The 137,938-nt window shown below is 38.4% G+C and overlaps 1 protein-coding gene across 1 annotated transcript; it reads left to right on the top strand.

Annotated features, from left to right (window-relative positions):
• Positions 1 to 17,597: 17,597 nt before the first annotated feature.
• Positions 17,598 to 134,719, top strand: FBN2 (fibrillin 2; the record flags this gene model as incomplete). Its single annotated transcript, XM_082301927.1, has 65 exons — positions 17,598 to 17,833; positions 18,637 to 18,719; positions 22,040 to 22,138; positions 22,650 to 22,745; positions 25,123 to 25,218; positions 39,518 to 39,715; positions 44,503 to 44,628; positions 50,133 to 50,258; positions 52,011 to 52,163; positions 52,927 to 53,160; positions 53,988 to 54,125; positions 59,916 to 60,035; positions 60,590 to 60,715; positions 61,351 to 61,473; positions 62,516 to 62,638; positions 67,323 to 67,475; positions 68,216 to 68,269; positions 72,908 to 73,033; positions 75,336 to 75,461; positions 80,456 to 80,575; positions 84,273 to 84,410; positions 85,702 to 85,752; positions 85,924 to 86,049; positions 87,011 to 87,238; positions 90,197 to 90,322; positions 92,136 to 92,264; positions 93,419 to 93,544; positions 94,220 to 94,354; positions 95,316 to 95,438; positions 95,558 to 95,683; positions 96,277 to 96,402; positions 97,391 to 97,513; positions 98,638 to 98,760; positions 100,313 to 100,438; positions 102,553 to 102,675; positions 102,900 to 103,022; positions 103,290 to 103,451; positions 104,399 to 104,467; positions 105,105 to 105,230; positions 105,952 to 106,077; positions 106,598 to 106,750; positions 110,873 to 110,941; positions 111,486 to 111,611; positions 112,371 to 112,496; positions 112,886 to 113,011; positions 113,984 to 114,100; positions 115,556 to 115,684; positions 115,949 to 116,068; positions 119,092 to 119,217; positions 119,432 to 119,584; positions 119,891 to 119,956; positions 120,202 to 120,327; positions 120,422 to 120,541; positions 121,087 to 121,209; positions 121,612 to 121,743; positions 123,153 to 123,278; positions 125,562 to 125,768; positions 126,442 to 126,567; positions 127,162 to 127,284; positions 127,454 to 127,570; positions 128,237 to 128,365; positions 130,452 to 130,571; positions 132,003 to 132,234; positions 132,863 to 133,019; positions 134,345 to 134,719. 65 exons carry the CDS (start codon positions 17,598 to 17,600, stop codon positions 134,717 to 134,719), a joined length of 8,715 nt encoding a protein of 2,904 aa, XP_082158053.1.
• Between the last annotated feature and the right edge of the window lie 3,219 nt (positions 134,720 to 137,938).

Here is a 137,938-nt window from a genome sequence, read left to right as displayed (position 1 = left end):
GACACACAGGAACTGGTATGCTCATAAACAAAGCCATTTTTACAGCCCCTTCTTTGACTGTAACAATAATACAAGATCAACTGTATAAAAACACACTGGGAAGTTAATTTTTCACTGATGTGAAGTGAAATAACTAAAATAGTTCTCATATAAATACACACGTGTAAAATAAACAGACAGACTAGCGGACTCCACCAGCATATTCCTAATTTTTACACAAGAATGTATACACATATACATTAAGCACATTAAAATGCTGTAAGAAGTATCTTGGGGATGGGAAAACCCCCAGTCCTGCAGTCAGATGACTGTTTGTAGTCACTAAATGAATAACCCAATAATACTACTTTCCAAAAAAAAAAAAAAAAGGAGATTTTTCACACAGTGTATTTTTCTTGCTAATAAACTTTATTCCAAAAAGGAATTGCAGCACTGGGTTTATTGTTTTGGTTTGACTAATGATTAAACGGTCTAAGTTTTAACAAAAAAATCAGTACTATTTTCTTCTCCCACCATTACAAGGCTGTTGAGTCTAATTTGCCAGCAAAGTCTAGCCATGAAAGAGAAACACTTGGCTCAGTTAAGCTGTAATGAATGTAGAGATGGAGAAAGAATAAGTACAAATACACTGGTAGCTTAACACTTAGGTAATTCTGGAGGCAGATATACCTTGGAGTGAAGCTGAAAATCACTGAGAAGATTTTAAATTACTTTTGTCAGTGTTCTTATTATTGCTTTCTGGTAGTAATTCTCAGTCATGCCACCTGCTGTGTAAACACGCATCATCAGGTGTGGATGAGAGCTCTTGCAATCACTGAAATATAAATATCAATATACAGATTTGATTGCAACAGTCCTTTTTTCCATCATGCTTTCTTGAAAACATGTATTAGATGATGAAAGCAAAGAAAGAAACAAGTGCTAGATTTGATTATAGCAGAATAGCAGAAAAAGAGAAATTTTAAAATTGGTCCTTTTTAGCATTAAATGTTAAAAGATTTAACTACTACTTTTTTACTTTATATTTAAGATTACTCCCATAATCAGACAATATTGCATTACTCAGAAAAGCATTTTTTGTTTAAGGGGTTCCATTAGAAATTAGAAAATAAAAGCAGGTTTCTTTGAAGGATAACCCTGTGATGCCAACCAATGTAAACACAAATCCAGATGTTTTGGCAAGCTACAGTGAAGAAAAGGCTCTTTGGTCTTCATTTACATTTTATAGCAAATATTTTATTAGGAGAAAGTGAAGAATGTTGACATTCCACCACTTAGACCCCAGTCAAAGCAATGTTCTCAATGCCAAAATGTCAACATTTGTTGCAGTTTCCTTCACATTAACATGGTAGAATCACATCTGGCATATTTCTTTCTCTTTTTTTTCCCCCTTCCCCCCTGCCCCCAGTCTATTGCAGATAGGAAAATGGGAAGGCAAGATAATTCTCATTTTTCTCAGCCAGCCATCTGCATTCAGCTGTTTTGAAAAAAGAGAAAAAAACCCAAACAAAACAACTCAAAAAGCAGAAGGCAGCCATCTCAGGTGCACATATTGTGCACAGAGATCCATACTCATTATCTGTAATCTATAAGTCTTGCATCCCTTTTAGAATGTATATTTCCTTATTATAATTTCCATTCCTTATTATGGTTTGTAAGTCTTAGGGAACCTATCATCATTATAAATTACAGGCAAAATTAATTCTGTCTGTCTTTGTTTTCATCTGCATGGTAGTGCCATGGTCATCTCTGTCAGGTGAGTCCATTTCATGGCTGAACTGCATCCTCCAAAGCTCTCAGAGAAGCACTTTCATTTTGGCCCAGTTCCTCATCAAACTCACAGAAAACAACCATTCCCCTTTTCCAGACACATCCAGTAGCAGATGAAGACCCTCTTCTCTGCCCACATCTTTACTTTTTTGAAGAGCGTTTGGCTTTCCTGCCTTGCTGTGATTCTGCACCTGTGAATGGAAAGATTCTGTCACTGATTCTTCCTCCTAGTCAGAAGGGGAAGAAAGAAGAGAAACTTCCAGCTTCAGGAGCCATGAAATGCAGACGTGAGGCTTGGTGTCTTTGCCCAGCTTTTCATTATGAATTTATTGTCTTTGTCTGTATTTTCCCTTTTAATCTGACTGCCTGAAGAACCAGTTAATAATATCTGCATTCTTGATAATTCACTCTTCCATTTGCCAACAGAAGTAAAAAGAGTCCCAAAGAATCCACAATTGTGTAGATATGAATTATTCTGAATTATTCCCCAGTCTTTTTCCTGCTGTGTAAAATCTCCAGGAAGAAAAGGAGATCCAACTGTGACAGCCAGACTTATTTATAGCATTCTAGAAATAGAAAATCTATGGGAAATATCTACCTTTTTCTCCTTCAAAATTTCATAAACACTTGTTTTTCTTTGTGTGACTGTACTTTTGAAAAAATTACAATGTAAGCTGCTCTCTCATGTGCAGGAATTTCTGTGTGAACTAACAAAAAAGAAACCCCAAAAACCCAAAACACCAAACCACTCAAAAAAAAAAAAAAAAAAAAAAAAAAAAAAAAAAGGAAAAAAGAAGAAAAAAAAAAGAATAACGTTAAAACTAAACCACACCACTTCATACCAAAGACAGCATTTTGATTTATGTTTTATGTTTCTGACTTGGCCTGGAACACATTGTGTGAATGCTGACTGATAAAAAACCACAGATGATCTCCCATGAAAAGAAGTAAATGGTTACTTTTTCCTTTAAATAAAAGCTCTCTGGATGCTTAAGGAGAATGTATCCCATCTAATCCACAGCTCAGGGATGTAAAGTTGTAACGTCTAGTGGCATCTTCCACAACCACAAATTCACAGATTACTTAGGACACACTGTACTGTAATTATGCAGTGGCTAGGTGTTTTCAAGAGGAAATAAATTTAAGTAAAAGTATTTATGAATTTTTGTTAGTTAGGACTCAGCAAAACTACAACCACAGCACCTGAGAAGGTCAGAGACTCATTTCAAAAGGCTGAAATGTGTATTATCAGAAAGGAAGTCTTGAGAGCTGCTAAACTGAATCACAAGTTCTGGAGAAAGCCCAGAGTGCACAAAACACAGTAACAAATGTGTGCAGTGCAACCTGCAAGTCAAGTGACTGTCTCCAAGATGCTCATTCATTAAGATTGCACAAGCAGATTGGAATGCATCTGCAAAGTTTTTCTCTTTTTTTTTTTTTTCATTTTCTCCCCTTTGTCATATTCCCTTTGCTTGTCATAACTAGAACAAGGACAGGAAATTTTGAGAGCTATTTTAACTTGTATTTGATATAACTCTTGCTATTTTATCATTTCATTGCTAATGCTTGTGAGGTATTTTTTATTTGCAGGATTTTATTAAGGTCTCAGCAAACTGGACATTTAGAAGCGGAAGGACCTGCTTCTAACCTTGAGCTCTGCTTACTTTGTCTTCTAGAAGAAGGCAAAGTCAGGCTTCTCCTGCTTCGCTATAAATGTTTTTCAAAAATTCAAGTGTGACTGTTTTGCAAGCACAGAATGTGCCTTTAATTCTTATCTTGTAGATAAATAAAGCAGAATCACATCAGAAGTTCTAGAGGTGTAGAATAAAACCTCTCCCACTTCTGTAACAGTAGATAGCTGCATTTAAAATTTTGAAATTCATATGATTGTACGCTTGCATATTAGTTTCAGACCAAATGCAGTATCCTGTATCTTGCACCACTACAGAACAGGACTAATTTTGTGGTCACATTTTTATTTTAAATATTGAAACTGCAAACCTGTAAAGATACTGTTTCTGAACTCAAGTGTAGCCTTAAAAAAAGTCTAGTAGATTTTATCTCGGACTTTTTTTTTGTTGTGGGGCCTACATCAGATCAAGGAGAGCAAATACTTGATCTCTCTGTGAAGATTTTTGACAGTTTTGTAAAGAATGCACAGCTTGGAGATGGATGGCATTTTATTGACATTTGTCCTACAGAAGTCTCCTCACAATTTTCTATAATTCTTGGAGAGATATGTTAAATATATCTGTTTAGCAGAATGGCTGAAGTGGCCCTTTGTTTGCCTTTTTTCTTCTTTTTGCCTGTCTGGTTCCAGTTTTTGACCGCAGCAAGAAATAGACATGAAATCCAGTAAGAGCTATCCCTGCAAACCAGGCTGGCTTGGATAAGGATTTTTTGGAACATCCAATAGAACTTTTCAGACCAATGAGAAGTTTGCTATGTTTACCCAATAAAACACACACACTTTTCATGGCCCCCGCCCCAGACATGGAAATGAATACACCTCACAACTCCTTAAAGTGTCTTGCATTCTTTTAATCCATTATTCCATCCCGAAGACACCCTCCCACACACATTTTTTAAAAATTCACTTTCTTATTTTAAGCCTTTTTGATCAATAAAATGTTCTGTTATTTTTCCTATCCTCTCCAAACAAGAAAAAGAAAGTAGAAGAATAAAAATATATTTCTGGAATGTTTATCCCACTTGATCCTTTCTTTTTCCCTAGGAAGAACAAATGCAACAAATGGATGAAGATTTTCACAGTCTTTAACTGTAGGCTGGGGGTTTTGTACTTTTCACGGTTCTTTCATTGCCATCGCCTCTGAAAAAAAATTTACATTTTCCTCTAATACATGTCAAGTACTGCTTCATTCCAGAGCTGGTTTAAGGCCTCTGGGGCACAGAGTGCAGGCTCAAGTTTTGAAAAGTTCCTGTGCTGTGATTTGCACTCAAGACCACAAGGTTTAAACTTTGTTGTCTCCACATGAAGTCCTCCCTGGTCCAGGTTCTGCTACTTCATTTCTTCTATTTCTTCCATCCCTGATCTTTATTTTTTGAGCATTTTTACTTCTTAATCTTCTTCCCCCCCTTTTTTTTTCCCCAGGAACTTTGCTGATGGAAGCATTTCCCAACTTTCATTCTTCTGAGCAAATTAGTCTGCTTTGCATTGGGAATGGAGTGACACCATTATCTGATGCATATAAAACATTCAGGGAGAAGTTTGGATTGGTACATTTGTTCCAGATGCAAACAGAGATTTTGTCTCAGAATTCTTTTGTATTCCTGCTTTAGTCACAAGTTGAATAATGTAACTTCTCCTTACATGCTGTTTTTAAACACACCAAGAAGTTGTTTGCCCTGTTGCCAACTTAAACCTATTCAAGACTCCCAGTCCTGAAGAAATGCAGAAAGCAGTAGAGTTCTCCCTTTTAGCTATGAGCAAATCAGGGAAGGAACTTGATAAATCTGTGGCCTGCTCAAAATATGTGAGCATAATTTGTACATTTGTAGTTTTTTGTATGTGTTCTAACAGTTCAGATAAATATGCCACAGATGAATGTGGCATTTTCTCTTCTGCCACCACAAAAGTCACTTGAAAAAGGAGCTCTAAAAAAAACCAAACTCAAACCACACTTCTAGAATTTTGTTCTGAAACACAAAGAAATTTTTTTTCCTTTTGTGAAAGGAAAATTGAAAGATCACAGCATCCTGATGGCCAGCACAGCAAACCAGACTAATCCTGACACCAGTCCTGTTGGCAAATCCTTCAGTAATTTTGGCAGCCAAATGTGGGGCCAGCCTGGAGAATGAGGAAATCCAGCCAAGCAGACAGCTACAGTTCTGTACATGAGTCCTGGAAAAAGCATTCCAGAGCTTGGCATCTGTGCTCCAATGCTTGCCAAACACACCCCAGGAGTGACCACACATGTGCTAGCTTCTGCAGCAGAGAAGCAGAAGGAAAGCAGAAGAGCTGTGGGGAACATGCTGCCATAGCCCATTTCTTTCTTCTAGGAAAAAGAAGATTCTCCTGAAAAGCCAAAAGTGAGGCTGCACATATTTTGTCTAAGCTACAGAAGGAGTATTACTTCTTATTTACATCCAGAAATTCTATTTTCTGTTTCTGTTCAAACTGTTTTCACCCACTGTTATTTATAGGGCTTTCTCTCATGTAGCTTCTCAGTTACCCAAAATCATCCACATGGAAATTAGTTAGGATGAAAATCCATACCTGACAACCCACAGCATGCAGACAGCATTGCAAATCCCTTTTCCATGCCATTAAAAGGATTTTCACTTCCAGTAATTTTTTTTTTTTGTCTGTATATGGGCTAAAGGTTCTTCCATTACATGACAAGCTCTTAGAGAGACAGGAATGGTTGTACTTGTTCAGACTAAGGAGGGTTCTAGTTTTTGGGCTGAGACTGGATCTGAGCTTCCCCCTACCAAAGGGGCTGTGCCAGATCATCTTGGAAGATTAACACAAATTAGAATCCATGTTTTCTAGATTGGTCAGGATCAGAAGCTGCACAATTATATGGCACAGTAGAAATTCCAAGTGGCTCAGATACCCTTAGAGCAGGAGGCTGTTGCAGTCTTGATGATTCATCACCCATGACTAAACTGCTGGAAACCAGCTCAGCTACTGATCCACCCAGCAATGCAAAGACATAATGAAGACTTAGAGAAAAACTGCCCTCATCTTTTTTGAGTTACAGCTGCTGGCTGGGCCTGTGAGAAACACCAACAGCAGGTGATTTTACCAAAACCAGTGTCATCTCAGAGAAACAGAGATACCATACGCTTCTGAAAGTCAGCCCATGAAATCCAGCTGACGAATTTGGTGATTTCATGAAACCTGCCCATGAAATCTGCCCATTTCCTGGAGATGAATCTGGTGGTTTCATGAAGATTAATTATGGATATTTTATTGGTTCAATAACATTCAAGCATTCCCTTGTTTTCATGGTGCTCTCTAGGTAACCAGTAAAGTAGTAGAAAACCTGTACCTGCTAATTTTAGACCTGTTTTCTTATTTTCGTAGAGTCAGCTAACAACAGCATGCCACTGCCATGTATGAGACATGTCAGCTGCATGTCTTGGTCCACTGTAGGCAACACACCAGATTCTCAGGATTGTTATTAATAATATGTTATTAATAATATGTTATTATTATGGTATTTAGTTATTATCACGGCTGTTTCACTGAATTTATGGGCTATGAAATCTTACTCTGTGTATATCTCATTGCATGAGATCCCCAAACACTGAAGATATGATATGAAATTCCTATCACAAAAACTATTTCACCTCAAATTTCTATTGAACCCTTTATGCCACAAAAAATGAAGTTCAAGTCTTGAAAAGGAACTTTCAGAAATTAACAAAAAGCCCCCAGAAGATACATCTTCACACATTTCCAAGAAAAATTCTCAACCTGCTCAATTTCCAGTGGTTTATTTTCTTACAGTGGCATTTTAAGTGGCTCTGAATTTGTTTCCTGCAGATATAGGAATAGTGATTTTTTTTTTTTAATGTCCCTCCCTAGGCTGAATTTATAGTCTTATAACGTTGGTTTTGTCCTGGGATATAAAGTGGACTTCACACCTGAAAAAACAATGCATTTTTAATTCTGTAGAAGTAGCCTGAGATTTTGAAACCTTTGCCTTAGTCTGCAAAATATTGAAAAGTTTAATTTTTAGAATTCATTACTGGACAGTGCTAAGTAGAGGTTCTTATGAGCTGTTATGCTAAAGACAGTTTAGCTTTTCTGCTAGCAGACAGCTAACAGCTGTTGGCATTTTTATTTCAAGCAAATGCTTATAAACTTCAATCAGAAATAGGTGAGGATGAGAGCTATCATTTGAATCTAAGTGCCCCAAATTTTATACAAGCTTTATGCTTTAGTAGAAATGGCTGCATGTGCAGAATAATGCTAACAGTCCTAAATTTATGAACATTGATGGCAACATTGATGACAATTTTGTGGTTCCATGAGTGATAAATATTTGGTGGGAGGTGGTCACATGTGTCCTGAAAACTGCCCCCCACCTCAGCCTTGCACCACTAATACTGACAACCTGTGAAATTCAAATTTCTGTTGACTGATAAGAGATGCCTTCTAGGAAGCCTGTAGCAAGGTAACACTCACTGCCATGTGTGGTCACCCCCAAAATTATGTTGTCTATTTTAACTGAAATATTTTTAATATTTTGACTGCTATAACCAGTAACAAGTGTAAAATACTGTCTGTCTTCAAGAAATCATCAGTTTAGGATCTCCTGTCATATGAACTGTGAACCAACATGTCTGGCAGATGTCTGGCACCTTTTTCCTGAATTCCCAAAAGTCAGCCTAGGTAGGGAAAGCCTCTGCACACATTTGAGAGCTATAAATTAATTTTACATGTGTCTATAAATGCAAAACATGTTGTAAACAGAATATGTCAGCAAAGCCTGCACAAGAAACCAGTGAAAATTGAGTGTGAGTGACAACTGTGGGGTACAAAATCACATTCTGATGACTTTCACGGAGGTTTTTACGCTAACAGCTGGATTTTGCAGCCAGGTTGAAGTGTTGGCACTTCAAGTTTATAATGATAAAGTTTCTAAGTGTACCAATTGTGGTGAAGGTGATACCCATATTACCTGCCTTTCTACCCTTATAGTCACTAACAATATACAGGAGAATCCTCATATCTAAAGCTCCTTAGAGGATAAGTTAGTATTTCCATGCCTTAATTCAGCTTTACAGAATTTCCTGAAGTTTATTTCAGTGTCATTCAGATTTCTCTGCTTCAGTCTACTATAGCATTAGAGCACATAACTTACACATTCAACATGAAATTAGGTGCAGAGGGGATAAAATTATGTACCCAAACACCATCACTGCCCACTTCTTTTGTCATGCTCATTAATTTTCTTTATGATGGTCATAAACAAGGCATTGTTTCTTCCAATTTCTGTAGCAAGATCAGCTCCCATGAAGCAAGTGAGACTCAGCCTGTGGTTTATTGGAGAATTACAGCCTGGGCTTGACTCTTTTTGTTACTTTCGTGTTTCGAAAGATTATTCCAGCATTTTCTTGGTAGAAAGAAAGCAAATGACAATGAACGATTTTAAAATATTTTTTTAAAAACAAATGTAAGATTTTCAGTAGTATTAATTTATATAGATATAATATGTTTCAGTTCTTTACTTAGTTTATTAATTCCAGGTTTGTTTATTCAATCCTGTAATATTTTATCGAAAGGAATATGGATTTACAGAACTGTTAGTGATGGAATTTGTTGCCTGTGAAATAACAGAAGTAACAGATAGTGCTGTGTTATGTTTGCTATAGCATGTCTCAACTAGGCAATTTAATTTTAGATTAGTTTTTGGGGGGCTGATTTTATCACAGTGCTTTACATTTTTTAAAGATAGAGTACTGCATTGTAATTTTCAAGTTCTATTTTAACTTCACGAGAATACAGGAAACTAATTAAGTAAGCAAATAAATAATGAAATAAATTGTAGCCTTACAGTAGAATCTTTTCTGCTGCAAATTGATAGCTCTACCAGTCTTTATCACTGAGCTGTTTGAGCCAGAATCAACTTCCTCACAAAGACAGGCTAAATGCCACGAATTGTTTGTTTATTTGCTTCTGACAAAATTATTTTGCTGATTTCACATCTTATATTGTATCAAATATAGGTTATGTGACCCTACTTTGTAACAAACTTGCAGTTACCCCTCTTTGGGATCAGGAGACTGCCTTTTGCTGGCCTGTGGAACAAACCTCATAGACAAGTATGTGTAAAAACTTGATATATTTCTGCTATTTTCTTTTCTCCTCTTTTGGAAAGTATCTTTAAAACATCCTTTTTTTCTCCCCTCATTCAAACAGCTCTATAATTTTAAGCGGCTATGCATGATGTGCATAATGAATCCACCTGCCAAGATTAGCAGCATTTCTTCTGTGCAGTCTCCACTAAACAATTCTTGCCTCTTTTAAATTGATAATAATTTGTTATCAAGACAGTCACTGTTCATCCCATGCTTGCAGAACACAGTCCCAATGCATGAACAAAACCCCTAGATGTCACTGTAACAATATAAAAAAGAGTAGCAGCTGTAAATAGCAGAGTTTTTTTAAAGTTAAGATGGTCTTGAATGACACTGAAGGAACTTGATAAACAGATTTCAATCTTGTTTTCTTCACATTCAGATGTATTTTCCACTACGTTCTGTGCCAGTGGAAGTCAGTGGAGAACATGGTTTGGTTTTAGCTGCGGCTCTGAACAGCTCTATCATGGACGCCTTATTTTGTGCAAAGAACATTCTAGGCTATGGTAAGCATTGTCACATTTTATTTGTTCAGGTGTTTTAGTTCTACTGGGCCACGTTCTTCTGAGAAATATTCACATGATACATTTGTAAAACCATATTTGTACATTTGCATGCATATAAAAATACAAATATGCTCTTTTTCTAGGCAAACAAGGTCATCTAAGAGAATAAAACTGTTCCTATTTTTGTGTTTGCATGTTGGAAAAAAAAATTTGAATCCCAAAGGCTATTTTCCTAGACTGTTAAAAAAAATTAAATATATATAATAGATAAATAAATATATATGTATGAAATAAGTATGATGCTTGAATTAGCAAAGAGAGATCTGTGACTGTTTTTCTCTGCATGCAAAACACATATGCAATCTGTGAAATGTTCTACCGTAGGCTGAAGGGGAAAGGGGTGTAACCAGCATTTCCTTTTCAGTCTGAAAATTTACAGGAATGCAGCAGGACATCTGTAGGGAATTAGTATGGCTTCTCCCCCTCATACATTGAGATCCATGTGTCTGCAAACTGAGAGTCTGTAATCTTGAGTCCAGATTTGTTTTACCTAATAAAAACATCAGGACTGATTGTACCTTAGGGTGTAATATTTAAAAAGACTGAAATTAAGTTTTTAAGGAAGTAAAAATAAAAGCAGGCAGTTACATGTTGTTTTAAAGTCTTTGAATCTTTAGATACCTTTAGGTATTTTTAAGGGGTTGTCTGTAGTAGCCTCTACACTGAACCTTATACCTACATTTGCAGGCAATACAGCTGGATTTGGGAGCTTCAGTGTACTCAAACAATCCTTCTTTCTGGAAAGCCACATGACAAACATTTCTGCCAGTTTTCTTATGGAATTTGCACTGCTGCATGACCTATCCTTTTTCCTTCCTATAGTCTATAGGAAGGGCATGCTGTATATAAAATTTTATAATTGCAACATGCTGGTGTAGAGCTGCTGAAATACATTAATGAAAACTTTGAGTTGCTCTTAGTATATGTAGTGCCATCACAGGTGTTTTAAACATTCCATAATGGTATTGTAAAATATTATGTACTAGACTTTTATATAAAATATAGAATAGATTTTGTTTCTCTGCTTGAGTAGGGAGGTGGGACCAGATGCTGTAATCCTTTCCCACCTGAACCATTCTGGGATTCCATGAACTCAGCATTTTCATGAGTCTTACAGCATGTAACCAATCAAAGACTGTGCTGTACTTACACTCCATGAACCTATTTTAATTTGGTAAAAATTAAGTTTTGTTCTTGTATGCAAAACCAATCATGGTATCATAGAGTTGTGAAGGTTGGAAAAGACCTAAGATCAATGGGTTCATCAGACAGGAAGAACACAAAATGACCACCACAGAACACTTTTGCTAATTTTTTTGTTCAGGGTTATTTATATTTAGATGATTATATTGCTTAGTTCAGGGGTTATCAGAGAACATGTCATCTCAGTGAGATTTAGGATGGCTGAATCCTCTCTTTCTGAGTATGTTGTTCAAGAGAAGCTGTGTCAGAAAATAATGCTCAGAAGAACCTATAAAAGGACAACTACTTTAAATCATCCAGCTATAAAATTTTTGATGTGTTTAAGTAATTAAAACCATGTTGTCCAAGTTTAATGCCAGATGAAGCTTCTCCTGAGTAACTGAGCCCTTTTACCTGCTCCACCTGCAGACCCCCCAGGGAAGAGCTTCTAGAATAAGATAAAATAAATTAATCATTAATTATACACATCTTCTTAACCTGGGAATATCTGTAGCAGCTGTGTGATTTTTTTTTTCCAAAGACAAAACAGAATATCCAATAATATCTATTGTGGTTTTAATTTTGTTTAACTTGAATAAATTTAAAATAGATACTGAAGTGTTTGAGCTTTACATGGGGATAGCTTCAACCTCCTGTTTCATTTAATGCATATATACAAATTGTATTTCTTATTTCTATTGCTGTTTTGCACATATAAGTTGGTTAACTTTTTCTGTATCTAGAAAAAAAAAAAGAGAGAATGCTTTTCTTTTTTTTTTAAAGCTCCCTCAAGTCCTTCCTTTTGTTGACAGATTTCAGACCGTAAAGTAGGATTTAATTACTGGTAGTTGAGATGTCTAAATTAGGAACATTTGAGTTCTGTTTGCAATCACTTAGAAACAAAGAAAAATCGGTACGGAGTGGTCCATTCTACTTCTCCTATGCTAAAAAAATAATTCCCAATTAAGATGTGGTCTTACAGGCAGGACGCACAAGTCACTTGTGGAATGATGTGCTAAAATATCTTGCCTTGTTTACGTTTTTGTTTGTGTCACAAAGGTAAAGAATCAGACATTCCAAGCTGGGTAATCCTTTTGTACCTGAAGCTTTGCAGCATTGAGAGGTCTTTTTGTTTAATTGCATGGAACAGTTCTCTTGTGATGTCTTTCAACACTTTTTTTGTTTTTTTCAAATTGTTGTCTTACATCTTAATTATCTTCCTCTTTTATTTTATAAGCTCCACTTAGTGGTTTTGTTCCTTTTCAATATGCCTCAGTCAACATACATTTTTTCCTTCTGCAGTGAGTGCATTACTTTGAAACCACTACTGAAATATTTTTTCATTTTATCAATGATAAAACTGAAACTCTGTGGAATAATTTATCTATTTGTTGCATATGCAAGGGACTTTATATTGAATAATATATTCACATATATATATATATATATATATACGTGAATTAGTAAAAAATGTGAATCAAAATTGCTTCTTAAATGGCTGTGTTACCCTTTACGTGCATTGAAATTTTATAGATGAGCACAGGCAAGAGGAGATCATAACTCTTTAGTTATTTTTTTTAATTGAAAATAAAGTTAGAGTGGGAATAAACTGGTGTGCCAGTTTGGTTTTCTCTCTTTTTGTTTACTAGTTTTTGTTTTTTGTTTACCAAATTATGGGGATATACCAAATTAGTGCCTATATTTAAAGGGTGGGAGAAAAGGAAGTTAGGCCAACTAATCTAATTTCCAGGCCTGAAATAATGCTAAAAATTGAAATAATTCAAGTTTCCATGTGAAAACAAGAACATCAAATCTAACCAAAAGAGACTCATCAAAAGCAAGAAAGGCACAGGCAGAGAACAAAGCAGATAGACTTAATAAAAAATTAAAAAATAGGTGTTGACTACCTCATCTGAGCAGTGCTTTTGAAACAGTCTCAAATGATATCCTTCTAAGTAAGAAAAAAAAAAATCACAGTCTAGACTAAAATATTTTGGTTTATATTATTTATTCCATTTCCAGATTAATGATGATCTTGATATAGCACAATCACATTGAAGGACAAGATTAGAAATTGAAATGGTCAGATGTATTAGACAAATGGTAAAAAGAAAAGAAAAGAAACAAAGGTAAAATCAACCAAACAAGCAAAAAGAGGATGCAGCTCAACACTTCTTAGTGGTTAAACCACTGGCATCTGCAGCAGATCACCTGCAGCTGTGCAGAATTCCTGTGCTTGAGGTACAGGTTAAATGGTTAATCTTCTTTTTACTTTGCAGCAGAGAGGATTAATCAAATGTATTTCCAAGGTCTTTTCCAAAAGTACTTTAAAAACAGATCTGTGGTGAAGACACCAGAGAAATTCACCAAGTGAAGGTTGGGAGCTCACTGAAAATGCTCAGGTGTGGATTTGGTCCAGTGGGGAAGAGGGAACAACTGAAAAGAGATTTTTAATCCTGACATTGTCTTGTTATTTCTACTTTTAATACCTGTACTGATTTAGACATCCACCACTGGTTGTTTTTGGTGACTCAAATAATGAATAGTTGAGCATGTTTTTACCTGTCAAATGTGGCCCTTGAGAGACATAATTTTCAGCACTGTAAGAAATTATTTACACCCAACGAGTCTATTTTAATGGGATCCTACATTAGCAAAATGTTTGTTCACATATTTACTTTGTTTCAAAATGTCAAAATAATATGACTGGCTTTACTTAAAAGTACCTTCCACCCTTGTTTGGGAAGAAAATGTAATCACTTGGGAAAAGTGTGGATTAAAAAATAATCTGCATTATGAGTTTTCTCTGGAAACATTTTCTTTATGCAGATGTACACTTGCATGTTTCCTGAAAATCCACTGTATATAACGTTTTGAGCAATTTTTATTGGAATTGGTCAGACTTGAAGTGGCAGTTCAGCTAGAGCAAAAGAGACATCACTCATCCTTCCGTATCATCTACGTGATGTCAATATATCATGGCATCCTCTGTGAAAGAAGCTTTTCTATTTTATAAGAGGCAGGAAATAGGACAGGGCAGAATCTCTGCGGTCAACAGATAAAAAGGCTTTTCAAGAGCTGGAAGTCATAACCTACAGTATCTTTCCTGAAGAAATCTAGTTTCGTCCCACAAGTACTTAAAGTCTTAGGTTCTACTTTTTCTAATGCAGAGCTGTGTTCCTGTCTTACCAAAGAAACTCTTAGTTGTAGTATTAATTTCATTTATCATGTTGCCCTTTTTCTATTAATTTCCTTCCCTATTTTTAAGATCACTGCTGTTAGCTAAAGAACCCAAGCCCTTTGACAGGGATTTTCCCTCCTTTACCATAGCAGTGGCTTTTACGGGCAGCTATTCCAAATTGAACACATGCAGCTCTAACATGAATGATTAGAACATAATCATTATTTTAAATCATGTCTGGTCCTTTTTACCCATAAAAAGTATTTATGATCCCCATTCTAACAAAGACAGCTTTCCTGGTAAGCATTAATTTCTATTCATGTTTACAGCGACCAAATTTATCACAAGTAAGACATCTTGCCCAATCTCTCCCAGTGAATGTTTTATGGTTTTGTGTTCTAGTTCCTTTCAGAAATTTAGCAAGGTGGTCCCTAGTCCTCTTCGAGTTTGAGTGCAAGGAAGTCTCTTGAGTCTTACAAATCACTTTACAAATCACTGGTAGCTGCTGACTTTGCTTTCGTTACTGTGCTCAGTATTTCCAGTTTCAAATTATGTCTCTCTTGGCTTTAAACCATAACTTTCCCACTCCCTAATTTCTAGTCCACCCTTGCTGTGTAATTGCCAAACCTTTTGGGGGGGAGAGGGAGGTGCTGTTTTTTTGTTTCATTGTTTGTTTGTTTGTTTCCCCTTAAATATTTTCAAGTGTCTTTTTCCAGATGTGCTGTGTTTAACTTCTGGGAATTGCTTCTTTATCCCTGTGCTTGCTGATATCCAGGAGCCTGATCTTATCTCAAATCAGTTCTTTCCTTTTGATTCTTTGCATCCTATCTACTTATTTTTTGCATTTTCTGGAGATAGCTATTCACCCAAAGTGGCACGGAATCCTTCTCTTTCCCTGGCTCTCAGCTGCATTTCATTCATGACAGATTTAACCGCTTCTGTTTTGAAGAAATTCCAAACCTCACTTACAATCAGGAGGTTGCTGAGCTCTCCTACCCAGTTGTCTTCATAAATTAGTTCCTTCACAAAATGCTTTTCGTTCCTCATGGTCTTTAAAGACTGAGGTCCTCCCATGCAAAATTACTTTTGCTAACCTTACAAATTTAAACAAAATCACCTTTTGATCTGTCAGAACATAGGTCTGTAAATGGAGCCTCTGTTAAAGCCACTGGACCATCAAAGCAGGTCAGTAAGTTGAACAAGAGAGTGGCTTCATGACCTCTTGGCTAGTGGCTTTTATTTCAGAGATAACGAAACGTGGCTCCTGTTTCTCATCCCAGAGTTAGAAGTGACAGGTAATATGCGCATGGAGCTAAATGAAGCTGTTACATGTTCCAGTTTTGTTTTAAAAGACAAAAAAGAAGAAAGTTTCCTGGTTGCCACAGTATACCATGGGCTGCATTGGTGAGGTATTCACCCCTAGAGCTGTAGTTCAAAGGGATAAATCTTCTCAGATGACAAAACCAGATTGTGTCCTGTTATCGCAGTGACCAGCAGCCAGCACTCAGGGACTGTCAGCAGGGCCACATGTTTTTTTCCATTGCTTTTGTTTGCTTCTTACTGGTGGCTAAGTATTCGGCACATGTAGGTAAATGCATGCTCTTGGCCTTAAAAAGCAAGCAGCAAATTTCCTCAGCCGGGGTTTTGTTGAGATGGTTATGTAGGGAAAAACAGCAGGTGGACAACAAGTAAAACTTTCAGGTGTGAACATAAAAAAACTACTCCTGAAGGACAGTGCCACCTATACCACACGTCCCTGCTCTTGGTGCTTTTGATGGCAAAAGCACCAGCCCTCGAGGCTCAGCTGATACGAGCCGGGAAGGAGCTCTCGGGTCTCCCGACTCTGCCCGGCGTTCATGTGCCAGACTCCGCTGGCGGGGCAGGTGTGGGGGTCCGGCCCCCTCTCCTCGGGGCCACCTCCTCGGGACCAGCACCTTCGTTGGCAGCCCTGTGTGCTTTCTCAGGGAGGGCTTTTGCTGCCAAGCCTCTCCGCAGGGGCTTGTGTCCATCCCACGGCGCAGTTCCCAGAGACTGGGGACAAGCAGGGGAACCGAAGGAACGCGCAGAGCCCTGTAACGCTACGGAACAGCGAGGAGTCCCCAGGCAGGTGCAAAGGAGGAGCTTTATTTACAAAAAATCCGGCCTTTTTATGCCGTTAGTCGGTTGTTAGTTTACATAGTTTTAGGGCACAACAAACCAAATTTAACCAACCACCATACACCACGGCGCGGGCACAAGGCATTCACTCAGCATGTCTCAGTTCCTCTACTCTAGCTAAGTCTTTCATTCTCCCACAGTCCACTTCTACTTAGGCTAAGTAACAGGCCGGAGCCATGATTTTACCAGGCCTTTCCTGTACAAAAGCTTTACCTATCGGTCACAGAACCCCCTTTGGAACCAGCTCTACCTGAACCGGTCGCTCCCCGAGACCCCTCGCTCCCTGCAGCAGCCGCCCGTCCCCGCCCCCTCCCCCTCCCATCCCCATCCCTCCTCCCTCTCCCTCCTCTCCTATCCTGCCATCCCCTCTTCCCGGCCCCCGCCGCCTGTGAGCCCCCTTCCTCCCCCTCCCCATCCCCGCACCGGCCCGGAGGCACCGGCCCCTCCTCCGGCTCTCTCCGCTCCGCCAGCCCGCTGTAAATCCGCCCCTGGCGCTGGGCAGGGGCTTTTTGCTCCCTTTTCGCTCTGTGCCGGCACGTTTATTTAGGCGCGGTTAATTATCGTCTGGCTCTTATTTTTTGCAGGGGAAATTCAGCGTGGTTCTCTTGGATTTCCTGTTGCGGCGGCGGGGAGGAAAATCCCAAACTCCTCGTTTTTTTTTTTCCCTCCGTTCCCCCCCTCTCCGCTCAGGGGCGTGTGCTGCGGGTGTGAGCAACGTGGAGCCCGGTCCCCGCTGGCACCGCCGTGTGCGCGGCGGCGGCCGGGCAGGCTGGGAAGGACACACGGCGGAGTTTCCGCGGCTGAAGCCTCTCCGCGCCCAGGAGCCGAGCGGTGCCCGCTGACGGCGGTGCGGGACCGGCGCACCCCTTCGCGGCTGCCCGCCCGCTTCCCGCCGGGATAGCCGCAGGATGGGCAGGCGGCGGCGGCTCCGGGCGCAGCGCTGCTGCTTCTTGCTGTGGCTGGGCTGCCTGGCGCTGTGGGCGCAGGGAGCGGCCAGGCGACAGCAGCAGCAGCAGCATCCGCCGGCGCTCCGCGCTGCGGGAGGAGCTGGCGGCTCCTTCGCCGACGCCGCGCACCGGGAGGACGGGGCCGGGAGCGCCGCCGGCCGGGTCCGCCGGCGAGGACAGCAGGACGCGCTCCGAGGGTAGGGACAAGGCTGATACCCCTTCCCCGCCGCCTGTGCGCTCCCCCGGGCATCTCCCCAGCCGCAGCCCCTTGCCGGTGGTCTTCGTGTGTGCCCCCGGAGCCGCTCCCCTTCCCGCCCCTTTGTGCGGCTGAGGACTTACGGTTCGCTGAGCTGGGAGTTTGGTCCTTGCCTGTGGAATCTGGTCTCCTAATTAGTGCGATTTAATTAAAAGCAGGATTTGTGTGGGGCTATGTTACAGCTAACGAATTGACCCCATTGGGCTCCTTGATCCAACACGTTCCAATACTGAGATACTTTGACACTCACTTTTTTTTGGCTTCTGCAAAGAAATGGTGCAAAGTCTGTTTGGTTTTCTTCTTCTGATGTTTTGGGGACTTCTTGCTTTTTTGAGGTTATGTGTCTTTATGAGCAGCGATCTCTTCTGTCCTGTGTGAGATGACAGCATGGAGCCCGTTTTTATAGCAAGGCTTCTCAGACTTTGTATGAATGCAGAATCAAACTCATCCCTTCCATATCCTCAGTTGTTGCAACAAGGATGAATAGTGGCCCGGTCTTGCATCATTTATCTCTCCTCTTCATACTAATCAGTTGAACTAACCCTAAATAAAATGCCTTGGAGGAAGATTTTGTTCCTTTGGGGAGGATTTCTTTTTTTTTTGTAGACAACTTTGCTATGCTCTTTTCTGTTGTTTGTTTTATGCAGCTAGATTCTTCCTGTACCTTTGTATGTAAAACATTAAATTATCTTTAGAGTGGTTCATATTTTCCCATACACATTTACTGCTTTGTCTGTGTCGCAGGCCAAATGTGTGTGGCTCTAGATTTCGTTCCTACTGTTGCCCTGGATGGAAGACACTTCCTGGAGGAAATCAGTGCATTGTTCGTAAGTGTGACTCCAAGCTTCTACTGCTCAAGGGGTAACAATAAAAGTAAATATTTTTCTACGAGTCACTGATCCATTCAGTATGAGAAAAGCTAATTCAGTTCTGTGTTTCACCTTACTTTTAAAAATAAGAAAAGGAAAAAAAACCAAAATGGATTTACATGTCCACATTCCTTGTAACTGAAGGGCTGCCCAATGACCTTGGTGTGTTTATAAGAGACATGTCACCACCTAGTTTTTTGAGAAAACTGACAACAACGAAGGAAAAAGGAAAAGAACTTTGTCAAATCAAATACTCAACTCTAGTAACAGGGGAAAAAAAAGCCAAAGGTCTTGATATAAGCAAATCAGATCTTGTTCTCTGAAACTTGGAATTACAATCAAACAGAAAGCTTCTTTACATCTCTCTTCTCTGTCATTTTTAGTTGTGTATTAATAGCTGTCAGGCATGTAGACGTGGCTACTGTCTGGTCATGGTAGGTACTGTGCTGACAAATGTGACTTTTGGCATACATGGCATGGCAAAAAAAGAAAAAAAGCTGTGTGTGTGGGGAATATGCTCACTGGGGGTGATGTCTTAGGGGATGTCTACAATGAAATAGAAAATTAAGTTTAATTTTCTTTCTCATAGATTAAAGCTGATAGTAGACACATGCTTCCTTCAGACCTTAAATTTTTAGTTTGTTTCCACTCATTCTGCCCTGTCACTGTCTGTTTTGTTAATAAGTATGCTCAACTTCAGAATTCAGGTTCAAGAGCATACTGCTCTTTATGTAAGCAGTGGAGGTTTTTGTGATACTCCATTTGATAAACTGCCGACATGCAGGACGAAATTAGGGAAGGAAAGGGTGATAAGCCAAGGTCTTCCAAACTTTTGACCTTTGGTGGCTTTGTTTTTTAGGCTTCCACACCTCTCTCACCTGTTCACATCTATTGGTTTTACATGAGTAAACTTGTCTTGCTAATATTGGGGATAACTGTGCCATGTATCACTTACTTTCACCTGAAGTTGGCCCAGAATTTCCCAGCAAAGGATAACAGTGTCATTCAGAGGAAGATACTTTTATCAATGTCCCTGTGGAATAAAAGGATTTAATCAAAATGTTCTGTTCACATTCATAAACTCTTTCAGTAGTGTCTTACTTAATGTAAAGTAGAGTTTTTAAGAAGGATTTAGGCTGCCTATTGCACTGTTGATAGGCTTTTCAGATTCAGCCATGTGTCTGGCTCAAATGTTGTTGGGGGCTTTCAGCAATCCTTACAAGATATCATTAAATTGTGACTCTCAGTGCCTCTTAAACACCTTGGTCTCAGGTCTGTCCACAGCCAGAATAATCTTTGATGTATTTATTTATGTGCACAAAGGACACTTTTTAGCTCCTGCTTACTTATTGGAGTCTAATTGCAGCTTTCTAGGATGTTTAGAGGGTGAATAATTTTGGCAGACCATCTATAATATTGTCTGTGACACTTTTCTGTTGCTTTCTTTTTGGTGAATGTTTAAGTGTATACATTTCTGTGGTCACATTTAATGCCTGTTGAGATGATGTTCCCTTTAGCTAGAGTTCTTCATCTAGACAAAACCTCCTGCACAGGATGCTGGACAAGCTATCAGGTTTCTTATTGGAGATGTGCTGATTATAATTGATGCATATTGCAACTGGTGTTTTTAAATTATTAATTTATGAGGAGAAATCTATGAGCCAGTGGTAGATCAACAAGAAACCATTCTGACCTGACAGTGTTTCTAGTTGATGATGTGATGGTGGTTGTTGGTGGTCTGTGGCACATTTATGATTGAAAGTGAACTTTTATCTAAAAACCACAGGTCTGCTTAGGTTTACTCTTTTGCTGTATAGAACAAACTGTTCTGATGAAAGCATATTTAGAATATGCCTGAAAGTCTACGGCTTTCAATTGGTAAAAAAATTACTCCTGAACAGATAATAAAGTAACAAAATGAGCTAAATAGAAACCTTGCTTTATCAGGAGATTAACCTGTGGTGTATAAAGATGGATGGAACAGGAATATATGAAAACAGCCCTGTTTCCTGTGCTTGTCAAGTGCTCTAAATCCAAGTCCTATTTCTCACTTTTACTTCTGCTCATGGAAAAGTATTTCAAGTCAGTCCATGGTGTGTCTCTACTTCCAATAGCAAAATCCCACAAACTCTTTCACTTCTTCTGCCTTCACATTTGAGGCAAAGTTGTAGTGGAATTTAATGATAAATGTAGATGATGCTACATCTACATTTGAGTTGTGTTGGCAAGAGTTGTACTGAAGGTATTTGTTCCATTGTAGTCCTTCAGTGGAGAGGTAGTGCCAGATTATTTGGTTCTCACAAAACTCTAGGCTTATTTACAAAGAAATTGTGATTCTTGGGGAGGTTTTTTTTGTTTGTTTTGGGTTTTTTTTGCTGTACAAGTGGTTTGTTGCACAATATGTGTCTTTTTGAAGTTCTCCTGCATTGTGCTATAGTGGCTCTTACTCCTTCAGGCTGTCTTTTGATTAATTTGCTGGTTGAGCAGATTAATTTGATGTATTAATTTGGATCTGCTTTAGAATCTGTCTTTAGCCTTTTAGCTCTTTTTTTGTGGTTCTGTCACTCCTTTTTGCAATGGAGCTGTGCTGGATGGTGAGTGAGAAGGAAAGGAAGGACTTCGGGACATCAGGGGGATGGCACAACATCAGGCACATGACACACACATATGGGGTAGACAGGCTTTCCTGGGGTTTTTATGGTTAGTTTCTAAATAAAAGTGTGGGACTACCTGTGTACAGAAAACTATGATTAGGGAAACAACACAAAATCTGCGAGGTCCAGCATTTGGACATTGACTTCACACAAAACTTCATTGGGTAAAGAGTGGATAATGTTAGGGGGAAAAAAAAAAGACCCTAAAATGCCTTTAAAATGGTGATTTTAAGAGTGAAGCCCATAGCATAAATTGGCATTGTTTATATTCCTTCAAATCTTGGACTGTTGGTAATGTTTTCCACAAGCCTTGTGGTCTAAAAGACCTATTTTTAATAATTTTACATTGCTTGCATAATTTGCTGGTATTTCTAATTAGGGAATGAGTTGATTACCTGGTTCTAGTGGTCAGATCAGTGTTTGAGTATGTGCTTGATTTGATTCTGACTGTCTTCAGATTTGTCAAGAGATACTGATCATGCCAAAATTCAGTTTGCCTTATTTAACTTAAAATTACCTTTGCACATATAATAGCTGTCCCAATGAAGTGAGTTTTCAAGTGTTGCAGTTTAAGATTCAGGTTGCTGTTAATCCCTGTCACTGTCTTTCTGTGTTGCTCCTCAGCAATTTGCAGAAATAGCTGTGGTGATGGATTTTGTTCCCGTCCTAACATGTGCACTTGTGCCAGTGGGCAGATATCACCTACATGTGGATCAAAACCTGGTAAGGACTTACTATGTTTTCATTGGAGATTTCATTTAAAGTCATTCTCTTTAAGTTTCAGTGGAAAAAATGCCAACTTCTTTAAAAATAACTTGTCATTACTGCATACATAAATGTAAATTATGCTTAAGTAAAATATCTCAAGTTCTTGATCAAATTTGTTATATCACATGTGCCTGTTTATTCTGTGTGGCAAATTTAAATAAAATGTGCTTAAAGAGAAAAGAAGTTTACAAATGAATGTGTGTGGTATTTACATTTTCATTGAGTCCAATTTGGTAAGAAATTAAGATTGTACCATCTCCAATGTAATGAAAAGTTCTGAGTTGCTACATAGCAGTCATGGAAAGCTCGAGAAAACACCTCCATGAGTCTACAGTTAAAATATATAGCCTATATGGTACAAAGCTCATAATTCAGATCCCATTTCAAAGACCGTAAAAACTCATTCTTTTGTGCCTGTTTGCTGCCCATTGTGTTTTTTTGGCTGATTTTGGGTGTCTCTCTGCAGCACAGCAGTGCAGTATCAGCTGCAGGAATGGCGGGACGTGCGTGGACGAGCAGTGCCAGTGCCAGAAGGGCTTCTCTGGGGCCCACTGTGAGCAGCGTAAGTCACTGCTCTGTCCCTTTTCAAAGCAAAGCCACGGGAGTTCTGCCAGCTGGACCTCTTCCTTTAGTTAGAGGAGGAAGGTGAAGCAGCCAGTTTTCTGAAATGCAGTGAAACACCTGAAAGAAATGCTGAGTTTGGCGTATGGCGTTTAGCTGGCAGTCGGTTTGTGCACCAAGTGCATTTGTATTCTCTAAAACTCAAATTACAGATCGGATTCACCAAGCAGTTTTGGAAAACCCTTGGGGAGCAACATCACTATGCATCCCACATCTACCAGATGTTCACTAATTTTCATTCTCTTTAACAAAGTTTTCTCTACCTCAGAACAAGAGTCTCACTGCTGGGTTGAAGCACGTTTTTCTGTTTTCTAGTTGTCTAAGGAAAAAAGAATTAAATATGGTTCAAGCTATTGGATGCCTTCTTGGGTTGGCAGACAAGCTAGAAAGTCAATTATTTGCCTAGCTTTACCTGTAACAGCACAGTGTTTACAAGCTGTAGCAATTTAGCAAACAGTAAAAGTCCCTAAAGGCTGCAGGGATGAAGAAAGACTCAAAGCGTACTCTGAGGCCAGCTGACTACTAATTAGCAGAGAAATTAATTGCATAAAGTAGTCTGAAAGAACTAGAGACAAACAGAGGGCAGCTATGCAAAGACCAGACAGACTGAATATTGTGGAAGATAATTTTTTTTGCCTTAGTAATTTTTGTAAATGCTGAAAAACAGTCTTGTTCTTGCTTTAACTGGATAAAACTCTCTAAAATTTTAGCAAATAGTTGTAATCGTAAACTGTGACCCTAATCAATGAAATTTACTATTAAGAGTTGCTGGTCCCTTCTTGCTTTTGTTAAAGTATTGGGTCAACACCTGAATGCTCGGAGATGAGGCAAATTTCCAGTGAACAGGTGAAAAGATGATTGCATTTTCAAATGGTGACCCTGAAGCAATCCAGAAAAATCTGAACAAACTCTGGAGATTGGTTTCAGTGTACAGGAGAGTTACAATTTCAAGCAAGATTGAATATCTGTCTTCTAGAGAGTTGTAACAATGTAAATATGTTTTTATTTCTATTTAGAAAAATTTAATTGTATTTAATTAAATTAATTGTCTTGCTGAAGTGTTATTGTCCATTAATTCAGTGATGTAACACATGCAGCAAAATATCTTCATTTTACGTGTGCATTCTCAGTAAAAGGTAATTCTGTTTGCTGGTTCTTGGTAAGAAGTAAGGCTTTATCACATTTCCACAAAGCAATTTATTTTATGCTCCCCAGTATGATACAGGAGGCATGTGTACCTTTTTCCAGTTTGAAATGATTACCTTCTCTAGGTTTCTGAGGTTCTTTTGCTAATGTTCTTTTGGATATTTAAATGTGTTACAAATGCCACATTCAAACTGAGGAGACATGTAGGAAGGCAGCCTAAGGACTTCTAGACCAAAAAATTTAAAGTTTTAGAGGTTTTGTGACTGTGCTGTAAGCTGTAATGCTTTGATTTGGAACATGGACTAATTTTGGACAATTTTGAAGCAATGAGCTTGAAAATAGATAAAATTAGTTAGTTAAGGCACTCTTTTAATGGTGTTTTGCAGCCTCTCTGAAGAACTGTCTTCCTTTTGCAATGAGACAATTCAGTGGTTTGGCAGAAAGCTTTGTTCTTGATTCAGACCATTGGTAAAGAGTATGAGTGGGTGCTCTGAAGTCCCATGACAATGAAGTATCTTCTTCATATAAATATACTGTGGATTTACAGCCCTTTCATCCCCCAGCTTCCTCCCTCCCCACAAAAATTTTAATTTTTGTTGGAATCTTTAAAGAAACATCGTTTTTCCAAGTACTTGAAAGATGAGTTAAGTGGGTAATTATTTTCCCTTGCCTCTAAACATCACTCCTTCTTCCAGCAGTACCAACTCTGAGAGATGATTATCTGTCTCTTGGGCCCCTTTCTCTTCCTGAAAGGTTTGTTGCTCTTGTGACTGAATGACACAACTTAATATGCCCAAAACCCCTGTGAAAATAGTTGAGGTTTGATAGATAGCTAACTTCAGTGAGGGATATAAGTTCTTATGATTAGTGACTAAAGCTGCACAGCGGATTAAAATATACTGAGGTTAAACATCTGCTATTAATCTGTGCTGAATCTGTGCTAAGCAGCTGTTTGCAGTTAGCATCAGCAGGTACTAATGGAATTTGATTTGCACAGCCCTTCCCGATGGAGATGGTAGGAGAGAGATCAGCTTCATCTTCAGGCCTAGAAAGGCTTAGAGCAGTGGGAGAAAACCAAATATTTTTTAAATGCTGCATATATTAATCTTGGAAATATCATCACCATGACATTTTAAAACTTTTTGTCTGTTTGTTTGTTTTGTTGATTGAAGCTCTCTGTGAAAGTGGCTGTCAGAATGGAGGACGGTGTGTTGGACCCAATCGCTGTGCTTGTGTCTACGGGTTCACTGGCCCTCAGTGCCAAAGAGGTAAAAGAAATTTAAGTAGGGAAGCTGTGAGTAGTTGTATACAAAAAATGCTGTGTGTACATGTTTTATGCTGTGTAGACTTTTGGCTGAGCCAGTAAACTTTCAGTAAGCCAATTTTTTTTTTGTAATTTTAGAAAGTGTCTTCCTTTTTTTTTGTTTGGCAGATGCATTAAAAATTGACAAGTGCGAAGCCTAATTGGTAGGAATTTCAGCTAATTTAGGTTGCATATTTTGTTCATATGATAGTTAAAAGATTAGCTGTCTTTTGCTTTCAACTCCGTGAAATAACAATCCAGCAAAATTACTGGTGGTGTTAGGATTGTGTAAGTCTAGACAACTGAAGGATTTTTTTTCTGTATAACACCTCTTTCATGAGAGGATCTTGGGAAGTAATTTGCTCTGGTTAGTTAGGAGCAAGTCAGAGAAGGACTGAAAAAATAACCAATTACTATAGTACAGGAATCAGTTCCTAAGCCCATTCTTATTCCAGAATGCATCTTAGAGATGGCTTAACTTAGAAATCTGCTGAACAGATGGTTATAAACAGCAGTAAAGTCCCCTTGAAACCTTAAAAAAACTCCTTAAGGCTGGATGAACTCAGGTTCCTCCACAAAGAGCAAGTTTTCTCTGTCCCTGGCATATTTGGTGGCTCTCCCATGGACTTTGTCCAGTGTGTCCATCATTTTCATGTGTTGGGAGTCCAGGACTGGACACAATACTCTGATGCAGTACCTGAAGTGCCAAAGGGAGGTTCAGGACCACATCCCTGTGGTCAATGCTGCACTCACCCTGAGACAGCCCACACACCACCTTGTCATTCCTGTGCTTAGAAATGACTGCCAAAGGGAATCCTGTGGAACTCTCTTTTTTGAATTCAGCTGTAAAATGCTCAGAGCTTTGTATAAATTGGGGCAATATCTTGCACCTTTTTCTATGTTTTTTAATTTTTTTTTTTTTTACATTTGTTAACTGTGAAATGGAAATAATTTTCACAGAGGTAAAGGAAATAAAAACCCAAACACTGAAAAAGCAGGAGTTTCTATTTGCTATTCCAGGCTATTTTATATACCCACTAGGTATCACAAGCATGAGAGGAATATAAAGGATCAGTTTGTTTGTCTCTATCTGGTTGTTGTTTTCATTCTTAAAACCTGATTTACAGTTTTCTGTTTACCCCATTCTCTGTAGTTGCTCCTTATGAAGCAAGCACAAGGACTCAAATCCTATATAGTTTGGTTAGTGGAGAAATATGAAGAAAATATTTTAATACTTACAGCCATTTTATATCCATTCAGAGATAAGCCTATTCAGAATGTATACCTGTCTAAAATCAGAGACTACCAAGTCTCTCTGTTTAGAACAGATTTTCAAGGGATTGGACAATGTTAGGTTAATTTATAGTTTGAGACTCACTTCTGATGGATCTTATTCACAAATTCTGCAATCTGGGCTATGTGTCCAAGATGGATTATAGTTACAGCTGAACCATGGCATGATAGAATTGCAATAATCAAAATTATTTCTTTTTTTTTTTTTTTTTTTAATTTAGTTGATTGCATTCAGACTTGCTTTTTATTTCTTGTCAGACAACTTGGTAAGCTTGCTTTTTGTCCCAGATAAAATAAATCATTCCTAGTTAAGATTTGCTTCTGTTTTCTGACTAGATTCAGGGCTGTTGAATCTTGCTAATGCATATGACAGACTCCAGCTGTGATGATGGCTCAGAGTTTTTAGTAATGATTTTTATACCTTAGATAGTTTGACCTTCAAAGTTTAAAAGATTCTAGCACATGTGGGTGTTGCAGCTTAACTTTTATGATGATAAAAGGGTTTTGGTTTGCTTTCTTACCATTCATTGTGAAGTTTTTAGCTGCAGAACTAAAGCCCTGTACAGGAATTTAACCATCAGTGTTTTGACATCCATATTTCCCAGCTGCCCTTGAAAGTCTTAGATTTTCAGTTTTTTGTAGAGTGCTCTTGTTCTGCAAGACTTTATCTGTGTTAAGTGGGCATTTGAAAATTGAGTTATTTCAATTAAAGATTTACATTTTATTGCTTGAAATTGGATGTAGCAAGCCAAATTTGCTTCTGTCACTGTTAATAAAATACAGCCTATATCTAGCATACATAATTGTGTATATAATAACTATTTAATATATTTAATGCAATATATTATGCTTTTACAACTTTGACAAAAGTTGTCAAAGTACAATTTTGCCTGATCTTGGTGTTGCATAGACTTTCTCATCTTCAAATAAAGAAGTTACTAATTTATTTTACTGTTATTCAGTCAAAGAAAGATGACTCCTATAGTATATCTTCATAAGGACTATAAAAAGTATCTAAGAGCTAATTTTGTTTATGCTTTACATGAGGTGGAGTACATGAAAATACTGTAAGAGCTGCCTTAAATGTCTTATTTAGTTTGATAGTAATTTGTAGTTTATGCTCCTAATGTGATAGTTTATACTTTCCAATAAATAGCAGGGTTGCAGTGATGTCTTCATCTATTGGTTACCATAGTTGCCTGTAATATTTTACAGCAAGAAGTGTCTCAGTTGTTTAATTTTAAACTGAATTTAGCAGCAGTTCATAACTATTTAAGTAAAACTGTATAATTTAAGGATATGGGAACTTCCCTTGCAAATTACATCAAAGTTATAAGAGATGTTGTTTTGTTATTTTTTTTACGTCATTGTGTTTTAAATGCACACTTTTTATTGTTCTGTGATTTAAGTTCTTTAAAATTAGGTATTTTCTTCCTAATATAGAACATCTGTAGCTTTCCTTCAGCTTGGCCTCCCAGCCCAAGCTGTATGATAAAATGTGGCTGGTTTTTCAGCTATCTGGGCTCTGAGTAGACTAATTTCCGGGCTGGAGACAGGAGGCTGAGCAGTAAATAATGACTGGCATGATTAGAGTATTTAACTTGAGGCTTTCTGTTGGGCTAAAAAGAGAGCAACACCTGTTTGGGAGCTCCTGCTTTTTCTGATATGTACACTGACTTCCTACACTTCCTGTCAAACCTGGTCTTTGGTCAGCTGCTTGTCTTTGATTTGTAAGCACACAAGATCCAAGCTTTTTGTGTGGTGTTTTTAAGGGAGGGGAAAAAAAAAAGGTTGAAATTTCTGCAGTTAAGTTTTCCCAGTGAAAAGACTAGAAAAAAGAAAAAGCAACAGAATAAGAGGCCTCATTCTTAGTTGTACACATAAGAACAACTTTTTTTTCTAGCATGACCAATTCCTCTGGTTTCTCAACACTCTGAATGATACTTGTATTAGTGCTCATGGCCTGTGTATTTTTTAAAATTAATAATCTTTAGAGATATGAAGCTGTGGAAATGCAGGGATGTTTTCTTCCTTCTTTATCACGGGTTAAAGGGAGGAGGAAGTGGGAAAGGCAAATCCTGTCACTGATCTAAGTTTGCGTTCATCCCATATAAAGGGAGAAAGAAGAGTTCTTACCCTGTAGTTAAGTGGCTCATAATGGAAGCAAAAGGGTTTGGAATGAGTAGAAATTTGTAGCTTGGGAAGAGCATCCTTTTGAAGAGGGAAGAGGATTTCAGGTAAAGCTATCAAGCTTTGACAGGTAAGAAACAGGGAAAAATAAGGAAATACAGTATTTGAATAGCAGCTTTCCAATAGCTAAAGGGGGCCTACAACAGATCTGGAGAGGGATTACAAGGGCAGGTAGGGATAGGATAAGGGGTGATGGCTTTAAACTGACACAAGGCAGGATTAGATACGAGATACTGGGAAGAAATTCTTCCCTTTGAGGGAGATGAATTCCTGGCAGAGGTTGTCTAGAGAAGCTGTGGCTGCCCCTGGATCCCTGGCAGTGTCCAAGGACAGGTTGGACATTGGGGCTTGGAGCAACCTGGGAGAGTGGAAGTTGTCCCTGCCTATTACAGGGGATTGGAACGAGCTGACCTTTAGGGTCTCTTCCAACCCAAATCATTCTGTGAGACTAAGATTCTATGAATATTAAATGAGAAAAAGGGTTTTTTCTTCAGGCTGGGAAGTGGATGGAGAAGCTTATCAACAGCACAGAGAAACAAGTAGGAGGAAGCAAAAAGCATCCTCAGTTAAAATGCTGTTAGTGTATGGTAACTGAGGCTAAAGAGTAAAGAATACAGAACTGAAGTGGATGCATGCTGAAGCAGCTGATAGGCATGGAGGATAAAAAGATGTTTGGGGGATAATACATGCAGTTAAAAACCATTGTGGCATTTTGCTTGTAATCAGCTTTCCACGAAGTGTCAGAAAAGCTGACAGAAATGCTTTCTAACAAAAAATTTAAGAGATGGAAGTAGACAAGAATGGTGAAACTTAAAGTTGATGATTTGACACTTGTATTTACCTCAGTGACCATGAACATCCCCTGTGAACTGACCTGTGTACTTTTGAGCATGCTACAATAAACTAATTAGTTTTTTCTTCACTCAACAGGCCTTGCACACCTTCTTTATGAACCGGCAGAAATAAGTCAGCAGTAGTTTAAAACTGCAGATGGTGAATCTTCCTAAAATTTGCAATTTTCACCATTCTTGTCTACTTCCATCTCTTAAATTTTTTGTTAGAAAGCATTTCTGTCAGCTTTTCTGACACTTCGTGGAAAGCTGATTACAAGCAAAATGCCACAATGGTCATGCTGTTTTTAACAAAAGAAGGTTCAGTTTAGAATAAGAAAGCACACCTTTGATTTCTCTTGGAGATAATAAGGGATAACAATTCCAAATACCTGCAGCAGTAAGAGGCAAAGCTTTATCAGACAGGTAGGTACCTGATTCAGGACAGTAGGTGAGATTATCTGTGTTGGAAGAACCGGTTAGATATTTTGGGGGTTTTTTTTGAGGCTAGAGGTGTCACATTTAAGTGCAGTCCCTGCTCAGCAAGCTCCTTTTTCTGTTACAGGTTCTGACCTGTAGATACTGGCCCACATCAACCCTTTATGGATTACAGCAGGGCAGGTTCAGAAAGCTGCTTTCATGCTCTCAAATGTCAGTACCTGGTGGAGTTACAGGGTTCTGGCACTACATTCCCTGCTTTTGCCATCCACCATTGTCTCCAAAAACAAGGTTTTCAAAGGCAAATGTCTACCTAAAGCACTAAAAACCCATAAGGTGCCTACAGAGTATATGTTTCCCTGTTGTTAGCAGGGTTTTGGAAAATTTCTGTCTTCTAGGTCTGGAGAGATTTCACATTTTTAGCAGTTTCAAAGGTTACCTGGGTAATGCTAATCATGCTGATTGCAGTAGTGATGAAGAAAGTAGTGTGAAAAGTCAGTTACTCTCCTCTTTTATTTTTTACTTAAACCCCAGTATTTGAATGACACTCTGTTTCTTTGGCACCAGCAAAAGAAAAAGGTAAAAATCCTTCAATGCAGCAGCTTTGCTGCTTTTGAAGCACTTGAAATCCTCACAACTTCTCTGTTTGTTCCAGCACAGGACAGGCAAGTGCTAAAGTGTTATAGAAGTGGGGTTGTTGCACTTTGTATTAGAATTAAATGCAGAAATTTTATGCCTTTAAAATAGGTCTACAAAATTAAAATGAAAACACAGCTTTGTTCCCCTCCTGGAATGTCCCTCACCAGCCTGGTAGGGTGCTGCGATCATCACTCTGTCTCCTGCTGGCACAGAGATGTTTGTCCTCTGCCTCTGCAGTTCCCAGGGCAGCAGCTGAAACCAATGAAAGCTGATTTTTCGGGGGGGTTTACTCCTGCACTGCTAAGTCTGGCGGAAACCCCAGAGAAGCTACTGGGGAGTTCTGATTAGGAACAGAATTCAGGTTGAGAACCAGTGTTTGCAGTTAAATATAGATATCTTGGTTTTGGTACCTAAACGACATCTATGAGAGCTAAAAAAGGGAAACTGGAAGATCATGGATTTATAAAATCACAGAATGATTTGAGCTGTAAGAGTCTTCAAAGATCATCTTGCTCCAGCTCCCCCCGTAACGGGGGACATGTTCCAAGGTTGCTCCAAATCCAGCCTGGCCTTGGACACTTCCAGGGATGGGGCAGCCACAGCTTCTCTGGGCACCCTGTGCCAGGGCCTCAGCAGCCTCACAGGGAACAGTTCTGACAGTGAAGTATGGCATGACAGTTATTTACCAAAGAAAATGTTTGATTCTAAACCATTGTTCAACTTAAAATGAATCAAGTATTAAGGCGTAAAATTCTGTAAATTGGATCCGCTTTAAATTTTCAACTGTATCTGTCTTCATAAGCATTAATTGTGCAGTGTCTTAAAAGCTATAGTTGCTATAATAAAAATATATGGAAAAGAGTAATCCAGGTATTATCAGGGGTAGTTTACTGAAGCCAGTAAGGAGCACATTGCATCCAGGGTTGCAAAATCATGGAGTGTCAAAACTAAACTGGTTTATTCCACCTCAGACTAATAACTTGCTATATGAGAAACAGGATTGTTTCTGTAGTGAGAGGATATATAAATTCTCTTAATTATCTTCTTTCTTATATTAAAAGATACTTAGCTGTATAATGTCTCCCTGAAAATCTTGTATAAGCCCAAGAGGTAAATTTCTTAACGCCCTCTGGTTTTGCTGAACAAACCCAAAAGATCTGAAGAACAGAAACTGTGCTTCTGCCTCTACACAAACAGAACTCTAGTAAATAGTAGCTGGCTGGGTTTTTAGTTTATTATGAACTCAGCTTATCACAGTAGTCTAGACAGTCATCTGAGGCAATGTTTCTTGCAGTTTAAATATATAGAAATACTTAATATTTTTTTCTAAGGGTAATGTGTGAAGCAGTTGCTTTTCCTACTTAGGTTAATAATTGATGAGATTGCAGTCTGCTGCAATGCCTGTGGTTTTGGTAGGGTTTCTGGTCTACTGAGACTTTTTGCATGCCTTTCTAATTTATGCAGGAGTTGGTTATGAAATATTTTCCCTCCTCATTTTGTGAGTATGGGGCATTTGGTGTGAGGAATGCCACTGAACTCTAGAGTGGAAGGTGAGGGTGGAGTGTGGGACACTACACTGTGCCCTTTACACTGTTCATCAATACTCTTTAAAGGGTGTGCTGTCTGAAGACTTCAATCTTTGATTTAAAATCTTCCTCTTCACTGATTCTGGGATTCTGTTCCTTTGGGGTTGAACTGAATAGCACTGACTTCATGGAGCAGGGAACCAAAAGCCTGTGATGTAATTCAGGTTTACATATTATGGGCAAGAAAAGTAGCATCTTTTATTTGCAGGCATATAGTAAGGTGTTGGCTTCTTAATTCCTGGGATGTGAAAGAATTAAGACCTTAATGTGTATCTGTCCGGCTTTCCAATGTCCAAATTTTGATAAGGAAGGTATTTTTGAAGGAGAAACATGAGAAGAATGAGCATCAGGCAGCATGAAGGAGTTCCTTCACTTCTTTAGACATGTCACCAAAGCAAAGATGTACAAACATCGTATTAGTGTAGTTGGTATAAACTGCTGAATCTTGCAAAAAAAAAAAAAAAAAAAGTTTTGCTTTTTTGTTTCCCTGTACACTTTGCTCAGGGGTGATTCAGGCTGTAACTTCCTGCAATGACTGATGATTGGTATTTCATTGTGTGTCAGATTGTGTGCTCAGTGTTGGTTCATGGAGGGATTTCATTAGAGACCCAGCTCAGATGCCATCTTTATATAGTAGCAGGCCCTGTGGAAGCATAAGGAAATACATACATTTACAAGGAGCTCAATCCAAACCAAAATTGCACATCTTGCTGGAACCAAAATTCAGGAATACTTTGCTCCCAGCTTTTATTCTGTGCTTGAAATTTTCTATCAGTCAGTGTATTATACTTCAGTTACACATGGAAATGTTTTATTCCAAGAAGTCTTTAAGGAAATACTTGAATTCTGAAAGCCACTGAATTCCATAAATGACAAAAGTGAATTATTTCTGTTTCTGTATTTCTGTGCTTTGTGTGTGTTTACTTTTCAAAATGTTTTGTGTATTAAGGTATTAAAAGCATTTTCTTCAATGTTCAGGTCGATTACACAAACCTGCATTTTATTTCAGAAATATTGTTGTTTATCTGCTATTCTGCCATTTTTACCACATGTGCTTAGGTGTTTAAGAATGAATTGCTTTACAATTAAAAACAAAAGAGTTTTAAGATCTGCAGGTATTACTACACTAAGATTTTATCTGCTTAAAACTGCCATGATACCAATTATATAAAAATGTCTGTGTGAACTATGGAGTCGTTGCTTTTGGAAAAGAGCTGCTGCTGCTGTTCCAGCCAGAGGAAAATGAGAATGTGCTTAGAAAGGGCATGACAGAAATACTGGTGGAACCTGGAATTTTGCTAAAAGCTACTAAGCCCACACAGATTCCTGCATTGGTCCTGGGGCTTTTCCTTCTCTCATTTAGACCTGCCCTCCACTTCCTTTTCAGTTGTCAAGTGTGTATTGTAAAGTTACCCACTCAGTCACAGGACTTTGTCTGATGGGAAGTTTTGCATCACAGGAGCTAGTCAGAAAAGGTGATGTCAGACCAGTAGAACAGTAGTAAAATTTCAACCTGAAAATGGAATCTGTCAGCTGTATAAAAACATCCAAGCCTTCATGATGTATTTAACATCGACGTTCAAAACCGTTTTCCACTGAGCTGCTCTTCTTCTCTATTAGATATCAAAATAAACTTTATAAAAGTCATTGCTTCAGGTAATGACTAAAGAACCTACTAGGAATGTCTCAACTTTGAGTTACCAACAATTTTAAATGTTTAAAAGATTTTGGTGATCATTGTTTACATTAATGATAAACTTAATTGTATTAAATACATAATTAAGGACTTTACACACAGGTTTCTTAATAAGAAAAAGTCAAGGGAAGGAGGCTTTGATTTTACTCTTTAGGTTTATAAGAACTCCACAGTCTAAATAGCAGTTCTGCTCACAGATTACTTTTTCCAAGAGAAATTAATATCATTGCCAATTCTCTTTCATTTTCCAAGAGAATCGTTCTTCATTTCCAGCCAGCAGTCTTTTTTACCATAACTTTTTGGATGTCACTTTTGAAAAAAATTATTTTTATTTATAATAATTGCAATTCACTTACCTTCACGTTACCTTTGAAATTTCCCTTATTGCATATTCTCAGTGTTGGCAGCTAAGCATTACTGCTAAAAAGCCCCACAAATTTCTGTATAAAATTGATCAGAATATTGAAAGAAAATAAATTTTAGATAACATTTAATAAACATAAGCACTTTTTAAAAGTTTAAATAGCTTTTTGCATTACTGTGACTTACGATTTGCAGAAGTTGAGTAAGAGGAGTAATATTTATATATGCATGAATTTCAGATCTGTGCTCTGAACCCAAGGACAATTATGAGTATTGCCAGCTCTTTCATACTCAGATGAAGAGGTCGTGAAGGAAAGCCCTGATCTCCCTTTCTTTGGCAGCACCAGCTCTGGGCAGTGCTGTCATTTATGCAGAATCAGTGGGAGAATGGGGCGTGCCTCGCTCTCCATGATCCCATGGTAGGAGGCCATGGAATACCACGGCATTTCCCCTTGAGGGAAGATGGAGCTCAGCTGCACTTTTATTTATTGAAACGTTAAGATGTCGCATTGCAAAGGGGAAAATTCAGAGATTCATTGAAAAATCTCAACAGTAATCAGCAAGCAGGTTCTTCAACAAGTAGCCATAAAGAATTTCAGGTGTCTGGAGACCTCTGAGCGTTAGCAGAAATTATGGGGAAATTTGCCACCTGTCAGAGTGGTAATAAAGACAGTTGTTTCTCCATCTTGTTTCCTGTTGGAGTATCTTTTAGCAAAGTGAATTTAACCTAAGGCCTTTGCCAATATGGACTTAATGTCTCCACTGAAGGTTTCATGACATAGAGTCCAGTCTCTTGGACTTTCACCCACTGTACTAATTTTTTCTTTTAGAAGAGAGTGAGGTTCCTGGTAATGCTGACAGTATTTAATTCCTTGCAGCATTCAGGTCCTATGTATTAGGTTGTTCATTTAATAATGCTGATGTATGAAACTGATTTTTGAGGTATCATTCATAACAATAAACTGTTTGCTCTACTTGAGCCTGCAAGTGAGGTCATGGAAGTTGAAGTTACTTATTTTCTCATCTATTCCTTAATATTTCCTAAATCTTCCTTAAGGGAGTGAGGTTCTGTGAAAAGTCCTATGAAAGGCAAATTTGTTTTGTAAGGAGGTGAAACACATTAATAAAGTGTTAGGTCTTGTTCTTTAATTGGCAGGGGTTGTGAAGGCCTATCTCAGACACCCTCCTTTACTCCTGATGTGATTCATATTTATCAACATGCTTAATATTTTCAGTATTTTGTTTTTATTAATAGAAGTGTCAATCTTCTAAGTAGCTTCTAGTTAAAAATGCTTGTTTCCAGATGCATTGCTTCCTTATTTAGTTATGGTTCTGTAGGGTTCTGTTTAAATAAAAATGTTGGACTATACTTCACAGTTCCTTCCTGCTAAATCTTCCTAGTGCTCACAGACATGAAATACAGTATTCTGACAATGTGCTTTCCCCTTTTGCAGGCTGGGTGCAGGAGACTGGCATTGCACCCCTGTTGGACCTCACCTCATTTTGGTATTGGGAGTCTTCATCTAAAATTTCAGTCTGTGCTTTCCCACAAAAGGAGTCTCAAATTTTAATACTCTTCCTGATAACTTGCAATGGACATTCCAACATGTGTAGTTACCTTTTTACTTTTCTTCATGCCTCACTTTTTCTCTTTTATGTTACCTGGGAAGAGGTGAAATTTTTATGGGCAGGAGTTGAGACAAAATTCAGATAGAAATTGGCTCCTTACATGTATACCAAAATATTTTAGTGTTTTGTCCTGAGTGACAGCAGGTGGTATTTGGGATGTTAAGCATTATGTTTCAGGTTTTTAGCTAATGAGTGTTAGACTCAAAGGACATGTGGCAGACAGACTATTCCATATCTATTTACAGCAGGTTTTTTACACCTTATCTGAATCATTTGTTTGGCCAGAGGTACAGGAAAAAAAACTAAAATAGATGGATACTGGACCATACCCAAGACTGGAGTTCTTAAAGTTGCTACTCCTTGTCTCAGGCTCCTGTCAACTGGCTTTTTTTTTTTTTTTTTTTTTTTTTTTTTTAAATTACAGGTAGAATTAAATTTTAAAAAGGAATTAATGGAAAAAATCCCAACAACCATCATAGTTGAATAGTCGCATTTAAGAATACAAAATACATACTTTTATGACAGAATAGAAATGTTGCAGCATAGTTAAATGTTAAAGTCCATGGTTTGATTTTTTTCTTGATGCCAGGAAAAAAGTACCCCTCATTAAATTTAATTACATTAACAATTTGAATTTTTGGTAAAGATTTTCATTCTTCAGGTCACGGTGCATATTGAGCATAATTTTCTGAAGTTAAAAAAAACAACTGTATAACACATGTGCTGAAGATCACTTTCTTTCACCAAAGCAGTTTCTCTTTCTAGAGTAACAAATGATTTATAACTTATGTTCAACATATGTTCTTTCTGGCAAAATTATTCCATCAGCAGTGCTGGCAAAGGAACAAATGAAGAAACACCTAAGAATAAGACAAGCAAACCCATATGGAAAAGATGATTGATTCATAAATGGGAGTTTTTAAAGTCTGATCAACCACTGCAATAATGTAGTCTGACTGGCTGTGTGAAACAATTCCTGAAACAAATCCACAGCTTCGTTTGAAGCAAAAAAGTATCTTCAAAATAGCATCTACTTTTACTGTGTTTGCTTCCCACATGTAAAAATTTACTGTGTGACTACAGATCTTTGTGTAAACAGCTGAACTTTACCATTAACCTGAACATGCTTGCCTTCACTTTGTATTTTAAAATGCTATACTTTCCTCTTAGGATAGAAGAGCAGCCACTAGTCAGTCTCTTTGCATTTGGGCTTCATGTTGGACAAACTGAAAAAATAAAGATTTTTTTTAAATGGGTGCACTTTTTATGGATAATATTTTAAATTACAGTAGTATTTTAAAATAGGAATATTATTATAAAACATATTTCTGAATTGATACCTTGCTGCAGGCTTGTGCTGATGAATGTTGCTTGGTTACAGAATCTGAACATTAGATGAATACATTCTCTGTTAATTAAGGCATGGGTAGGCACTTATGCATAGGTTTCCAGAACATATATTTCTAATTAATAGGATATAGTAAGCAGTAGGTATATTGCTATCACTCCTTCTTGTACCTGACTCATTCATATTCTCTTGAACAAACACACTGTAGAGCTTGGTTATATTCTCTAATCTACCTTTCGAACACACTCTTTAAACAGAACTTTTCACTGCTAATTTTGGCAGAGTTTACACACAATCATTTTGAGTCTTATGGGATGGTAGTGGAACTCAGATACAATTCACGACTCTAGTTTGAGTCTGAAGTTTAATTTCCTCTGATTGAATTCCAAACTTCTTAATGTGGAGTATCTTTGGCCAGAATATTCCTGTGGGTCACCAGCCATTAAACAGAGAAATACATACTTTGAATTTCTACTCCTACTGTGATATCCAAAGATTGGTCTTACAGAAAATTGTATCTCAGAGAATTGCTGCTATAAAAACACAATACTGTCCAGCAGAACTACTTATTTCCTGAATGCGAATTGCAAAGTGAGCTGGGATGTCATGATTGTCAGACCTGCTGAAGGCAAGTGTTGGAAATTTGAAGATGTGTAGTAAGTCAATATTTGATTTCACTGTAGAGGGCATTCCCCCATGGAGAACTGAACTCCATCTGAGCGTATGGAGCAAGGACAGGATTTTTTTTTTATAATGTATTTATTTTACTCAAAGTCCTATATTTGCTGCTTGATGGGCACAGGGGAAGCTCAAAGTATAACTTTGAAGATTATTTTGTATTGATAATCAAAAAATATTAAAGTTTGCAGGCCTTACTGAGTATTTGAGATCTTCTAATCTCCTTTTATTGTCAGGCATTTCTGTTGTGGGTACTTGTGAACTTGGTTGACTTTATTTAAAGTGAACAGCACAGCTGAAATTGACTACCAATATGTATAAACAACTGTGCAGAAGTCTTTCCCAGACTGATACCTGGGTGACCCTTACCAAAGATAGAAAGCAGAACATTGATTTCTGTTCGAGCTTTCATTTAAGAGCCCAGGAAGCTTAGTATAACATCTCACTGGGAAAACCATTTTTTTTCCATTCTGAAGATGTCAAAGTTCTTATTTCTTCAGGGTGAAAGTATGAAGTTATGAAAGTAAGGGTTGTCCCATTTGTAGCTTGGTTGTGAGACCAGCCGCACCCTAATGAAAGTCCATGGAAGGCAATGTGTGACCCACACATTGCTATTGGAGCCTGCTTTTGATAGGAAAAAAAGAGGATGGAATAGTAGCTGGAGTAGCCATAACCCCACTGTTGTGCCTTCTTTCATGTGACTGAGTGAGAGATTTGCATTTTCTTCTTTTTTTCCCCTCACTCTTAAAGAGTTTCCACAAGGATGTGAAATCTGGCTTAGAGCAACCATCTGTTCCTTATTCGTTCCTAGAGAATTTCAGTTAATTGTTGAACCCAGTTTGTGTTGACTCATAATGTAAAAAAAAATTCTCTTTCTACAGGTTCAAACTTCATGAACTAACTATTCACAGGAATTCTACCAGAAGTGTATTTTCATATTGTTTCTCTGCTTTATTCAGTGTACTGCGTATGGCTTGGAGAGTTTTTATTATCTCATGGTTTTCCTCTGAAAATAAGTGGTGGTTTGCCCATTAGTCCTCTCTATATAGCACTATTTTGCAACAGCCATTCCAACAGGAATGATGATTCTGTGACACTCTCTGTCATGGATCTTGATCAATGTGGAGTGAAAAAATGTGTGGCAGCTGTGGTCTGTAGCTCCCTCTCATAAATCACCATGAAGTAGCTTAGGAACAAGAAAACCAGTTTCCAGTCCTTGTTTGCTTAATCTGATTTTCTCTTTTGTTTGTTTGTTTGTTTGTTTGTAAAATTCTTTTGCTTACTGTGGATTTTAGTGGATAGATTGTCAATGCTCAAGAGCAGTTTTGTGTCCAGCTGCTTTTTATTTACTTGTATCCTTCAGAAAGAAGTAACTTGAAAGGTAGGCTCACCTCGTGAAAATCATTACCTTCAATGGAAGGTGTCATGCAACTTCTGTAAGCAGTAATATGGCTAAAATTTCCATGGAATTTTCTTAATATATGTATCTACTGGATGAAAAAAACTATTCCTTCTATAGTTACTAGTACAGTGCCTTGTATAATACAGTGAACTTTCCCTTTTTTCGCCCCCAGATTACAGGACAGGCCCGTGTTTCACACAAGTGAACAAACAGATGTGCCAGGGCCAGCTGACTGGGATTATCTGCACCAAGTCCCTGTGCTGTGCCACCATGGGGCGTGCGTGGGGCCACCCCTGCGAGATGTGCCCTGCCCAGCCCCAGCCCTGCCGCCGCGGCTTCATCCCAAATATCCGCACTGGCGCCTGCCAAGGTGAGCCTCTGACTGAAACTCTGCCTGTGACAATCACCTTGGAAACCTTGCAGTCCCCTTGAAACAACATCACTGTTTTCCCTGTGTGTGGTCTGTGTCTTGTTATAAAATACGGGTGTGCTTTGCTGCCTCCAGATTTTTGCTGCTGTACATAGAGAACAAAACGTAAGTGGCCTGGAAAGAAGTGATTATTGATCAACACTAAGGAAAAATACTTGATGTTGCTTTTCCTTATATGTCAGAGATAGGCCTCTGCCTGCGTGCAACAGTTTCTGTTTTGCCATTCATCTTGAAGTGACTAGTATGTTTTAGACACTCTTTTCATAACAGTGTCATGAACAGAAACAGTTTTCTACAGGAGAGGCGCATGTTGCAATCTCCAAGTCAAGCTCCATTGTATGACTTGGCCACATACAAAGGGTCCTTGAAACTGCTCTGCCAGACTGACCCTGGCACAGCTTCTGGGGCTACATTTGAATTATGTGAGAGATCAGTGGTGCTCTTTAGCACCCATGCCCACAATAATTGCGTTTTCTTTTTCTGACAGTTTATTCCCTGTGGCAAATTGTTTTAAGTTACCCATGTAACCACATTGCTGAATTCCACTGGGGAGCATAGAAACAATGTGGTAGTCTACTTTGTGTGATGGATAAACAAAGGAAGTTCGAACAGCCATAAGTTTTGCTACATTTTTGACATATAACTGCTAAATAGGAAGCTCGGATTGTATTTGGGTCAGCTGGGCTTAGCATGCAGTGTTGCAAGGTGATGGCAAGGCACAGATGAAAGATGCTTGGCCTTTCTTCAGGGAAAAGGAGAGACAGAATTTCTTTATTTCACAGAATCATTGCCTTTACTTCCAGCAATTGAGACATTTTCTTTTAAGCTCTGAGTACTGGTCACTCCTCCTGACTTAAGCTCTGTGGTGTGAGCAGGTTGGTGGCACAATGTCTGCTCTGTTATGAATTATCAGGCCACCTTGATGCAGGATGTGACACTTTTTACCTTTCCAAACTCCACATTACAGTGCAGAGTCTGTTGAAACAAGATCACAGAATCTCAGAATCGTTGGAGTTGGAAGGGATCTCTGGACATTACCCAGTCCAACCCCCTGCCAAGGCAGAGTCACCCAGAGCAGATGACACAGGAGTGTGTCCATGTGGGGTTGAAATGCCTCCAGACCTCCCTGTGCAGCCTGTTCTGGTGCTCTGCCATCCTCAACAGAAAGGTCACAAGAAACCAAATGTTTTCTCTGATGGTTTTAGAAACAAATAGAGGTATCTGACGTGCTTTCTAATGCTTCTCTTTCTGTTGAGGACATTAGATTTACAGAGACTTTAATTAAAGGAACACAAACCCCTTTGATATTCAGTAAAACTACCTTTGTAATGTATCAGATCAGGCTCACTCAGTCCATAATTTAAATGCTTGGCATATTTGAAGTGAATGCTGACATCAGTAGATAGCCAGGTTTGGGAGTTGGTATGAACAACTCAAAATCAGTGGAACTTGCAAGCCTTGCTGTTGGAAAATGGGTCATAATTTCAGCATGTATTTGGTGTCAGTTTTACAAGATGTAGCTTAGTCTAAGTAGGAAGTTGCTCCTACTGTTCAAAGGATTTGCATGATTCAATCTTAAATGGGTCTTTAGCGCCTTTGGAGGGTTAATTATATTTTCTGGATAATGTTCTTGTATAGAGCATTTTAGTAGTACTTTTACTTCATTATTACCATGAACCGGTTTAAAAAAATCTAAGAGAAGCAAAGACAATCACAATTCAAATTGTTTGGTTGTGTTTCATTTTTTTCCCCCCAGAAATTTCTATTCAGTCGTGTCTTAAACAGGAATTGTCCAAGAATTCAGGCAGAAGGAACTGCAGTGTTCCACTTCAGTAAACTTTATTGCCACTGCTACATAGCCTTAGGAGCAGCATAATGGCAGAATCCTGAATTGGACGTTTTCTCAGCTCCTCCCTGCATCCCTCAGCAGTCCCATTTCCCACCTACACCCTTTCCCTGCAGACAGTTAATTTTTGCTCTAAGGAGAGAAAAGTGGTGATGGCTGAGTAGATTTGAAAATAGGACAGTTGTTCTTCCTGCTGCTGTTGCTGACATTTTTAAGTGCATATAGCCATTACAGGAGATAACATCCAAAAAAATCTGTTCTGTAGTAGGAATACACTGTCTAAATATTAAAAGCACTGATGTGGACTGGACAAGAGAGAGAAGACAGATGAAGGTTCAAGTTCACAATGAAGAGTGATGGGGTTTTTTTGTAATCTAGTGCTTGGTATTAATGTGTCTTAGTTACTGAAAATACTGACAGTGTCATCTAGGATCACATCCTGCTGTTGTGAAAATAATTATTAAAACAGGGAGAAATATTTTGGTATTATTTCTGTTGTGTGCAGTATTTCTGCTTTCTAAGAGGTAAAGGAAGTACCAAGAGTTTTCCATTATACTCATGACCAATTCACGTTTTAGTTCCCACATGCCAAATCAATTACAAAGAAAATCCCCATACATATTCCGGGCAGAATTAAAGAGAAAATTTTTTATTTGGATAATTGTTGTTACTACAACAGTTAGTTGTAAATAAAAAACTCTCCAAAATTTGTGTCTATCATCTGAGTGGATTTATTTTTCCTGAGATTTTTGGGTTTTCAGAGTTTTTTTGGGAAACAGCCCACACACCGGAAAGGGAAGGTGCATGTCTAAAGGTAGCTATGCAAACCCCACAGGCATTTTGCAGAGAAAACTCTGCAAAAGCACAAAGTCTTTTTTCACTTACCAAATGTTAGACTATGAGCACATGGAAATATTCCACTTAATCTGTAACATATTGAACTTTTGTATATTGCACTGTTTCTAAAGAGTTATTAATCAAATTTGCTGTTTATGGTAAAAAGCTTCTTGTGTTAAAAAGCTTCTTGAGGTTTAAAAGTATGAGTAAGTGGATAATTAATAGTGCTAAAACTCCGGTGTGGTTTAGCCTAACTGTCAAAGATACTAAAAAAAAAAAAAAAAAAAAAAAAAAAAAAAAAAAAAAGCTTCATTTCAATTTGCTTGTATTTTCAGGAAAAAAAATTCTTATATCCTAAAACAGCATTTAGGAAGCAATTGATAAAATAGGCCCTTTGAATAAAATACTTTTGTTCTTTTTGGCTTTTCTCAGTCCCAAAACGCCAATAATATATTAAAACAAACTTGGGTTTTCAGCAAGACATGATACATGACAAAAAGCATCAATCTTGTAGCTTGTGTATATTTTTAGGCTAACCTTAAAGTTGAATATGCTTGCTTTCTTTACACTGAAATATGATGAAGAATAGATAGCGCACAATATCAGAATAAACCAGGAGAATGCATGGGACTCAAAGACTTCACCTTTCATAGTGGTTCCATTTGTGTTTCCTTCACTGGACAAGCACTGCATTCCATCATTGGGATTGGCTTTTCAGGCTTCAGCAAAGCTAAACATCTATTTGCCTTCCTAAAAGAACTGAAAGAAATTAAAGGAACCAATAGAGCTTAAAACTTGGTTCACCTCGAGGCCCCAGTGATACTTTTTCTGTTTCTGTGAGCTGTTCCTTGTCTGCTGCTGCTGCTGCCATTAATTCACTATTCCTTGACATCTTCAACTTCTAAAATGGTTTGAGACACGTAGTGGTTTTTTAACAACTGATCTGCTGACACAGGAAACTTAATTTAAGTGGTGTTAATAAGTGACAAAAGGCACGGGCATACTGTGTGTGATAAATGCATTTTGAAGCCCCGGGGTCAGAAGACAAACACCACGTGTTTTACTTGGGAGGGAGCTGCTGGGTGGGCTGTGTATCAATAAAAGGTGGAACCATCTTCCCTCTAGATGTTGCTAAGTCATGTCAAGGTTCACAGAATCATAGAATAATTAGGGTTGGAAGGAATTTCTGGAGAGCAGCCAGTCCAGCCCCCCCACTCCTTAAAGTATTCAGAGTTGAAATGTTTGATTTCCAAGTAAATAAGCAGCAGGAAGCACTGGTTATTCAGGAAAAAAACAATGAAGAAAATCTATGCCTTTGATAAAGTCTTTAATCTATTTACAATCTAGCTGTTGCATTTTGGACATGGTAGTGTGCTGGCTAAATCACCACGTATTCAGGAACAAAATGCAAACTTCTCAGCAAATGTACTTAAACCCAAGTCCAATGGTTGTGGAAAAAACCCCCAAACCTGCAAAAAGTGCTTGCCTTCTTCCTTGACTGTGAGAAATTATACTTGTTTAAATGGAAAAGCAGGTGGATGGACAGGGCCAATAGCATAGGTTTATCTATAGCACAAGCACCAGGAGGAATAAAAACTGACAAAGTCCTATAATCCACAAACTCAGGTAGAATTTCAATGCCTTATAAGAGCTTTGACCATCCTCCTGAAAAAGAGTTCCATATTCTTGCCAAATGTTAACTGGGAGCATCACACAACTGGAACAAGCAGGTCCAGAAGATTCCTGAAACACTGGGATGGTAACTTCATGGTACAGGTACTAAGAAAGCCAACCAGGAAAGATGTCCTCCTAGATAGTCTTGTATAAAAAGCTGCAGAAACACAGGGTGGTTTATTTGTAACCAAATTAGAGCTGGGAACAAAAAAAAAAAAAAACAAAAAAACAAAAAAACCAAAAAAACCCCAAACCTCAACTCAATTTGAAGTGTAAGTAGAACTTAGTGAAGTGCAACAGGAAGTTACTGAAAGTAACTCATGTATCTCATGTCAGGTAATGAGATCTGTGTCTTTTTTTGTGTTTGCAGATGTTGATGAGTGCCAGGCTATCCCTGGAGTCTGCCAAGGAGGAAACTGCATTAATTCAGTAGGTTCATACGAGTGCAAGTGTCCTGTTGGCCACAAACAGAATGAGGCAACTCAAAAATGCGATGGTAAGTAGGAGAACATACCTGAAAAGTGGTTAAGCAGAGCATTGGAGCACTTTGGTAATGAGCATTATTAAATAGTTGAATAGTTGTAGTGTCTGATCTGGAGAGGCATAGCATCACTGAACTGTGCTTTTTGTTTCTACTTTGCAGCATCCCATGTTTCTACTTGGCTGTTAGTATTTTGCATTAGATGTTTTCTTCTGTCTGACTTGTGGGTAAAGACAGTGTTTATTCTCTTTGAAAACTTAGAACTACTGATAAAAACTCTGTGTGTGAGCAACGTATAACTGTTGTTGGGTTATTAGGATTTTCTTTGTTTTCTGAAAGATATTCTAGTTCAGCTAGGTATTTTTGGCCTAGTGACTACAGAGTGAAAGCAAATGTGGGAGTTTTGATGAGTTTGGGTAAGTGAAAAATACCAAGGAAATGCCCTTCTCTTTTAGCTGAAAAATTAAATAGATCATGCTTAATAAGTGTAGTTTAATAAATATAGACCGTGTTTACTGAGTAAACATGATGCAATTAAGGACAGCAATTCCTTATAGTTTAAAAGAATATGATGGGAAATTGATGGGGTTTTGTGGGTTTGCTGAAGACTTCACTGATTTCAGTGACTTTTTTACACTTTGGAAAGAAATCAGAACTGTCAGACTTCATCCCAACCACTGGGTGCTTTCACATTCAAGTTGTGGTGATAAGAGGACTTTGTTCTTAAAGACTTTGGCTTGTGATTAGCTGACAATCTAATTATGGTCCCAAATTACATTATGCTCACTATTCAGTTACAAATACATGGTTTGTAGCCAGTTTTGGAAGTCCCCTCAGAGTTTTGCTTTGATTTGCCTACAATACAACATTCACAGAAAAATTAAGTAATATATTCCATTTAAAAACCACGTCTTATAAGTGAAAATGTTGCTTCTGGTGTTGTTACAGGTAATCTCTAAGTGAAAATAAAAAAAAATTCCAGAGGCATTTTTCTCTGGTCCAGCCCTCCACATTCTTCTGGTTTTCAGTGGGTTGGTTTTTTTGTGTTGACTAATTTTAGTTTCTACTCAGTACCTGAAAGGGGAGGGAACAGGCAGGTGTGTAGATGCTTGTGGTTGAAAAGGAACTATGAGAGTCAGAAGGTCCACAAAAACGTAAAAAGTGACATTAGGAAATTACAGACTTGGCATGGAAATTGCAATATTTGTCCCTGACCTCCTGGTATCAGCATATGGGTGATGGATTTGAAATAAAGGGTAGGGTGAAAGAGAAGAGAGGGAGGGAGAAAGGGAGGGAGGGAGGGAGGAAGGGAGCAAAGAAAAAGAGAGAAAGAAGGAAAAGAGGAAAGAAAGAAAGAAAGAAAGAATGAGGGGACAGAGAGAGGGAAAGAAAGTTCCTTGCACTGGCTTTCTACACAAATTAGTTCTTCTGCGCCTTCCTGGAGATGGCTCAAATAGATCCCAACTATAAGGTGTCCTTTACTGGTGTAGTCCTTGATTTTTATCCACAGGCCCTTAACCTGTCTGCGGCTGTTTCTCAGAGGCAGCTCTTTCTCTCTCTCTGTGCCCATAAGCTATCCTAATCTATCCATAGTTATTTATCCTTGTTTGTTAGAAGTGCACTTGTTCTTTCGATTCTTTTAACTGTGGTTCTTTTGATGCCGAAAGAATTTATTTAGAGACATTTATTCAGTTTCCTTTCTTCTGATAACAGTACTTAAAGCATTCTTTGCATTCTGTTTTAACTATCTAAAGCTTTAATTGTTGAAAACATTATTCAGCAGTTCTCCTTGATAGTATCCACAGGAAAAGGTGAATGTATTTTTACAGAGATCTTAAAAAGCTGTGGTGCTTGTGGGACCATGCATAATAGAAGTGAAACATCATCTGCAGTCTGAAGAGTTTGCTGTTATTTCATAGTTCACTAATCAACAGGTCTTCATTTCCTGTTTTATTGGCAGCCTGCTGCAGAACAGGTCATATGCTCTGGCTTTTTTTCTTCTAAGCCCCCGCCACTTGTGTCTGTGGCAGGAGTTAAATACTAATTAGTCCCTGGTCACAGCTTCACTGGTCAGATAATTCCCCACAGGGAATCAGGCAAATAACAACCCCTCTCCTCACAGTTTGTACCATCTTTTTCTGGGGAAGAAAGACATTGTGAAACTTCACAGCCAAGGGGGTAGTGCCAAAATTATACCAGGAAAAAACTGTGCTTACTTTATTCCAGAAATAGAGCAGAGAATGAAAGATAAGCCATAGTTTTATTCAGGCTTTCTTATTTGCATGCTTAATTAGGTGTTCATAATCTCATGGTTAGATTTATAAGAAAAAACTATAGTCAGTCCTTCAAACAATTGCACTTTCAGTTAGTAGGACAGTTACTTGGCATGAGGTTACATCAGTATATATATCTGTATCTGTGTATATGGATTTGGCCATTGGGAAGGATTTAAGGGACTGGTGTCCTAGGAGTTAGAACCTGTGTACAGAGAAATTATTTAATAGAAACTGCATTATTTTAATGAAGTTTTTTTGTCTCAAACATTGTGTAGAAATGATGTGGTATGGAGTATTCTGCTCAGTCCTTTCCCTTCTTTAGGTGTGGAAAACCAGACCAAATGTTACTTTCTGGCTACAAAGGACGAAATCCAAGTTGGAGTCAATAATAGTCAAGGCTCCAATGTTCAGAGGCAGAAGCTGGAATCTTGCAATAATTACTCAGACCTTCTTTACTGGAACAGCAGTTCTCCTACTTAAGAAGGAGAGATTTGAGATCCCCTGCTATACCCTCTGCCCTTGAGCATCCAGATGTATTTTGTGGGTTAGGGTTTTTTCCCTGTTGTTCTTCCTGGAAACAATAGCTCTTGTTAGAATAAGTAGGAATAGTCAGATTGTGCTTTTTGTACCTTAACGGATTTTTTTTTTTTTTTTTAAACATCAGTCAAAAGGCATGTATTTGGCTTACTGGATTTGTTTTGAGCCTTAGACTACAGGCCCAGTCAGAAGTTATTGGTGATTGTCTATCAGTAAAGAGGGTTAAAAGGATTTCCAATGAGCATGAGCCCAATTTGCATGTGTAACTCTGTCTGTGTGCCCTCACACAGAAATGTAACTCAGTAGGTCAGACTGTTTGGGAACAAAATGAACTTTAAAATTAATGCAGGCTCAGGACTCCACATTGGTGATTTTATTTAAAAGTTTATCTGTATTCCTGATTTACAGACTTTCTGCAGTAGTCAGGACAACTCCTTCCATTACTGGGGAAGCCATGGAAGGATTCAAGGCACATGAGCTCCATGAGACCTAATGGGCACAGAATTGAAAAAATTTTGGGAAGTCCATTACAGGGATTATACCAAATTCCAGAAATCCAGTGGACCAATGTGGATTTGTCTTAGCTAAACAAAAGAAACCCTCAAACCCTTCACTTTTTTTTCACCTAAAAGCTGATCTACAATATATGGAGCTTTTAGGAATGAAATGCTGTTCATTTTCAGGATGTTATTATCTCCTAGAATTAAAGGATCTTACATTTTTTGGGCTATTCAGAGATGAATTAAATGTAGACAACCTGAGAAGAGAAAGAAACTTTCTGTTATGCTTGCTGCTTTACAAAAGGGGTGGAGTATTACTTACTGTATTCCAGTGACCAAATAAATGTGCTCTACTTACTCTTCTCAAATAGAAAATACATCATACTCATTGAATAAATGTAGTTAGCTATGACACCCTTTACAATTAAAGATATTCTAGGAGGTAGGATGCCTCTCATGCTTTTCCAAAAGGATACATTACTATGTACTGTTAACATCAGAAGGTCAGGACTATGTGAAACAGCCTAACTCCTCTAAAAACAAAAAGAGAAAAAGTGGCACCAAAATGGAAAGAATCCTTTAAAAGAAATAGTTCTGTTTCAGTTTTTCCTGCTTCAGTGTATAATTTCGTTAGATGGTGTGGTGTTTGGGCTTGGTCCTACCAGGTATTATTACTTTCTAATTTTATTTTCTAGACTAAAACTATTTTCAAGGAACCCTTTCCCAGAATTCGGCAGTTGAGAGCCCCATTTCTGGTACTTCTAACTCAGTTATTCATAAAACCCTGCTTTCCCTACCAGTAAAAGCCATGAATTGTGAATTGCAGGTAGCCAGGCTGGGTCTTTCTGGCGGAAACTCACTGGGTAATAAATCTGCAAAGTTTTTGTCACACATTTAAATTGTTTCTCACATTGAGACTGGCTGTCCCATCTTGTGTGCAGCACTGGAACAATTCATGCCACCAGTCTTCACCCTTAAAACAGCATGTCCTCTTACTTATCTTTGAAGCATTTTCTCTGACACCATTAATTTATGTATTTTGGAGGGGGGAAGGGAAGAAAATGAGTAACTTTTTCAATCAGCCACACTAAAAATAGCCCTTCCTGAGGTGAAGCCTCAGAATTTCCAGTCAGAAGTAATACAGATATTTTGAAGTAATTGCACATGTAAGAACCAGGGAGGGGGAAGGAGAGACAGGGATTTGGCTCAAAAAAACAGTGAAACAAAAAATCTAATTGCTTGGTACTGCTCCAGTAAGTTAAATAAATTATTCTTCCACAAGGGTTCTCCATTTTAATTGGTTTTTCTCTCCACATGCAGAAGATGTGGAGTCTTCCTTCCACTCTGATCACTGCCTAGATTTCAGGCAGGTCCTTTTTTCCCTTCCCAGCTTCCTGTCATTCTTGGACAAGAGCCCTAGACAGAGTTAAACTCCCGTGCATGTAGCCATTTGGGAAGGATGGTCTGCATCCTGCAGCTTTGCAGAAGTGGTGAAAAACTTCCTTCATCTGCCTTTCACTTGCCAGCTACAAACTCCACTACTCACTGCTCTAATGGGCTTTGCACTGTTGGACCACTGGTTTGGAATTTGGCAGCCCCCCATTACACACAGCAGTTCATTTATCAGCCTGGTGACATCTCCCTTTACACGTATTCACACACAAAAATTGCCTTGGTGTTCAGGTGAGACCACTGCTTTCAGTTAGCAGAAACATTTGAATGGATCAAGAAGTTTTTTTGAGTTTGAAGGGCTTGGCAAAAATTCTTTCTTACTGTTGGAATCTTAGGGGGCCAGAAAGTAGTCAGATCTCATGAGCAGTATTTGTGTGGTCACAGGAAGCCCAGAGCTGTCCTGGCTGGCTGCTGTGCCATCCTCCCCTCAGCCTGAAAGCAGGATGTGTATTTTGGCATTCCACTGTAGCTGTTCTGTGCTTCTCAGAGGTGTCACTCAATCTGTGTCATTCAGAGGAAATCTCACCCTGCTCTCATGTACTCTGTGGCTTGAAGTGTTGCACCCAGTGCATGTATGAGGAAAACCTCCAACAGGTGGCAAACAAAACTATTTTCAGTATGCAAACACCACCAATATTTTATTCAGTCAGAGTTGAATAACAACTTCATTTCAGAAAAGGTCACTTTCCCTCTTTTTAATGCAGTATGTACAAGTGTTTTGCTAATTATCCTATGTCCTTTCCTTTTTGGGTAGATATTGATGAATGCAGTATGATCCCAGGAATTTGTGAGGGTGGAGTTTGCTCCAACACTGTGGGAAGTTATTTCTGCATCTGCCCCCGGGGTTATGTCACATCTGTGGATGGATCCTGCACTCTTGGTAGGTGCCACAGCCATTTGTCACTTCCCCCCGACCCAGGGCCTCACTCTGTTGTCCAGGCAAGCACAGGAATTGTTAATTATATTTGTTTCTCAAATCTGCATCTGATGAGCCCAAAAGTTAAGCTCACTTTGGTTCTAAAGGAGCAAACATTTATCCCTACTTGGTGCTTCAAGTCCCATCTCATACAGGTAAATCTAACCTTTAGAGATCATCATAAGGCACAAAAATAACTCAAAAGGCATTAAGTAGCATTTGCTGATGTGCCACTAATTTGTCAGAAACACATAATGAAGCAAACCAAGTGTTGGATTTCAACAGATTGCATCTTTTACAGGACAGTTTATTTAATAGTTATCCCTACATTATAAAAACCCATTATGCTTATTTCCACATGTGGTGGTTTCTTATTTAGAGGTGCATGTGTCAAGTATGTGATATAAACCATTCTGATCAATTAACTATAAATGCTGCATACCACGTGTAAAAAACCTTAACAATTGCTAACAATAATGTATTTTCTAGATCTCATGTGGTTCTTCTAATTTCAGATATCTCAAAGCTCTTTGTTCTTGTGTTGGGGAAGGGATTCTGAAGGGATTTCTGAATTGCAGATAAATGATGTAAGCCGGTAGCAGCACAAGGCCTACAAGTGATTTCAAATTAATATTTTTTTTAAAAAATGTAGCCATCTTCTGTTATTCAGGTTCATCTGAGGAGTTCCAACTTCAAATATGTTGTGGCTAGGCTCAAGAATATTGAAAACCTCAGATTTCCAATATGATCAAAATTTATATGGATTTTGGCATGTTTTACAATTTGATTTTTAAAGTCAGCTCCCAAACCAGCTGCAGAAAAATCACATGCCCTAGTCCACAAAGGGCAAGTCCTTATGTTACAAAGAAAATGTGTCTGAAAGTTCTTGTGCTCTGTCATATTACAGTATAATTCATATACTCTAGAAGTGTAATTTCTCATTTACTTATTAGAAAAGTGAAGAATGTAAACCTTAATACAAAGTATTTAATTCTTCCTAGTTTAAGATGAATATTTGCTTTCTAACAAAATACCATGATCTGATCAGTTACTGTAATTAGCACCATATATTTTCAAATTAATTGAGCTTAACTTGAGCATTCAGGACTGTGATGATAAAAGATCATCTGTCCTTGAAGGAGAGTAGTTTTCATGTGACACTACTGAAAATTCTGTTGTACTTTCAGGCTACAGAGCAGAGCAGACTGAATAGCATTTATTCAGTTAGATGCATATAAATGAAGGAAAAATTCATTAAATGAATTTACTGACATGGCTGCTGCTACACATGAGATACACGAAGTATCTAGAGTTTTGCTGTAATAGGGTTTTTGTATGTAGGTATCTAGTTTTTATTTGTATTGCTTTGTATCTTTCATATCATCCCTATTTCCTTTAGATTGAGCAGACTTTAAGATTGCATGATGGGTTAATGCAAGACTAATGCCACTGCATCTGTGTGATCCTGCAGTAAATCCAATGTAGAATACGTGGGTCAGATAATTATTGGATGTTGTGAGGGTTTTTATTCAGTTGCTTGGTTTTGGTCTTGTTTTTTTTAATACAACTTGTAAAGCATTTTTGTCCTTACATCAGGTGAACAAGGGAAGGTAGCTTTGAGAGCTCATGTCACTATTTTTAGTTTTTGTTTTTTGTTTAGTTTTGTTTTTTAGTTGTTGTTTAGTTTTGTTAAATTTTGTTTAAATTAACTGCCAGATCAGAGAACAAGCACCTGTTTCTCCAGCACTGTGAGTGGCCGCTGTGCACAGGAGCTGCCCGGGACGTTCACCAGAAGGCAGTGCTGCTGTGAGTCTGGCCAGTGCTGGGCCAGTGGCTCTATCGTGGAGGTGTGTCCTGTCAGAGGATCTGGTGAGTGCCTTGTTGGTTGGCTGGTTTGATTTTCTTCTCCTTGTTGTCCGTTCTGCTTTGGATGGAGGTCACTGGAGTGTTTTGAACTGCTTTAAAATGTAAGCTAAACAGAAAAAAAGAAGGTAATGTATTGCATTATTATTCATTTCCGTGTTTTTAATACTGATATTACCATCTGTTAACCATTTTTCTTTTTGGTCCATGGTTGTTTGGCACTTGTTTCTTTAATGTCCTTTTGTTGACTTTGGAAATAGTTTTTGGGAAATGGGAAAGATTTTGTGGTCAGTCTCACAGAGGAAATGACCCGTAGGGTCCATACTTGATTTAAAATAACAGCTATTGCATTTTGGGTTACTTTGAACTAGAATGCATCAGTTTTTAAGTTATTTTTTCAGTTCTGCTAAGAGAACAATAGTCCACAGCCCTCGTGAAAGGCATTTTCTTTATCAACATTCCTGAGAGACCAGGAATTTACAGTGCTGCTGTCAACACATCAACGAGAAGGTTTCAGCAAATAGTTGAACAAATATTTGTAAATTACAATATTCCTCTTTATTATTTCTAGTGTCCTTCCGCAAGCAACACCTGTCACAACCAAGGGACCCGCCGGAGGTTCGGAGTGGCAGAGGGAACACATGACATCAGGGAGATGAGGAGTTGCCATCCTGGTTTTTGTAGCACACAGGAAGGCTGTATCTTCCTTTTGAGCTGCCTTGGAAAGGCTGACGTGGTCTGTGCTTCTCTGTGCCCTCCTCTCTGACAGATGAACACCGCAGGCTGTGTGTGGACGGTGCCCCTGCCAGAGGCGGCTCCCGGCGTGGCGGAGCGGGAGGGAATGGGTTCCTTGCTGGGGGCAATGGCAATGGCTTCGGACCAAGAGGAGCAGGCTTCATTCCCATCCCAGGAAGCAATGGATTCTCCCCAGGTGTGGGTGGAGCAGGGGTAGGAGCAGGTGGTCAGAGTCCCACTGGAAGTGGCCCAATCATTACAGGGCTGAGTAAGTGCTTGCATTCTGACTTGTTTCGCTCTTTTTTTTTTTAACTATTCCTTCTGTTTTTCCTGTATTATTTCTGCTTACTCTGGATATATGTTGTTCTTAACACTTAACGATTACTTTGCCATTCAAGCACATTGAGACACCTCAGCTGGTGCATTAGGAAGTTCAGGAGCCCTTTTTTCAACAAGAGTTCAGATGTAGGGGTTTTTGCTTGGCTTCAGTTACAGAGTCCCTGAGCCTGTGTTGTCCCTGCTGAGGTGTCTTTGTCAGCACTTACAAAACTCCAGATTTCTAAGTGTTTTCAAAAAAGCACCAGGGTTTAAAATAAACTGTCTTCTGTATTTTCTCTTCCAACTGTAAAACCTACTTATTCTGCTGAAGCACTGCTTTGGCTGAAAGCTCAAGGTGAATAATCTTCTGGCAGAAGTCTCATGGATGTAAACACTGCTTATGACATGTGTAAACACATCTCTGGGATCACAACCACAGAGATCATAAAATGCAAGGAGTATTATTAAGACAGGTACACCAAAAATTGCTTCGAATTTCACACAAACTCTGGTTTATCCATGAGTTCAGTGACGGGCACATCAGGCTATATGCAGAAATGGTAAATCATATTTAAGAATGTTTGTTTAACGCAGTTTTTATTTCCATAGAGCTGTTTGTTGTTGTTTACTGTCATGTCAACAGGTAGTGCTTTGAAAATGATTTTTTTATATATTTGTGCACCTGATAACACCCTTTCTGAAGCCAAGTATAATATTCCTACATACTTCTGTTTGAAAATCTGAATATTTGTCTCTCATTCTGAATTTTTCTTTTAGCAATACTCAATCAGACAATAGACAACTGCAAGCACCATCCCAACCTTTGTCTCAATGGACGTTGTATACCAACCCCCTCTAGTTACAGATGTGAATGCAACATGGGATATAAGCAGGATGCAAATGGGGATTGTATTGGTGAGTGCACATTTCAAAATCCATTATTTTAATTTCCTTCTGCTTAAAATCCATGTGCTTTTTAAAAAAGCAAACATACTAATTTTAATGATACTACGTTTTAGAAAGAGAGTGCAAAGACCATGCTATTATTCACACTAGAATAATTTAAATTCTCTATGCGGGCTATCTGTTTTCTTACCAAGAAAAAAAAAGTCTTTAATTGCAAATATTAGTATTGAGTGTTCCTATTCCTGTACTTAAAGGCTATTGCACATTTTTGTCACATTCAGTAAAATAAGTTCTGTTTCATGTCTTCATTTGTTATGCACTCATAGCTCCACTTTTGGGATGTAGTATTGTTACAATCAAGATGATGAAGGGTAGAATTTATGTTTTGCCTCCTCAAAAGGATTAATGACAATTTGAAAGATATAAAGTAATTTCAAAATTGCATTAATTAACTTCTGGTTAAATTTACATTTCATATGAAAATACAGAATGCTAGCCTTATATAACAAGAACTGAATTTGGGATTTTGCACTTTTATTCAATTACTGTGGACTTCATTCTTGCAGCGTCAAAACTCATCAGTTATTTCAGAAAAAATACAAGATTTGGGGATTCTTGTGGGATAGTCATGTGGAGAAGAAGCCTCTGTGCAGGATACAGCTTAATTTAATGCATAGGGTCCTAAATAAAAAGTTCTGGTTGTATTTTGGATTGAACCTTTGCTTACTAAATCTTTATAGAGAGATTTGAGAGCTGTGAATGAAAAATATCACTCGAGCTTGCTAGCAATAGGCTTGCCTCAGAGAAACTGTGGTTTTGAATCAATTTATAATGTGTCTGTGGATTGCAGGTCCGCTTTTAGCTCGGCCATTCTCTTGCATCATAGAGGTTGGTTGTACCTACACCATTCCTGACCACTGTTCATCCTCATTTTAAGAAAACTCAGTTGACAGAGGTTCCACCACTTTCTCAAGCAGATGCACTGCTCCCACGGTCAAATATCCAGAAAGTTTTCAGAATATTTAATCTAATTTAAACACCTTATTAGCAAGAAAAAAATCAGTTGATTGTTATTTGTCTTATCCTCACTACACAAGGAGAGCAGTTCAGTACCTTCTTCATTTAACTTTTTTGTACATGAAGATTGTTACAGTTCCTCCAAATTGTCCTTTGTGATATATCAAGCCTGAATTTTTCAGCTTTTTTATTTGGGTGAGAGTTTTCTGTACCTCTGGTCTCTGACTAGGAATTTCAAGAGGCTTAATCTCTTGCTGCATCCTTGGGCCTCAGGAGCTACAATCCCATTGTGAGTGGGGAGTAGGAGTTTTGTGATGTCGGTCTTGTATGGCTGTTCTTTCTTTATAGTGCATGGAGAACCCTGGCTCATTTGTTACAGCACTAGATTTTGCATCACTGAAATCAGTAATTTTTTTTAACTCTGGTGGACCTTGACAGTCAAGGACTATCTGGCATGTTGGACTATCTTACCTTGTTGAAATCTAGTTCACATCTTGTATTCCTATTTTTGTTACTCGGAGGTCAAGTTGAAAATAACATTTGAAGCACACAGATGTTTGTTGCAGTAAGTAGAGCTAGATTAACTTAAAAGATTTTTTTGTTTTTCATTTGTCATTGGAGTAGGGAAACAATCTGTGGTTTAAAAGGCTCATCAGCTTTAGGTGTCCAGGTGCTGAAATTGATTGAGAGAAAAATATAATGTGTTTTTGATAAGGTGGCTGGCATTCTGTCCCTATTTCTCCTGTGGGGTCACCAGGCAGGCCACTTGCCTGGCAGTTCCCCTTCTATGTCAGGCTTGTGATAATAGTGAAATTGTATCTAATATTCAGTTTCAGGTCCAAGTGCCTGAAAACTGTGAGGTTAGGTTGATAGCTGCATGGGGAAAAAAAAAATGTTGACCTGTTTAATTTTCAAGCATACAGGTATGTGCCCAGTAAAAAGGTGTATTCACTTAAGGAACTTAATCTTGACTTTGCAACGCTTACCTCAGCATCAAAGAGTAGACTGAAAACAGAGACAACTTTGGATGCACCGGAATCAAAACAAAAATTTCGATTGGTTCAACAAAAGCAGAAGGCGCTGTGTCAGCTACAGTATTGTCCCATGTTGAAAGCATGGGAAAAGGCGCCCAGAATGGTTTCAAAACAGTCCAGGTGTCATTTTGCCCATTTTTTCCAGCATGAAATGAATTAGTCATTACTAATTTCAGCTCTGAAGTGGTTTGCCTTTTGAGTAGCTGCTTGAATTCAGAAGATGTTTTATAAGGGAGTGAACTCTCTAAATTATAAATAATTCTGTGACCTCTATAAATAACATGGCTTTGTTTCATTGTTATTTTCAAATTGTATTATAAAGAAGTAACCTGAGTCTCTTAAGTGCCACAATGAATTTGGGATTTGTGAATAGTAGTTGCTGCAAATTACTGCTGCAAATTTGCTGGAAATATAGGCAGGAACTTAACTGTATGGATTTCATGTGTGTGCCGATACATATTAAATGAATTTAAAGGCTTGCTTGAATCTAATTTGAATATTTATCTTATTGCTGGAAGAATGGTCTTGGAGCATTGGAAATAGCTCACTGTATGGCCTAGGTTAGTGGCACATAAATGAACACTATTTCTGTACTTCTCTCTCTGCCTGCTCCCAAAGCAATGAATTAAGGATCCAGACATGGTTACATACTTTTCTATAGAGTTAAATAAAAGTCCTGTTTCAAGAGTAATCCTGCCAAACAAAAAAAAAAATGGTTTTACTTATTGTTCTCTGACCTAAATTTGCATTGTGCTGTTCTCACAGCAGGACATGCCTGATGGGCCAAGGACCATGAGTGTCCTAAGTGAACTGACTCTAAATGGTCAGACCTTTTCTCCAAAATGATAGCCAGCTTTAATTTTAGTACATTTCCTTATTCATTTCTGTTTATAAAAACTCTGGATCAAACTGTAGAGACTTTAAAAGTGGCAGCAAACCTGTAGCTGTGCTGTGTTGAATTTTAGTTGTCTTATCAATACAAATATCCCTATTTAAAATTTTGTAATTTATCTCCAGACCCACTGCAGTAAGTCTTTTAAGGGGGGTTTTGAAAGTTTCCTACTGTGCCTGAGAGTTCTGACAATTGTTAGAGATGAAAAACTGAAGAGTGGGGATACGTGTGAGGCAAGTACTGAAATAGATATTTGACATTGAAGGGGATATGCTGGGAGACAGAATAAATGGCTTAAATCTCTCTGTCTCAGATGTTTCCTGTTTATACTGCTGGAATATCCATGGTTTCAATGCAAACTCGAAGCCAACAACTCCTTTATATTAACATATATTTGCCATTTCCGTCAGTTATCAAGAGCTTATAAAAATAAGAGCATCTTAAGATGCATATTTCGTGTGGAAGTCATGTGATGCACATGGATTTTGGAAGGATTTTTGAAGCTTAAGTCAGCTGTTTCATAGAGAAACTCTGCACTCCTGCTGTAGAATTTATAAACTTACTGAGAGATCCTTTATAGCATGACCATGGGCTTTTTTTGAAGCAAATTGAAGCCTGTAGTAGAGAAGGTCTTAAATCTCAGTCCATGTAAGAAAACTAAACAAAATAGATGAGTGTTGTATCTAGTATTTATAAATTCCCTCTGCCCTCCCTTATAATAAAGAAAGATATATATACTGTGAAGTCATTTGATTTAGGGCACTTGACAAAAAATTCTTGTCAAGGTGTGATTCAGAATTTGGTGTTCTGTTGGTAGCTGAGGACTTTGTTCTGAAGGGATAGTGTGCAGTCCTCCTTGAGCCCTTCCCATATCAGCCGAGCGCTGAGGAAAAATCGCCTTCCATGAGAAATCCCCCCACCCATGACAAGGAGCATCCCAACAGCCAGGCAGGGCAGAGAAACATGGGAGCAGGGAACTACTGCAGTGACACAGTTAAGTGTAAAGATGCAGTTACCTCTGTATTTACCATCTCGAATTCCTCTTTTCTTTATCTTGTTTCAATTCTTGTGCTTTTACTGCAGTGCTGGTGCAATCAGCAGGTATGCAAATGTGAGTGAGCTAATTATGTGTGAGGGGAGGTATTTGAGTCTTCGGTTTGCTTTCCCTTTATACATTTAACTGTTTACACAGATTGTATCTGGGCACCAAGAGTGCTGTAAACCAGGCCATTACATCAGTGACTTGTGTAAACATACATCTCTTTGTTATGTACCTGATGCTCTTGGTTTAAACTTTGTGTTCATCAACATAGTAATTCCTGTTAAAGATGTGGTCTTATTTATGATTAAATTAGAACAAAACTAACCTTTTGCCATCTTTTACAGTGAAGTTATTCATGAAACAGCACTTCCTAAAAAGTACACATAAATATTCTCATGAGTTTAATTTCTTATTCCATCCTGGTATTCTCAAGATGTAATGAGCTAAGTTCTAGAACCAGATTTGATAAGGGGTGAGTGGAAACTATAATGAAAATTGCCCTGGGATTTCCCTGGTATTTCTGGAAGCATGAACTGTGAAATACGTGGGAAAATCCTCATTGTTAGGAACTGATCAGCAGTGGCTTCAGAGCTTCTTATGGCACCTTTCAGCCAGATGCCAGCAGCTCCTGGGTATCACCGCTGGCTTTGTGGTGTTAAAAGCCTGCCTAAGTGAAGAGATGAGTAATTACAAATTCATTGTAAGTGAAATGAAGGGCCTAGCTGGAGGAAAAGTCGAATTAACAAAAGTTACTGATAAAGGAATAGGGGATTTCCTCAAGGGATCCATTTGTAACCTGTACATTGAGCTCTAGCAGAGAGCAGCTGCTTAGGTCATCCTCTAGGAGCTTCGGGAGGGGGAACTGAGTCAGCAATCCTGCCCTGCCAGACCAGTGGGATACAACCACTCTGTTCTCTGGATTACAGTGGGCAAGGGTCCTGGAGGGTTTACAGAAATGTAATGAGGAGAACTGTTGATGCAATTTTAGATCTGGGAGGGGCTGTCGTGAGCCAAAGACATGTCTGACTCACTGGTAACTACTGGGCATCAAATTTGGGAAGGATTCTTGAAAGGAACTGTTAAAGTTTGCAGAGCCCCATGTCAAATAAGAGTTATTTCTAAGCGGTTACCTAACATTGGTTAAATTGGTTAAAATGTGTTTGGTTTGGTTGCACCCAAATACCAGAAACCTTTGGAAAGGAGAGTAAGGTACATTATAGAAAAGGGTTAGATTAAATCTGGCATCACTCAGTGCAAAAACTGGGGTTGAGAATGCAGTGGGACATAAATAATTGAGATGTGGTGCACAGACTGTGGTCTCATTAAGAATCCCTCCTGCTGGTGTGCGGCCCCCTCCTCACATTTTGACAATAAACCTGTAATGTAATAGGGGTAGTTTTTGGATGCCATGATTTGATCTAGCTTTAAAGTCCCAATTTTGATTAGTATTGGTTTTATTCCAAAGGAGCATAAACCGTCATTGAGTTAGATTAAACTATTTTGTATTAAGTGTTGTTCACTTTCTCTAGGGAACCATCAGGTCTCAAAATTCTCTAGCAGATTTTTTTCTGTTGTCCCTCAAGATGCTTACAAATTTTGCAGTGCCTCTTCACTTCTTAAAAATGCCTGCCTAGCTGAACTAAGAAGAGCCCAGAGTTCTTAGCAAAGCAGTGATTTTGCACTAAGAAGAGGCTTTAATATTTAGCATCTGGCTGTTAGTTACCATCTTTTTCACTTAGAAGCTTCCAGACTTAGGGGAAAAAAAATGTTGTAGACATTGTGAAGTCACTAATGCCTCTCTTTGCTGCCAGCAGATGTTGATGAGTGCACATCAAACCCCTGCTCCAACGGGGACTGTGTCAACACACCTGGTTCCTATTACTGCAAGTGCCACACAGGTTTCCAGAGAACTCCTACCAAGCAAGCCTGCATTGGTAAGAAAACTGCTCCATGTCTGCTGGCATTGCTGATGTTCTGACCCCTTGCATCAGACTCTGTTTGAATTTAAAAAATAGGAGTGCAATTTCAGTAAATGCAAATGTTAAATTAATTGGCATTGTACAGCTGGGCTGCCACCTCTTTTGTTCTGTTGTTGTCTTTTAATATTTAACCATTATTCTGGAATATCCACCCAGGGAGTTACCCAGACAGGAGTTCTAAAAAGAAAAGAAATGGAATGACAGGTGTTTTTTATGTATGCATGCAGATGAAAGTGTGAGTAGGTTCTTTAAGGTATTCATGAAGTAATTGCTAAGCATCACAAAATGTAGCATTTGTTGTACATGTCTGCAAAAATAATAAATATATTTCCCTGATGCAAGGAAATTAAATTCTTAACTTAATTTTGAATTTTTTTTCTAAGTAATATTTAAGTGACATGCCAGTATTTTTCAAAGCAATAAATGTCTCTAAATGCACTTTTATCTCACCATAGTTCTCAGTTTGTGTAGGATTTTGTTTGGCTTGGTTTGTTTTTTCTTCCCCTTAGATATCGATGAGTGTGTTCAGAACGGTGTTCTTTGTAAAAATGGCCGGTGTGTAAACACTGAGGGAAGCTTCCAGTGCATTTGCAATGCTGGGTTTGAACTGACTACAAATGGAAAAAATTGTGTGGGTAAGGACTCTTCTAAAGAATGGGGCAGGCATTAGCTTGGTGGTTCTAGAAACTATACTTCATACTACAGGTAAGGATCATTAAGGATTACCTTTCCTGAAATACTGTGAACTTAGAGACCCTTCATTCAAATAGTTGTTAAACAGACCTGTATGATTTAAAAAAAAAAATTGAGGTAATTTTTGGTTTTGAGGCTACGCCTATTCTCAAGAGTCCCAGGAATAATATTTTTCTAAAAAGCTTCACAGCAGATGCTCAATAAATCAGCATTGCTGAAGAAATGCCTTGTTTTAATTTTGGCTGCATGGTGTCAAGAAAAAGCCCTGCCAGATAAACAACAAGTTTAATTCTCTCAGGTGATGGAAGGTTTTTATCCTCTCATGTATGAAAGGAAGACACACCCTGTTCTTTCATACACAGCCTGCTGAAGTATGCAAAGCAGCTGATCAGAGCATGAAAAAAACTTTCTACTTTGTCTACAGAGTGAAAACTCTTTAGATACTTTATTAGGGTTATGATTAAAAACCAATCTTCAAGTGAAGGAACATGCCAACCAGTCCTGACTGTTTATTTTCACTGTGTTGTCTTCTGGAGGGTGAGAATCTAAAAGCAGTTTTCTTTGCAATGTTTTATAGACCATGATGAGTGTGCCACGACAAACATGTGTTTGAATGGGATGTGCATAAATGAGGATGGGAGTTTTAAATGCATCTGTAAACCAGGATTTGTTCTGGCTCCAGATGGACGTTACTGTACTGGTATGTAAAAATTGGGGGATAGGGATTGAAAACGGCTTTTCCTGTCTGTTCATCCCTGCAGGAATGGCAGTCTGCTCACATGGATTGATTCAATGCTGTGTAACACCTTGCTGCTCACTACAGTAGATTTCTTTAGCTGCCTGGATTAGAAACAGATCCTTAGCTCACTGAAAGAACTGTTTAATAGTATTGTGAAAGCCACAATAAATTAGCTTCTGAAAAATCTTGGGGCATTGTAAATGCATCAAAATATTCAGGCCCTATGTGAAATGGTAAAGTGAGCAGCAGTATGGTAAATTTAAGAGGTTTGAAAGATTTTACATTGATGAACACCCTGCATACACACACACACACATTTTCCAGGTCATTATTCTGGTAATTCAGAGTGCATAGCACTTGAGTCATTTTACTGGCCACACAGCATTATAAGCTTTTTAAAGTGCAATCACTAAAAAATTCTATTAAACATTTTAAGAGTACAGTCTGATTTAGCTTCAGTTTCAGCAAACTAAGTGAAGATACCTGTTGCTGCCCTTAGAGGTAGGTTTGGGCTTGAGGCATTTCTAGTAAATTTATATAAATTGTTAGCCATCTGATTTGAAGTTGAACCATTTCTATTAGTTGTGCTTTTCTTAATTACATGCAGTTGTGCTTAGAAATTGATGACCACTTAAAAGTTCTTTGAAATTAAAATTAACCATCAAAGGATATTTTGTGTCTAGTGCTCCTTAACCACACTTTAAAGCAAAATTAAAATACCATGGGATGGACAAAGGGGAAAATTTATAGTTTCTTTTGCTTGATGTAGAATATGAAGTAGCTCTAATCCTACATTTCAGTGTGTTTTGATTTGGTTTTTTGTTTGTTTGTTTGAGCAGCTGGAATTTTAGTTATTCCAAGATCAAATTTTTATTAGAAATAAAACAAGGATATTATGATGATTAATCAGCTTTCATAAAGTAATTTGATAATGGTCTGAAACTATTCACTGTCATCTTGCTTAAAACCAGATTGATTTCTGAATTGTCTTGCCTCCTCTTAGATATTGATGAATGCCAGACATCAGGAATTTGCATGAATGGTCATTGCATAAATACTGAAGGCTCATTTCGGTGTGATTGTCCACCTGGCTTGGTTGTTGGAGTTGATGGTCGTGTGTGTGTGGGTAAGTGAGATTTATTCTTTTTTCTTCATAGAAAAACAAGGGGAATTATCAGGTCAATTAATTTCCAAATTAAATGCACCAAATGATACCGTTCTAAATTACGTTGATGTCAAACCACAGACAAGATGCAACCTCGTAATGCTAGTGTTAATAGAAACAAGAAACTTAATTTCTTTTGTGGAATTGGAGAGGTGCTACCTCTTGTTTACCTGTTGCTCATATAAATTGAACTTAGAGTGCTTAGTCTTCCTGGCATCTCTTTGGTTTTGAGGCATACCCTTTCTAGTCTGATGAAAAATAATATTTTGCCATGTAATCAGTCTCTTATCCTCTCAAATTGTACTGATTGGCATTTAAGAGATTCTTCACTCAGCTTTGCATAACTTCAGGGAGCTCGTGGGACCAAAATGGATGATTTTCAAGCTGATGAAGAATTAAAAGAGGTGTGGAGCACAAGAAATATTTAATCCCTTGTTTTCTGCTGATTGCTGATGAGGAGGGAGAAGAGGAATACATATTTTACAAGGATTTCTGAGAGTTACAGTGCTGTGTGGACTGCAAAGTCCCTTAATTTAATCCACAGGAGAAACCATCTTTTCCCTCTGCATATCAGAACATCAATTCTATATCCCCTAAATTTCTCCTTCCCCAGCTCCTGCATGTGTCTGTCATCAGGCACGTTAGTGACAATAGACTCTACAATAATCCTATTTATTAATCAGTGCTATGACTGTTCTTGCTGATGGGCGCAGGGATGTTGTATCTGCCTTTGTCTTATCAGCATATTTCCAGATAAAGGAAAAACAATGCATCAGGATGCTTGGAGGTTCTCACACCAGAGGGATGGGACATACTAAAGCCTCGTGTTACTGTTATCAGCTCATTTTAAATAACACTTCAGATGGTGCAAAAGTTCGAAATTATTTAAAACAAAAACTAGGACAAGTGTTTCTACCAAGTGCCAGCACAAGCTAGCCCCTTCTGTTACCACTTCAGCCTAAAAAAACGCATGATAAAAACTGAGAATGGCTTCAAAACATAGGCTCAAAAAAAGACAGAACACATTCTCAGTCTCACAGTTGGAATGCAAATTTTGTTGTTTTGAAAAAGTTAAGTGTTCTAGTAAGCAAAACTGTACTAAAGATTGAACCAACAAAAGCAAGTTGTGTTCCCTCCTATGTGGTAGCCGAGATGTTTTCTTCTGGTTTATTAAAAGTTTGGAGAAAAGCAGTGAGAAGTTAAACAATGAGAAAAGGCTTGGTGTACTGTTTTAAATACTGGAATTTCATTGCTCAGTGTTGCACCAACAAAACCAGATTTGAGTACAGGCCGTTCAGTACCTTTTTTGTGTTCCAAGTTGGCCTCATCTTTACCTGTCAGTGATACAGCTGTAAAGAATCAATACAGTACTCAATTTTCCGTGCTTTCATTTACCTAATGTTGCCACAGTTCTAGCAGCAAAAGACTTCACAAGTTGGCCATCATCTGTGAACACCATTTATTTAGAAGTTACGTGTTACGCTGCTTTAAGGTTTACCATAAATGCTTTTATTTTTAACAGGAAATACCCTTAATAGGACAAAAAAATCATAAGGCAGAATCATGATCTAGTTGGAAAATTCATTTTAAGAAGATGATGTAATTATTCCAGCCATAAAGTAACATAGGAAATTTCAAATATTGCATAACAAAATATCCTCACACATGACTTCAAGAATAGAATTTCCAAGCCAATCCACTGTTCAGAATTGTGTATGTGTGTTTATATATAATCCACATGCTGTTTAACTACAGGAATTCTATGTCTGGCTGTTCTCTTCCATATATTGCATGAGCTAAAAAATACTTTTCAGACATTCTGGCTGCTAGAAGATTATTCGTAGTTTGAAAATTAATAACTTAAATTGGGCCCCTTGTAAGATCATTCCTGTAAGTCTGCTAGGTAACTAGCAAGAAATATAAAATCTAAGAGCCCAGAGTCCAGCTGCCTTCCTCTTTCTCTGAGCTCTATTTTACTTCTGAATAATAACCTTGATCCTGGTGGGAGTATACATAGAAAAAAAAAAAGCTGTTTTACTTAGTATTTATAAGTATGGCTGAGTCAATCACAAAATGTTACACAAGCTTGAAAAAAGTACAGCAAGGGGGAACAAATGCTTGGGAAAGGAACAGTTACAGAGTCATGGAACAGCTAGATAGATACTTGGACCCAAACTTCCAATATTTGAATATTTTCAGGCTTTTTAGGTTTGGCTGTACTTCCAGCTGCAGCTCCATGCTTGGACACCTCAGCTGGCCCTGTGAGTGTCTGTGTATCACCTCAGGACTTGGGCTGAGCTGCGGCTGCAGCTTCACACAGCTTTCTCTGCTGAGACACTTCTAATTACCTCTGCCCAGAGCCAGAGTCATCCAGGACACAGCAACTAAAGTTCATTTCACTCTGGTAATTTTGCAGAGCCAAATGGAAAAGTGTCTGTCCTCAGCCTGATTTGTCCTTCTAAGGCTCCTGGATGGGTGCAGTGACTTTCACTGAGCGTGGGTCAAGCACTGGGCACCTGATGTCGACCACAAATGTGGTGATAATCATTTTGTAGATACTGAAGTGCTACACTGCCAGTTTAAGAGTGTAGAAGTGATATGCCTTGGGAAAGAGTGAAGTGTCCCATAAAAAGGTACATGGCTACAGCAGCAGCCATGCTAATCTCTGATCCAGAGCATAAAATAAATTCTTAGTGCTCCGAGGGCAGTGATTGAAGCCCCCTTGCTCATGGCAGAACTTGTCAGAGTGGCAACTGGGCTTTTCTGAGGTGGAGGGAAAGGATATGATGCCACTAATTATTTTGCAAAGTAAATGAACACACATTTCTTGTGCAAAAGTCCTCAACTGTTTCCCAGAATTGTAATCTTTTCCTGATGTCAAGTGCAAGCAAACTGTACTGGCTTCACCTAGATTCTTGGCAAAGAAAAAATTCTAAAATCTAGGACATATTTAGCTGTTCTCCAGAACTATCTGTTCCATGGGATACCAAAAGCAAGAGAAAACATTTATGTGCAGGCAGTACTGTTATACAGGAGCCAGCTTACAACACTCAAAGAGCCGACAGAACACATAAGGAATTGCCAGTTCTTATTTGGATTGGCACTGGATATTCAACATTCACTGTAAAACTTTTCATGCAACTTCTCTTTGTTGTTTTGGGGTCAAACTTCAAGCAAGTGACTGTCTGGATTCCCTCAAGCCCATTTCAGTTTCTGAGTCCACTCAGGCTCATGTCCAGGCCACAAGGCATGGTAGTTTTACTGGGGGACTGACAAGGAGCATAAATTAAAACCGTATTCTGTCCTGGCCCATAAAGATACCTGAAACGAAGAGTATTTCTGGAGCTCCAACAGTGTCAGCAGAATTACAGGAGTCAAAAGTAAAGACTGTTTATATGTATCTTTCAGTTCTCAACTACACATTTTTAGAAGAACTGTCCAGTCACATGCTTGTTAAAAGATCTCTAATACTATCTTGTAAGCAAACATGAAAAAGGCATTGAACCCTAGAAAGACCAAAAGCTGAAGACAGCAACAAAAACCAAAAAACAAAATGCATAAAAAGCAGTTTTGGAGACATTCCCATAGTTCTTGGATAAGTATAGGAGATGATTATTCCTCTAAAAGTAGGTATGGAGTGTCTGCCTTGGAAGATGCTTCTTACTATATTTAACTGGTCAAGGCTGTCAAATTGATTTATGTGACTAAATCAGCTGTAAGATTGGCAGCATGGTGAGTCCTACAGGTGTATGGTTGACCTGTATAATTTTTCTGCTGTCTTTTTTTCGCATCATTTTTGAAGTTGAAGAACCTTTCAGGTGTTACGTGTTGTATGATAAGTGCTGGTTTATCTTTGTTATCATTTGCAGCCCTCTCCCCAAGGCTGGCACTGTAACTTCCAGAGTGGGTTTTTAGTCACAAACCCCTAGAAGTTTCTTACACTCTGGGCAGTACTGCTGCTCTCCTCACTTCCTAGTTGTGTGTAAGATTTGCTAAATTGCTGTTCCCAGCTAGATTTTGGGGCTTCTTTGGTGTGCTAATCCAGCAATGGTGCCTGTTTACATATAAACTTACTAAGATGGTCATGTCTTGTAAATGCTGGTCTGAACAATCTGCTAAAATTGCATTTCTGTTCATAATTTTGTAAATACAGCTGGAGATCATTGTTTCTTCTTTCAGAAGCAGGTATTCTCTCATATTACCAGCCCTGGGCTGCTGGTGAGTTACCCTACCTGAGGAACCATTTTGGAAGTAAGAGATGTCTCTGGTACTTCTCAAAGGGGAAAATCAGCCACCACATGCTGATCCAGGCCCTTCTGTGTTTCTTACTGGGATATGTGTTGATGGATTTACAGAGCTGCTTCAGGATGTGGGTCATCTTTGCTGGGTCCTGTGTAATGCTTTTGAATTAAGTCATGAAATGCTGGTTTTGGTGGTTTTAAAGTGCTCTGGCGAAAGCCCCAGGAGGTAACCACATTGAGATTTGGCCTTGGTGCCATCAGCATTATTAAGGCAGTGCAGATGTAGCCAGTGTGACCTTTTTGTTGACCAAGAAAGGGGTTTTAGCTTTTGCTGGGATAGTATGCATACATTGCACTCTTAGCCTAAGGAAATAATGATTTGTTCCCTTGTCCTTTTTTTTTAGACACTCATGTGCGTAGCACATGCTATGGAGGCATCAGAAAAGGGCTGTGTGTCCGTCCCTTCCCTGGTGCTGTGACAAAGTCTGAATGCTGCTGTGCCAACCCTGACTATGGCTTTGGAGAGCCATGTCATCCCTGCCCTGCTAAAAACTCAGGTAAAAATTTGTGTTTATTTAAGTAGTACAGTGAAAATACAGACTTAAAAAAAAAAATCTTGTTGAGATCACATTGTCGATTTTTTTATGCCCTAAAGAAAAGTGAATAGGGTACACATGGGTGAATTGTGGGTTCCTGAATTAAGTGTTTGCTATAGTAATAATTCTTGCAAGAGAATAAGCAGAATTCTCCAGTGAATCAGTAAATTTCCTGGTCCAGTCAGTCCAGTTTAAAAAAGCAGCCCTTATTATTTCCAGAAATCTGTATTTCATGTTATAAGAATCAATTCTTTAGGTAAACCAGATAGATTAAAAAAAGAAAAATCTCTTGACTACAGAACTGAGATGATGCATCTTGGACAGAATATCCATTCAGTGTTATTTTCTGAAGCAGCAGATGACTACTTAGAAAAAAAGAAGCAAAACTGACATTGTGATTTAAAGCAGAAAATGAAAAGGGCATCGTGTCAAGACTGTAAAGAAATCACCTGAGCGTTTAACTCTTTGTCATCTAATTTTGGTTTTGTGTATGTATGAAAGTTCAGGATGGAGTGCTGCCTGACAGATTTAACTAAATTATCTATAAATGGCTATTTCATGTGAACACCAGCATTTCATTAGTTACATTGTAGAAAAATTAGTTTGGAAAAAAATCACGTAGATTTAGTTTAGGATGAAAAGAGTTGAAATACTGGAAATAACATTTTCTTTCCCCCAACATCTCTGCTTGAACTGAGCAGCTGAGTTCCATGGCCTGTGTAGCAGTGGAATTGGTATTACTGTTGATGGAAGAGGTATGTTGCATATTTTCTTTAATAATATGATTCAAAGTTAAAAATCCCTATCCTCAGAATTATGTTTTTTGATAACATACTAGAGTGGACTTTTTAACCTCAAGATTAATATGTTGATTTTATTATTTTAATTCTCAAAGTACAGTATTTTTTACATTACAGAGTTTAAGAAAAGGCTGGAATTAATTCTCTACAACAGTGGATTTTGCCTGACCCTATCAAGAAAAAGAAGTAATCTGTCTCAGAGTTCTGACCTATAATATATATACTTTTTTTTTGAGATGAGAGTTTTTGAGATTAGGCATAAAACAGCTCTCCCTCATTTGGGCAGTGACAGGAGTCACTTGCATTTGAACTTGATTTTCATTCAGCTGAGATAGTAATAGAGCAGTTTTTCACTCCAGATCCAGTGTTCACTCATGCTTATTTGCATGGACAGATTTTTTCTGTGTAGAGTTAAAACTGGGAAGGGAGCTTACTGAAAAAAGTATATCCTTGTGAAAAACAGTCCTCAAAGTGACCCCTTGCATTTAGTACTGGGAACTGTAAAGCTCCAGATCCTTTTTCTAGTACCACAGAGACAAGGATTTTAAAAACTAATGGCTGAGCCAGGCCTGAAATAAGGGCAAATCATGCTGCAGTTGCCAGATAAGTAAAATGGGTTGAAGAAGGAATAGGGGAATACAGGAACACCAATTTATTGCTGTGTTATAATAATTATCCTTTTCAGCATTAAAACTCCTATTCCATTCAGCACTGTAGCGGGTTGAGTTCGAAACCGGGCAGAAACACCAATTAAATGTAGTGGTTTTGGTTCAAAATATTCATTACTTACTTGTTTTCCTTCTGTGAGATAAGAATTAGGAGAAAAGCAAAGCAGGCACAAACCTTAAACAGTTGCAGTACAATGAAAGAGTTTTATTACTAATAGAATTAAAAGTAAAGAGACAATAACAAAACAAAATTAAAGCAAATCCCCCTCCCCCCTCCAGCCAGCACTTCTCTCCTGTTACTCAGCTCACACAAGGGATAACAGAACATGGGATGTTAGTCAGTGTTCCAGTTCTTGAAAAGTCTCTCTCTTATGCTTAAGGGAAAAAAGGGTTTTTCCTTCAGTTGCACGTGGTTCCCAAACTGCCACCAACAGCAGATCCGCCCGGAAACAATCAATCTGCTGTGTGTAGAACATCTCTCCCATGAAAAATCTCACAGTTCCTTCACACTGCAAAACATGGGCCATCACATGGGGTTATTCATCTTTTTAAGGATAAGTTCTTTTGGCCTGCACACAAAGGCTCTTCTTCGCCACAAGTCTCTAACAGCCTCTTACTACTATAAAGCCTGGCATCGGCATTCTTCACAATCTTCACAGGCACACGAAGATACTCCATCCCCCCATGTTCTTCAAATGGATTAAAGAGACAAACAGTTTGTGGTATTACAGTTTCTTACCACGGCATGCAAGAAGGTTTCTTTTAAGCTGCCCGCCAGAGTTGCGGCACCGCCCTCTTTTCTCCCGTCGCCATTTCCAGCTCCGTCCCACGGGACTCACTTCTCTTTCTCTCTGACTCTGACGCCGCCATGCTGAAGGGTGTTCTTGTTCGGCCTTTACGGTGGGGAAAGCCTCGCTCCCTTTGTGCTGCTGGCTGCGTGGTGTCTTCTTCAGTTCAGCACGAAGTGTGCTGGCTGCAGACAGGAGGTTCTGCCGGCTCCCGTTGACTCCGCCGGCTCCGCATGGAGAGGAGAGGGACCCGCCGGTCCCCAGAAGCTGCGCTGGATGGGTTTAGCTGTGGCAGTCCATGGCTGGTTTGAGCTGTGAGCAGTCCATGGCTGGTTTGAGCTGCCTGTGGCTCTGAGGCAGTCCCCCCCAGCCACCCAGGGTCCGTGCCGCAGCGTTGGGAAAGGGGGAAAGGGGCAGTGGCCCCGGCCGGGCCCGGCGGGGCCGGGAGGCCCCGAGCTGCCCCCACCTCCCAGCAAGCGAGCTCCGACCAAAAGGGAAAGTCCCGCCTTTCTGTGCAGTTTAAATATGTAAATTGTGAGAAGCGTAATTGGTCTTAAAGACTGTCCATCAACTCAGGGTCAACCCAATACAAGCACGAACAGAATGAGAACTCCCATCATTATATTTAGTAATGGCCTAAATAACTTCTTAAAACAACACTGTAATAAAAGAAATTCTGTTTTTGTTCAGTGCTGTATGTACCTGCATATTTTTTTCTTAATAGCTTGACATGTTGCAAGCTTACAAGTAATCTGAAATCCATGGAATTTGTGAATTGTCTCAGTTTACTTTTCAGTGAATTATACATGGTCCATTGAAGAATCTCTAAGTCTCAGATAAATAATGTCAGCATTCAGTAGTGCTGTTGTACAAGCAGCATCCTGCCATGAGAACTTGCATGCAGCCTGGTAGGGAGGTCATGTGTCCTTTTGGATACATGGAAAATACAGTTTCTCATTAAAACATTAAAACAACTGTGCTGTCTACCAAATGCATGACAAAGATCATGGGTTCATGTCTCAGCTAAAGTCCTTCTTTGTTCAGGTTTCTAGAGCAAACACAGGATTCTCTGTACATCTTGTACAGCACCATTGCAGTCAATTTTCATGCTGCTGCTCCTGTCACTGACTGTACACTGCTTGCGTGGCTTGTCCCCAGGATTCAAACATGTTTAGTAAGCTACAGAATACATTTTGCTCTAAAGAAAATACAAATCTGAAGTAGTACACTAAATCGTATTTTCTTATTAATTTTTTCAGGTGTCTTATAGCATTGAGTTTTATCCAGGGATAGCATGGTTTTTCCAAATGCATATGTGATTAAATGTAAATCAGTATCTAAACTGCACTGTGATTAAAGAGGGAAATGTTCTTTACAAAAAGTTGAGCCCTACAAGTATAAAACAAGCCTTTCATGAAGTCACAGCTAGGCCAGCATCCCCTCTGTTCTTTCCTGGGCTTGGGAAAGGAACTATTTAAAGTAATGGGCTTACCATATGGGAAGAAGGAAAATATTGAAAAACCCTCTTTTCCTTAGAGGCAGAAAGTATTAAAATTAGTCCGTTCCTGGTCTTATAGTTCATATGAATATTTTGGAATTTTCCAACTACAGCAGAAATTTTATATGAGACTGTAAATCAGGAATATAACTCATCCATCATCCTGTTCTGTCTACCTGAGAAAAATTTTAAATTTTCAACAAGTTCTTACAGGACTGAATATGCTGTAGTTTTGACCTATGCATTACTTCTGTATTAGGAAAATTCTTGTGTCACCTTATAAATTATAACTTCTTATCTAGATCCCTAAACCACAGGCACTGAGTGCACAGTCTAGGTATTTTGCATCAAGTTTTTTCATACAGACACATAGTTCCCTGTCAATTTAGGTTGGAAAGGATATCTGGACGTCATCCAACATAACCTTCTGCTCAGAGCAGCAGTATCATCAAAGTTGAACCATTTCTCAAGGCCTTGCCTGGTGGAATTTGGAAAATATCCAAGGATGGAGTTCCCATAGCCTCTTTGGGCAGTTTGCTCCAGTGTTTAGCCACACTTGTGGTGAAGAATTGTTTTCCTGGTGTTTAATTTAAATTTCCACTGTTGTATCTTGCAAATGGTCTCTTGCCATGTCATTGTGCACCTCAAAGAGCAGTCTGGCTCCATCTTCTCTGTAATCATCTGATAAGATCAGGGAACTGCTGTTAGAGGTCACTCTGATATTTCCTCTTTTCAGCTGAACAAATCCATTCCCTTCAGTCTCCTCTTACATCTCAGGCACTGATGCTGCTGAGGGAATTCAGTCACAGTGACATGAGCTGTGTGTAGTCAGGAGACCTTTGGAGCATGCTGAAGGGACAATATCTTAATCCAGGTGATAGTTTAAACATAGCAGAGGCGTTACTGGGTCTGTTGATTACCAACACAGCTGAACTAATTAGTGATGTCAAGACTGATGGCAACCTGGACTGCATTGGTCATGCCCTGGTGGAACTTGTACTCTTGAGGGACCAGCTGAAGAGTAAAGACAGCACTCTGAATTTTATGAGCATGAACTTTCAGTTGTTAAAGGCATCAGTGGATGGGATTCCATGGGAAACTGCCCTCAGGTTTAAAGGAGCAGAACAGAGCTTTGAGGATGTTTTCCTGGTATCACAAGAGCTCTTTGCTCATGCATGTAAGAAATCAGGCAAGGAAGGCAAAGACCAGCATGGCTGAATGAGGATCTTCTGATGAAACTGAAGTGTAAGAAGGAAATGCACAGTCAGTGGAACCAGGGAAGACTCTGTGAGGAGTACAGGAAAGCTGCCCAGATGTGTAGGCATAGAGCTAGGGGCACGCTGGGGCTGAGTTGGCAAGGAGTGCCAAGACAGGCTTCTATAGGTGCCTTAGGAGGCTTGAGGAGTGGACCCATATAAAGTGGCCCAAACCTGGACACAGTATTGCAGGTTCAGCCTTCTAGTGTCAAACAAAGGAGAATAATCACTTGTTTCAGCCTTCTGTCTGCACCTGTGCTGTACCTTGGTTCTGAATGACAGCCTCCACGTCCAGTGAGTCAGGTGTTGCCCACACCTCCCACAGGAACAGGTCTGTCATACCTGTCAGTGTCTGATTATCTTCTGTTGTTGTGCTAATACAGATATTAATGAGTGTGCTTTGGATCCTGATATTTGCTCCAATGGGGTTTGTGAAAACCTGCGTGGCAGCTATCGCTGTAACTGCAACAGTGGCTACGAGCCTGACCCTGCTGGAACCAATTGTGTGGGTGAGTTGTTGTTTTTTATTGTGGCTGAATTACTTATCACTACATTGATGCTGATTTGACCTGACTGAATTTAGGTCGCAAGGCACCTGCTTCTTCAAGCTACAATGAAAATGCAGAAAATCTGGAATGGTGCTTTTCTCAGTTGCTGCATAGTTATTATTCTTACTGTATGTTTTCCTGTCGTTTAGTGGGTGAGTCTTGCTGTTTGGGAAGTGTAAGCAGGAGGTAACACTTCAGGTTTCATTCTCTGTCTAATTAATTTTATTATTCATGGTTATACATGAAATCCAGTGGTTTTATTTCTTTTGGGAGTTCTTACATCCAAAAAAAGTGTATTATACCACAAGTGCATTGTACAATAATGTTGCTTATAGCCTTGTAATTTTAAGCAGAAAGGTGACGTTTGGTTAAATTACAAGCTAATGGAAGTTTCTCTGAAACCATCAGGATACTTAAAGTATTGTCCTTAAGTACTGTGTTTATTTTGCACTTAAAGGTTTACTGACCTGTCACTGCTGTTTGTGCTCAACAAACCCCCACCATTTCTGGTGGGCAAAACCTGGTCCATATAGCTGTGGTACAGTTTTCATATCAAACATTCCTTCTTGGTGATGCAAAGCAAACAAAAAATGAAGAAAGTGTTTCCTTTCATCTGCTCAAATAAAGGAACTTTACAGCTAGTTACTTCCTAAAGCCCTAAGTATGACTTTTTGTCAGAAAAAGCACTGCTGCAGAAAATTATTGGTGTTTTTCTTTTTAAAATGCTTCATGTACTATTCATTCTCCAAGTGGATTTTATGGGAAGGGATTTTATTTATCTAGTTACTCTTGGGACTAGGTAAGTGCTAGTATAATCTATGTATTTACTTAAATAAAGATAAAGCTCACTGAATGTGAGGAAGTGTTTACTCTTAGAATTTTTCCATGAAAGAACTGAATAATGAGCACAGAGATAAAAGGGTGAAAGATTTTAATTAAAGACACAGATTATGAGATGCCAGGAAATAGAAATGGTCGTCAGTCAGAATGCAGACAGTATTTTTGTCAGGTCAGAGTGGGTTTAGAGTATGAGCTATGTTGTTCTGTGTTTTTACAGAGCATATCACAACAGATTGCAGTCCAAATCTGAAGTTATTCTATGAGATTCTAAGGAAATAATGCATTCATCACGCTGCAGTTTGGGTTAAAGGATTGTACGACAATAAGCTGAAATTGCTCTTGAAAATTTAAATTTACAAATCCATCTGCCTTTCCGTGGTTGAAATCAGATGAAGTTAAAATTAAGGACAGGTTAGTTTAGAAGAGCTATTTTTTAGTTCATGGCTGCCAGACTTAAATCTTGGATTCATCATCTGGGGAAATTTAGGCTTTATTGTCTGAATCCTAAATGTATTCACAAGCACAAGTTGGAAAATCTAAAGTAGTTGGGGAAACCAAAATTCTCCAGATTGTAGTTATAGTGCGTTCTCACTTCTCTATTTTTAAACTTAAAAGCTCTCTAAAAATCTACTTGATTTAAGACTTCAGTTGCAGTATTAAGTTTGGGAACTCAAGCAGACAATGAAGAGGAGACACCCTGAAACAGGATAAAATGTCAGATTTATCCGTACTTACTCTATCAATATTCTTCTATATGCTTAGGTTATTGTAACATGTGATGGGCATTAGAAGAAAAGGCTTGAAATGATAGATTTTTTTTTTTTCTTTCATAGAATTAATAATAGGGCAATGAGGAAGACTCATTACTTTTTATTAGAATTATTTTCAGTTAGTTTAAGGGAAGTTCAGGGAATTATGTTAAGATATGGGATTTTCCTAGTCAGTGTGCTTGATATCCTGGTCTTAATCATAGTTTTTTTTTAAATACAGTGCTCTTCTGGAGGGGAGATACATGTGTACTCTTGAGATGACTGCCATACATGAACTGTACAGGATAGATTTTAATGTACTTCATGGATAACAAAAACAATTTTAGCCTATAAAACAGAGTTAGAACAGTAATTAACACACCGCTGTTTGTGTGTTTAAAAAAAATAGTTAAAATACTGTTTTCAAAGCAAATAGACCTTCCTGAATTCATATGGTGTAGTCACACCAATGACAAGGTCATTGCAGGAAAGCATAATTATTCTTTTAAGACCGACCATTAACTAATTTTTGAGCTTGCTAGTAAAAAAGAAAAAAACAACCAAAACTTTAGAGGCAGAACAGAAATTTTTGCAGCAAAAAACCTGAAAATGAATTAGATCTTTGAAACTAAGAACTGTCATTTTTGGTCATGGTCTGACTCCTGTCTCTGCAGACGTTGACGAGTGCTCCGTGAACGGGCTGCTGTGTGACAATGGGCTCTGCCGGAACACCCCGGGCAGCTACAGCTGCTCCTGCCCCAAGGGGTACCTGTTCAGCTCGGAGACAGACACCTGTGAAGGTGAGGAACCTGCAAGTTGTGTCCATTTGGTTGTCTATTGTGTCACATTGAAGCGAAACGATCACAGGAGATACCAGAGGAGAAGAGAGAGCTGTGATGTTGCATAAATCTTCACATTCCTCCTGTAATTTCTATGCAGTACTTTTTATTGTGCTGGGTATTGCTGTTGAATTTCTTTTAAAGTAATAATTTTGGTTTTATATGAAAATGCTTTCCTTTCCTTAGCTACGACATTTTTAAACTACAATAGAGGGCAATATGTGCTTGTCTTTGACCATGTACCAGGAACACCGTGTCTGTCATTTAGGAAAATGCATCTGTTTTGATCACAGACTCTCCTTTTTCTTTTCTCCCTTCTTCTCTCCCTTCAGTCTGTGGTGATAGTTAATTCTAGCTCAAATCCTGTTATGTGTGATGCGTTCCAGGATCTGGATATTACTGCCTAGTAATACTAAAATTGTCCTTTATTTTTACAGTGTAATCAAAATTGCTTTCTTGTATTACTATATAACACAGATGTTAAAGCTGAAAAAATGTCATATAGCAGAAACTAATGAGAAATTTTAATTAAGTAAAAAAAAATATGGAAAGCTGTACCAAAAAAAAGAATAAAGTTTGATGTATTAGCTTATGTGCCAACTCTTAATTAGTATTTGGTGTAGTAGAATTTTAGTGGTCCTCTTTATTTTTTGTTTGGTTCCACAGTCTGTAAATCTCAGCATTTGTGATCGTTAGAAAGTTTTTATAGTAAATGGTTTTGCATTTCTGTGAGTGATGGGGAAGCTATAATTTCCTGTTGCAAAACTCTTGTTATGTGAACCAGTGTAATCACTCAGATTTTTCTGAAGTGGTGGAAGATGTTATTGTCCTCAGCTCCTTGTTATTATTGATCAGGTGGAAGTTACTGCCATACAGCTAAGCAAACATAGAAAGGAAAGTGGAAATGTTTTAGGTTCTGGTGGTATAAAGTCATTCACATGTTCTATACAAAACTTCCTCACTCCTTCTATGCAAAATAAATTATATTCCTTTATATTTTAATACATGTGGGTTTCACAGGTCACCTTTAAGAGTTAGTTCTTGCTCTTTCTGCATGTTGCACTTGGGTAGCACTTGTTCAGATTGGGGCTTTTCTTGTGCCAACCCCCATGGATTTACAGAGCTTTCTGTGCCAAGTTGTCTCAGTGCCTATCTACCCACAGTGCTAAGGAATTTATTCTTCAGGGTATGTCTCTGTGATTAGTGTCTCTGCACAGGAAGTTTCTGGCTGTGGAAACAGTGTACTGTGTGCCCTTAATGTGCATGTTTCTTAAGGAATCTTCTAGGTAGAAAAACTGATACAGTATGGTAAAGGGGAGGTGTTACGACCAAGAACATCAGACCAGAAAACAGTGACCTAAAGCTAGGTGGATGAGAAGCCAGAATGCAAACAACCCAGCCAATCTTGTCGAATTAAAATGTATCTACATTTTCAAGCAGTAAATTTAGATTTCTTTTTTTAGGGTAATAATATTATTAATATGTTATACATCTCTAATCTCACTGTTAGGTTGACATCTAAATTTAGCCAGTGAGGTAAAAAAAGCTGGTCAGGAGGGGCTTTGTGTAAAAGCGTCTGTAAAACCTATTAAATGTGTTGCATTTTTGCTCCTATTGAGTAGGCAGTAGTAATGCTGGTTTGGCAGCAGAGAAAGAAATTACTCTTTTTCTGCCCAAATCCTGTTTCATGTAATTCGTTTTGGAGTTAGAAGTTCACTGGTTGTAAAATCCTGTTGTAGTCAGGAGCTCTGTGCTGAGCTCTGAAAATGCTCTGATGCTTATTACTCACCACTATATTTTTAATATGACTCTCATCAGCAACTCTGAAGAAACAACAAAACCCTTCACTGGTTTTGTTTGTAGTTCAATTGAAATTTTTTATCAATTTGATGTGAGGAGTAGGAGACTGGTTTGAGGCTCCAGAGTCTGTGAAAGTTGAGATTTTTATGACAAGCTCTATGGTTTAGTTTGTGTTTCCAGTGACATAACTAGTTAAATGTAAACCAGATGTGCTTTGAAGTTCATTTCCAGGAATGTACAGCGGACTGTTTCAATTTTTGTTTCTGTGACGTTTACAATGTACACTCACTTCACTTAAGAGAAAAAACATTTTAAAGCATGCCTCAACAAAAATCTTCATACATACTGGTTTTTATTTTAAAATACAAAATAGTGTTAAAATCAGTTTGGTTTCTTGCTTGCTCTTTCAAAAATTACCATTTATTATTATTGTGAGAAGGTGGAGGGAAACAATTTTTGGAGTTTGTTTACAATGAGCATATGATTCTTTTTCACTCTATTCAACACTGCACTAATGCTGAAATGCATTTAATATCATCTTTTAATCTTTTTTTTTCCTGGATGCTGGTTTTGGGATGTAGTCAATACACTATTATCAGCCTATTACTACCCAAATTCATTGGGTTTGGGTTTTTGTTTCTTTTATTTTTTCTTCTTTCTTAGCATAGTGTTAAAGCATATCAAATGGAGAAAGGCCTAGAACATGGCCCATGAAGCCAAGTGAGCTGCCTCTACTTTTCAAAAAGTGTTGAACTTTGGCCCCTCCATGTCCACTTTTTCCTTTCTTTGGCTGTAGTTTTGGGAACATTGGCTTCCAGGTGAGGCCCTCAATTATTTTTTGTCAGGTTTGGGTTTAAAATCTGAAAATTTGAAAAAAAAAATGTCTTCCCCTTGAGGAGGCTTAATTGCAATCCTAACCTGCTAAATTCCAGGGAGAATTAAACATTGGCATGATAACCTCATATTACCTCTATAAATGTGAAGCACTTTCAGTTTCATGCATCTTCTTAATATTTTCTTAATGAGGTTGAAGTGATGTTTTGGATAGTGGCACCTGTCTGCTTTTTACTTTGTATTGCACATTGGTTGTGTCTGTGCAAAGCTGTGTGGTTGGTTGAACCGCCAGCTCTTAAAACAATGTGGCACTTTACATGAAGATCACCTGTTTCCAGCTTTAAATACCTTCACAGATGATGCCTGGTCCCTCATGGCAACTTCTCTGAAGCTGCAACTTTGTAAAAGAAGGGAAGAACACTCATGATTGATTGGACAGAGAACACATCCTTCAATTTTTTTTAGTTTGTCCTGTCTTCTCAATTTTTTCTCACTTTTTTTAAAGCTAGGCAAACTTCTGAAAGCAAGATGGCAGATGGAGAGGAAGCAAAAGTTTGTCTTTCTCCCAGAGCATGTCTGTTCAGAGGATTACTTGACATAAAGTGCATACTTGAGATCACTTATTTGTGTCACTGTGATTTATGATTTATTTGGTTTCCCTGCAAGAGCAGGAGAGACCATTCCCCACTACCAGGTGTTGCTGGTAGAGGGAGAGTGTGGGAAGCAACAGATGCAGGGAGCATTCCTTTGGTAATAAAAACTGAGACAATAGAGTATAAAATATATTCACAGGGAGGAGAAGGCCTTGGTGCAGAGCAGATAATTGCTGGTGAGGACTCTGGATTGCCAGCTTGGATACAGAGGGACTTGTAGCTTATTCTCAGAACTAACAATGAGGCACATTGTCCTGACCTGATAAAGCCTCTTAGCTTTTATATCTCTGCATCTGTGTATGATTAATCTGTAAAATGGGCGATCCACAGTTTGAGAGTAGGCTTCAGAAACATAAAGCTCTGTCGTTGTTCAGAAAGTTGCTGACAGTCAAAGACAAGTCCTGTTTGCTCTTTGTAGATAAGTCCATTAAGTAAAGGATCTGTGAAAGCTGGTTTTAAATTAAGTGCTTGCTTTTGGCATGAAGAGAGACACCACTGTTTCCAAAGTTTACTGATTTCTGGGTATTTTTATCCCTCCCTCTCTCTCTTTTTTTTTTTTCTTTTTTTTTTTTTTCCTAATAATATATGCATATTATTAAATGATATATTTTTAAGTACTTATTCCTTCCTGTGATGTACATCTCTAGTGAAATGAAGGCTTGATGCATCATATCAAAATAGCAAATAGTAACTCTTAGAAAAATTTTAAAAAATACAGAAGATATTTCAATTTGCCTTGAAAATGATCTCTTGATGTTATTAATATCTTCAGGGCTTAGCTAGATACTGCTAAGGTTATAATTAATTTAAATTAAGCTGGTTTAATTTATGGATATTACTGCTAGCACATATAAGCAAGCACTAAACATTTTTTTACTTCTAGCCTGCCAAAGGGAAATGTTTGGATTAGAATGTACAACTTAATTCAGGACCCATATAAAAAAAATAAATTGGTTGGGTTCAGGAAGAAATGGTGAATGTGCATCAGCAATTCTCTTTGGAGAGAATTTTTTAGTGTTGTTTTAATCTTTAAACTGATTCCACTTAAAAAAAAAAATCAGCAAATAATGCTGTCTGCAGGGGTCCTATTCTTGCATGTGAACAGGCTTAAAAAGCTCACAGGGATAATAAACAGGATTTAGGGGCTAAAGAGAAGTACCATTTACAGTGTTCCAGTTACTCCTATTTCTTCAGCATTTCCATAACTAGAGAATTGCAGCCAGCATTGTGACATTTTGCTTCTGACAGGGTTTTCTTAATTCTTCTCACGGAGCCATAAATGAGAGAAACAATGAGGACTTTGTTTGTGCTCTGTATGGTGTGGCTGGGAATGCATTTGCATTCTGTGAAAAAAGAGTTTTGTTTTCTCATGGGATGGTTGTAATTGATGCTGGAGAACTTTATGGTCCATGCTGTTGGAAATCAACTGTCCTTGTAGAAAAGGGCCATTTAATTAACACTGTCAAAATATGTGCACTTCAAAATACAGGCTACCTGTCTGTCCCTGTACCTTTTGAATGCCTTGCTGGGAGGAGTGGAGGGACAAATATTCCAGGCAGTCCTGGCCCCTCATAGCCTACAACAGCATTTAGAGAGTATAAATTACTGTGTAATACTTCCCAGAAGCACACTGTAGTTCTAATAATGTCCTTTGTTTCTGGATTACAGATATAAATGAATGTGAAAGCAGCCCGTGTGTCAATGGTGCCTGCAGGAACAACCTTGGATCGTTCCACTGTGAATGTTCCTCTGGCAGCAAGTTGGACCCTACAGGACTGATTTGTATTGGTGGGTATTTCCTCCTGTTATTTTCCCTTTTTATAAATAAATACATATATATATATATGTACACACATATTCTACATATATATATAAATTTTAGTGTCCTTTGATTATTCTATTGGGAAAAAATCAGAAAGCTGCAGAGATTTTATTGAAGTAAGCAGCAACAGTTGCTTGCAGGATGTCATTGGCATTATCACCTGAAGCCATTTATTAATTATGGTTTTTTCTTTGCCTTTCAAGAAAACTCACAGGGATTGCAGTCATCTACACATTGCAGGTCTTCATAAGCTGCCATTGTTTCATACTATTTCTGTAGCATAATTGAAATTATTGTAGGATATGTGTGGTGCTCCAGCTGGATGTGGTGTCATTAATAACTGGGTGTCATTAGTAAGTGAGTGATGCTAATTTTAAATGTTACTTTTGTTTTCAGATGGATTTGTTTGGCATTTTTCATTCAGATTTCCTGCCTTGTCAGGATTTTCTTAAGATGGAAAAATAAATGCAAAGACTCAAGTTTCTATTTAATGGTGGAATTCTTCCATGCCTTCATATTTTTTTAAAGTGAATGTTACTTTTGTGCCTAAGCCTTCTCTTATATTTCCTTGTAACATCACTGGCTGGTGAAGTTTATTATTGTTTTTTTTTCTGTTCATGTTGTGCTAATTTCTTGATATAACCACACTAACCTATGCTTTTTTGTACCTCTTATTTTTAATTTTCTTTTGTTCTCACATCCAAAGGGGCCACAAGTTCACCAAGAGCCTAATTACAACAGTGTTCTGGATTTACTTTGCAAATGGTTTTCATTGGATTGTTTACAGTGTGAGGTCCCATCTGGCCTAGATAGCAGTGATAAATAACATAAAATATAAACAAACCAAAAAAAGTAGCTGAGTAGTCAGATGAAAACTGAAGAACAGGATCCAGCTACATACCGTGAGCCTAATCATTAGTTTTTCATGCTGACAAAAATTGTCTTAGGAACAATGTTTTTGTACTGCAACTGTGAATATGTTAAGACAGAAGGGTCAGAAGTAGAGCTGATGCAAGACATTCAGATTGTTACTGCTAGAGCCCAGTTTTTCACCTTGGCCGAAATTTCATTGGCATTTGAAGCCTTGAGAGGAGGGCAGGCTGGGTTATTGAAAAGTGAGTGAGGGGCTGGAGGCTACAGGTGGTTGATTTGCTGTGTGGAAAAACTTTCAAATGTTCTTCTCATATGTATGCCATTTTAAATCTCAAGTTGATTTTCCCCTGTTACCACTGTGGAGAAAGACTTGTATATTGATCCTATTTTTTTTTTTTTTAATCAGACTGCCTCTGTAAAGCACTGCTATAACAACAGATACCTTATTCCAAAACATAACTGAAGAGCTAAAATAGTATGGCGGTTTAGGATTTTTTTGTATTCTACTTAGGACTGATCAAAGTAAGGTAGTGTCAGATTCTGACTAGCTTTTTCTTTACTTTCAAACTTGCTCTTGTGTCAGAACCAGAATCAGTACCACATTATTCAGCATAGATGTAAGCCATTTGTCTCCTTCTGTGAGCTTTCCTGGGCAGAGAGAAAAATGCCTTGCTCAAATTACAGTCAGAATGCAATTCACAGCATTTGTACCAAAACCTTTAGCAAATGAGCATTTTAAGTTCAGCAGTTACAGTAAAAACTTTCGGCAATAATATTGACATATTTTGCTTGCACATGTGCAGATTTTGCAATATTAGGACCATATTTGTGGAGGGGAAGAAAAGTGGAATTGTTTTTGAAGTATATTTGAAGTATACAAGTGTTTCGTTGCCATTTTGAAATTGCCCATACCTTAGGGTTACTGCCATTTGTGCTTTTTGAAATATCCACTGTTACATGCTTTTCATACAGATTTTAGTCAAGATTCGTGGAGCGCATACAGTGCACAGTAAGTAGGATGCCATCTGCCTGTAGTATGCATATACTCTTCTTCAAGTTAGAATCAAAGGGATAAGAGCAACAGAAGGAATGTTATAATGTTGGATAATAACCCTTTCACCAAAGATTTTGTCTGGACGAAAGAGAGGATGCAAAATAAAGGAATAGCCTGTAAAAGATAAGACAAGCAGACTTTGGCAGGATAATGTGGATGCAGCTGGTATGAGCAGAGGCACCTGCTAATTAGTAGAATTCAAATAATTTTTGAGATACTGGTTTTGATTTTTCCCTCCCATAAAGTTCACTAGTAAAAGGAAATAATATTGAGCTCTGTATTTCTGCACTTGTTCAACTGTGGAGCTCTGTCCCATGTGTTTGAGGCCAATGTTCACCTAAATAATACAACTGGTTTACACTTAAATATTAATGAAATACCCTGCCCAGTTTCTGGGGCTGATTTCAGTCACATTCTTGGGAGAGTTTTTTTCTGTTGCTTTAACCAAAGAAAGGTTGTGCTCCCTGTGGTCCATATCATTTTTTAGCATGATGATTTTGTAGAAAAGTTGAAGCTGTTTGGAAAAAAATAAGTTGGAATGATTCTTCTGTCTTAAGCACATTGTTCCTCAATGTGAGCTACTAGTAATGCATCTGGCCTTCTGCACATGTAATATATGTAAATCTTAAACCCAAACCCTATTCTCTCATTAGTCATCAAACTAAATTTGTCTGGGTCACTTGCTTAGCTTTAAACTCTGAGTATGCAACTGCATTAAAACCCTGCCCAGGCTGATCTCCCAATTTGGGTCTAACCTTATGGGCTGCTTTTGCTGTCTGATCACCAAGCTTGTTGCCTGCCTCAAGGAATGTTGTACCATTTGAGTGTAACTTTGTAAAGGTAGCAAGCAAAGGTGCAGAAGATACAGCTTGTAAAGTATGTACCTGATTTGAGATCTGACTGATGTTTCAAAAAATTACTCAGGCACTGAAATAATAAATTTTAAGATTTGGAGATTTGGGTATCTAAAAAGGACTTTCAGAGCATTTCAGGCAGCAGAGACAACAGTTTGACTAAAAGTCTTCTCTCTGCACAGGGGCTTTCTGGCCCATGGCAGAAGAGAGAAGCTGCTGCCTGATGGAGCTGGGAACTCCCTGGAATGGGCTTACCCTGACCTGGTCTGTGTTTCCAGCCTGGCTGTAACTCAGGGGATGGATGTGCTGGGGCTGAGTCCTCAGGAGCAGAGAGTGGAATACAGCTTAACAGGCGTGTTCAAAGTGTAGCTAATGCAGCAGCAGAACCAGGCCCCTAAAATAATATAGAACACTCCTACCCGCAATATATATATATTTTTTTTTAGATTTCCTTACAACCTTGAAGGCTCACCTTCAAGAGACACAAGAGCACCTGCACTTCAGAAAGGGTTCAGGCAGTCACCTGGGAAAGGCAGTCCCAGGTTGGGATCTCTGCTCTTGTTGTAACTTGTGTATTTTAGATGGATCAATCACTAGATGAATTAAATAAATAAATCCACTCAGGTGTCTGGAAAACCTCTGCCAGCTGTGGGACCTGGATTGTAAAATGCTTCAAGCAGTGTGCTTTGTTGCTCACTTTTAGTGATGGTGCTATCCCTTTACACCGGTTCTAAGCTAAAATGTGTACAAAATTATTCTTACTTCTTTTAAAGGACAGCTTGTGCTCCCTTGGTACTCTGCCTGCTGGTGTCATGGATGTAGCATGCCAGCTCTTTTGGCTGTGACAACTGTGTATTGTTTTTGTTTTCTGTTCTCTTGCAGACAGCCTGAAGGGGACTTGTTGGCTTAATATCCGAGACAGCCACTGTGAAGTCAACATCAATGGTGCCACACTGAAATCTGAATGCTGTGCTACCTTAGGAGCAGCTTGGGGCAGCCCATGTGAACGGTGTGAATTGGGTAGGCTCCCAATTTTTTAGGCTCTGCATTTTTTGGGAGAAGGGAAGAAGTACCACTAGTAGATTCTTGTCATCTCTGTATGTAAAAATAAAAAACTAAACAAAAAAAGCAACCAACCAAAACAAAACAAACAAAAATCACGGAAACCACCCCCCCTAAAAACCCCTGTGAAAACAACTTGTCTTATTTAGCATGACTTGCAATCTCCACCATCAGAGACCATTCTAATAACTTTGAAGCATACCAGGAAATAACAGGTGAATAAACCTCTTAATGGTTACAATATGTTTCATCTCCACAAGGACTGTGTATTGACTGGCATAGAGAGATAAAGGACTAAAACAGTAAAGTGAAATATCTGGTAAGATTCTGGTGGACCTTTTATGCTGTGGGCTGTTCACACTTTTTCCCCAGCTCTTTTCAAACACAGAGCTTATGTACCACTATTGATTGCGGAATAGTACCACTATGAGATTGCAGGGCTAGTTCTGGAAGCTGGAAGCAGGAATGCTAACTGTACTCTAGTTTATGGCAAAAATACTGATGCCTTTAAGGTTTGAATAATGCCAGGAGCTGAACTGGTATCAGGATGTTTTATCCTCTTATTCTTGATTGTTACTGTGGGCATGTGTATCCCCACTAACAAGCAGAGTGCAAGCAGCATCCAGCAGAGCTCTTAGCTGTGCAGTGCAGAGAAGATATTCCTTTGGACCTCAGGAAGCAGCATGGTCAGGTGAAACTGGTAAAACTGCTCAAAACCTAATCAATCTGGACAGATAATTAGCTCAGATTGGGTGCATTTGGGCCCTGAATTTCCCATTCTGTAACTAGTTAAATTTCAGCAAGCTCTCAAATCATTCTAAATCATTATGATTGCTACATTTTACATGCATATCATAAAGTAATCTCATTGCTCAGATCCATTACTCAGCTTTCGTGGGGGAAAAAAGCTGATAATTGATGTTACTACAGTTGTAAATCTTCAGGCTTCTGGAAGGAATTTTACCTTTTAGCTACATGTGACTGCAGAGACTGATCTGATGAGATGCTGATCATTTCACTAAGGAAAGCACATGAGAAAGTAATGGTGTAGGAGTTAATTTTGTCAACTATTCACTTAGTTTAAGTTGCATGTATGAATCAGTACTTTTCCTGATTGAGGCTAGAATACTCCCTGCCTTACACAGTCAAATTATTAGGGAATTCTGAAGATACGTTTATTTTTAAATCTTCTGCTGCTACCTTCCTGTCACTCTAAAGCACTAACAATTTCTTTCTGGCTTGATTCCAGACACAGCTTGCTCTAGAGGATTTGCCAGAGTGAAGGGTGTTACCTGTGAAGGTGAAGTTTTTGCTTCTTGCTCAAGACTTCCCCCCCTCCCCCCCCCCGCCTTTGAAAATGTGATAAAAGGAGATTTACTGTGTTGTTTCTTTCCTGTCACTTAAGTTCTCCATAAAGCTGCAGCTCTCCTGGTGGGGTCAGCAGGTAACTGAACTCTTTGTGTCCCCACAGACATAAATGAGTGCGAGGTTTTCCCGGGGGTTTGTCCCAATGGGCGGTGCATCAACAGCAGAGGCTCCTTTCACTGCGAGTGCCCCGAGGGGCTGACCCTGGACGGGACGGGGCGAGTGTGTTTAGGTGAGAGCATCCCCCACTTTCCCTCCTCTTCAGCTCTGTCCAACGTCTCTCCAAAATTGTTCTTCCAGGGGCTTGAAAGAAAGCGTGGTTTATTTCTGAATTATCCCAAATAATACGCCTGCTAAGATATCTGTGCCAGTTTAGAGAAGAGCTAATAATTCCTTCGAGGAATGCATTTGTTTTGAGGCTTGTTTTGCCCTCAGTGCAGTCACTAGGCTGTGCTAAAGTGCTGTCCCTGCTCTGACTCCTGTTAAGGAACAGCAGTGTCCTGCGTGATGGATGGTGAGCACAAATATGCTGGTGCAAACTGGTCATTTTTTCAGTGCACAGGCCTGTGTGTGATTCTTTTCCTGGCATTTGGGTACACAAGTACAACATTTTGCTCGCACACTTGGTTGATCTGTCTTTTGGTTGACCTCCTTTGCTGCAAATAGGATGGACCCTTGAGTATAATAAGCATAATAATTAACTTTTCTGGAAACCCTACTGTTTTCTCCTTCTGACTGGGTTTAAAGTAAGCGTAACAACAATCAGGTTTTTTTATTTTTAATCTATATTCACTGTACTATTAATTTAGTAACATAAATATAGGGAGGAATTTATTTTTTTTACCACAAGAGCCACAAAAGGGTCATTTTATAAGTGAGAGTATCTGGTACAGTAAAGACATACGTGTGTCTGTCCTGTCAAATATACATAGAAACCTAAAACACACAGAAACCTGCATGAGGGGGTAAGGGTATATCTTGATGTTGGGGGACAATGAAGGAAATTCTTCTACTTTTTTGTGGTACAAGAAAGATCCAGAAATTTAAGTATAGTGCAGTGTTAGCAACTTCACATGGCTGAACACTACAGAAGTGCAGAGTCTTGAGCAGAAGCTGAGCATTATGTGTGCTTGTGCCTGAGAAACAGCTGAGAAGAGGGATAAATGCCCTGTTTTTTGCTCTGAAACGTGCAGATATTCGCATGGAGCAGTGCTACCTGAGGTGGGATGAGGACGAGTGCGTGCAGCCCGTGCCCGGCAGGTTCCGGATGGATTCCTGCTGCTGCGCCGTGGGGGCTGCCTGGGGCTCCGACTGCGAGCGCTGCCCCATGCCCGGCACCAAGGAGCACCAGGCTCTGTGCCCCAGGGGCCCTGGCTTCTCCAAGAGGGGGGATGTTCTGACTGGCAGGCCATTCTACAAAGGTGAGCGTTTGTTCTTGTGTCTGAGAACTAATTACGTGTAGGAACCCAGAGTGCCGAAAATATTTCTCTGCCTGTTTTTAAGGGTTCTTACCCCCCTGAACAACACTGTTGTAGCTTCAAACCTTGGAAAAAATTACCAACAGTCAGACAAGAACTAAAAAATACAGTGGTGTGAATTAGGCGATAGACTACTATGTAAGGTTGTCACAGGGTGAAAAATTTAGAAGTTTTAGGCTTCTCTTTATAGTAAATAGATAAGAGTAAAAAATATCAAAATGGAGGATTGTTGTTGTTCTCTAAACCTTCTTCTCCTTCTTCTACTACTCCATATTCTGCAGTAAAAGTAGTTTGGTTTGATTGGATAGAAAATTCCTCAGTTCCTAGTTGTGTTTCTGAATAATTGGTAAGCAAGTGAAAATAATGTACGTTTTTAGTAACTATTGGTTAAAATATCTTTAAAAGGCTGTGTAAATCTTGATAATTGGCCTCACTCCTACTTTTCTTCCTTCTGTGCTGTACCTGGGTCACGCTAGTGGCTCAGTTCCTCTGATAAGACTTAATAAACAACTATCTGGAAGCATTGAAACTAAAAGAGACTTTATCTCTCAAACTCCTTGCAAGGACTTTCAGCAAATTCTCTCCCATCAGGAGATACTCACTTTGTGGCACAGTAAAGTGTCAATTACAGGTGCATCCAAGAGAGTATCCTGAGGAAATTCCAGGATTTGGGACTGTTTGTTGGGTACTTGAGAAATGTGGTAAAGGTATTTGCCTGGAAGAGCTGATGTTACAGGTGGGGGAATTCTCTGCTTTTCGTGGGAGCTTGAGAGGAAAAGGTGCAAAGTCTGAGTGGCGTAAGGAGAAAAAGGAAATTCCTGAAGGGAGAGGAGCTCTGAATTACAGCAATAACAGAAAATGTGCACCTTTTTTAAGGCAGTGCTTTGCAGAGAGGGTCAGATGAAGGTCTGTGAAGTCAAGGATTTTAGACATAAACATAAACTATTACTAAAATTTGACCAGGCCTCTCTGAGAGATTGAAGAAGGATGGGTTCTTTCTCTGGTTTGAAGAATCAGTAAGTGATGAAAAGGAGAGGGTGTCTGTTGCGTTATGATTATGAGGACAGTGACAACAGGGATCTGCAGTGATAAAGGAATAGATAAAAGCATTTTGTCCAGTTTTTGCTGGCTTCACCTCCTGTAAAGCAAAACCAAAACAGAATAGGCTGGAAAATGTTAAGACACCAGACCCAAGTTACTTTAGATGGCTAAAATCAGAGAAGAAAAACTAGATTTCTGTGTGCAGAAGCAGAGGTGATGCAGAAATGTGTTCTTTTTTTTTTTTTTTTTTAAGAATGCATTCTGAAACATTGGTCTTGAAATACCTTGAGTTGCTTGAGAAAACTATAACAGATTGGAGCTCTGCTTCACCATAAGTTCACCAATTTATTATCTAATTTTCAGGAGTTGTTAATCTCAGGCAAAGCTCTTGAATTTCATTGGTGCTTTACTAAACAAATAAGGAAAATAACAACAACAATAATAATTATAATTTTATCAACATTTGTTTAGTTAAAAAAGTTAATTAATAATTATTTTATAAATATTGTCTAGGCTGAGATTTTTTGAGGTTTGGCTTCCTGTTTCTGCCTTCATATTTGGACCACTGTTGTGTTCCATTTGCAGGAAAACATAGGAGATTGATGTTTATTTCATCGAAGATGTTTCTCAGTTAAGGACATTTCTTCAGCAAATTATATCACAGAGTGTAGGAAAAACTCATTCAGCTTTGTCCTGTGCAAGATCCTTGTCTTGGTTTGAAGACAGGTGTCTGTTAAGGAAGGCAGGAGTCTCCCTTGGAATGGAAAATGTTACCCTCTTCCCTCTGAATTGTTATAATTTTGAAATTAAGGGGCTTTGGGCAAATACATGGGAAATAGGAGTAAGAGTTCTTTACTAATATATGTATAACAAGGCAATAATACAGAAACACTGGCTTAGACAGAGTCAGGATATGACCTGACACCCTGCCGGGCAGGGTGCTGGTAGCAGTCCGATTAAATGGTGGCTGCAGTCCTCTTTGAATTGATAGAAATGGTTCTGTTGAAGTGGTGATCCTGTAGAAGGGTCAGGTCCTCCTCTGAAGGTCCAGTGGTGGTTATGTAACTCTTGTCCTCTGGGAATCCAGTAGGTAAGGCTGACTGTGGTGTTCAGAATCTCAGATTATATCCTGGCAGGAATGCTTGGTTCCTCCCCTGGGGCGGAGCATCTCACAATGGGATGATGTCATTTAATGAGTCATGCAGTGAGGCTTGGTGGCCCATTAACATAAAAATACCTCCAGAGGGAGTTATCAGGGGTGTGTCACGGAAGAGATAAAGAACACTGACCCACCTGGTTTTAACAGATGGGGATAGAAGACATCCTTTTGATTACATCTTACTTCGTAACCTAAGACAATCCCTTAACAGTTTATGTCAGCCAGCATTGAGGAGAGGTGAAACATTTCACTTGATATTCTACAGAAGGAAAAAATACGATTTTGAAAACTGAGCTCCAGCTACAACTCTGGCAGTCTTAATTTAAAAACCAAACCAAATCAACCAGGTAATAGTTGCATGTTTTACAAGCTGGCTCAGGAATACCAGGAAAATTGATTTTATCACAAAGCGAGCGATACAAGTACCAGAATTTCAGCTCAGAGAATATCACTGAATTTCTTTGACTGCCGATAAACATAAACTTTCAGTGACTGGTTTGGGTATTGTGAAGCAAAGAAAACACAAATAGTCCAAAAGGCAGGGAAACATCTCCCTTCCAATCAAATCCCCAGGGATGTCCCTTCTAACCCAAACATTGCCTTTTATGCTCAGTAAAATTGGTAAAAACAAACAGGAAATTCCCATTAATTCCATATATCCTTGTGCTTAAGAATGTTCTTTTCTTTGTTTTTGTTAATAGATATCAATGAATGCAAAGTGTTCCCTGGCATGTGCATGAATGGTAAATGTAGAAACACAATTGGAAGTTTCAAATGCAGATGTAACAGTGGGTTCACTTTAGATATGGAGGAAAGAAACTGTACAGGTGAGTAAGTCTTGCATTTTCCACAGCCTTCCTGAGAATCATGGAATAGTCCTGGTTGAAAGGAACCTGAAAAGACCAGCTCTTGCAACCAGTTGTGAGGAAAGGGAGCCCAGATGAGATTATCTAGCACCTCTTGGAAACATCCGGTGATGGGGACTCCACCACATCCCTGGGGCTTTTTAAAGGGACCTGCTCTTGTGGCGTAGCTTGATGATCTGGAAACTTAATGCCATTCATTTCCTTCATTAATCTTTGGACAGAATGGCCAATTGTCTCAAGTTTCTCTTTCAGAAACTGCTTATTTAATACATGCAACACTTTTCTCTTTTTATAATTGGTGTCTAAGATGCTCAGGTCATGCTATATCAGTACGACCTGAAAAATCAGTAAGGATCATGAGCGAAGCCAAGTTTAATGTTCTAACACAGAGATTATCTTAATTTACATTCCTTACTCTCTTGGTCATTGTATTACTAAATGACTTAGAGACTGCAAGTTAATTTTCTTTAAGATTTGATGGCTGAGGACACACAAAGGCATCTCTGCAATTCTGAGACCAGTGCAACATTAACTCAAGAAGATACAGACACGTGCTTTTAATTTAGAAGTTTAGGATTTTGTTCTTTACTGTCTGGAAAATCTGAAGATAAGCTTGGCAGTTCTTTGGCTGTGAGAATTTGGATGCCTGCATTGTGGGTGGCTCTGTGCTGAAAATGAAGGAGGTTTTGTTACAACATACAGGCGTCCATGAGTGTGTCTGCATAACAACTATGAAGTGTGGGTGGTAAGTCATGTTCACTGAGGTTGGTCTGGATGCTAATGTTGCCCTAGCTGGTGATTTCCATGTTTTTATAGTGATTGCATTGATGGAAAATGCATTTAACAAATTTTATTTCTAAGCTAACAAGAATAGGTCAGAAAACTCCCTGGAAAAGCTTTTTTTTTTCTTTTGTTCCGTGGTGATGAAATTATTCCACTGAACAGCCGTAGAGAAACAGGTTTTTTTAAATAGATGACTTTTTTGCTTGTTTTAAATTAGTGAAAAAGTGTTTATAAAGCTTGTAGGAACCCAGATGCTCAGTAATGCCCCAGATCTGCCATGTGGGTCTGGCACCTCCACACATCTGTGAGGACTGAACTGTCATCATCCAGCAGAAACCTGTCCATGGCCAGTGACACAAAGTCCTCTCCTGCAGCACTGACCTGTTTCACTGGATCATATCCACATTAAAATTCCTCTTTAGATTTCTGACTCACTACCAGTGTGATTTAAAAAGAGCTTCTCTGTCTTTTTTTGCTAGAGTTTTCCACAGTAAGTTTCATTCAAACTTAACTAACAAGAAAACCAGTGAACTGTAAATTTAGTTTTTATAGGAACTAATTCCTAATGGAAAGGGTGTATGTAAGCTTATAATGCTATGACTGGATAAATATCTTCATAATAGTCAAATGATAATCAATGGCACTGTAGTCGTGGAGTCAGTTGATAACCTCTGTGACAATGACATCTTGTAATTTCTCACACTTAATTATTTCCTTAAGAATCTAACCTTAAATTACACTTAATAGAGGCAGACTTGTTGCACAGTTTATTGGGATCTGAGAGCTCTGGAGACACAACCTTATGAATCTTTCATGGACTGTTTCACATAATCAGATTTTTCTATAAGTAATTTGTTTTTGTCTGTTGATTTGCATACTGTATATGATTTCTGTAGACTTAATTTATAGTGGCCAAGTGTTCATTTCTGTGAAAAGCAGGATAACCTTAAACCCAGTTTGATTTTTCTACCTCTCCACTGCTATGAAACAGACATTGATGAGTGCAGGATCTCCCCAGACTTGTGTGGAAGTGGTGCTTGTGTCAACACTCCTGGCAGCTTTGAGTGTGAGTGCTTTGCTGGCTACGAAAGTGGATTTATGATGATGAAGAACTGCATGGGTAAGTGTTGCCAGGGTGCCCTGGAGACTCCATTTGCTGTGCAAAGCCTGGCTGTTCTCTGAACTGTACAAACTCTGCCACACTGACGCTTCAGATGTGTCATTATTGTGACTTCGTGAGCACATGAGTCAGATACGCAGTTTATAGGGCAGATTACTGAATTAAGTCTATAGCCTTGCTTGTTCTTTATGCTAATTACTTATACCCTTAAGAGACGCTTATTCTGTACAGATGTTTTAGAATAGCAGCAACTCTTCACACAATTAATTTAAAAACTGCTTATGGGGTACCCAAATATATGGTAAAGGTAGGAATAGAAATCTGAAATTTCAAAAGCAGTGTCATTCCCTTTTCATTAATTCTTCTAGGACCCAAGAAATTCTCACAGCATTTTCTGGAAAAACATTACATCTCTAACCTATTTAAAGTTGTAAGAATAGATCTGGAGACACCAAAAGTTACTGGTCACCTTAAAAAATATTGACTTAGACTCCTGTCACCTTTGCTTGTTTTCCTGCAAATTGTGATACTTTTAGACTTTCCTGGGAGTCCAAAAGTGTGAGTGCATCCTCCACCTTGAACATCTTTTGGGCACATTTCTCTCCATCCTCAGCAGCAGTGTTAGCTGGTTTTATCAGGTTTATGAGTCAAATGTTCAGTTTGCCTTTATAAGCTGTGACAAGAGTGTTTTACACCCACACCATGGCATACACAGGGGTTGCCAAACTGAGGAGCCATTCAGGTAAAACTTGACATACAAACATCCCCGTAACTGCATCCATAGAGAACAATTTCAGTGCATACATAAACAGGTGTCTGGGTGCATTAAGAATCATTAAAAAAACCAGAAAACAATCATACATTTTCATAAAGGGCAACATCCAAACAGTTGCTGCCTTTGCTTGTGTCTTCTGTCTCACTGACTACCTAATTATAAATAATGAATTTCTGGTTTTCTTGAGAGGAAAAATATCCATCTTTAGAGTTAATAATAATTTACAGCTTTTTGTTTTCCCTGTTGTACAGCATGAGGAAAGGAGCAACACCATGAAACAATCCTTTTGTTTCGTCACTTGTAGACGCTGGGAATTGCTTTTTTTCTTCGTTGCCTCTTGGTAATGATTTTATATTTGCACGTCATGGTTTCTTTGCAGATATAGACGAGTGTGAACGCAACCCTCTGCTGTGCAGAGGTGGCACCTGTGTGAACACTGAGGGGAGTTTTCGGTGTGACTGTCCCCTGGGGCATGAGCTGTCACCATCACAGGAGGAATGCTTAGGTGAGTTTCAATAATCTTCAGCTTGGAGAATGGTTATTTCTGCTTTGAACACGTCCAGTCCCTGGCAAGGGTGGGTCCCAGGAATCTCTTAAACAAATAAATGTTCCTCCTTTACATGGGTGTTTTCAAATCAAAATCTGAAATCCTGTAAAATCCTCAGTAATGCTGTTGATTCCAAAGAAGAATGTTTTAGTAGGCCTCTTAGGGGTTATTTAGCAACTTAAAGGACTGTACCACTCATGGGAGCAGCTTTAATCAGTCACAAAAAAGTGTTGTCCCTCGATGAAATGCATCTCTCCTTTTAGCACATAATTCACCAAAATTATGGGAAAAAAAAAAAAAAGAAAGAAAAAAAAAGGCCAAAAAAAGAAGCATATTATCTCTTTGGCTTATTTTCTTGATGGAAAATGGCAGACTTGGTAATTAATGCCCACAGCAGAGTCTGTAACTAATGCTCAGAGATGTGAATCAGGGAAGATCAGTCTTTGGACAGTGGTTTAAATGTGCTGTGCAGAACTCCATTCCTTGAACTGGAACATGCCAAGAACAAGAAAGAAATTGAACGAACCTGAAAGCCACCAACTTGCAGCATTACCTCTCACTCTCCTTGGAATTTGAGCTGTCAGAACTGTTAAATATTCTGACTTACAACTGATATGAATGATTCTTCCCCAGATGTAAATGAGTGCTCGTTGAGTGACAGTCTCTGCAGAAATGGCAAGTGTGTGAACATGGTTGGGACATACCAGTGCTTCTGTGACTCTGGGTACCAGCCCACTCCTGACAGGCAAGGATGCACAGGCAAGTGTTGTGCACCTGCACGTGTGACTTTGTGCTTCAGCTCCATTGTTCTGTCTGTCCTTGTTTTTATTTAATTTCATACCTTCCTTTTGAAAATAGTCAGGGCTGTCTTCTCATCTGCTATGAGAGTTATCATGAACTATTGTGGACTCAGAAATACAGAGAAGGTGTAAAAAGATGGTTGCTATACTGAACTCTGCAGAACACTTTGTGAGGAATTATTCTTTCTGTACTACTCCATTAAAATCAGAGGCTTGAGCTAACAACCAGAAAATACTGCTAGATTTCTTGATCAAGCAAGAAAAGCCCCATGCACTGATGGTTTCTCTTTCACTTTTTCTCCTTATCATATGCATCTCTTAAATCCTTCACTATAATAATACTCAATAATGTAGTTGCCAGCATATCAACCCGTTGCAAAGGAGAACAGCAGTACTGAGAGGGTTTTTTATTTGCTTGTTATGGTTCTTTATAAAAAAAATATTAATTTGTTCTACATTTCAAACTTGAAGTTTCTCAAGGTTCCTTTCCCTTTCCCTTTCCCTTTCCCTTTCCCTTTCCCTTTCCCTTTCCCTTTCCCTTTCCCTTTCCCTTTCCCTTTCCCTTTCCCTTTCCCTTTCCCTTTCCCTTTCCCTTCCCCTTCCCCTTCCCCTTCCCCTTCCCCTTCCCCTTCCCCTTCCCCTTCCCCTTCCCCTTCCCCTTCCCCTTTCCCTTCCTGTTTTTTTGTGCTTTTTTTCACACCCCTAGCAACACATAGGAAGAAAATCAACATTTAACATAGCCACTTGCTCCCACAGAGGAACAAGCAGTTGAAAGAGGGAAAAATGAATAAAATGTGAATCAGAGACAGTAGAATGAGAATAAAAATTCAAAATGGAACCACTCATAAACTGTTTCATGTAAAATGTAAAGAGAATATGGTTTATTTCTTATAAAAGTAGACTTACTGCTACCAGTGTTGCTTCCCCAGATATTGATGAGTGTATGATAATGAATGGAGGCTGTGACACCCACTGCACTAACTCAGAAGGCAGCTATGAGTGCAGCTGCAGTGATGGCTATGCTCTGATGCCAGATGTCAGGACATGTGCAGGTAGGTTTTTATACCTTAAAAGCTCCTGCATCCTATCTTTCAGCCAGAATCAATGTGGTGTGCTAGCTCATCTGTGCCAGAGTGACAGAATTATCTGTTTGGGTTTTTTTTTCCCTCAGATATTGATGAATGTGAAAACAATCCAGATATCTGTGATGGTGGGCAGTGTACCAATATCCCAGGGGAATATCGCTGTCTCTGTTATGATGGATTTATGGTTTCTATAGACATGAAGACTTGTGTTGGTGAGTAGCCATGTGCAACAAACTTGGTGCAAGTCTAAAAATCGGGCAGCTTGTGTTTCAAGATGTTCTTTCTGCTGAGTCCTTGAAAGTGGGTATTGAAATTATGTACATTATAAAACGAAATAACATGTATGCCTTGTTGGTAAGTCCTTAAAAATGAACCAGATCACACAGTTAAAAAAATATTTGGGGTGATTTTACTATAATGGAACACATGTATTGAGAAAGGATTAGTTGAGGGAACCAGAAAGGGGCACTTCAAAAATTGTTCTTTGGAGGAAAATTGCTATGATCAAAAATATGTTTTAAGGAAATTATTTTAAGTGATTCTTGCAAGAAAAAATTTACTTCATAGTCCCTTAAATAGCATTCAAAAAAAAGTGAAAACAACTAATATTTGTTTTACCACAAAATAGTGGTATTTGGACTGCATTTATCCTTACTTGTTTTGGGGAATTTGCAGAGTGGAACAGCTGAAATATATTATGATTAAGAAAAATAAATGCCTCATGTAGTAGATATTTTCACCTGAAATAAAGTTTTTCAAAATGACAATAATGTCCAACTAATAATTAATTCATATTCACCTATAGATGTGAATGAATGTGATTTGAATTCCAACATCTGCATGTTTGGGGAGTGCGAAAACACCAAGGGCTCCTTCATTTGTCACTGTCAAGTTGGGTATTCAGTCAAGAAAGGAACCACAGGGTGCACAGGTAAAGCAGATTTCCAGTGAGTGTGTCACATATATTGGTTGGCTTCCAGGTAAAAAAAATACACAAGTGTTCACACACAAGAGAGAGATTGGTATCTGTATATATTTATATATATATATGAGTGTTTCACACATGCTAGCACATGCCAGACTTTTAAATGGACTGTTCCGTCACCAGTATCAATTCTGGAGGCCCCTTACATAACTAATTTTAAAGGTTTTATCAGTACAGGTTGTGTGAACACCCGTGTTACAGAACGTGGCTTGGGGAGGCAGGGCTGCAGTTGTGTTGGAAGTATTTTATCAGTGCTCATTTGTCATATGTACCTGGAGGATGAGCTCACCTCTCGACTCAAGCTGCAGGAAATGACCATGAGGTCTAAGGAAAGAACAAGAGGGAAAAAAAGTAAACAAAAAAAGTGAACAACCTGTGCCAACATTTTTTAAAGATCTGTAGTCACTCATAGTCACTCTACAAGTTCCTGTGATAGTTAAGCAGTACTTTGTCTTCTGCAAGGTGGGTTCACTGCTCTCTAGAATCCAGCCTCATCCAGAATTAGTCTCGTGGGAACGTTGACAGAATTTCTCCTGCAATTTGGTGTTTAGGAATTTGTTCTATAACTACTATAACCCTGCACATACAATTTTTTTCATAACTAGAAGGTGCCTGTGCACCCAAAGACCTCATCCCAGTTTTAGACATAAAAAGATCAGCATATTCCGTATTTCTGGAAAAATATAGTTAATTGCAAGCTGAAAACCACTTGCAGGAAAGCAGACTGTCATGTTTACAAACAAAGAGCAAAAATAAAATGCAGTTTTCACTCCTTTTTAGTAATACAGAATACAAAATAACTTGCTTGAATTATTCTGTGCTTTTAAACATTAGTTTTTTAAAGGACTGCAAACCTTCACAGTGGAAATGTGTGAAAGAAACAGAATTTTTAATATTCAGATGTAAATACTGATAGTCTGTTTTGTGCTTGCAGATGTGAATGAGTGTGAAACTGGAGCTCACAACTGTGACATGCATGCCTCCTGTGTCAATGTGCCAGGAAGTTTTAAATGCAGTTGCAGAGAAGGTTGGGCTGGAAATGGCATTAAGTGTGTTGGTAAGTATATGGAAAATAAAGCTTTTTTCTCTCTCCCCTCCCACGTTTTTCTTTTCTGAAGGCATGTAATGTGACTGTGTGATTAGTCCATTAGAAACAAAGAATTATTCTTTTGTCTGCTGTACTCTGTGGTTAGATGGGTATGAAAGATTCTTATGTTCCACAGGTTTGTATTTTGAAGAAAAAAAATCTCTTTTCTATCTCAGAAGCTTGACTGTATAACATTTAATGAATTAACTACATATTTTACAAAGTTGAAATACAACTGCTACTAGAATGTGCAAAAAAAAAAAAAAAATTGAATTTGTTTTATGATTTACTGTCAGTAAGATATTTCCATAACTTCAGACATTTTTTAGTAGATGTCCTGTAGTATATCTAGTTTATAGACCCCTGATATAAAGCAGGTTGGATTGGAGGAGTGGGAAACATGTAACTGCTTTTGCTGGGCTGCTAGAGTTGCATATGTCCCCTTGCCCTCATGCTTTACTTTGGTGAGTGAAAGATTGTAATACTTGCTTTTTTGTTTTCAGAATATTTTGGGATTTATGGAAGAGGAGCATCATTTAACGATTAGGCTTTATTGATGTAATGTGCTAAAGAAAATCACTGTAGTATGAGATTTCTTGTTTCTTCTTAATTTTTTTTATTTTTCTTCCTTTTTTATTTTTCTATTTTTTTTTATTTTTTGCCCACATTGACATTCAAGTGAATAGCTGGCATCAACTCTCATGCAGTTGCATTGTTTTCACTTTCTTCTATTTGAGGAGACTTTGTAAATAAGTGACAGGTTTTTACCTCACTGGTTTCTTTGGTTCTAATTTTATTGTAGCTATTTTTGAATTCAAGCTCTTTAACAGGATATTAACATCCAAGTAACAAGTCAGCTGAATTCCATCTGTTGCTCAGAAATATTTTGCCCAGTCCCACGCGTTTCAATTCAAAGGAAGAAGTATTAAAATGGAGTCACTGTAGATTAACCCTGTATCATCTAACAACAAATTTGTGTCTTTATGGAGACATAAACAATGTTTGCAGTTGTGCTGGTTAGCTTGGCAGTTAATTGCCAGCCAGGTGTACTAATTGCTGTGCTGCTGCCTGCACTTTGTGACCCCGATGTGCAGATCTTGATGAGTGCTCTAATGGGACCCAGCGGTGCAGCGCCAACGCTCAGTGTGTGAACAGCCCGGGCTCCTACCACTGTGCCTGTGCAGAGGGATTCACTGGAGATGGCTTTACCTGCTCTGGTAAGGAGTTTTGTGAAACCTGACTTGTCCCAGGTTTTTCTTCTCCTGTATGGAACCTTTGTGAATTAGACCTAAGCCCAAAGTGCGAGACAATAAAAATGTGAAAGTGTCATTAAAGATCAAGATTCTTCCTGTCTGCATAAGAAATGCTGACAAAGGAACCTGATTGTTCTTTTGACTTGTGTGCCAGTTGGACCCACTGGGTCCATTTGTTGGGTGAAGCTCCTGTCTGCTGCTTCTTCCTCCTCCTCATCTTCATGGCATTTATTTTGAACACGAATGTCCTGCTTTAAGCAGCCCCTCTAATCAAGAATACTGAATACCAGCTCTGTTATACTTCCTCTCTCTGTCATCATCTATTTTCCCCTCAGTCTATTAGTAGAACAGGATGTGATCATTAACACAGGACTTCTTAAAAAGAAAAACAAACTTGCAGTTAAAAACCACTGCTGTGATATCTGTGTTTAAATTTGTAGGTGAGTGGTCACTCTTAAGAATGGACACTGTTACTCACACAGTGAGTGACTCAACATAAACTGGCACTTATTATATAAAGTGTAAAGATTTAATATTAAATATTAATTATAATACTATGTCTTGGGCTGCTCTGGTCTTTATCTCCACAGAGTGGAGATGCAACATTTTCTCTGTTGTTGACTTTTCACATCTTGTGTTTAGTCAGCATATTTAAAGGTTTGAAGGAATGCATCCTAATGATAGTAAAATACTTAGAAAACTACTGTGAATGCATTCATAATTGGCTAGCTGGCTAATTATAAATAAAAATTAATTTACATCTTAGAGAGAAGGTTTTCTGATTAGCAGTGTAAAGTTTTTTATTTGGCAATAAGGACCTTCAAATATGACTTATTTTTGTATTTCAAGTTTTTGGTTCATGAGCACAAGGTTTTATCCCTATATTGTATTAAGTATGGACTAATAAAAAGAAGAAGGCACATAAAAATTTCTTTGGACAGTCATAAGCATACCTGACAAAATTATGACTTCTTATGATGACTGCAATGGTGAATGCCCTCTGTCATTCTCTTTCTTTATAGCTCTTTTGGAGAGTACTACAAGAATTCCTACTGTGCAAGCAGTACTTGTAATGTTCATCCTCCTCAAAGAGTATTTTCTAAAATGAATATGATAATAATTTTCTGTGTATGATTCACTTAGGAAAATTTGCCTTTTGAATGTTTTTTATGTCAAAATAGCATAGCAATATATACCAGGAGGCAAAGTTTTGTCTTTTTAAGCAAGGTATTTAACTTATTTGTCAAGGTTAGTAGTATTGAATCTTAAATCTTGCATAATTATAAAAATATATCATCTGTTAATGAAAAACAAGGAGTAAGGAATCGTGGCAAGGTGAAAAGAATAATTTTGGAAATTGTGTTTGGTTTTCTGCATTCTTTCAATTTACTTCAGTGTATGTTTTGTTTTATAACTTCAGTGCTCAACAGCACTATTTCTTTGAACATCAGGATATCTTTATGTGCTTTTGCTAGTGAAACCTGCAGTTTCAGAGAGGTTTTCCTGTCTTCCACAGATGTTGATGAATGTGCAGAGAATGTCAACCTGTGTGAAAATGGGCAGTGCCTGAATGCCCCCGGTGCCTTTCGCTGTGAGTGTGAGATGGGGTTCACTCCTGCCTCTGACAGCAAGTCCTGCCAAGGTGAGCTGCTGCTCCCTCAGTTTTGTTCTCTGAGTTAGGGTTGGCTGCTCTGAAGCAAAGAACAAGGAACAGAACCTCAAGCTGGAAGCAGAGAAATCACCACATGTTTCACATATAAGAAATTTCTTCAATGTGAATTATGTTGAAGATTGCTTTCATCTTTTTATGAAGTTTTCCTGGCCTTCATCCATAAATCGCAGCGTAGAGGTTTTCCTCAGCAATTTTGTTTTTTTTTTTTAAATTCCTTTTTTTCACTGTTGGATAGTGTGTAGAAAATCCTGTGTTATCTTTCTGGTCCAGTTCAGCTTCTATTCCCCATTGTGTTCTTACACTTTTTGTTTTTGTTGTTTGATATGACTGTACAGTAGATAAAAACATTTTAGCTGGATCCCCAAAACTTTTAAACTTACTTCAAATTTGATGGTGGAAACCACGTAACATCTTACGAAATTAAAATTCTTGGTGAGATATGAAAAACGAGTTTCAAAATGTAATCTGTAATATTCAGTCCAGAGCATGTTCTAACATTCAGGTGTACATGTATGAATCAGACTTCAGAATAATTCAGGTGTTTCTGAGGAATTACCTGTGCCACTGTGTAGTCAGATTTGTTAATCATTACCAGCTACTGTCAGTCATCTTTACTGAATTTCTTGGTGCAGCTCAGTTGTGTTACAGTGATGCCAATGGTCTCGAAAAAAATCCTCTAATAGGTCCAATCTATTCCAGCCAACCAATGTTCTGAAAAACAATGTAATTCTAATTTTTAGGTCAGTGTGTTACCAATAGTTGAAAGATTTTGGAGAAATGCTTGATATATTACTGTGATTCCAGCAGAGATCTGAAAGAATTCCGTTGATTAAACTGTGCTGTTGGAGAACTAGAATATCTGGGTGCTGAATACTTAAAAGAAGTTATCCTTTCTTTCTTTCATTTTGAAGTTGATATATTAATTTGTCCTATGACAGGGGGAGTCCTTGTCTGATTTCTACAATCAAGGGGCAAAATCCAAAGTCTTGATTTAATTGTGCATTAAAGTGCATTAATTGTAATACAAATCATTAATCCCCTTTCCTCAAAAGTCCATTGAGATGTCAGAACATTAGCTTCTCAATGACCCAATTTGGAGGTCATTCCATGGCTGTACTCCAGGGTATTTATAAATTTTAATTTCCAGATTAAATTGACTCAGGACTTTTGGATGTTAAGCATTCGTTTTCCGTAAAAAAAAAGTGTCTCTCAAATTGCCCTCAGAAGTTAACCTTTCTCATATGTTCTCAACCTCTGGTTGAGGCAATCTGGCCAGGTTGAAAGTAGATATTTTATTGCTGTAATAATTTTAATACCCCTTTTGCACATCTTGTGCAAAATTAGTTCATCAGTAGAGCACTGTACTCAGAATTTCAAATTAAAATTTGGCTGTGCTTTGTAAAATGATATTAATGCTTTCCTCTTCCCTGTCTCTGCTAAAAATAATTCACTGGTACATGCCAGAATTGCATTTGCCTTTTCCACAGCTGCTTTATTCTGGCAACATAAAAAGTCTTGCTGTCTGACAGTACATGGAGGGATTTTTTTCCACTCTTATCCTACTTAACTTCAGCTCAGAAGTCTTTTACAGTTTGTGCCTAAAACCATAGCTTTGCAGTCTGTGCTGTCAGTGTTCAACTCTTTTCTACACCATAGCTGACAAAATCATCCAATTTTCTGTCAGTGTCTTTCAACTTGATTTCATCTTCAATTTAGATGAGCATGTAGGCATTTTAGCTCATCTGTCTGTAGTTACTACATAATTATTTTAATATGGGCTTGAGAAAATCACAGATAATTCTTACTTCCTGTATTCCTATTTTTCCTGTATTCTTCCTCCAAGGAGATGTGACTGTTGATGCCTACACCCTCTCTTTCTTCGTATTACACTTTCTTTACAAATACAAATTCACAAATAAAAATTCCGTGTAGTATTCTACACGACCTCAGAAATGTTAGTTTTTAAAATATATTGCATGTGTCTCCTTTTGCTTTTAGTAGTATGACATGTAATGATAACAACAGCAATAATAACATAATATAGTAATGCTTTTTAACTTTCTCTTCTTAATATATTTCTTCAGACACCGATGAATGCTCCTTCCAGAATATTTGTGTGTTTGGCACCTGCAATAATCTCCCAGGAATGTTTCGCTGTATCTGTGATGATGGCTATGAACTAGACAGAACTGGGGGAAACTGCACAGGTAAATCACTGCTTTTCAGAAAAATGTCAGATAAAAGGGTGGCTTCTTACATATGCAGATGGACAAAGTTTATTCTTAGCTCTTTGGTGAATTATTTGTAAAACTTTTCTTCAGTTTCAACTAAAATTCACTTGCATTTGAAATTTTCTTGCTCTGTTGTCTTAGAAAGTAAAATTGTTGTTTTTCCAGTGAGCAGATTTATGCATGTAGCTTCCCTATTTTAGATATCGATGAATGTGCCGATCCCATTAATTGTGTTAATGGTCTTTGTGTAAACACTCCTGGAAGATACGAGTGCAATTGTCCTCCAGACTTCCAGCTTAATCCTACTGGAGTGGGTTGTGTGGGTAAGTAAAAGCTTCCTGAAGTATCACTTTAGAAGTCACTGCTTTTATGCAAATAAGGATAGAAATAATAGTTCCACAATGCTGCATCTCCTTTTATATAGTTTTTAGTGTTGTCTCTCTTGACATCAGTAGCTATCAATGTTCTTGAAGTGCCAATGACTTTGAGAGCACAATTTTACTGAATTCCTCCTCCTAGGTAAGGAATTACCTGCTGTTCTTTCCCTGGATCATTGTGTGCAGCTGTAATCACATGTGCTTTTTACATAGATAACCGTGTGGGCAGTTGCTACCTGAAGTATGGACCGAGAGGGGATGGGGGCCTGTCCTGCAACACTGAGATTGGGGTTGGAGTCAGTCGTTCCTCGTGCTGCTGCTCATTGGGAAAAGCCTGGGGGAACCCCTGTGAGACCTGTCCCCCTGTAAACAGCAGTAAGGAAATGTTCTCGTGTTCTCGTGGTGCTGTCTTACTTTGGAAGGGATGGAAAAAGTATTTATAGTCTTTTGCTGTATTGTTGTACATTTGTCGTGCAGGACAATTTCCCTGCCACTGTCGGAGAGACAGAGGTGCAGAGGTGTGGAGCTGAGCATCACAGGCCTGACCTTTAGTCTTCTGTGACAGACTTGGTTCTCACAGTAATAAATCAGTGCTAACTTAGAAGGCACTTGCCACTGCACCAGGTGATACTTTAGGTAGTTTTGGGTGCTTCATTTTGCTCTTACTGTTCTCCCATTAAAAAAAAAAAAAAATTAAGAAATTTTCAGATGAGAATGGAATAGAGTGCATACATCTGCTGGGCATTTTTGCTCAGCAGCTCCAGGCTGGTAGGGAAATAAATTAATTATGCTTAGAACTCAAATCATGGCTTTGATTTGGAGAGCTTCATTATTCTCCAAAGAAGAGCACTGATAACTGTTGTGTATTTGTGTCCAAGTCACTCCTGCCTACTTTCAGAACTGTTACCTAATGACAACTATCAGCTTTGTAGAGCTTTGAAGTTCTTTAATGAATAATGCAACACAAATGTCAAGTGTGTTGTTCTTTACAGCCTCATAATAGTGGGAATTCCAAGTTTAACATCTTTATCAGTGGCATACTGACATATCAAAGAACTAATCAAAACAGAAAATCAGTATTGTACCTGCCTTCAGAGTATCTGAGATGATGGTAATAAAAGAAAGCAGAACTCCTGATCTTACATTGTTTTTCTGTTAATCTAATGCACTTGATTTATTTAGTGTGAATAGTCAAAAAAGTAGAGGCCAAATGACTGTAGGGAAGAACATTTATTTAAAACACCAGTGACATTTTATGATTCTGTTGTCATAATTTTATTTTTATGAGACTGATAGGGTGTCTCTTGTTAACTTTACTTTAGCTGAATACAACACTCTCTGTCCAGGAGGAGAAGGATTCAGACCAAATCCCATCACTATTATTTTAGAAGGTGAGTTTCTCATAAATGACTGTGATGGCTGGTGATAATAATAATAAAAAAAAGGTCATCTTTGAAGGGGAACTGCATTTCTCGGAAATCATTATAGTTAGTGCAAAGCAAAAACCACTATTAATGTGAATTGGAAAACAACATGAAAAGGCACACAGCAAAAGAATATTGAAGAAGTCCAGCACCCTTTCAGTAGGAAAACAATCTCGTATATACCTTTTGTGTGCTTCCTTATTTTTACTGGATTTCAAAATTATAAGCCATTTATGAAAATTATAGCTCAGCAGCAGAAGATGCAAGTGTCAGGAATTATTAATCAGATAAAGCAGCTCTGGTTCCAATAAATGGGCAGAGATGAGGAATTAGATGCCAAATTCCTGTAAACAGGAATGGAGCATGGGCTTAACAAGCTGAAACTGCTCCTTAGGGGGTGTTTGAATGGAAGAGAATGAGCATCTTATCCACGCATTCCTGGAGAGCAATTTAGAAGCAAAAAAACCCCAAAAAAGCACACATGACAGTTCAAAGCTACTAGCTGGCAAAATTTCAGGGTAGTACTTAAATTCTCTTCTTTGTTTTCATTCTGGAATGAAAATATGGTGACTTGTTTTTTTCGTTTCCTTTCCTCTGTTTTCAGACATTGATGAATGTCAGGAGCTGCCAGGTCTCTGCCAAGGTGGAAATTGCATCAACACTTTTGGCAGCTTCCAGTGTGAATGCCCAAAAGGCTACTACCTCAGTGAAGAGACAAGAATCTGTGAAGGTTGAGTCCCTTGAAGCCTCCTTCCCTGCTACAGTGCAGTTATTATGAAAACCATTAATTCTTAGCCTTAAATCCATAAGTGGGCACCCCACCCTTACCTAGAGTTTTCCCTGAAATCATTATCTCTGGCACCAGTGATATGATTAGCACAAAGCTTGAAAGGCAACACTGGGATATAATAATGTTTTTCTACATGTTAGACCTCAGCCGTGTGTATTCAGTTAACTAAGGGATTATTAATAATTTCTGTCTTCAACACCTTGTATCCCCTGCAAGTTTTACTATGCTCCCTGCACATTGAGTGTGAGAGTAGCAGCTGAATTTAGTCAGTGTTTGAAGTAAAGTTCATATTGGTTTTCCTTTTGTGTTTGAGATTTTTCACAACTGTTAGAATCAAAATTGTAAATTGACCCAAAAACTAAAAAGTGACTAACCCTGCTGTGAGAAGAAGGTGTGAATATCTTCTGTGAAGTTGAATTGCTCCTATTTCAGTGGCAAGTTCAAGAACTTCGAGATTTTTTGGTGTGTATTGTCTTGCAGTTAAAAGAACTAAGGCTAGACTTAGAAGTTAAAATCAGAGCTGTATTTTCCAAGCTAGTCTTTAAATGAAGTATTTTGGTACCTTAGCGTGGTTTATTATGGTTGTATTTCTCTGAAACATTTGCTTGGACATGGACCTCTTCTCCCTCATTAATTGTAATGTTTTTTTCTTGGTCTCTAGATATTGATGAGTGTGTTGCACACCCTGGTGTCTGTGGTCCTGGCACCTGCTACAACACCTTGGGGAACTACACCTGCATTTGCCCACCTGAATATATGCAGGTGAACGGAGGACACAACTGCATGGGTATGCAAAATTTCATCTTTGCTACAATTGCATGAATATCAGACTGTCTGAGGGCCAGACCCTGTGCTTTGTATTTATTTTGACTATTTTTAGCTCCCAGTTGTGTCATGTTGCCAGGAAAGAGAGCCCAATGATTGGCATGCAGCATTCAAGGGCTCTTACTCCCTAACAGGGCTCACTGTTCACTGGTTTATTTTCACTGGCCCTTTCCAAACGGTGGGGCTTACCATACAAATGGCTCTCATGAGTATCTACACTGTGTTTATGATTTTTCAGGAGTTTGCCTTTTTCCCCCATGCGTCTTTAAAGGAAAACAGAAAATATGTCACATAAGTCTGAAACAAAGACTGTAATCAATCCTTAAATTATTTTTAAATGCCTGTGTTTATGTTGTATTCAGAAAACAGAGTTAATGAATCATTGTCTGGGTTGGTAGGGGGTTGGTATTTACATAATATCATAATTATCATAATGTTGGTAGTGTTGGTTACTTCATAAGTGGTTCTTTTCTCACATCCAGACATGAGGAAAAGCTTTTGCTACAGAAGCTATAATGGAACCTCCTGTGAGAATGAACTGCCCTTCAATGTGACCAAAAGGATGTGCTGCTGCACATACAATATTGGGAAAGCCTGGAACAAACCTTGTGAGCCGTGTCCAACTCCAGGAATGGGTAAAGCCTTCTGTGGTCCCATTTTGTTACCTCCTTTCCTAATCTGCTGCTTTGACTAGTAACTAAAGTTAACATTTCATCCCGAAAGAAGTTTGAGCAATAGTACTGGTGTTGAAGATGCTGGCTGACCAGAGATACCCTCCTGTCTAGTCTGTCTTTCAGGATAATTAATTTAGGAGAGTGTAATTTAGTTCTTGGTAGTTGGAGACACATTTATCCTGATAGTCCTAGTCTGTCAGAACATCAAGACTGGGTTTCATTACTGACTGTAGGAAGCCTTTCTAGATTTTTCAGCTCTGTCTCACATCTGAGCATGGTCTGCATGTGAAAGCGTGGTTGCTTTCACATTACCTCTATTGAAGGTGACTGAACTTGCAAAAGCCCAGTAAGGAGGGCATTGCAATGGGAAGTAAAAAATTCTCTTCTGTAAATGGAGGTGAAAATAATAAAGGACAGTTCATTTTCAGTCAGTCTTTATGGAATTAATTTCCTGGAATAAAATACCCTTGAAAGCTCAAACCAGAAAAATCATTGGTGAAAGAATCACCAACTTGGAAGGAAACCTGATACTCATTGAAAGATTCTTTACATTTGAAAAAAAGAGCAAAGATGCCTAGATAAAACTAAAAAACTCAGGTGTTTTGTACAAACACAATTTATTATTTAATTCACTTGCCCCAAGTTTACTGGTTTAGTGTCACTAAAACTATGCCTCTGGTGCTGTGATTTTAAAATCATTTGTGATTGCATTACTTCCATTCCAAGTAGTTTATCCTGGTGACATGAGGTATACAACAGGAAATATAAGAAATATTTTTACCTCACAGTAAAGAGGAGGAAAATGGGACTGAAAGGAATAGAAACCAGCCTGCTCCTTCTCATTCTCCCTCTCAAATGGGAGGATGAAGGAATGCTCCTAGCAGTTGGAAATGGGAGATAGAACAATGTTGAGAGAGGAAATACATGTTTGCTACCACAGAGAGCTCATGAAATTCTTTCTCAAAGTAATTTACCTAAATGTCATAAAATTGTCATCATGGTGACAACATGATTAGAAAAATACAGCAAACTGCTCGCAGGGATTCATGTAATTAATGTTCTTGTCTAGAAGAAAGAATTAATTTTTTAAATTGGCGTCACTGACATTCTCAAAAACTTCTGCAACTTTTAGAGATTTATTAAAACCAAAACTGCTTGGTATTGTCCAAGCAGTTATGGGGTTTAAATATATCCTGAAATATCTCATTCTTGCTTTGTTAGCTCTTCTAAATGACTTCACTGTGTTTGCAGGCATGGTTAGACCTTTTTCACCATGAAAAGGTATTGTGTGAGGGATCAAACACAACTTCCAAGTGTAAATGGTTGAACAGCTGCACTTATGTTCTATTATCAGTTGTTTTGCAATCTGGGTGGGGACTACACATCACAGACAGGGCTTGGGAGACACTGACCTTAACCACACCACCAGACTGAGCCCAGAAGTTCATTAAGAGCATTGTTCTGCTCTGATGAGGATTGTAAGTGAACTTCACAGGCCAATACATTTGCATTTTTTTCCTTGGTGACCAGAGCTCTTTCTTCCTTCTTCTATATTTATGCTTAGCAATCAGTCTCTGTTTGATGACTTTAAGTAGTAAAGACTGTTTTGTTTGGATTTACAAGTTGTACAGGTCATAACCGTTAGCATACAGACTTTAAACAGAAATAATAGTTTTTCTTTGTTTGTTTTTTTACCCAAAGAAATGTAGAAAGCTGCTTCACTGCTAAGAGGTAACCAAGAATTTACAGAACTCTTTCATGGTTTGATAATTCCAGGAGTGGCTGATTTCCATTTTTTTTCCCTGTTATGTGACAGATCTTTTTGTCCTAAAAAATAGTAGTGATAAAAAATAGTGATAAGTAATTGGGGTTTTGAAATATTTTTAAAGTCACTCAGGCAAAGTCAAGCTTCCAGAAGGCAAATCTCTGGAATGTTTTTGTGTGGATATTTTGGCACTGTGTATAAATGCATTATCATACAATCCTTACTTAATTAATATGCTCTTCTTCTGCACAGTAAAAACTGGGGAAAAAAAAGAAGAGTGAAAAACTGAATTCAGTGAAATGCGTGAAACATGGAGGTAGCATAACATAGAATGAAAGAAGGCCTTCAATCCTTGGAGGCTCTTCTTCATCCTCCCAGACCTGATGTGTTTTATCATGGGAGTAGGTGATCACTGTCCACTAGGACTGGGTAGTGAGCACCAGGCTCTGTTTTTGTTAGATATATTTACTGGCAGGTTTACTGACAGCAGTAAATGGCATAAATGTCCTTGCAGAAAAGAACTAGTTGCTAACTCTCAAATTTTACTTAGTAATATATAAAATATATTAGCGTAATAAATTATTCTACTAACATGTATTAAAGCTAGATCTATGAAAGAGCAGAAGATTGCTGGATGGTAAAGCACTGTGGTAGGCACCTCTGTGTGCAAGAATAATCTGGGTGAGCATTAAGCAGCCTTAAAACAGTAGGACAGAAGAAAGGAGATAATGCTGATGTTCAGACATCCTCCTTGGCTTAGAGAAATTACTAAGAATGTCTAAATATGGGAAAAATATTTTGCCAAATACCATTCTGAGCAATGATCAGCTAATTTTGCTAAAAATAAGGATATTTGGTGTGAAGGAAGCATTCAATTTGTAATGGTCATTACACTTTACAGAATCATAAGCTGCTGAGGAGCTGCCATTAAAATGTAGATGATCAAGAAACTCAAACCACAGCCATTAAAGACATAAACTACCATTGCTCTACATTAAAGATCATTAGTTGCAGGAATACAGAAGGGTCTCCTTGTTTTTCTCTTCTTGGTGCTAGAATGATTTGTCAGGATTTCGGGTTTAGAGACTCACCAAAGACAGGCTCCATACTCTGCCTCCTGTTGGATAAAGAGGTGTCCTGTAGGTCCTCAGCAGCACCAACACTGGGCCAAGCACTCATGGGCATCTCTGGATATTCAGCTTCCAGAAACCCTCTGAATTTTATGTCAACCTAATGTTTTTGTAAATTTCACTCACTTTTTTGAAGCGTATTTTACCGTGGCCTAATGCCCTGAATGTACCAATACCTGCCGCACACCTCGAAATGCTTCCTAGGCAGTAGTTTGGAAACTGAATATTGAAAAATACCTTTTTCTGGATAATTTGAGTGTTGTTATGATCTCAGAAGGTGGTGAATAGCAGCTGCATGGTTATTGTTTGCAAACTGTTCATTCAAACTGGTTCTTCACACTGGAATTACTTCTTTCCCCTCAATCAGGTACAAATTCCTCCGGTAGTATAGTACAATTTTGACAGTTTATAATTGTAGTCCCTTCATTTTTTTATATTTTTACCTAGAAAAAAATTCATTACTGTAAATGTGTAACAACTGCTTGTCTGGAGAGCACTGTTCTGCCACTAACACTTCATCTGCAAAAATTGATAGAATCCACGTAAGAAATTTTTCTCTGCATGTTGCAAACCCACTCAATTTCAAGCACCTTGCCTAGAAAACCATGACCTAATTTATTTTATGCCTCACACCAAGCATTTCCCATTATCTAGGTGAAAAAAGAGGATATAGAAGGAACAAATTAAAAAATGTGGCGTTTTTAGAGCATCTCTTTTTTAAAGCAGTGTCCATTCTGCTCAGTAGTTCAGTGGAGCTAATCTGCAGTAATCTCCACAGAAAATAACATAGATAGTAATGTCAGAGAAGCTTAGGTACTGGTAAATTATATTTATTTCTCATATTTGAAAATGCTGCTGTAGATTCTCCCTAGAGATGCCTAGAAAACAGGAATAAAACTTAAGGGGTTATATTAAAAAAACCAAACCAAAACCTAACTGAATGGCTGCTGTCTCGAGTCAGACATTTACTCACATGGCGAAGTCTGCAAAGATTTGAGGAAAGTATGAGTTACTATTTGAATTTGCATTAGTTTACTGGCAGTCTGAATTTTCAATACAAATTGTAGAAAAGGCAGTTGGTATCCTGAATGGATTTGGCTTAAAACAACTCTTGAGTAGGTGAGAAGACTGCAAGTAATTCTTGGGAGATTTATACATTCCCTGAAAATACATTGTTCTCTGCTCTAGTTGAGTTCAAGAACCTATGTGGGAATATTCCTGGCTTCACTTTTGACATCCATACTGGAAAAGCTGTTGGTAAGTTTCACCAGTCTTATTTTAACCAAAAATTGTTTTGCTTGTCTTTGTGCCTGCATAATGTTAACCAGGATAAACATTTTGTATACTAAAGATGTTAAATTTCATTTTGGAGTTACAGTGGTAACATAAATTGAGACCAATTTTTATGTAAAATATTTCTGTTGTTTGTTGGTTTTTGGTTTTTTTAAATTTCTACGGTTTTTTATGGCATTTTGGTCGTCTGCCATCCTAGTTCATGATTTTGAGTTTTAATCAGTAAGATAAAAGGTTTTGCTTTCAAAAATATTGTGGGACTTCTCTGCACATTTGTAACAGTTTTGCATCTTGTCCGATATATAGTACAGCTCTGTTTTGATCACTTCCTGAACCTCATGTGCCATTTTCTGTCATAATGGGCATATGTTTGAATTTATAACCTATGTGTAATTTCTGTAGATCAAACACGTCTCAAATCAGTTTTAAACCCAGCAAAAATGAGAATCCTTGCAGTGTACAAATACATGATGAACTGTACTTAAAGTAGCTCTTCTCTCCATTTCAGACATTGATGAATGTAAGGAAATCCCAGGAATCTGTGCCAATGGAGTTTGCATCAATCAGATTGGCAGCTTCCGCTGTGAATGCCCTACTGGATTCAGCTACAATGACCTGCTCTTGGTCTGTGAAGGTGATTTGAAATTGTTATTTTCTCCTTAGCCCCCTTAAGCTTATCCTAAAGGGAAGTGGAACATTTAATTCATGTGATTTTCAAAATCTAAGAAACAGACTGTGAGCTTTTGTAGGGCTTGAGGTTATAAATCAGTTTTAAGTCCTTGTCTTTAATACAGATGCACATGCACTTAATAAATAATTGTCTTCTGTTGAGCTTCTAAATAGGTATCAGTGAAATGCTATTGTTTTATTTTATTTTAGGGAGAAAATTTAAATCTTGTTCGTATAACTTCTCAAAGAAAAGTTTCCTGAATTTGTTTTCCAGCTTGTGTCCTTCCTGCTACAGTTTTAGAGGCAGAGATACTCATAGAAGCTAATAAAGTTTTGTGTGTCATGAAGTCAGTAGGAGTTCTGTCATTTGTTTGAGGCTTTTGTGCTAACATGTGCAACCTAAAAAGTTGCAAACTATGCCACTTATATTTTCAGTTCAAAGCCAAAGAGAACGTTTTTTTTAATACAAAAATTTATTTAGGCAGTTGTCTAAAATTGTTAAGTGACTTCGATATGTGGTAAGTTGGATTCATGGGATGCTCCTTCATCCATCAGCATGGCTGAAATTGTGTTGATTTTGCTTTTTGTGTGCATTCTAGCACATGAGGCTGAGGTCAGGCTGTCCGTGGTTTGTGCAGGACTGAAATTTCCTCTTGCACATACAGAAAACACAGTGTAAATCTGAGGCGAGTGGTTTCTGATGACTGAACTCTTGGTGTTTCAGATATTGACGAGTGCAGCAATGGGGACAATCTCTGCCAGAGAAATGCTGACTGTATCAACAGCCCTGGTAGCTATCGCTGTGAATGTGCTGCTGGCTTTAAACTGTCACCCAATGGTGCCTGCGTTGGTAAGAAATGAGGTGGCTTTTCTCTCCTGTTTGTACCTCGCCAGTGGTATGCGTGTGTTTCTCTCAGCATCCTTTATTTTCTGTTACCTTGTGCATTCTGCTGTTCTGCTTTATAGCCACATTTCTCAGTGAAAGGAAAGAAAAGACCGGGTGATGTTTTTAAAGAACATTCTTTAGGTATCAGCCAAATCCTGACGGTAGTTTTAACTTCAAGGTGTGTAGGAAAGCACTTCCTGTAAAATGAAGTTTTGTTATGATTCAGATTTACTTATAGATAATATTGAATCTGGTTTTAATAATAATAACAGAGTCTAAAAACATCATTGTGTAAAACGAGGAAATAATGGAGGTCAATAACGTGCACCATCTGTTTTGTGTTTTTGTTATAGATCGCAATGAATGTCTGGAAATTCCTAATGTTTGCAGTCATGGTTTGTGTGTGGACATGCAGGGGAGCTACCAGTGCGTATGTCACAATGGCTTCAAGGCATCTCAAGATCAGACTATGTGCATGGGTAGGGAGAGAAAATACTTCTGTGTGGGGTTTGTTTGGCTGTGGGGTCTTTGTAGGGGGGAGAAAATGAGTCTAATTTTTTCAATAGGTTATACTGACATTAAAAAAATGATTCATATGCTTCTGGGTTTTTTTGTGAATAAAGTCTGTGAAGTTGTCCTCGGAGGGAATAAAAACCAAATTAGTTTGAGAAAAAAAACTCAGAACAAAGCTGTGTGTTCAGAGATAGCTCCGTTTTACTGAAGAAACATTTCCCCAAAAATTCATCCTTGTGGTTTATTTGACAGAGAGTTTTATAGGATGTATCACAGAGTGATAGAGCTTGGAGCTAAAAAGACACATTTTTCAATTGTTTAAATCCCTTGAGTTCATTGTCATTTAAAAAACAGAATCCCCCTTTTAATGTAAATTTGTGCTAATTTCATGTGAAAATGATGACATGACAGAGACGATACGAGGAACAAGATTGAACAATAAGAGTGTTTTCCTTGTTCTTTTAGTTCATAATCACTTCTACAGGGTTTTAAAATGAAAAGGTCATTTCAACTTTAAACAGATACTTAAAACCTATTCATATTGTAGTATATATTCATATATTCCTAGAGTCTTGTATTTAAACTAAATCACATTAGTCAGATGATCTGAGGAGGATATTTGGGAAAGTGACCTGTTTTGACAAGGCAAAATTTTGAAGAACTATCAGGATAAAATGTCAATAGCTTGCAGATCCCCATGAAATTCCAGAAATTACTGTAATACACAGCAGGAGGCATTGAACTTCAATGCCTTTTAAAAATGGATGTTTGCAAAAGTTTGTAAGCACTCTTTGTAATTCTGGATATAAATATTGACATAATATACTTACATATAGAAATCGAACTGTGAATTGCCTTTTCAACAAAAACAATTGTAATTGTGTCCAGGCAATACCTGGACAAAGCAGTTCTCACATGCAGTTTGTGTCTGCTTGCAGATGTTGATGAATGTGAACAGTACCCGTGTGGAAATGGAACCTGCAAGAACACAGTCGGATCATACAACTGCCTGTGTTATCCAGGATTTGAATTAACTCGTAATAATGATTGTGTGGGTAAGAGATGTACTCCAAACTTTTATTTTGATTGCTGGTGGCTTGGCATGCCAAGGAGGATGGTGTGTAGTTAAACAAGAAGAGTGATGTCAGAGTGTGAAGAAAGTTGAGTGCAGTAGCTTCTACTGTTACCAGCCCTAGAGGTTAATCCTTGCTGTAATGTTTTAAACTAATCAAAAGTGGGTTTTAATTACAGGCATTTGAGAAAATATAATGTTATCCTATATCTCTGGACCACTTGGGCAACTTTTCAGTTCACTGACGTTTTAACGCATCTATCACCTCCTTTAGACTTCCTTGGTATTTACAGCACATCTTTGACTACAGGCACAGTCCACAGGCAGCACTTGCAATGTGTTTTATCCCACCACCAGTGCTGCCTCATGAACTTAAAATAATTCTTTTATTTCTCCATTTTGCTTGACTCTTGCACAGGGTGTGAAAGAGGAAGCAGACCAGCAGTAAGAAAGTCAGGACAGATGATCTGTAACCTGCCAGATCTGCTCTCCAAAAATGAGCAGAGTTACACAGAGCTGACACAGGCGTGCTATTTCACATTCCCTAAAGCACAGGGCAGCAGAATATATGATGAGTTTGTACTACTTTAATGCCAAAACCTCCCTGGGCTGAGGAGCAGGCTCATAAACCTCAAGATCCTCTTCCTTGTGCAGAGCACATAAGCAAAAAAAAGAGGGAGGCTTTACACTCCTTTCTGCTATAGAAGGAAGACACAGCGAAGTCTAGTTGTTCCCTTCAGCTTCAGGAGTAATACATATTAAAAAAGCATTTTAAATCCTCTCCTTATCCAGTAAACAAAATATTAAAGTAAGAAGAGTCTGCTGCAAAGTACAAGATTGTCTTACACCATGATGCTTATCCAGTCTCCTTTTCATTTATTCTTCCTCACCCATATTTTTCCTTCTGCAGTACTCCTTTAAGTCTGCATTATCAAAGTAACCCTACAAAATAATAAGCATTTTAAAACATCATTTTCAGAACTGTTATGAAGGAGAAAATCATCCTGTGGAAAAGCAAATTACACAGTCCAAAACCTGAGATTGGCAGGGCATGTTTTTAGGGGGAAATTTGAGTGCATATAGATGCAGAACACTCTGTGTAACATTTTCTCCTCTGTTGGTGGACTTGGTGTCATGCAGTCACTTGGCAGTAATTGAATCTCTCCAGATGCTGTAACTGAGGTAATGCTATACGCCTGGAAAGTAAAATACCCTATAAAAAAAGTGTGGTTTAACTGGAGCATACACCTTAATGCTTGAGTGAGAGTTACTTTCCACCAGCTGTCAGCGTTCTCTTGTTGCTGCAAAATTTACCTTTTACACAGAAATGTGTATTGAAACTTGAGTGTGTTTATAACATACTGTATATACTACACTGGGACTCAACTCTCACTTCTGGGGTTTAATTTTGATATTTTTAAAATTTTTTTTTAAACAGATATTGATGAGTGCAGTTCCTTCTTTGGTCAGGTGTGCAGAAATGGACGGTGTTTCAATGAAATTGGTTCTTTCAAATGTTTGTGTAATGAAGGATATGAGCTTACTCTGGATGGCAAGAATTGTGTTGGTATGTATGGAACAAATAAACTAATAGCTCCCATGTAGAGGGCAGCAACACAGTCTGAATATCTAAATATCACAAGAGAATGATAGTGACTTAAATGAAAATACAGTAAAAGTAACAGGCTTTTTTGGAATACCTGTTGGTCTTCAAGCAATTAATTCCATTAGAGAAAGAAAATTAGTACAGAGCCCTTCAGTATTTTCATGATTTGTTACCATAAGAATTACAAGATTCTAAACCTTTCTTGATTTCGTCCACTCCCCAAAGATACCAATGAGTGTGTGGCACTGCCTGGTTCGTGCTCTCCTGGTACCTGCCAAAATTTGGAAGGATCGTTCAGGTGCATCTGTCCACCAGGATATGAAGTAAAAAGTGAAAGTTGCATTGGTAAGGCAAGTTGTAACTGCTGTTTCTGAACAATTTAGAAATTTGTATCTGGTTCTAATTTGGTGGAAAGCAGCCGTACACAACCCTAGTGGTTGTGAATGTTTCCTGATTTAAAATCAAAGTGACAAGGAATAGATATGAAAAGTCTTCAGGAAGAGGTTCTAAAAAACGAAGGCAAAATATTTTGTACTGTATTGTACTGTATTTTGGACACTGATTTCTTCATAAATGCAAACAAAAATACTTTAAAAAAAGAGAGGTATTTTATCTTTTAGTCACTTCTTAAAAAAATGTAATTCATAAAACAAATGTGCTCATTTAATTTATATAATCTTCACAGGAGGTAATTATTGGCAATTAATGGATGAACTAAAAGCATTTGGTTTCAGAGGACTATTAAGTTTAAAAAATCTTGATAAAATTATGGCACTTGCGGGAACAATCAGTTAAATCAGTTTCTTCTAACAACTGTTTCCTTATTTTACCTTTTGTATAATGCCTCTCACGTGCTGAGATTCACAGGAGGAGGAGGATACAGCAGACCTGTCATCAATTTTTATGTTCTAGTTTATTCATAGAGGTCTCTCTGAAAGCCTTGAATGCCATTCAGGAGCTGAATGTCACGCACTGAACTACCATTTGCTGTGGCAGAGAACAAGAAATAAATCCAAGTTACGACTCCCTTTTCCAACAGAGCAAAACATGGAGCTGCTGTGAATTTACTGGGCATTTAAGATTTGACTTATTACCACCTAATCTGTGTGGCTGCAGGGACAGGAACCATTTTGAAATTTTTCTCGTGAACAATAGGATTTATTTTCCTAAGCCCCGGAGTTCTCTCATCCACTTGTGTTACGCCTCCAATATTCAGTTTGCCTGCCAACTTCGTGATTTCTTTTGGTAGCTGCTGACTCCATCTTAGTGATTATGTTTGAGGTGAATTCAAATCAACTACAGTTCTAAAGTTACGAATATAAAAGAAAAAAGCTTTTGGTTTTCAAGGAATGTTACTGTTTATGGCCACTTTTGTACCTTCTAAGAATCTCTTTATGTTTCTAAGAACATCAATGACTGCCAGACAAATTTGTGCCCAAAGTGAGTGAAAGGGGCTTGCTTGCATTCTTTTGTCATTCTGCCATGTGTCCAGAAAATTTGAAGCTGGAGCTCCTAGGAAATGCCCAGATGATCACATGTGATTGCACTAAAACTTAGATTAATATTTTGACAGCTCTTGCAGCATATGTTTCCCATTACTCTCTATTGGTGTTGTATGCAAACAGCTTTATGGGAATCTGTTAACTTCTGTCTGTAATGTGAAGGCTGGCAGTGGCTGATTGTTTTGTGAGCTCAGGGTGATAACATGCAGGAAACAAACCAGAACGAGCAGGGCCACAGAAAAATGTGTAGTTTTCGCCTACCCATGTGATATATTCCCTTCCATTTTGTAGGAATGAAGGGGAAAGGACCTTTTAGCTTCCTCAGTCTAGCTAGTCACATCTCCATTATGGCTACAGAAAGAGTTTTAGCACCAAACCATTCATTGCAGTAAGAATGAACACTTCAAAAGAGCAGTTTTCCTGTCCTATGCAGCTGAATTGCTGAGCTTTGTATATTAACAGCTACCACAGAAACTGAGAAATTATTTACCCTTCTCTCTGAAATAAGCTGACTAGGAATGTCTCACACAGAAAGAGCCTGTCCATGGGAAGCTACTGCAGAGTTAGTCAAATGCCAGATTGTGCTGCAGTGCTTTGTCCATGTGCTGTACCTAATAGCAATTTCTGAAAATGGGACTCAAGGTAGTATTTCTCAGAAGTTACATCACAGAATCTGTTCCACCCGATTTCTTCCATCACTCCACTTATGTTTTCCTAATAATAAAGATGGTATTTCCATTGTTTTCTTACCTGCTGAAAACAGGGTGGTTTTCTAAAACTCAGTATAGCATAGAATTCAGTAAATATGGACAAAAATTTGCACTACAAATTTGAGATTTATCATCTGTGAAATTTCCATGGAGAGAACCTGTTCCTGCCTATACTTCGGTTGGGCTCAGTGTGGCTTTTATTGTAGAATGCTTATATAGCCACAGGCCTCTGTGATGGTCCTTCCAATATTCCTTACTGAAAGACTCAAAAAGTGTTGTACTTTGAAGATTATTAAAATACGTCTCATAATTTATGGGATTATAATTACCTTTAAAAATTACCCTAGCAAGAAGGCTTATATATTATTTTAGTCTTTGCAGAATAGGATAAGCTAAAATACAGTTTTGAATAATAGATTTGAAAAGGTAAGGGTCTCTTAATGTATTATTTTCCTGCTTTGTCTGTTGTTTGTATAGATGGGGAATGTACACCGGATACTGAGCTGAACCATTTTACAGCATTTACTATTTATATTAAATACTAATATTTTTGCTTACACTTTTCATAATTATTAAGTATAATATTTAATTATATACCTCTATTAAAAAAATCTTACTTTCTTCAAGTCGTAATAGTAATATATTATAGATTATGCAATTGAACAGGAATACATTTTAAATAACACGAGAGTGGCAGTAAAAGACTGCTAAATATAAATCTGGGCATGTAAATACAATTAAAGGTGTCTACTAATAACCAGCTGTAGTTTCAGTTCCAGGATCCAACAGGGAGCATGAAAAAAGTACAACTTTAAGTAAAAAGAAGCCCCAACATAGGGATTTTAAGAAACAATCTTAGGATGTTTTATGCTTACAGAAAAGTATTATTCCTATGGGAAATATATTCTGAAAGAGTTTATTTAAAGTTTATATTTAGAATATAATGAAGAACAGAGAATTGTATTTAGAAAAGAAGGTGCATGCCAGTGAGAAGCTCTAATTTGAAAGAGTCAGTGAAACCTATAGGCTGATTTATCTCTTGGGCGCTTTATTGGAAACTGCTGAAGTTAAATCAATAGATAAATTAATAATCTTTCTTAACGAAGGAATTCACAGCAAATGAGGTTATGGTGAAGGTTTCTCCATTGCTTTACAGATATTAATGAGTGTAACGAGGATCCCAACATCTGCCTCTTTGGGTCTTGTACGAACACCCCAGGAGGTTTCCAGTGCATCTGTCCCACAGGTTTTGTGCTGTCTGATAATGGGCGGAGGTGCTTTGGTAAGTTCATGATTAAGGAATGTAATAACTCAGTTTAAAACATAAGAGTTACTCTGTAGAAATCCCTTCTAATTTTCATCTTTATGAGGATTGCTAAGTGCTTTTAAAAAAGTATGAAAAATAAAGTTCTTACATTATTTCTCTCAGGGCAGACAGTCATCATCTAACTTGGGAGAAGGTTCTGGCTCTGTATAACTGTATTTTCTTCTTTTAGATACTCGTCAGAGCTTCTGTTTCACCAACTTTGAAAATGGGAAGTGCTCACTGCCAAAGTCTTTCAACACCACAAAGGCCAAGTGTTGCTGCAGTAAAATGCCAGGAGAAGGATGGGGTGATCCTTGTGAGCTCTGTCCAAAGGAAGAAGAAGGTACACATTTAAAATTTAAAATTTGGTGGTGGGGGAAAAGGAGGAGCACATTGGTGTTGCACCTTTTTGTCCTTAGAAAGAGAGGTCTTTTCAGCATTTGCTCTCAGTGGCTTTTTCTAGATCGATTTTTCAAGTCAGCAAAAGGAATAAAATTAAATGTAAGAAACCACAGACAAAGAGACATACTGATTTGTTGGTTTTGCTCTGTAGAGACCTGAACTAGTATCCTTTTTGGATGGCTTTAACCATCTGTCATGGTTCTTTCTCTCATTTGCTCTATTTTTTAAAGAAAATGTATCTCTACAGTTGCTTTTCAGGACCTGTGCCCATATGGTCATGGAACTATTCCTGGAATTGATGACACACGTGAAGGTAGGTAATCTTCTGATAATAAAAAGTAAATATTAATACTTAAAACTATACTTGGATATTATAGTATGTGACAGCTTACTCCTCACAGCTACTAGTGACAAGAGGCTGGCCTGTAAAACGTGTTAAAAGAACATTTTTTGAAGTGCATGGCTCAAGACAAACATAATAGGGTGCTTAGGGTTTTTTTAAGTGCTTTTTTAAAATGCATCAACTGAAATGGCTGTTAATATCTTCCTGCTTTTTAGATGTCAATGAATGCCTTGAAAGCCCAGGAATTTGTTCCAATGGTCACTGCATCAATACTGACGGATCGTTCCGCTGCGAGTGCCCCATGGGATACAACTTGGATGTCACAGGAGTGCATTGCATAGGTGTGTGCAGTTACAGGAATTGGAACTTGAATTTAAAACACAATTCGATGTGTGTCCCAGTTCTCTTCACTCTGCATTTATTCATTATGTACAGATACTGATGAATGTTCCATTGGCAACCCCTGTGGAAACGGAACGTGCTCTAATGTGGTTGGCAGCTTTGAGTGCAGCTGTGACGAAGGATTTGAGCCAGGCCCAATGATGAATTGTGAAGGTAACCTGTCCTCTTTAATTTTTTTTTTTCCTTTGGCTTTTGTCCAGGCCCCAGCATTTGTATTACTTTATTAACCATGTCTTTCATGCTGTAATAACTCAGAGGAAAAAAAAAGTTTCAGTGCTTTGAAATACGTCATTGGAAGAGAAATGTGAATTGATTTAAGCAGAACTTCTGGCTTATCACAGGACTTCCCACACTACATTTTGGGACATTCTCACAAATTTTATATTTTATGGATCATAATTATTTTGGTTTCTGAAGCTGGCATTTCTCATCACCACAAGAGTACATTAAAAATGAGCATATACTAAAAATCTAAAATAGGCCTGTCCTAACTTGTCGTACTAGTTATATATATATATTCTATGCCATTATTCTTAAGCAGAGCATTGTCCAGTTTTCTTTAGTTACTCAAAAGCTAATGGTTTGAATTACTACCTTTCTGATAATTGTAGCCGACAAGAGAAGCATGGGTGCAATAAAACATTCTTGGTCATTGTGAAACTTATTAGAGAATGACTGTTTTGTTTCTCTCTGTTCAGATATCAATGAGTGTGCTCAGAACCCCTTGCTGTGTGCCTTTCGTTGTATCAACACTTACGGTTTCTATGAGTGCACCTGCCCAGTGGGATATGAACTAAGGGAGGACAAAAAGATGTGCAAAGGTAATGACTGATGTATAAACTTCTCCCCAGCTTCCATCACCAACACATAATCCGGATATTTCTGTGCATCTTGCATTCATCCTCTCAGTGGAATGTAAAAAACAGCCCAGCAGGTGATGATTTTCTCTTTCACAACTCAAAAAAAAAGCAGTATTTAGTGTTTTTGTCATTGTGTGTCACCCTTGATGGGGACTGCAAAGCCAAGAATGTCACAGTGGTGAAATTCATCTTTAATGTGACAAGATGATACAGCTCACAAAGATAGAGATAGCTGCAAATAATCATCAATTTTGGTCTTTTCCTTCAGTGCTTTTTAGTTAGGGAAGCCTCTTGAGAAAGTATTTGTCTTCAGGAACTGAATCTGCTGGAAGGAAGTTCAAACACAAAATGCTTTTTTCCCAGATCTAGATGAGTGTGCTGAAGGTCTGCATGACTGTGAATCAAGAGGCATGATTTGCAAAAATCTGATTGGTACCTTCGTGTGCATTTGTCCTCCTGGCATGACCCAGAGACCTGATGGAGAAGGATGTACAGGTAAAGCTTAGAAAGGGGAGAAGGTATATACACAAGCAAACAGATGAAAAAATATTTTTGTGTATGTATCTATATCTATATCTATATCATCTATATCAAATCAGAAAATAGCAATTCATGAAGGACACTTAAGATATATGATAGCCAACATCTTAAACTTTCTATTTTGTTTCAATGTAGTTCTTAATGACTAATAAGGATTTCAGAAGAAAAACTCCATTGCTTTACAGATAAATCCAAAATTTTTCAGGCAGTTGTAACATATAAAAAATTAATTTGCCAATCAAATGAGACCTCAGTTTATGGGCAGGAAGCAAGATTTTCATAAATAAAAAGGTACATTTCCTTTAGCATTAGTATAAATAATGTGTCACTTCTCTAAAGAATTAGCACTCTAAGATTGTGAAATTTCCTATAAATGCCATAAAGAACAAAAGATATGGAAACTACCATAGTTCAAAACAATTCCCCATCCTGGAAGTAAACAAACACCTTTCCTCCATCATTTACTCAATTAGTTGAGGGGAAGACAATAGCTATATTTTGGCAGATAGAACTTTCTTCTGGTATATAGAAAAAAACCCAAGACCATTCCAAAGTTCTGTGGAGGAAAAAAAAAACTAAACAGCCGTCTTGGTGAATGTTTTAAATGGAAGTATTTTATAGCAATGTTCCTTCAGCAAGAGAATGACTACTCTCCTTTAGACATCTTTATGATTTTTTTTTTCAGGGAAAATAATCTGTATTAACAAGAATTTTGTCTATTGTTCTGACATATAATTCTGCCTTGAAAGCACCTGAGTTTTTTTCTGAGGTTTGTTTTAAGCACCTAAAAAAAGTTGTGTAGTTGCCTACAGTATGCGTGGCATTATCTATGGAAGAAAGTACATGAGGACCGTAAACTTCCAGGAAAATATTATGTGGACTGAAATAGATATATTGCAGGAGAGATCAAATGTCTTTAGAAACTGTTGATGGTTACAAAGTGAAGATTTGTCACTCAAATAATGCATGTATTGCAATTTTGTTTCAATATTACTTGCCAGGTAAATGTTGTGATTGGAGCTTGCTCTGCTGCAAGTGTTTTCTTCTTCTTGTTATGAGCTGTGAAGCATTACAGCTTTCATCCTTGGACAAAGTACAGAAGGAATGGAATAGGATAACATTCCTAGGAAAGCCCTTTCCAGGCTTAATCAGTTGATTTTTCCATGTCTTGCAAATATTTTTCATATATTACATGGAATATTTAATGTATCCTAGAGAGTCGGATACATTTTCTTGCGATGAATTATTTTTTGTTGTTGTTGTTACTATTATTGTTATTATTGTATTTGATTTTTGTTCTTACTATTGTTGCTCTTTCTACTGTAATTTTTATTAATATTATTATATTGTATTTTTTTGTAAAGATGAAAACGAGTGCCGCTCCAAGCCAGGTGTCTGTGAAAATGGTCGTTGTGTGAATGTTATTGGGAGCTACAGATGTGAATGTAACGAAGGATTCCTGTCAAGTCCATCAGGCATTGAGTGTCTAGGTAAATATCTCTTTTGTACACATTTCATGTCATGTTAGAGTGTAAATGCAGAGAGAAAATTTGGCTTCTGTATACCTAACAGCTCTCATACCTAGAGAAATTAAATAATTACACTTCTCAGTTAAATAATGATGTAATATTAAATAATATTATTAAATATTATTAAATAATAATAGGAAAGAATAGCTTGTAGCCATAGGCCTTACGTAGAAGTGTCTTAGTTCCATAGGACATAAATGTAGACAAAATATGGGGATTTTTGAAGAAGAATAATTTAATCACCTTGAGGTAAATCAAAAATGGATGCTGAGTAAAATTAAGTTATATAATATATAATATTGCTTATTCAGAATGTGATCTTAAGCATCATATTGCAACTAGGCATCTGAATTTTCTGTACCTTTAATTCAGACATAAAATACCATTGTTTTACTGGAAAATTGAAAGATTTTTTTTTTTTTGAGGCAGGCCTGCAGATAAATTCTGATGAAGGGTTTTTGTTTATCAGCCTGCATTTTCTTTTCGATGCATTCACATTTGTCATTTGCACTACGAAATTCATCATTCTGTTTTTGGGAGTCAAACAGAACTACAAAAATTTACTTTTTCCTGACCGATGTTCCAGTGCACATACAGTCCTGAAAGGTGTACTTATTTGTACTATTGCATTAAAAAAGCATAAATATTATCTTATACCAGTAGTACAAAACCAGTTCCCTGTACATTGTCATCAGGAGTGTGCTGACTTCATGGTTAAGCGGTAACACTGAAGTGCAGAGTATTTCCTGAGGATTAGAACCAGATGGAAAGAGAATACTGCAGTCTGTTAACTCCAGCCAGTCCTTAATGCTAAGGCAATACCCTGTTTGGAAGTCATTATTGCTTTCCTATATTTAATATGTAATTCTCTTATTATTTTCTGCCTTGGGAGGGTTTGCTCTTTGCTGCTTTTCCTTTTGGGTTTCCTGGGTTAAAAATTACAATGAAAAAATGGATCTGTCAGAAACACAGAATTTCTTCAGAGTTACAGCACAAGTATTAAATCACAGATTACACTGTTTTTAATACATTGTGCAAACCTTTTTATTACATTCACATTAAAATTCATTCCACATCTCAAACTGGGGATAAAGCATTTATGTGTTCTTAAGGTCATAATGTCCCTAAAGACCTGCACAGTATCCTTGTCTGGGAGAATAGAAATCTGCAGTCTTGCAAATTACTACAGCACATACTCTGCTTTACAGAACTGATGCTTTCAGTGAGGACAGCTCTATTTGATGTGAACGGTTAAGTTACCAGGTGGACAAATTAAGTCTTTCCTAAAGTTTGCCTTTTGCCTAATTCTTGCAAGAAATGTACAGATTCTTCTCCTCATTTGTAAAGGAAGAGGTCAGCTGAATATTGATACATTTACACATTCTGAGGGATCACTACTAGCTTTGAGAGAAAAAAAAGAAAATCTTTCATTCCAAAATGTAAGAATTCTCAGATCCGTAACTGACAATGCCTCCATTTTAATCAAGAAATAGCGCAGGTAACATAGCCTATTTAGAAGACAATCTCTGCAAGATTTGGGGTTTCTATGAGCACTGGACACTGGGATTTCTTCTCTCTTTAGCTGCCTGTTTGAAGGAAACTCGTAGGAGCCGCATGACTTTAAAGCTTTGCTCCCCTTTTGTTATTGACAAGCATTAACCAAAAGGTTTAAAAATTAAAACAGAATTAGACAGGGGCATACCAACAATAAGGCCATACAATTTTTTTTTTTTCCCCTACAAAATTTAGGAGTACCACTGAAAAAGTACTGAGTTGGATATACACTTTTAAGTTGTAAGGGGTTTTTTATCTAAACCACATCAGGATAATTACAGATGATCAAATGTGTTATTTTGGCCAGAAAAACAAACAAACAAAACAAACTTCTAACCCCACTCCATAGAAATCATTCGAGTGCAAAGACAGCATAGCCAGCTTAAGTGGAAGCTCAGTTTTGCCCACAGCCTGTTTTACTGGCAAGGGCAAAACTTTCCCACGAGCAAAACTCTTACCCTGCTCATGCAGATACTGAACTTTTGGGGTGTCTTGAATATATTTGTAACGGCAGCATATTACCAGAGCACATAACAATTCTGAAAGGCTAAATCAAGATGGACTTCATGGTAGCTAATAATTTCTGGTGCTTGCATATACTGTCAGAGAGCCAGAATAATACTCCAGATGCTGAATGGAGCAGATGTTTATCTCCTTCTCGATTTCAACCTCTGTCCTTCTTCCTTACAGATAATCGCCGGGGGTTTTGCTTTGCTGAAGTTCTGCAGACCATGTGCCAGATGGCTTCGAGCAGCCAGAACCTTGTCACCAGATCTGAGTGCTGCTGTGACGGAGGCCGGGGCTGGGGGAACCAGTGCAGGCTCTGCCCCCTTCCCGGAACCACCCACTACAAGAAACTCTGTCCACATGGATCAGGCTACACCACAGATGGAAGAGGTATTTGCAGGGATGAAAAGAGGCAGAAAAGAGGAAAAGAATATGCTCACATACTTAAAAAAAATGCAGAATTCTCTTTGAAGTTCCTTTGGAGAATTTCCTGTTAAACATCAGAGTTTGATTTCTCAAATAATGCCGAGAGACCAGAAATTAAAAACATGTTTGACAGTAGCTGCAAACAGAACAGCCGTGCAGAAGTTGCAGGATTGGGATCTGGTTGGAAGTACCAACCAGTAACTAAAAGCTAGAAATGATCCCAAACTTTTGTATTGCTGAAATGTTGGACACATGGCAAAAGCAACAACCATCTTATTTAACAATGACCTCACAATGCTTTGCAGGTACTATTTCCACACAGGAAGCAGAAGCTAATGTCTGTTTTTTAATGGTGGTGATAATTGTTGACATGGAAGTGGTCACTTCTGTGGGGTTTTTATTTGGAGTTAGCAAAACTCGAAGCTGAGTACCCAGTGAAACAGCAGGAAGGTGTTGGTGCAAAGAACAGTAATGGAATTTGAAGGATGTTTGGCTTTGGATTCAGATCCATTTTTAAAGAAGGAGGAGGGGTTAGTTCCTGTTAGAAGCAAAATGACAAGGAGCTCTGCAAAAACGGAAGAGAAGAAAAAGTGAAACTTAAAACTGAGACATGACTTATTTAATATTTTCTATACAGATATTGATGAATGTAATGTCCTGCCAAACCTGTGCAGGCATGGTCAGTGCATTAACACCATCGGCTCCTTCCGGTGCTTCTGCAAAGCTGGCTATACCACTGACATAACTGGCACATCTTGTAATGGTAAGATGCAGTCAATTAATCATCAGTTATTTTCTTAGTTGTTACACAGTGATGGACCAACCTTTGTAAACCCTTGTAGCAAACCATTTTTTTTTCTTTTTACCTCTTTTATGTCATGTCCTTTATTTCTTTTTCTAATACTTATTTCTGGTTTTGTATTTCATTTGAGGAAATAGAGAAACTAGCTCTGCTGGCAGTATTCCTGCAGTAGAATGATCGCTGAAGTTTGTTGAAGCAGTGTATCCACTTCAAGTGACAAACCAGCTCGTTACTTCATGGTCTATGTTTTTCCCACTTTTTTGTTGGTTGACACATATATCATAGTACGCCAAAAAACAAATACTTGTTGCTTAGATGAAAATACCAATGCCACTGTCACACTCTTTCAAGACAGACAGTTTGTCATGGTAGTGACAACTCCATATGAACTCCACAGCAGCACATTAATAGAGAAAGGAATAGGAACCCTAAAGAAATGTGAGTGGGGGGCTTTTTCCTATGAGCATTTTTCTCTAAAATGTGGTGCTGTGTAGCAAACATCCTTCTGTCAAAGAGATGAGGACAAAAGATAGTTTAATATTTTCCTCTCGTTAGATCTTGATGAGTGCTCCCAGTCTCCCAGACCATGCAATTTTATCTGCAAGAACTCAGAAGGGAGCTACCAGTGCTCATGTCCCCGGGGCTACATCCTTCAGGAAGATGGAAAGACATGTAAAGGTAAAAAAAGTTATACAAAGTAAATTTTAATTTGGTCACTACCAAATTAGTGGTAGTGACCAAATTAAAATTACTTGACTTAAAAAGAATTGAAGTGTGGTATTTTTACCAAATTAGATTGAATGTGCTTCTTTGTTGACTCTTTTAAGATGACATCTCTTACTTTCAGATCTTGATGAATGTCAAACCAAACAACACAACTGTCAGTTCCTCTGTGTCAACACCCTTGGAGGCTTCACATGCAAGTGTCCACCTGGTTTTACACAACATCACACAGCTTGTATTGGTAAGAAGAACATTGATTTCTTTCATTAGTTTTTCAGTAGGAACAACATTCTCAACTCTGAGTTATCTCTTGTACTCTTTATACAGAGCAATAGTGTCAAGAGGGAAGAAACAGATTTTGAAAACTAGCAATTATAGCTGAAGAAAAAAAATCAGTATATCCAGTCTGTCCACTGTTTCTTTTTTCTTGGTTAGTAGAGAGTTGTACATATTTAATACATGTTATTATGTTCTAAGTATAACCACATGGAGACAAAAGGGTGAATTATTAAAATCTCATTTAAAATGTAGTTAACCAAAACCAGACTGCATTTTCTTTTTTAGTAGGTACAGATGTCTTCAGATCTTAGGCATATGTATAAATCTTGCCAACTGAAACAGCTTTAGTTCAGCTAACACAGAAGGGCAGCATTTTTCCAATATCAGCAATTATGTGCCAGCTCTTCCACACTCATTCAAAACTGAATTACAACTTGCACTTCCAGTTTATTAATTACTCATAACTATGTATGAGCCTCCAATTCATCTGGCATTTAAAAATGCAAAGCTATAAAATAAAATGTTGCACTTCTGTGGATTTCATCCTCTTAAAAAATGTTATATGAACATTTCTAAAATCATGCCACAAGGTAAACAAACCTTCTTCTCTCTCTTCTGTGTTTTGAAGATAACAATGAATGTGGTTCTCATCCATCACTGTGTGGATCAAAAGGAATTTGCCAAAATACTCCTGGAAGTTTTACCTGTGAATGTCAAAGGGGATTTTCTCTGGATTCTACTGGATTAAACTGTGAAGGTAACTGGGAACAGTCAGATTTTTTTATGGTACAAATCCTTACTTCAGTTTCTAGTGAATCATTTGATGTCAAAGACAGATAAAACAGAGCACCAGCTGTAGTAAAAGTAATTACAAAAGGAAATTGGAAAGTATTAGATTAATTGTAAGTATAACATATGCATATGCAAGAATGTACTTCCTTGAGTAATTTTTACAGAAATTCAAATAAAAACGTGACTGTCTAGTTGAACTCTTCAGCAGTTGTTTTCAGGCTGCCATTTCAACTTCACATAGGTTTATGCACCTAAAAGTCTAGTAGTTGTGGGGGTTTTTTTATATTTCTGTCTTCATATGTCTAAACAGAATCTCTCTACAATTTCTGTTTTGACTCATTGTAATTGTCCACCTGAGGGTATCTAAGATAAGATTCTAAATTCTGTACTTTATTATCCTACCTCAGAGTTACACACTGAAAAAGCAAATTCACTATGTTCAGAAAGATGATTATTACAGTTAAAATAGAGGTTATATTGATGAGCTTTCTCTCTCTCTCTGCTGGCCCAAGAGGAAGCCTCAGTCAGGAAACCTCTGTGTGAGAGCTCCAGACTTCTCAGTGGGCCTCAGGTACTGAGCAAAGAAAAAAATAAAAGGCAGTACAAGGACACCTGGCTGCTGAGAATTAGAAATGCAGGAGCATACATGAAGAAATGTATGACCTCTCAAAATTTCAGCTACTCTGATACAGCATTTAAAACAGGAATTGGTATTTAGAGCCTATTTCTAGAATGGCAGTCCAGAATATATGCAGCTGTAGCTTTACAAAGATTTATCTCATGTCAGTTTACTTTGTTCTTACAAAGTACATGTGTCCTTGTGTGCCTATAAAACAGAGGAGTTATTTTTTTTTATTTTCTACTAGGCTCGCATACTGTACCTGAAAAATTAGGTTGCTTACAATCTACTTATTTCCTATAGCAGACACAATTTAAGATGTCTGAGTTTTTAGAATTTAGAAGGTGGGATGGTTGTCTTTGTCTCCTTTTATTAACACTTGTCTCAGGGACTTTTTATGTGGCTTTTTATTGTCAGTTGCAAAGACATCCAAATTTGACATTCAAACACTATATATATTTCAGGAAACTGAAAGTTTAGCCCTAAGTAGTTGGTTTAAAACTGAAATTTAAAAAGAAATTCAAATTCTAAGCATTATACAACTAAAGCAACAACATGTGGGATTACTGGGAATAGTGTTCTCTAAATGTAAGTACTGAAAAGTCTCAAGAGCTCAAATCAGTTTATTGATAGAAAGAACTCAACATTAGTTGACTTCCAGGCTTTCCAAAAGAACAATCTGCATGGTCCTTCTGTCTTACAAGAGTACTCCTCTGTTATAAGTCATAGAACCACAAAATGGCTTAAATTGGAAGGGACCTTAAAGGCAATCTCATTCCACCCCCTGGCAAGGGTAGGGACACCTTCCATTATCCCAGGTGTCTCCAAGCCCCATCCAGCCTGGCCTTGGACACTGCCAGGGATCCAGGAGCAGCCACAGCTTCTCTGGGCACCCTGTGCCAGGGCCTGCCCACCCTCACAGGGAAGAATTTCTTCCATACATCCAGGTTAAATTTACCCTTTTTCAGCTTAAAGCCATTCTTCCTTGTCCCATCACTACCTTCCCTTGTTATAAGTCCCTGCTCTCCAGCTCTCCTGTAGTCCCCTTAGGCACTGGAAGGGGCTCTAAGGTCTCATTGAAACCTTCTTTTCTCCAGATTCAACAAGCCCAGCTCTTGCAGCCTTTCTCCCAGCAGAGCTGCTCCATCCCTCTGCTCATCCTGGTGCCTGCCCTGGCCTGGCTGCAGCAGCTCCAGCTCCTTCCTGAGCTGGGCCCAGGGCTGGGGCAGCTCTGCAGGTGGGGGCTCAGCTGAGGGGGCAGAGGGGCAGAATCCCCCCTGCCCTGCTGCCCACGCTGGGGCTCAGCCCAGGACACATTTTGCTTCTTGGGCTGCCAGAGCACATGGCTAGGTCATAACAAACTTCTGATCCACCAGTGTTTGGCAGTGGGTGTAATCCTGTGTCATGTTTTGCTTCCCTTCTGAACGCACAGATGTGGATGAATGTGATGGAAACCATAGGTGCCAGCATGGCTGTCAGAACATCCTGGGTGGATACAGATGTGGATGCCCACAGGGATTTATCCAGCATTACCAGTGGAATCAGTGTGTTGGTAAGGAAACAACACAAAAGGCATTTAAACAGCAAAGGCGTCAGAGTGTTTCAAGTGACAGCACCAGGCAAGGGCAAGAATGAACAGAACAAAGGGTGTGCAAACACAAATCTTCTTTATCTCTCTCCTCCTCCTTCCATACACTTATTACTCCCAGCATAAATCAATGTCAGAAGGTAACAAGAAAACACACTCAGCCTTTTGAAACTCGCTGTGACAATTAGCTTTTCGAGAAAGGACTAAATTCTGACCTGTTTCTTCTGTGAAAATTCCCTATCATTGAATGTTCATTGAATTCCTTGATGTATCAATGCAAATACCTTTGCTGATGAAAAAAAAAGCATTAAAAATCATACCTTTCATTAGTAAGAATTACTGTCATTAGCAAATTAAGAATACTACAGAATAGCATCTAAAGCAAATGGTGAGAAAAAAAAAATCAAGAAAACCATTAAGGGTTTCCTACTTCCAAAATAGTCTTAAGGCCAGCGTTAAAGTTCTTTGTGCAGGGAATGGGACAAATGGGAAGCTCAGGAGTTCTGTTCAGATTTAGCTCATTCAATCCATCACTTAACTTTCTGTGGTTCATGAACTAAGCTATATCACATAGAAAATGAAATGTGGGATATTTTTCTTTTAATAAAAATCAGTACACACAGAAACAATATCATCCTGTGCTGTTCACAGAGACCAGTACAAAGTATTTACCTTTTCAGCTTCACTTTCATGGTCTTCTGTCCATGCTATCATAATCAGAGGAAGACTGTGAGCACTGCCATGCATTTCATATAGGCTGATTCTACTGTCCTGATTCCAGACATAAGAATTAGTTTATTCTACCCATTTTAACATTAAGTAGCACACCAGCCAGTTTTTCTGAAGTCCAACCACCATGATCACTCCTGACTTAATACTGCTCTTCAGCAAAGAAAGCAAAAGGCTGGGGTGCAAGTGACAGAACACACAACAAACAGCTCCCACAAAACCCCAAACCAGCTAAGTTTCTGTAAATTATAGTCCTCAAAAGAACCTCCCTCCAAGTGCCAGAAGGCAAGAATGGCAGAGCATTCACTAGTGGTTTGGTGAGGAAAACCTACAGGTTTTAGAGAAATATCTTGGTTAGAGAAATAAAATAACCATGATACCAACTATCAAAGCAGGATTTTCCATACCACAACCTTTGCTGGTTTTTTTTGCCTGAAACCAGATCAAGTCACACTGACTGAAGGTGTCATCTTCTCTAGATCTTGACACCCACAAGTGAAGATGATACCCCTTTTCTCTTTCAGAAACCAAGTCTCTGTGGGATGATGAGGTCAAGGATGTAGCAGAGCCCTGGGACTTGCAGATGTTCTGATTTGTTAGCTGCATCATGCTGACCTGTTGCCTCTTAGACTAGAAAACACCAATATTTTTTTGTTTGCTTACCAGATGAAAATGAATGCTCTAATCCTCACACGTGTGGCTCTGCCTCTTGCTACAACACCCTGGGAAGTTACATGTGTGTCTGCCCATCTGGGTTCTCCTATGACCAGTTCTCCCATGCCTGCCACGATGTGAATGAGTGCTCTTCTGCCAAGAACCCCTGCAATTATGGTTGTTCCAACACTGAAGGTGGCTATCTCTGTGGCTGCCCACCTGGCTATTACAGAGTTGGGCAAGGGTGAGTATCTCCATGCAGTCATTCACCAAAGACACATTCAGAAGGTGCACAGGTGCAGATGAAGGGCAAGCTGCTAAATCTTTCTAGTTTTGTAGACAATATCCAGAAACTAGAAAAAAATAAAATGTCTGTACATGCAACATGACATTAATTTTAAATGTAGCATATAAACAACATTAAATGAGTTCTGCTTTCTCCCCCAGTCTCAGTACGTGAACTCCTTCACCTGCTTAGTGAGGATTGATAATGAATAAGGATAGGTACCATTTGTACTGAGATAATTAAGGCGCTTAAGTATCACTGATCCATCCGGAACAGTAAACACAAATTAACTTTGTTCTGGTACAGAACAATGGGTAAATTCTGTAGTTCCCAAAGGTCAGGGCAGGCAGGCTTTGTTTGGATTCTCTGTAGAACTTGTAAGTGAAAATTAGATCAGGCTGAAAGCCTTCAGCCAGCGTTTGTATTTCGACTCAAGTGTGAAGGAAATTAATGTACAGCCCTCCTGCTGAGGAAAGGGCAAGGAAGGGGATACAGACACTGTGGCACAGATTACACACACTCCATTTAGCAGGGACAGTTCCTAAACCTGCAAGGAGTAACTAAAACACATGTTCTCATTCCACAGACATTGTGTCTCAGGGATGGGATTTAACAAAGGCCAGTACCTGCCAGTGGATGGAGATGCTGATAAAGAGAATGCTTTGTCCCCTGACGTGTGTTATGAGTGCAAAATCAATGGCTACTCCAAAAAGGACAGCAGGAAGAAGAGAAGTGCTAATGCTGTACGTACCGGGATAAAAAAAGCACTGTAATGGTCTGGGAGGTATTTTTGGAGATATGATATGAGTAGTAAATGGTGGAAATCTTTTAAACAGGCCACATTCTATGGTGAAAATCTCTTTTCTCCCCCTGCCTCACTTAGATCTTGCTGGCACTAATAATTTGACAATAAGAAACACATCAACAGGCGTGAAAGGATGAAGTTTTTAAAGCTTGTAAAGATTCATTTGTAGTGCAAGATGTGGTCTTGCTCCTCAGAGAACACTCAGGGAAATCTCATATAATTACAGAGAGCTAGGAAACCGATCATGTCTTCAGCATTTTCTGCTGCCAGGAGGAGGCTGGACAGCATTTATGGTCTAGGACAGCTAAACAGATCTCCTTACAGATCATTTTAGTCTTGGTGTCTGTTGAGTGGTTGCTCGCAGTGGTGGGGGATTACACCTGGCTGATAGAAGTCCAATATTTGCAGAATTGATGAGGTTTTTAGAGAATTACACTTCAGATTTAAATTTTTTTCTTGGTGCATTTTGTGGGTTTACAAAACCCACAAAATGCATACGTAAGGGTAAGTTACAGGAATGCTATCTAGTTTGTAATTGTTACATCTTGTTATTACACTTTTTTAATACCATTAACCTTGTCAGTTTCTAGAACTTTCTAGGTAGTAAAAGTGATATCTATAAACTATGTGGGAAAAAAAACCCCTTTTTATCACTATTGTCACCTATGGGGTTCAAGTATTTAAAACACTGCATTACTTGCTCCTGTCCAAAAAATTTTCCTTATTTTCATTATGTTTTTACAGTTGCATTACATAATGGTACAGCATGGAATTTTCAGAGAAGGCTTCAGGGAATTCCCATGCAGTGTTGTGAAATGTGTTTCTGTATTGTGAGGTTGGTCATAAAAAACATAGGACCTGTGCCTCTTGGGTGGTCTTTACTGCAGTGGTAAACACAGGTCTGTCCTTGTGGTGGTGCATTCCCCCCTCCTCCTTTCCAGCCTGCAGTGTGATCTGAGAAATCCTCATTAGGCCTCGGCCTTGAAAATTAAATCTGGCTTTTGCCGATACCCTTGACAATGATTTTTTTAAAATGATTTCAACACTTGTGCATAACACTCCTCTACATGGCCTCTTTGCAAGCATGAAGTTAAACAGGTTCTCCAAATAATTTGAAGTCAGAGCCTCCTGTTTATCATCCTTTTAAGGCCTGTGTGAGAAGCCTGTAGGATTTACAGGGTCTGTGGTACGGAATCGAGCCAGAAACTATTAATTATCCTGATTATTAATGTCCTCTGCTCTAAACACCCTTCCCTCCTCCAGCTGGAGCAGAAGAGCTTGGGAAGCATTGACATGGAGAGTCCCTTGAAGGTGAGAGTGAACATCTCCAGGCTGGACAGCCGGGAGCACATCCTGGAGCTGCTGCCGGCCATCGCGGCCCTCACGCGCCGCGTGCGCTACATCATCTCCCGGGGCAACGAGGACGGAACCTTCCAGATCCGCCAGAGGGATGGGACGAGCTACCTGCACACCGTGAGGGGCAGGGCAGTGCCTGGAATTCACACACTGGAGATCACCAGCGTGCCTCTGTACAAGGAAAAGGAGATGACGCAGCTGGAGCACAGCCACGAGGACAACTACCTCCGAGGGGAGCTGGGGGAAGCCCTCAGGGTGAGGCTGTGGGTTGACCTCTATTAGCTGTGGTCTATTTCTTCAGCTACTTCTGTTCTATCTGCACACCTGGGAACATCTGCTTTTCAAAGTGAATCTGCTTTGAAAAAGTGTATTTTGGGGTAGGCAGGCAGAGGGGAAGAGCCCTTCCTTTCCATCCTGCCAAGACTGCAGAACCGCCTTTTCAGGAGGGTGATTAAAACTCTGCCACTGCCAAAACTTCTATTACAAGGGCAAATCATGGTTACTGTATCTTTTATATAACCTCGATTTAAAGTATATTAAAAAGCTAAAGTTCAAGAAGTCATCATATGGCACTAAATGGCACAAAAATGTGAGCTATTTTTTGTCCTGTTAGCAGTCTGTAACAATTTGGGTATTTTGCTATAGTTCCTAATGAAAAAAAAATTATAGAAGTTTATTTATTTTTAATGCAGTAATATATGGAGAAAAAAACAAATTATGTAAACAAAAAGGGAAACTTGCTTGTTTTTCTTTAGTTTTATAAATTTGAGCTATAACATTTTAGAGGTACTTTCTTAATTAAGAAAAAAAGAAGTAGATTTGAAAGATGTTTTCTCTTCTACATGGACCGGTCATCCAAATAGTATATAATTAATTCTAAAATATATCAGAGCTGAAAGATCACTGTAGTAGGATATTCTAAAGTGGAATACTGTAAACTGTTCACATAGTAGAATATTCTAAAGTGCTCTTGCAAATGAGAAATAAAAAAGAAAAAAGAGGAAAAACCAGAGTCATAGAGGACAAATATCACACTATCGGTACCTGCACAAACCATATTTCACAGCAGCTCAATGGGATTGTGTTCTGAATCAGCCACAGCAAATAGTGGAGGAGGCACAATCCCTGTAGCAAAATACCTTGACTGTTTTTAATCCCGTTAGAACTGCAGAACCAAACTGTGCTGCCCTTCCCTCAGTGACCTCAAAGAGCCACACAGGCAACCACACCTCATGCTCAGAAAAGGTGCTCCACAAACTGGCATTAATTCCTGCAGGCAGCTGAAGGAAATGTCTCTCTGGAGGGAATGTTTCACTTTGTTTGGTGCTGGCTCGAAACCAGGGTGCATTTGCTGAGCCCTGAGAGCTGTGTCAGAACTGCCATACCTGCAAACTTAGTTATTGCAGCGCAGGCGAGGAAAGTTACGTATTTGAAGTTCACTTGTTAGAAATCTCATTAATGCTGTAGTTATACATGCCTCATTTTATCATAGCTTATTCTGTAAGAAAGATGATTGTACGATGACTTGAGTTTTAGTTTACTTTAGTGATTTTTTTTTTCTTCTTTTTAAATTTCGTACTGTCGTGTGTTAAGTGTATGTCTCAATGGTGCTTTCTGTGACAGCTGGTGCCTTTAACTGGCCATGCAACAGAATCTCATGTGTGAAAATAGCCAAAGCACATCCAGGATTGTTCCAGGTGCATGTAGGTGCTGACCAAAGACTATACCAAGTTAAACTCAGTGATTTTTTTCTTCTCTTTTGTTGAGTTTGGGGATTTTGAAAAGAAATATTTCAAGAAGAAAAGCTTTCTCTTGAACATTTGTATCAGTAAGACAACACTTTTCTTGCAATAAAGCTTATTTTGGGTTATTTTTTGTCCTTTTATTCCATTCAGAGTTAAACTGGTGATTGATTGCAAGCAATAGCCAATACTGGCTGTGGTCTGGAACCACATTTATTTGACATGACTTTCAGATATGGTTGTGCAAGTTTCCTTATGATTCAAAGCTGCTTCTGGGTAAAATGACTGACATCTGTAGAAATAAAAATACCTCTAGAGGTCTGATAAATATCTACAGGACAGCACTGACTTTAAGACTTAATATCTGTAATAGGTTGTTTAGAAGAAGGCTACGCACTCTCCAAAATGGGAGCTTTCCAGGAAACACTGCAAGAAAAGCCAACAGACTGCACACAGCAGAGTTTATTGTCCTTTGTTGTCAAACTCTCAGAAAAGGACAGAAAATAGTAGCAATACTCACCTGTGACCCCTCTGAGGCTACAAGTTCTGGAGGATTTTATTGGCAGGGATTATTTACGTGTGCTGTGCACACTTGTTAGATTTTTGTAGCCTATTTTTTTAGAAAGAAACTATCATAAGATAACACCTGTATTAACTAATTACGCAGTAAGTACAAAGCACAGAAAATACCTTATCCCTTGTCATACATGAAATCCCTATTTGTGCTTGGTCTTTGCATATTAAGTGCTTTAAATAATTAATTTTGAGTTAATTATTTTTAAATTGAATGTTACAACTAACCCATCAGCCCAGGTACAAAAATCCAGTTCCATTATCAGTGTTTCTATTTGTTTAAAGTTTATTAATAGAGTTGCACCCTTCCCAGTTAAAATTTTCCCAGTTAAAAATCACAAACTTGCCCCTTTTCAAGCTACAAACCACTGGTACACCATAAGAGTTACCTTTCCTGTGTTTACTGTATACTTTTACAAGTGTTCTGAGGTGTGTTGGATGTATTTTAATACTTTTTGTAGGTGTTTCACTTGCATTTTGATTCCAAGGCCAAAACCCCCCCACCCAGTCTTAATAGCCAGCAGCTATTTCTAGCTACAGAGCCATTACTCTGCAGGCAAGTTCCATGGCAACCTGAATACCTGAATTTTAATGAAGGTATTGTATTCCCTTATCTCTAACTGATACCACCCCCCCCCTTGACAACGATGAGCCATTGGTGGACAGAGATGATCCATCAAAGGGAAAGCACCAATCGCCTTGGACCGAAGGGGCGGGCTGTGGGCGGACTGGGGGCGGAGCAAAAACTATAAAAAGGACGAAGCCAAGAAGCGGTCTCCCTCTCTCTTCTTTCTTCTCTCTTCCCCTCTTGCTCTCTCCAGACTAGCTGTGGGAGACATCGGTGCTGGGCATTAAGCGCCTTACCCCTTTTAAGGGGCTTTTAGTAATTTTTTTAAGTCAACCCAGCACTGCAAGTTTTTTTCTCTACCTGAGGTCTAGTGCTGTCTCAGCCAGAAGATCTCAAACCCCTGCGCTCCTGGGGCATACCATCTACCGAGCCATAGGATCCCAAATTTTTATATTTTTCTGATTTCTGTAATTTTTCAATTTTTTCTGTTTTCAATAAATTAATCTTTTTAAGAGTTGTCTCATTTCTCACATCCCTTTTCTAGAAAGGCAGCATTATCATCCACCATTTTAAATTGCACAAGATGGTTATGCACAATCCCAGAAAGAAGTCACTCCC

This window comes from Coloeus monedula (assembly GCF_965178545.1).
Source record: "Coloeus monedula genome assembly, chromosome: Z".
Classification (NCBI taxonomy): Eukaryota; Metazoa; Chordata; class Aves; order Passeriformes; family Corvidae; genus Coloeus; species Coloeus monedula.
This window is presented reverse-complemented; position numbering and strand designations above follow the sequence as displayed.